Genomic DNA, 143,198 nt, shown 5'->3' with positions numbered 1-143,198 from the left:
AGAGCCCTTTCATTTTAATTATATCTTTTTTTTCTTTTTTAGATGTTATTTATTCATTTCTAGAGAGAGTGGAAGGGAGGGAGAAAGAGAGGGAGAGAAACATCGATGTGTGAGAGATACATTGACTGGTTGCCTCTCGTGCCACTAACTGGGGTCGTAGCCCACAACCCAGGTATGTGCCCTGACCTGGAATTGAATCAGCAACATTTCGATTCACAGGCCATCACCCAATCCACTGAGCCACACCAGCCAGGGCTTATATATATTTTCTAATTACAAAAACAGAAATAAATGTTCATTGTAAAAATTTTGGAAAGCATGGAAAATCTGAAGAAGAAAGTAATAATCACTTATATCCCACCTATTAGACTTGGAAATAACCACTGCTCTTTTTTTATTTAAAGATTTTATTTATTTTTACAGAGGGGAAGGGAGAGAAGAGGAGAGGGAGATAAACATCACTGGGTGGTTGCCTCTTGCGTGCCCCTCACTGGGGGCCTGGCCTGCAACCCAGGCATGTGCCCAGACTGGGAATTGAACCGGCAAACTTTTGTTTTGCTGAAGGACTCCCAACCCACTGGGTCATGCCAGTCAGGGCATAACCACTGCCCTTTTTGATGTATATCCTTTCAGGGGTTTTTCCATGCATATTTTTTACAAAATTGGAATTATCTTGTACAAAATGTTCTCCAACACAGTTGCAATGGTTGTATATTTTTCCTAGCATTTGGATGCACCATGCTTTATTTAACTAATTACTGCTGGATGTCAAACTTTCATTTTCTCATGACAGGCAAGTCTACATAGAACGCGGCCAAACAAATGGAGCTACTATTCAGAAGTCATTGATTAGAGTAAGGTTCACCCTTTGAAACTCACTCTGGAAACATATGGATTCTTCTGTAATTTTTTTTATTTTTCAATTACATTTGACATTCAATATTATATTAGTTTCAGGTGCACAGCCTAGTGGTTAGACATTTATATAACTTGCAAAGTGATCCCCCTTGATAAGTCTAGTACCCCCCTGACACCATACGTAGTTATTACAATATTATTGACTATATTCCCTATACTGCACTTTACATCCCCGTGACTAGAGGGTATTAAGTGAAATAAGTCAGACGGAGAAAGACAAATACCATATATGTGAAATCTAAAACAGAAAATAAACAAACAAAACAGAAACAAGCTCATAGACACAGACAGCAAGCTGATGGTTGCCAGACGGGAAGGGGGGATTTGGGGGGCTGAGTAAAAAAGATGAAGGGATTAAGAAGTATAAACTGACAGGGACACCGGTATGGGGATTCGTGTGGGAGTGGGGGGTGGGCTGGGTGGAGGGAGGCAAAGTGGGAAAAATTGGGACAACTCTAATAGCATAAACAATAAAACATTTGAATTAAAAAGCAGTACGAATGGGCAGTCACAAAACATGGGTTCTTATTTAATGTTTTATAGCATTCTGAAATACCCTGAAATGAAGAAAAGGGAAATGTGCATTCGGGGAGACACTGGGAAAATGCTAGCCTGCGAGCTCCTCAACAATGGGGACCACTTCTTACTCATTTCTGTCTCCAGCATCTAGTATAGTCCCTGGTAGATACTCAATGAATATTGTTTGGATGAATAGTTGGACAGATGAATAAAGGAGACAAAGGGGAAAAGCCCCAGTGAAATCAAATGGTAGCAATATTTCTATAATATAAGGCTTAATAAGGAGAGAAATGAGAGGGAAACAAGAGGGGAGCAAAGGCAGGCAGGTAAAAACAGGGAATCTTTATCTTTATCTTTATCTTTATCTTTATTTTTATCTTTTAAAAGAAGGATAAGTGAAATGGGGGACAGATGAAACATGAAAAGAAGGCTAGGTGAAAAGGGACCTATTTGTCCTTATCTGCAAGTCTGACTTAGTACTGTGGTTCTGACTATTCTCTACTCTTTAACATTCACTCTGTCCTGTCCAAACATCTCTCCCAGTTTTGAAGGCAACATATTTCAATTTACTCCACAGAGGGTCAACTAGCCCTGCCTGGTGTGGCTCAGTGGACTGAGCACCAGCCTGCAAACCAAAGGGTCGCTGGTTCGATTCCCAGTCTGGGCACATGCCTGGGTTGCAGGCCAGGTCCCCAGTTGGGGTCTCAGGAGAGGCAACCACACATTGATATTTCTCTCCCTTTCTTTCTCCCTCCCTTCCCCTCTGTCCCCTCAGTCTAAAAATTAATAAAGTAAAATATTTTTTAAAAAGGAAACCCGTACACTTTAGCTATCTTCTCCTGTTTCCCCATGCCCCACAGTCTATGCAAGCACTATTCCACTTTCTGTCTCCATAGATTCACCTATTCTGGACATTTCATATAAATGAAATCACATAATGTGTGGTCTTTTGTGACTGGCTTTTTTCACTTAGCATAATGTTTTGAAGGCCCATCCATGCTGTAGCATGAATCAAAACTACATTCCGTTTTATAGCTGAATAATATGCCACTGTGTGCATATACCATTATTTGTTTAACCATTCACTAGTTGATATACCTTTTTGGCTATTTTGAATAATGCTGCTATAAACATTCCCATATACAAGTTTTTATGTGGACACAGGTTTTCAGTTTTATTGGATACATAATGAAGAGTAGAATTTCTGGATCACATGGTAACTTTGTGTTTATTTTTTACTAATGAGAGAGAAATATTGATTTGTTGTTCCACTTATTTATGCATTCATTGGTTGCTTCTTGTATGTGCCCTGACTGGAGATTAGACCCACAACTTTGGTGTATTGGGACAATGCTCTAACCAACTGAGCTACCGAGCCAGGGTCTGGTAACTTCATGTTTACAATTGTTTGAGTAACTGCCAGACTGTCTTCCAAAGAAGCCGCAGTTTTATTTTTGTTAAGATTTTTTAATTTATTTTTAGAGAGAGGAGAAGGGAGAGAGAAAGCGGGAGAGAAACATCAATGTGTAGTTGCTTCTCATATGCCCCCCAACTAGGGACCTGGCCTGCAACCCAGGCATGTGACCCGACTGGGAATCGAACTGGCGACCCTTTGGTTCACCGGCTGCCACTCAATCCACTGAGGCACACCAGCCAGGGCTAGCTGCACTATTTTATATTTCCATCAACAGAGTTCCAGTTTCTCCACATCCTTGTTAACTTGTTATCTGATTAATCAAAGTCCATTTATTTAGATCTTGAATTTTCTTCAACAGTATTTTGCAGTTTTCAGAGCATAAATTTTGGATTTCTTTTGTTAAAATTGATCTTAAGCATTTTATTCTCTTTCACGTTGTTATAAATGTTCCTCACTTCAGCTTTCAAATTATTCATTGCAAATGTACAGAAATGCAATTCAGTTTTTTTTTAATAATATAACCTTTACATTTTCTTCTCTTTTCTTTTTTTAAAGATTGTATTTATTTATTTATTTATTTTTAGACCGAGGGGAAGGGAAGGAGAGAGAGGGAGAGAAACATCAATGTGTGGTTGCTTCTCGCGCTCCCCACCCCGGGGAACCTGGCCTGCAACCCAGGCATGTGCTTTGACCCTCAAAACAGCGAACCTCTGCTTCCTAGTCTGGCGCTCAATCCTCTGAGCCACACCAGCCAGGGCGCAATTCAGGTTTGTATATTGATCTTGTGTCCTGAAACTCTGCTTGTTTCAGTTCTCATGTTTTTAGTGGTTCCCTTAGCATTTTTTACATATAAGACCATGTCATCTGCAAATAGATAGTTTTATTCTTGCTTTCCATTTTGGATAACTTTTATTTCTTTTTCTTGCCAGTTTTCCTGGCTACAACCTCTAGTACGATGTTGAACATCCATGACATCCACTTATAGTTCTTTAAACAGTCTTGCACTGTAGGCCATTCACTATTTCTTTTCTGTTTGTTTCATTAAATACATTTTATTTATTTATTTTTAGAGAGAGAGGAAGGGAAGGAGAAAGAGAGGGAGAGAGACATAGATGCCTCTCAAATGGCAAGGAACTGAACCCGCAACCCAGGCTCATGCCCCGATCGGGAATCAAACCAGTGACCCCTCACTTTGTAGGACAACACCCAACCAACTGAGCCACACTGATCAGGGCCATTCACTTTTTCTTGTTTGATGCTTCCTGTTTATCTAGTTGTTTGGGAATGTATTGAGGACACAGGAATCAACCTTAGTACTGATAGACCACATATTATTATGTTCAGTACCTTGAAAGTAATCAATGAATATCATATGACTGATAATGATAGGAATTAGAAAACAATGATCTCTCAGAGCCTCCCTTGGGCCCTTATGTTGCTTAGCTGACTCCTCTCACCTTGAACTCAACTTGACCAAAACTGTACTGATTGACTTTCTCTCAATGGTGCTCTGCCTCCTCTGTTTCCGTTCCTGGTCAGCGGCACAACGACACAACCAGGCACCCAAAACAGAACCTTGGGTATCATTCTAGTCTTCTTCTACTTCTTACCCCCATACATTTAACTGATTATTATGTCCCCTTGATCCTACCTTCTAAATATTTAGATTTGGTTTCCTCTTCCATCCCTACAACCACTGTCTTAGTTCAGGTCTTCTTCATCTTTCACCTGAAATTATTATTTGTGTGTTGTAACACATGTCTCTATCTCCTCGCTTATCTCCTCCAATCCTTGCTACACACCCTGTTGCCAGGGTGATTGTGGTAAACTGAATAATGCGCCCCTAGTGATATCCCTGCCCTAATTCCTAGAGCCTGCAAATGTACCTTATATGGCAAAAAAAAAAAAAATGAAGATAGGACTTTGCAGATATGATTACGTTAACAATCTTCAGATGGAGAGATTATCAAGCTAGGCCCTAAATGTAATGACAGGTGTTCTTATGAGAGAGGCAGAGGGGAGATAGCACTTCACTCTGGTCAGAATGGCCATCATAAACAAATCAACAACCAATAAGTGCTAGTGAGGTTGTGGAGAAAAGGGAACCCTAGTACATTGTTGGTGGGAATGCATACCGGTGCAGCCACTGTGGAAAACAGTATGGAATTTCTTCAGAAAACTAAAAATGGAACTGCCTTTTGACCCAGCAATTCCACTGCTGGGACTATACCCTAAGAATCCTGAAACACTAATTCAAAAGAACCTGTGCACCCCATTGTTCATAGCAGCGCAATTTACAATAGCCAAGTGCTGGAAACAGCCTAAGTGCCCACCAGTAAATGAGCAGATCAAAAACCTGTGGTATATTTACACAATGGCATACTACACAGCAGAAAAAAAGGAGCTCCTACCCTTCACAACAGCATGGATGGATCTGGACAGCATTATCCTAAGTAAGCCAGGCGGTGAAAGACAAATACCATGTGATCTCACCTATAAGTGGAGCCTAATCTACAAAACAAACAAGCAAAATAGAACCAGAGACATTGAAATAAAGAACAAACTGACAGTAACCGGGGATGGGGGAGGGAGATAATGAGGAAAGAAGGGAAAGAGTCATCAAGGAACATGTATAAAGGACCCATGGACAAAGCCAAAGGGGGTAGGATTGAGGGTGGGAGGTGGGAGTGGGTGAGGTGGGAGAAAGTGGTGGTGGGAAAATGGAGACAAGTGTATTTGTACAACAATAAAAAGTGCTAAAAAATAAGACCTAGTGACAAGAAAAAAAAAAGAGAGGCAGAGGGAGATTTGACACATAAAAAGGAAAAGGCCACGTGACCATGAAGACAGAGAGATTGGAGTGATGCAGCCATATGCCAAGGAATGCCACCGGAATCCACCAGAGGCTGGAAAAGACAAGAGCAGTCTCCCCTAGAGCCTCCTGGGGGATCGTGACACCTGCCAACACTTCGATTTCACACTTCTGGCTTCCAGAACTATGAAAGAATAAATTTCTGCTGTTTTAAGCCACTGAGTTTGCAGCAATATTTTCAACAGCTTTAGACATAAATACAGTGATCTTTCTGAAGTTCAAATCTATCGTACACAACAAATTTATTCTCTTCACCGCTGTCTTTCAGTCTGTTTGTCTCTGTCTCTTTATGTCTCTGCCTGTATCTATATATATGAACCCCCTACACACACATGAGTGCATATATGTGATAGATAATCTGGAAGAAAACATACCAAAATGTTAACAGTTACTTCTGCATAGTGGGATTATGATGCTTTTTATACTTCTGCGTGTTTTCAAGTTTTTCCCTCAAAAAGCATACACTACTTTTATATTACTGTTATAATGAGAAAGGACACTGTTATCTTTTTAAAAACCCTTCAATGTCTCCCCATCACCTACAGATTAAAGGACAAATTTAGAAGTATGGTACAGGCCCTTAAAGATTTGGCCCACGCCTATCTCTCTAGCCTAATTTCCTATTACTCAGCTTCCCACTTCTCTTGAGCCATGACAAGTTCCCTAAAGCACAGGCCATTCTGCCTCATTAGGGCTGGCATTCTGACACTTCGTACTTCCTCAGGTTTCTGGGTGCTTCGCCTGCTGTCAGGTCTGCCCATGAAGCCCAACTGAAATAATCATCACTACGGTTATGGTTACAGTTATAAAAAGGAGGGGAGGGGAGAAGGATGGATGCCCTAGTCTCTGTGATTACATAGAATTGTAGCCAGGTACTTATTTCCATGGTAACCAGGAAAACCAGCAGTCCAAACACCACTATTGTTCCCAGGATTTACAGAGATTCAACAGGTGTCATCATTGCCATGGGGGACATTGTAAATCTCCAGGTCAGACTGATTCCATATTCTGTAGGACACCAATCGGGTAATCACCTTCATTTTTCAGTAATGCCTAACTAGCCCTGTGGTTAATCAAGGGCTAGGAGGCTCAATTGATAGGTTTTTGTAGTTAATTCCCCCTAATTACGGGTCTGAATTCAACCTCTAGGTTAAGACCCAATTCAAAGGTGCTCTTTCCTGTGAAGCCATTTCTGATCCATTCAAGCAAAGCCTCGTTCCTTTCAGTTACCGCTCTACCTCTGGTATGCTATTGTTATTTTATTTGCTGACAGTACTGAAATTATTTGTTTTCATTAACATTTCTTTGCCTATGTGGTTGTCTTGAGGAGATACACAAATGATGTACACTTCTGAATCTATAGTAGCTTTTCAATAATTTTTTTCCTATAACAAATACTAAAAACCATCATGTGGTGCTTAATATTAAAAAGTCCCTATAAATCTTTATGTATTTATATGGAAAGACCGCTAAAGTATTTTTTCAGTGAGGCCATGACTCAGAAATGTATAGCTTAATCCTACATATATAAAGAAATATAAACATTTCTGTTTGACCAGGACAGTAAAAATACAGATAATAGAAATACAAGAAAGTAATCATAATTGTAACCACTGGAATGAGTAGAGAAAGAGACTTTTCTCTCTCTTTACGATATTGAGTATTGTTTGATTTTTTTTTTCCATGAGCAGGGAAAAATGTCTTTTTCAGAAAAGATAGAGGTAAAAATTTTTTTAATAATAGAGGTGTTATTATCAAAAAGTTCGGGTACCACTGGTCTAGATAGTATGCCCAATTATAGCAGGCACTAGCTATATATGACTAAATTTTAGCTAATTAAAATGAAATAGAATTAACAATTCAGTTCCTCAGTCACACTAGTCCTATTTTAAGCCCTTAATGGTCGCATATGACCAGTAGCTACTGTACTGAACAGAGCAGACACAGAACATTTCTATCATCGCAGAAGGCTCTATTGGACAGTGCGGGTCTACTTCACTATGTCCCCACATAAAGTGGAGCCAGTTGGGACACCCTGAAACCCTCAGTGTGAATTAGTTAGTTAGTGAGAATTAACTACAAACACCTATCAATTGAGCCTCCTAGCCCTTGATTAACCACAGGGCTAGTTAGGCATTGCTGAAAAATGAAGGTGATTACCCGATTGGTGTCCTACAGAATATGGAATCAGTCTGACCTGGAGATTTACAATGTCCCCATGGCAATGATGACACCTGTTGAATCTCTGTAAATCCTGGGAACAATAGTGGTGTTTGGACTGCTGGTTTTCCTGGTTACCATGGAAATAAGTACCTGGCTACAATTCTATGTAATCACAGAGAATAGGGCATCCATCCTTCTCCCCTCCTTTTTATAACCGTAACAATAACCACGACCATACCATAGTGATGATTATTTCAGTTGGGCTTCATGGGCAGACCTGGCAGCAGGCGAAGCACCCAGAAACTTGAAGAAGTATGAAGTGTCAGAATGCCAGCCCTAATGAGGAAGTGTGAAAAAGAAACATGGCGGGGCCTTTTTTTTTTTTTTTTTTCAGTAGGAAAAGGCTAGATCTATGACACCGAATACAATGACATTGTTACTCTTGCTTCTTGCACAGGCGCAGTGCAGGAATCCTTAGAGCACGCCTAACACGCACATTTTCTTCCCTTCTCCCTCTCTTTCCATTTTCCTCTCTCTCCCTTCCCCCGCCTCCTCTCCCCCTCCCATCATTTGGTCTTCCAGTCTTTCCGTTAGCCCGTTTACATCTCTCCTTCCGAGCCTCCATCCCCCTCCCCCCTTCCTTTTCGGCCTCTAGCGGACGCAACTAACGCATGCGCATTAGGTACGAAGCCTCGCTCTTTGTCCCCATCTGTCGTTCACCAGAACCTAAGTCTTTCGCATTCAGCAACCAATAGGATCGTAGAAATGGCGGAAAACTGATTCCGCCTCTGAAGATGAACCTTGATTGGCAGTTTACATAACCAATCGAGAATGCCACTTTGTGTCCCTGGGGAGGCACCGAGCTCCGTCGTCTCGTTTCCGGCCATCGCGCGCTCTTTTCTTGGGACGGTAGAGGCCGTGTAGCGTCGCCGTTACTCCGAGGAAAGAACAGTCGGTAGAGGGTGAGTTTGGGGACGTCTTATTTCTCTTTTGAGAGAGGAGTAGGATTTCTCGCGACAAGCACTGCAGGAAGAGGCTGGGGCAAGGCTAGATTTGGAGGGAGGCTGGCGGATCGTTCCAAGGCCCCTTGAGGCCTTGTCCCCGCCGCTGCACGCGTTAACCAGTCCACCTGCGCGCGGGGGCTTATCCCACTCAAACCTGACTCCCGCCGCGTTTCTTTGTGCGGCGTGGCCTCGAATATTAGTCCTGTCAGTAAGTTCCCTGGGTCTCAGGGTGTGGGGTCTATCATCCCAGAGCTCTGGAGTGGGGGCAGAAGGAGGAGGCGCTTTGTCGGGCGCTCCTCCCCTCGGCCTCGCGAGGCCTTGAATTCCGAATGAGCAACTGGGCCCCCCGGGCGGTGTTTCTTTGTCAAAACTCTTAGCTGGGAAGTTCATCTGCTCGCGAGGACCCGCTGCGTTCCTCCTCCAGTTCCTGTATGCGGGCCCCCCTCCCCCCGCCCTTTTAAGTCTTGTTGCCTAGCTACTCGACCCATGTGTAGCATCACTTACAAAAAATGAAACTTAATTTTATGGATTTTTTTTAATGGAGTATTTTCTACTTGGGGAAGTGGTTATCGTAAGGTGACACCTTTCTTTGTGTTCTTAACAGAAGTCAAGGTTAGAGAAGCCCGGGAGGCACTTTGCTATCTTAAATCTAGGTTGAGGTAGGTGTAGGGTAGCCAGATAAAATATAGGACGTCCCGTTAAATAGAATTTCACATAGCGAATTGCTTTTTACTATACATTGCATGGGATTTACACACAAAAATGCATTTTTTGTCGTAAATTAAAATTTTTCTGTTGTGCATTTTAATTTGATAAATCTGCTAACTGGTGTTGGGGGGAGACACGGGCTAGATTTATACAGTCTTTGCCCAACTTGTTATGAAATATAAGGTCCTAGTAACTCTTAGAAATATTTTTTGAAAGGACCTTACCATGTCAGTGTATTCGACAGCTTTCAGGCTGGTTCATAACCAGGAGGCCATCTCAGTCTGGTAGATTTTTACCAGATTTTCCCTGTTGTTTACACTTAAAATTTTGACCCTTATCCTGAAAATTAAGGGGACATTTAATTTAGATTTTAGATATGTGTGATATAGTACTTGGTGTCCTGTACCTAAACATTTGTGCCTGATATCCCCAGTCTTTCTAAACCAACAATATATATTTTGTCAAGCAAGTCCTTCATCCAGGTTTGTCTTTTGGACAGAAATCCTTGCTGTGATATTTGTTCTCTTCTCAAAGGTCCCCTGGTTCAGGGGCAGTGCATTTATTACTGAGAAATTTCTGCTTGTATTTCCAAGTTATATTGGTGGTCATCATCAGGAGTAGGTGACTTCATACAACATCACTTAGTGTTCACTATTGAGTGTCTGCTTGGGAAAGGACAAACTGAAGGAGGGATTATACGGATTAACATTATGGAAATAAAAACACAAAGTCAGGGAATTTGGTTATACAAGTGATTTTTGCTAGAATTCAGAAGAGTGAGGGAAAGAATGTAATTACTGACATTTGTCTAGCTTATGCACCCACCATGTGTAGAGATAAGGGTAGTGGCAGCCAACAAGTGCTTGCTATGTACATGATCTCATTTAGTCCTTAAAATAACCAGCCCTGCGAGTTAGATATTGTTACCCCCATCTTACAGGTGAGGAATGTGAGGCTCAGAAGTCAGGTGACATGTCTAGTAAGTTGGGCTCTGAAATTGAGGTGAGTTTGTTTACAAAGCTTGTGGTGTTTAGTGATGAGTAGGAGATTCTCCTTTCCCTGCCCCATCATACTGTGTGACCTTGGATGGGCATCGTTTTTTCTTACTCAGAAGTATAATAGTTGTGAGTACTAAATGAGAATGCAGATTTAGCACAGTGCCTTACATATAATGGCTGATAAATATCATGTATTATCATCTCAAGTACCAGGCTACATTTTCTAAATTCAAACCTAACCTCCCTTGAAGTGATCTTAAATGGTTTAGAACATCTGGCACTTTGTTTTCAAAGAGGAAGGTCATTCCTACTAAGAAGTTGTACAATGGCCTTTCTTTTCTTCTTTTTTTATTGTTTGCTCTATTACTGTTATCCCAATTTTTTCTCTCTTGCCCCCCTCCACCCACCCCACCCCTAAAATGGCCTTTTTGAAATGAAATGATCAGGTGTGGGTAAGATGTAAGTGGAGGGTAAGAGGGTCCTTGGATTCTAGCCAGAGATAAGAAGACCTAGTTGAAGAAATGACTGTGAAGGTAATTCAAGTTTCTGTTATAGGGCACTTTGGCATTAGGGAAAGGAGAGGTGTTTAATAGCTGGAACTCAAATAGGAAAAGATCTGATTCTAATGCCCACCTTAGCCTGCCTCCAACTGTTGCTGTGGTAGACCTTGAATTTTGCATGTTTTTATTTCTTTTGTGCATTTTACTTTTAAATTGTGATTTCCTGTTTTTAAAAAAGGTATTCCATTTTCTGTGAAACTGCTATTCATGGCATTTAAAGTTGTTACAACTGTTTGACAAAACGGTTGCCACTATGTGGCAAGAGTCACAGATTCAGTTATTCTGTTTTTATCCTAAGGAAATAATTAAGCACAAACCTACAAAAGATATTTACTGCAGCATTATAATAAGAAAATGTTGAAAACAACCTAAATGTGTCATAGTAGAGTAGTTCAATAGTTTAGTAAATCCACTGAGCTTTATGTAGCTGTTAAAAATTATAATTATGTTGACATTGTAGAAATGAAGAAAAGCTGAATATACAATGGTGCATTATGATTACAGTCATTGAACTGATAATGTATGTTTTGGAAGGTAAAGAACCAAAAAAGGAAATTGTGAGAGGAATATTTGCTCCGTGGTGTGCCCTAAGGTTTAGGTATGAGCATTGTTTATAGTGGTGAAAAATTAGAAGCAACTCAGGTGTCCAACACAACAGTGGCTTGGTTGGCAGCTGAATACCATGTCCATTAACAATGTAGAAGATCAGAGACATGAAAACTGTCAGTCATGTGTCATAAAGTAGAAAAGGAATTATAAAACTCTTATGAAATAGTCATATAAATTTACAAATAGTTTTTATAATACCCTATTTATAAAATACCCCTGGAAGGGTATATACCAGAATGTTAACAGTGACTTTTTTAGTACTGGGTCTTGGCATAACAAAGAAGCATTTTGTCATAAGTGCATATTAATGAGAAACATAAAATTGGTGAAGTGACATAAATGACCAAGTCTGGATTTAAATGTCAACTTTCTAGTGGGGCTTACCTCACAGCTCTTATTTAAAATTGCTATCTTCTACCCCTCACTCCCTATCCACTTTGCCCACCACCCTGTTTTTCTTTATCTTCTGGTAACACCTCTTCTTAAGTACTATGTAATTTAATTATTATGTGTATTGTTTTGTCTCTCACTAGAGGGTAAAATCTCAGAAGGTAGGAATCTTTGCTTTGTTCATTGATGCACCCCAAGCACCTAGAACAGTGCCCAGCAAATAGGCATTCAGTGAATATTTATTTGTTGAATGAATTAGTAACAAAAGTTAGTTAAAAAAAAATCAATAACCTACAAGCAGGACAGTTGTCATTTTTGCCTACCTTTTGTTACTTGTCTACATTCATGCATTTTAAAAAACCCTTTCCCTCTTAAAGCATCAGCATTTTTCATGTTTTCATGGTCTTCATAATTTTCAATGCTGTGTAACATTCCATTTTATAGACATACCATAATTTATTAAAAACTCTTCCCCAAATTTTGGGTATGTGAGTCATTTTTATTCTTTTGTTACCATAAAGGCCATTGCAGTGGATATTTCGTGTGTGTGTGTGTGTGTGTGTGTGTGTTATTTTTAACCCAGCTTATTTAAGTCCCTTTATGTGTTGTCAATTTAAATGCTGGAATAAATTGTCTATGACTTTGTGATATTATGTGGTTTAAGACCCAGAAATAGAATAAACATATTTAGAATTTACTGTGCAAATAACTTTGAAAAATATCCTTCAAGAACAGATTACAGTTCTACCCTAATGTCTATAAATGCTTTTTTTTTTTTTTTGATGGGGGGGGGAGAGAGGGAGCGAAATAGCAATGTGTGGTTGGCTTTCGAGCATGTGCCCTGACTGGGAATCGAACCAGTGACCTTTTGGTTTGCAGGCCCATGCGCTCAATCCACTGAGCCACACCAGCCAGGGGTTTTTTTTTGTTTTGTTTTGTTTTTGTTTTGTTTTTGTTTTTTAACTGTTGTTCAAGTAGTTGTCTTCATTTTCTCCCCACTACTCTCCCCCCACCCACCCTAGCCATCCGCACCTCCCACCCCTGATCCCCCACTCCTTGGTTTTGTCCAGGTGTCCTTGATTTTCAAGTTACAGTGTTAGGGTGAATTTCTAGGAACATCTGAGTTAAAGAATATGAACATCTTGATAGCTCTTGTTACCTGTTTTGTTATGAAACAACTTTTGGATAGAATATTTCATAATTGCATCTATGGAATATAAGTTGTACTATTGTAAAGATCATATGTTAATACAGTATTCACAAAAACACATCATTTTCTGTATCTTTCTTTTAGCTGAATTCTGACTACAGGGTCTTGTTGTATTTAGGGGAAAGGATTTAGAATTGACTTTGCCCCTTTATTTCATTTACTAAAAGAACTGTTTTTGGATACCAAAGTCTGTCCTCAGTTTGTTAAACCGATCGGTTAGAAAATTTGCAGTTTAAGCCCTGGCTGGCGTAGCTCAGTGGATTGAGCGCGGGCTGGGAACCAAAGTGTCCCAGGATCGATTCCCAGCCAGGGTACATTCCTGGGTTGCAGGCCATAAACCCCAGCAACCGCACATCGATGTTTCTCTCTCTCTCTCTCTCTCTGTCGCCCTCCCTTCCCTCTCTAAAAATAAATAAATAAAATATTAAAAAAAAAAGAAAAGAAAATTTGCATTTTAAAACCATGAACTTTGGAATTCAGTCTGAATTGTACAAAGACTTTTCATTTTGCTTTTTAATCTTATTTGTATTTTTAAATGACAGAATTTAATATTTTATGTTTGTATATCTATTTTTTAATTTGTTGCTCCTACTGCTTTGGTAGCCATTTATCTTTATTGTGATTGGCAACAATATTTACTGAGTGCGTATTATATGCCAGTACTTGAACTACTGTTTTCACATATTTATTAGTAGACATAGCCACTTCGAGAGGTAGGTATTTGTTATACTCTTTATAATAGCTTAAGAAACTGATGCAGAAGTAATTTACTACTAAGTAGTACATGACTAGTATTAGGACCATGCTTCGGACCTAAGTATGTCTAACTCTATAGCCCATACTTTGCCTGCTGTTCATTCCATAGTATCTAGTGTAGGCTAGGACTGTGCAAGGTGCCAGAGAAGAACAAGGCTTACTAATTTTTGTCCTTGTGATAACTAGAATCTGCTTCCATTGTTGTATTTTTTAATGTGCTTTAATATTATGAGAGGGTCAATTTTTAGGGGGTAGGTGTTTTTAGGAAGGTAGTTCCCTATTATGTGTAAAATTATTGAATGGACAAATACTGCAAGTCATTCCTAGTATAAGCTCTTCTGGTCTGGTACTTGTCTAGTTCCTATGTGCCACATAATTGTTAATGCCTGGTTGTTTTTAATATTATGTTTTTTAATGTACTCCTTTGCCACACTATTCAAAATAACCAATTGTTTGGGTCTGGCAAAAGCCAGGGTAGCAAAGGTGAGTGATTGCATTCTTAGCACTGAATGTATTTGACAGTTCATATTTTATTTTTAGGGTTTAAAAATGCAGAGCAATAAAACCTTTAACTTGGAGAAGCAAAACCATGCTCCAAGGAAGCATCATCAGCATCACCACCAGCCGCACCACCAGCAGCAGCAGCAGCAACAGCAGCAGCAGCAGCAGCAACAGCAGCCACCGCCACCAACAATACCTGCAAATGGGCAACAAGCCAGCAGCCAGAGTGAGTGCATGCTAAGTGATGGGGTAGAGATAGGTTCCCTCTTGGGAATGGGTTCTTGGATTTTAGGTTAGTCTTTTGGGATTATTAAAAAAATGGGTCTTTGCTTTTCTTTTCTCTGTTTACCTCTTAATACTACTTAAGATAGAAAAAGGCTGATTGTCTGAAACCAAGGAGCAGACATGTTATAGGATAGCAATTGAGTTTAGGTTGTTTTGCTGTGTTTACACATTTTACTGCTAAACAGATGTCTGCGTGTTTTACCTCAGCTTAGTTTCTTTGAGATAATCAGATGACTGGTAGTTAGGGAACATATAGAACAAGTCTTTAAGACTTAATGGGGAAGTAGTCTGGTACTGAGTAATTATTACACTTTCAGCCTGGGGCCTGTGCCAGCCCATGTTTTAATTGGTGAAGAGTCTTTAAAGGTATGTTCCCAGTTGTTCAGCAAACTTTGAACACCTGTGGTATGCCGCTAAGACTAGAACCTACTTCAACCCTCTTTATTTCCAGAGATTTCTACAAAGAATACTCTTTTCTAACTCATTTCTTTACACTCTATTATCCCCAAGCATGAAAGAACGGGAACTATTAAGGTTATAAAGATTGGTGAGATAGGGGAATAGAGCAGTTATGTTTTACATTTAAAAATCTGTCCCTTCTCACATGAATTCTTGACTTGCGTAATTTTCTCTTTAGCCAATAGCTCCTGTATTGTCTTTCTGTCTATGACTTAGTCCAGGTTGGGTCCTGGCCCACAGTAGAGCTTTTGAGACATTCCCCATCATCCCCCCCCCGCCCCCCCCCGATGTCTTGATACTGCTTTCAGAGTCTTAAGGTACAATTTAAGGATAAGTGGTTAGTGGATAGATTGCAATGGGAAATAGTGTTTTGTTTTCCTGTAGCAATTAGGTTTCCTAATCTAGCAGTAGTTGTAGCTCTTTGAGAATGACTGTAAATCTCTTTCCTCAATCTTTGATTGACTATGTGTCTTCTCTCAGATGAAGGCTTGACTATTGACCTGAAGAATTTTAGGAAACCAGGAGAGAAGACCTTCACCCAGCGTAGCCGGCTCTTTGTGGGCAATCTTCCTCCTGACATCACTGAGGAGGAAATGAGGAAACTATTTGAGAAATATGGGAAGGCAGGCGAAGTCTTCATTCATAAGGATAAGGGCTTTGGCTTTATCCGCTTGGTAAGCAACTGTAGGTTTATAAAACAAAGCTGGGGAATGATGGGTATGGAAAATTAGACAGTAAATAATTCTCAGATTGTCTCTTAAAACCTCATAGGTTTTTATTATAATAAAGGTTTATTTTCCTAAGATACTAGGGCTAAAGTAGGCCCTTTGGAACTTTTTTTTAAATTTGCACATTAGATGCATGTTTAAAGCACCCACCTTTTTTTTTTTTTTTTAAGATTTGTTTATTTATTTTTAGAGAGGGAAGGGAGGGAGAGAGAGAGAAACATCAATGTGTGGTTGCTGGGGGCCATGGCCTGCAACCCAGGCATGTACCCTGGCTGGGAATTGAACCTGCGATGCTTTGGTTTGCAGCCCGCGCTCAATCCACTGAGCTACGCCAGCCAGGGCGGAACTTTTTTAATTAGGAAATTTTAAACATACAGAAGTAGACAGAAGAGTATATTGAACCTGCACGTATTACTCAGCATCAGGAATTAACAACTCACAGTTCGTCTTGTTTTACATATACTCTTCCCCTATTTACTACCCTTCAGAAATATTTTAGTATGTTAGAGGTTTTTCTTCCCAGGAAAAATGGGAAAAGGTTTTTATTTTAGTAATGGTCAAAGTTTATATAATTTATTCCCAGAGCCCTTCTACTACATGTATTGTTTCATTTAAGACTCTTTAAAACCATGAGGGGATAGTTCTCTTTGTATCTATTTTTTTAAATGTAATTATGCTAAAATATATATAACATAAAATTTATTGTCTTAATTATTTTTAAGTGTAGATCTTTTTTTTTTTAATCTAATCTGATTAAGGAAATGTAGAGTGTATGGGGGGGACACCTTTCTAGGCATTATTTGTCTCCATAAGTGAGGAACATGATGTGGTCAGAACTAGTATTCCTTCCAGATTTACCACTCACTCAAGACTCTATAGGCAAGTCATGTTCTCTGGGGCTCAGATTCCTCTTCAGTGATGTGAAGGGGGTCCCATCAAGATCTGTGGTTCTAAAGAGGCCTCTTGGAGGATATAAGTGATTCTGGTAACTTGTATATAGCTAGCTGAAATTTAAATATTCTAGCTACTGTATTGTAAGGGTAGGTTTTAGGCTGGTCATTGTCCATGTGATCTGTTACCACTTGGAAGAATAACCTGTGATACCGATGGCCATTAAGTGTTGCTAACTTTCCGGATTTCCAGGTGGATTGTTGCAAGGCCATAAAGAGCACTTACACTAACCAACGAGTTAACTGAAACATACAGTTCTATTCTCCCAGTTTGATCCATGTTTCTTACTACACTTATAGCCATACTCCTGTTATTTTGAGGCATTCTGAGCTGTGTTACTTTAGACTCTCGATAACTGTGCAGTTCTCTCAAACTGAATTATTCTAACTTCCTCTGCTTTCTAGGAAACAAGAACTCTGGCAGAGATTGCTAAAGTGGAGCTGGACAACATGCCACTCCGTGGAAAGCAGCTGCGCGTGCGCTTTGCCTGCCATAGTGCATCCCTTACAGTTAGAAACCTTCCTCAGTATGTGTCCAATGAACTGCTGGAGGAAGCCTTTTCTGTGTTCGGCCAGGTGGAGAGGGCTGTAGTCATTGTGGATGATCGAGGAAGGCCCTCTGGAAAAGGCATTGTTGAATTCTCAGGGAAGCCAGCTGCTCGGAAAGCTCTGGACAGATGCAGTGAAGGCTCCTTTCTGCTAACTACGTGAGTGAGGGGTCGTTTTCAGAAATAGACCTTAGATAGTTACTTTTTTGTGTGGTCTGGGGAGTTAGTCTTTGGGAACCCTATTCCTTTGTTCATTTAAAGACTGTTGATACTAATTCAGCTTTCTAGAAGGGTTTTCAGTGCAATTTTAAATTAATGCAAGTAGTGTGAGGATTAAGAAATAAACTTTTTCAGTCCTTCAGCAGGTCGTCTTGTAATCAGTATTAAATCTCCCCTTTGAAGTTTTATAATTCTGAAAGTAGTTTTGTGTGTGCCGCATCTTAGTATTTACTCCCAAGTTGTTGTCTAGAGTTCTGTAGATACCCAGATATTTAGGCTGCACTTAAGTACCGTATCTACTTTCTTTGAACGTCTTTTTTAAGGCTACATTCAGAGATCTGAAGCTTGACTTGCTCCTGTCAACCCCAGGTTCCACATAATGCTATTAAAAGGAATTGGTTACTTGGGACTAGGTATAAAACCCCTTCAAAGGGTTAATTGTCTAGTCCTGACCTCTAAAACTAGTTCTTCGTGTCAGTGGCAGATGTAGAGAGGGCGCCTAGTGCAGGGTATAATTTGATCTTGCTTTTTCCCAGATTTCCTCGGCCTGTGACTGTGGAGCCCATGGACCAGTTAGATGATGAAGAGGGACTTCCAGAGAAGCTGGTTATAAAGAACCAGCAATTTCACAAGTATGTAGTCCTGGCAGATTCCCTTTTGGGTGTTTGTCTGTTCTCAAGGAAGCTTGTAAAAGGATGTGTAAAAGAGGCAGGCCTTTGCTATATGCGTTCACTGGCAGCCATTATCTTGGCCCTCAGGGAGAATGCCTTGCTTAGTTAGAATACTGGACAGTTTTAGTAACCCAGGAACCTTGTCTTTAGGGAGCGGGAGCAGCCACCTAGATTTGCACAGCCTGGCTCCTTTGAGTATGAGTATGCCATGCGCTGGAAGGCACTTATTGAAATGGAGAAACAGCAGCAGGACCAAGTGGACCGCAACATCAAGGAAGCTCGCGAGAAACTGGAGATGGAGATGGAGGCTGCTCGCCATGAGCACCAGGTCATGCTAATGAGGCAGGGTGAGTATAGGCCTATACGTCTTAAAACTAGAAAAAGAACCAAAATTAAGTTTATTTCCGGAGTTTCTTTGTATCAATCAGTAGAGAAAGGCCTAAACCTCTACTTTTATTCTCTGAAATATTTTGTTGATCTTGGTAGGCAGATGAGCTTGGAGATGTGGCAGAGAATACTGGATTCTGTGGAGAAAGGAAATAATAGGTTTGGCTTTATTTTTGGAATCTGGATACCTCGGATGGCCACTCGGGGATTATATATCCCCTTTGCTTCCTAGATCTTTAATTATGGAAAATTTTTGGGCCCATATGAGGAGAATGAAGAGTACTCTCAATCAGTATGTTGTTTTTCTAGATCTGATGAGGCGTCAAGAAGAACTACGGAGGATGGAAGAGCTGCACAACCAAGAAGTGCAAAAACGAAAGCAACTAGAGCTCAGGTAACCCTTCTCACCCCCTTTACTCCAGCAACTCTAAAAGGTAGTGTCTCACTAATGCTTCCTACCACCACGCTACCTCATGCATTTGTAAATGTATTGGCAAACATTTCTGGCTGTTTCTGAAGTTCTCCCTTTGGAAGGGAGATATTTCAGCTGCCTGTTGTTCTGGGAATTATTCTGGGCTACCCCAAAGGGAAAGCAGCTGAATGCTGGTCTCATGGGGCTCCTTTAGGAAAGGAGAACTTTTTTCCCCCAAGAGACATATCTGGGCTGCTTTGGGGCTGGGCACATTTAACATTGAGTTTGCTGGAGAACTATGATAATTTTCACTGGGCTCTTGATCCCTTTGGCTGAGTCCCCTATTATCTGCTCAAGTTCTGGAATGCCTCTGCTTAAATACCTTGGCAATTCTCTGTGTAGGCAGGAAGAGGAGCGCAGGCGCCGTGAAGAAGAGATGCGGAGACAGCAGGAAGAAATGATGCGGAGACAGCAGGAAGGATTCAAGGGAACCTTCCCTGATGCGGTATATCTTTTTTGTGCCCATACTGTACCAGGCCAGTCATGATATGACAAAACCACCATGAATTGTCTGCCACTAGGGCTATACAATATACCAGGTTACGATCAATTTTTCCAGTCTGTGCAATTCCTTTTAGAAAGAATTCACAAGAAAGAAAGGTAAGGTTTGAAGGAGAGCTCTTTTTGCCCCACAGGCAATTTAGGATGGGGCCCAGAATGTGCAGTTTAGGCTTAGTGACTGCAGGGCGAGGTATATCCAGTTCCTTAGCCGCCTTGATGAGTCCTCTGCTGTACTCGCAGTTGTATAGGTTGGAGTTGTAGAAGAAATGAGCCATCTTTCCCCTTTCAGCTCTCCTATACCTAAGAGGAGGCTCTGACTTGTGTCCCATTAGCTGGTCTTAACTCACTGCATAACTTGCAAGAAGCTGTTGGTGTTCCTCAGCTTGGTCTCAGTGCACTTGGGATGTGTTATCACTCTATCTACTCCCCCTAGTGTGTGGTCCTTAGTGGATTATGGTAGAATCCAGTGCCGTCTTAGACACAAAGCGTGTTTTTTTGTTTTTTTAGAGAGAGCAGGAGATACGGATGGGCCAGATGGCTATGGGAGGTAAGGAATCAGGAGGTTAATGGCTCTGATTTCCATTTTTGTCTCATCTCTGCTGAACTATGTAGCTTATCTCATATAGGCCAGATTTAAGTAGTTCGCATTTCTGGGAGCATCATTTGGGGGGGCGGGTGGAGTAACATGTCTTAGCCCAAAGATCTTGAATTGTTTCCTTTAGAACAGAAAGAAACTGACGATATCTGTCTCCTGTACTGATTGCACTACTCTGCTTTAGGTGCTATGGGCATAAATAACAGAGGCGCCATGCCCCCTGCTCCTGTGCCTGCTGGTACCCCAGCTCCTCCAGGACCTGCCACTATGATGCCAGATGGAACCTTGGGATTGGTAATGAAATGCGGGGCCTTAGAGTAATTCTAAATGGTGATAAGAGAAGAAAGGACTTTGCCTCCACAGTCTCCGGGCCTGCCATGATTTTGCTATAGATCAGTGTTTAGACCCACTATTAACCCATTAAATGTAACCTCGGGATCTTTATTTTTGAATCTTGAGCAAACCCAATCTCAAACTATACTTTATTAGGAGTAAGCAGAGGCCTCTGATAGGCCCATGTTATTGTCCATTGCTTCCCTGGATGAACAGGTTCTTCGTCGAGAAGGCAGTGAAGGCTAGGTGTTACCGCATAAAATAGGTGTGAATGCAAAAGGCTTTATGGTTCATAGAATCCTGAGGTAGTTTTAGTTCTCGTGTCAAAGATGTTAAGACAGGATGAGTTTCAGGTTGCTTGAAGAGTGGTCGCCTGCCCTTGTCCATGTAGCTAGTTCAGGACAAAAAATGTAGGTAGAGCTTACCCATCCTAGGAATTTAATGTGTGATATTGCTTAGCCAGTAAGAATAGGGCTCAAAAGTGAAAGGTAGGATGGGTGGGTGGGTCTGTAATCCAGGCGACCTTTCTTTCAGGGACATCTATCCACAGAGTTTTAAACAGGCTAAGGCACCCCCAGCATCAGGAGCCTTGAAAAATTGGGTGGAGATGGCCTCCAAGGGAGGGGCTGCACATGGGTGGGAAGCTTAGGACATAGGTTATATTGTAATGTTCCTCTTTTTCCCTTTAAGACCCCACCAACTACCGAACGCTTCGGCCAAGCTGCTACAATGGAAGGAATAGGGGCAATTGGTGGAACCCCTCCTGCATTCAACCGAGCAGCTCCTGGAGCTGAATTTGCTCCAAACAAACGTCGCCGTTACTAATAAAATTGCATTGTCTAGTTCCCCAAAACCCTTAAGAGAAGGACCCTTTTTGGACTAGCCGGAATTCTACCCTGGAGAAGTGTTAGGGATTCCTCCCAATAGTTAGGTCTTCCCTGCCTGTACTACTCTAGGGAGTATGCTGGAGGCAGAGGGCAAGGGAGGGGCAATATTTAACAAATGAATTCTGTATGGTATATCATTTAATCATGTCTGTGTGGTGCATTCCTGAAGTCTCATGCGATTGATTATTGAGGGCCTGGGAGGGAGGGAACAATGGCAGAGTGGATCCAGTTAGAGCCCCCATTAATCTTGATCATTCCATTCTTTGTTTATCCTGTCGTATTTGCTTTTTCATTCTTAAGTTCCCCGACCCCAGAGACACTGCCACATATACCCCAAAACCCACCAACATCCCCCAATGAATTTAGCCCCATCATTCTATTCACTCCCAGGTGGGAATTCAGGCAAATGTCCGCAGAGGTCACAGATAACATACATACGGTTCTGTTATATCCCATATATTATCCCTTCATGTCCTAAGGAAGACATTTTCTCTTAGAGATTTTCATTTTAGTATATCTTTTAAAAAAATCTTGTGTTAACTTGCCTCCTCCTCCTTCTTGGGTAGGGACGACCCAGGAATGGCGGTCTTGTGTCTGATGTTGCCGATAACAGCTTTTCTTGATAGGCCTAGTACAATCTTGGGAACAGGGTTGCTGTATGCTGAATGTTCGACAGTAGCTCTTAGCCTTGCCTATCCTAGGTAGTTACGCTGTGCATTTTTTTAATTGGTGTACCATGTTTGATTTGTCCCTGATACCTCTGGAGTTTTTCTGGAAAATGGAGCAGTAATGCAGCATCAACTTATTAAAATACATTTTAAGCCTTTTAATCTTCTGTGCTATTTTTGAAGGGGAAGGGAGGGAGGGGAGTTACGTCTCAGGAGATGAGCACTAGGTTTTATAAAGTATCCATCTAGGCAAACTTGGCAGGGGTTGGGTGCATACTGTGACTGAAGTGGTTGACAAAGATCGGTGCCATTGGTGGCACACAGAAATAATAGGATGGGAGGGAAGCTGTTTGAAAGAAAGAAAATGGATTGGGGTACCCTCATTGAGCTGGGAGGGGTCTCAATTGCTATTTGTTTCTGAGCAGCTGCTGGTATGTCAGAGGGTTGGAATTGGCATGGTAAATCTAAAACGGTCTCAGTGGTTAGCTGACCTCACCCGAGTTCCAAGCCCTACTCTGCCTGATCCTTTTCTTGAGCCTCAGAGATAAAATGCTCCTGAGCTTTTTCCTATTGGCTGGGAAGACCAGTTGAAGTTCCCTTGCCCATGTTAGGAGGTGTACGCCTCCTGAACTAAAGATAGACACAGCTGGCCCTTCCAGGCAGCTAAAAGCTTCCAGACTAAGAGGTGTTCCCCACTCGGCAGCCAGACTCCTTGAAATACCCTTTTAGTAATTTATCAACGCCTCCATGTCTCTGCTGTGCCATAACAAAGGCTGTGGGCAGCACTTCGACCCCAGTACCAACTTTCCTGGTGAGTAATGCTGGTCTTGCCAGGGGGCACTGTGGGTGCTGGGGAGTGGTCATCTTTGGACAGTCTGTGAAAGGAGTAGAAATATTTAGCATACCTGCCCTAGTTGAACTGGTCTGAGTGGTCTTGGATCTTTACTGATTGTTGTTTTTTTACATTATATGGAAAACCCATAGCATGTAAACCTGGGGAAGAGGTAAGAGGTGACATTGGGTATCGTTTCCTTTCTTGATCCTTTGACCGGTATCCACAGATTCCTGTTGCCATCACCCTGGGATCCCAATCTTCCACGATGCACTTAAGGTGAGGTATAGGTGAGGGGGGGTGGGGCGGGTAGCAAGAGCCATTCCCAAAGGAAATACACCCAGGAATCTAAGCTGAGCTGGGTCTCGTTATCAGGGTTGGTCCTGCTGCCGGAAGCGAACTGTAGATTTCTCTGAGTTCTTAAACATCAAGGTAAATTTTCCTTAAGATTCTGCCCCTAACAGAAGGATTCTATCTCTAATCCTCCTCTCCTTATCCTGTGTACTAGGGCTGTACTGTTGGACCACACTGTGCTGAGAAGCCCCCCGAAGCCCCTCAACCTGAGGGCCCTGGCACAAGCAGTTCACTTCAGGAGCAAACACTGACTGCGATTCCCAAGTCAGCAGAGGCTTTGCTCCGAGAGAGGCCCAAGTAAAGAGGAGGTCCCAGGGTTTTTGCTACATTCATGGAGCTTTCTAGGACTGACTGATAATGGGTCACTGGGGTTTAGGAGCTAGGGAGATGTGAGGAGGGCCAGGTGTCAGGGCTTGGTGTATATTTCGTGTCACGGGGGAAATCTGTCTGGAAATAATAGTGTCCTTTGCTGTAGGGTGGATTGGGGTGATGGGATAGGTATTTTAACAGAGCAGATAGCGCCTCGTGAACACATACTTAGTTACAATGCAAGGTAAGGGGGGACTGATGGGAAGGACTTGATTCTCTTTTTGGAAAAGAGCTTTATAATAGTTTTTTTTTTAATTTTATTTATTTCTTTTTAGAGGGGAAGGGAGAGAGAAAGAGAAGGAGAGAAATATCATTGTGCTGTTGTTGCCTCTCGTGTGCACACTACGGGGAACTTGGCCCACAACCTAGGCATGTGCCTTGACTGGGGATCAAACCACTGATCCTTTGGTTTGCAGGCCGGCACTCAATCCACTGAGCTACACCAGCCAGAGCTAAAATAGTTTTTTAAAAAAAATTGATGAGAGAGAGACAGGACACGGGTAGAGAGAGAGAAACATTGATTTGTCGTTCGACCCATTGACGCATTCATTGGTTGATTCTGGTATGTGCCCTGACCGGGGATTGAACCAGCAACCTTAGCCTATTGGAATGATGCTCCAACCAGTTGAGCTACCCGGCCAGGGCTAAAATAGTTTCATATCAAGAAAAGGATGCAGTAATATTGGCAGCCAGGAGGCTGCAGAGAAGAGTTAGTTAATTTTGTGGAAATAGTGTGCACAACAGAAGAAAGTCATATTAGGTCCACAGTTAATTAGAGGAAGAGGAAATGGTACGACTCTACAGAGAAATATGAGATTGAAAGCAACTGAGTAGATGGGCAAGAGAAGTCCTGGGGATTCTCCCAGGGTCAGGGATTTGGGATGCCACAGAGAGGAAAATTGGCAATGGGGCTGCTACCCCACCTCTCCAACCCTAAACCCACTTTCACCAGACCTCTTTGACTCCATTAGCACTGGGGAGTGTTGGAGCTGTCAATCATGGTTAATGAGTCAGAACTAAATCACCCCCCCACCCTTATCCCTAGGTCAGAGTTGCCTCCAAAGCTGCTTCCACTAAATATATCCCAAGCCCTGGAAATGGCATTGGAACAGAAGGAATTAGACCATGAATCCGGAGCAGGTAACTGGGTTCCTAGTAGGACAGGCCTCACAGACTGAAATTTAGTGAAAGTGGCAATTGGGTGGAGGGAATGGATAGGTTCCTGACTCTGTTTCCCTCGCCTAGGAATTGACAGTAGTCTGATCCGGACTGGTTCCAGCTGCCAGAACCCAGGATGTGATGCTGTGAGTGAGAGTTTGTGGGGGCTCAAGTGTGTGGCTGAGGAATACACCCTAGGGATGACTGAGAAGAGATATGAGGTTGTGTGGGGTACACTTTTAAAAAAGATTTTATTGATTTTTAGAGAGGTGAAGGGAGGGAGAAAGAGAGGGAGAGAAACATCAGTGTGTGGTTGCCTCTCATGCACCCCCTACTGGGGACCTGGCTCACAACCCAGGCATGTGCCCTGATCAGGAATTGAACTGGTGACCCTTTGGTTCGCAGGCCAACACTCAATCCACTGAGACATACCAGCCAGGGCATGCGGGGTACACTTTAGAATGACCTGATTGTTTTTCTATTCTCTTTGATCTTAGGTTTACCAAGGCCCCGAGAGTGATGCTACTCCATGTACCTACCACCCAGGAGCGCCTCGATTCCATGAGGGGTGAGGGAGAGGACTGGGTGGGCTGCGAGAAAGGTTTCTCCCAGTGTTGATCATAAGATAGCATAAGATAGGAGTGAAGGCTTGTGGGATTGGAAAGGGATTCAGTTGAATTATCTTCCCCAGGATGAAGTCTTGGAGCTGTTGCGGCATCCAGACCCTGGATTTTGGGGCATTCCTGGCACAGCCAGGATGCAGAGTTGGTAGGCATGACTGGGGAAAGCAGGTAAGCTCCAACTTTCCTGAACTCCTGATTAGAATCCAATTGCACAAATGATTTTTCCTCCCTGTACCCTCATAGCCACGCTCTCTATCTTCTCCCTTTTGTATGGACCAGATAAGATACTGCTCCTTATCCCTCAATAGCCTAGATGTTTTGCAATATAAGGTGGTGGTAATCTTTCTGAGGCCCTATCTCTTTTCCACACAAACCGTGAGAGCTCCTCTTAGATTAAGAGTTAATTTTTTACCACCATTTCACATCTCCTCTTTAGCTACCAGCATCTTGCCGTCACGACTGGCACCAGACAGATTCCTTAGTAGTGGTGACTGTGTATGGCCAGATTCCACTTCCTGCATTCAACTGGGTGAAGGCCAGTCAAACTGAGGTGAGGAATGTCTGATGCTGGATAGGAGGCTAGTGACTTGGGTGATATTACAATCTTCCAGGCAGAGTGGCTGTGTGTGGTTAACACGTGGGCTCCATAGTCCCCTGACGGGAAGGTAGGGCTGTTAGGCCATGGTTATCTGACTGATCTGTGGATGTGTGGATCATACCCGTGGCCTGGTTCGTTGTCATAATGACTCATTTTGACCTTCCGGCATTGTTACTAGCCCTGTCATTCTTTTCTCTCAGCTTCATGTCCACATTGTCTTTGATGGTAACCGTGTATTCCAAGCCCAGATGAAGCTCTGGGGGGTAAGTGAAGATAAGGGGGTGCAGGAGGGGGGCAGGTGGGGCGCAAAGAAGAGAGGGTGTCTTCAGGACAGGAGCTGCTGTGGGGAAAAAGTGGAGGTTTTCTCTTCATTTGCTTTGAAATTCTCTCTCACCTTCTCCCTCTCCTCCCCCTTTTCCCTCTCCGCTTCCTTCTTTCCTTCTTTCTCTCTCTCCCTTACTATGTTGTCTTATTCGTCCATCTTTCCCCCCACCTTACTTTTGGATTTTTCTCCCTGTCATTTATCGCCATCCCACCCTGACCTCGATCCCTTTGATTTCCTCATTTTCTCTTTTTTTTTTCTCCGTTCCTCTACCTTTCCCTCTCCCTCAGGTCATAAACGTGGAGCAGAGCTCTGTCTCCTTGATGCCATCTCGGGTTGAAATCTCCCTGGTCAAGGCTGACCCAGGATGCTGGGCCCAGCTGGAGCACCCTGACTCGCTAGCTGAGAAGGCTAAGGCAGGGGTTGGCTTAGAGATGGATGAGGAAGAATCTGAGGATTCAGATGATCTGAGCTGGACAGAGGAGGAGGAGGACGAGGAGGAAGCGATGGGGGAATAGGGACACCAGACAGTCGAGTGTCGGGACAGGACCTCACTGACTCTCTTAGGGTCTCAGAGACCAGGGTCTGGTTGGCCGTGTGGTATTGAGCAGCAGGAGGCTGAAGGAGGGGAGAACAAAAGTATCCAAACCATGCTGTTTTTTTTTCCCTTAAATAAATCTTGTATTCTACAGTTTCACATAGTGTCGTTCTCTCACCTCACCACGTAAAACTGTATTCATTCCCCCCAACTTCTGTGTGTGTTGGGCACACACGTGCGGAAACAAACACGTGAACATTCGATCCAGTCTTCACAGCCACCGGGTGTTTACTGAGTACTTACTATGTGCCCAGTTACGGGTTAGGTGGTTCAGAGATATTTGAGGCACAGCGGACTTATTCATTCCTCTCAGGATAATTACAGTCTGGCCGACAAGTCATGGCTGAGCTACAGGAAATGATAATAAACATTATCAGGTAGTTCAACTGAGTGCTAAATTGTGCAGTCCAGTTCTTAAGAGCTGTAGGAATTGAGAGAATGGAGAGATTCATGTGGACTGGAAGTAGAAAGGGAAGGCTCCACGGAAGAAGTACTTTTTATTTTTCACAGCTTTATTGAGATACAGTTCATACACCATACAACACCCATTTAAAGTGTAAAATTCAGTAGGTTGTTTTTTTTTTTTAGCATACTCAGAGTTGTGCGACCACAGTCCATTTTAGAACATTTTCATCACTCCAAAAGAAACCCTGTAGCCGTTAGCAGTCGCTCCTAATTTCCCTTCAAACTCATAGCCCTGGGAAATCACTAATCTCCTTTCTGCCTCCATGGATTTACCTACCGTGGCTATTTCATATGAACGGACTTGTACACTATTTGTTCTTTTTTGACCGGCCTCCCAGAATAATATTTTCAAAGTTCAACCATGTTTGACAGGTGTTAGGACTTCACTCCTTTTTGTGAACAAATAATACCCCACTGTGTGATACACCACGTTTGTTTATCTATTCATCGGCTGAAGGACATTTGGGTTTTTCCCACTTTTTGGCTATTGAGAGTAATGCTTCTCTGAACATCCACGTACAGTAGAAGTTTTTATGTGGACCTATGTTTTCATTTGTCTTGGGTGTATACCTAGGAGTGTAACTTCTGAGTCAAATGGTAACTTGAACCTTGTGAGCAACTGCCTGTCTCCAAAGAGACGGCACCGTTTTACATTCCCACCAGCTGTGTAAGAGGGTTCCAGTTTCTCCACATCCTCGATAACAGTCATTTGTCTTGTCTTATTATATCCATCCTGGTCGGTACACAGTGGAATCTCATTGTGGTTTTAACTTGCATTTCCCTGTGACGGCTAATGATGTTGAGCATCTTTACATTTGCCTGTTGGCAATTTGTCTCTTAATTTGGAAGAATGTCGTCATACCCTTTGCCCATTTGCTAACTGGGTTATTTGTCTTTTGATTGAGTTGTAAGAGTTTTTAAAATATATTTTGGAGACAAGTCTCTTGTCAGATACATGATTTATAAGTATTTTCTCACATCATGTGTGTTGTTATTCCACTTCTTCGATGGTGTTTTATGAAGTCCAGTGACTCTACTTTTCCTTTGGTTTCTTGTACTTTAATGTCATATCCAAGAAACCACTGCCTAATCCAAGGTCGTGAAGATTTGCTCCTACTTTTTTCTTCTAAGAGCTTTATAGTTTTAGCTCTTACATTTAGGTCTTTGGCCCACCTTGAGTTAACTTTTGTATGTGGTCTGAGGGAGAGGATCCAACTTTACATTTATGCATATTGATATCCAGTTGTCCCGGCACCATTTTTTGAACAACTCCTCTGTCCCCATTGAATTGTCTTGGCGCTCCAGTTGAAAATCAATTGACCGTAGTTCTGGCCCACATGGCTCAGTTGGTTTGGCGTCATCCTGCAAACTGAAAGGTCACTGGTCCGAATTCCAGTCAGGGCACATGCCAAGGTTGTGGGTGTGGTCCCAGCCTGGGGCATCAAGTGCACTGATCTTAATGTACAACTTTTTTCTATCTTCTTTTCAAAATCAGAGGACCAGCAGCTACCCAGAAATCCAGGAGAGGATGGAGGTGAGGAATCAGAAAGTTCAAGTAACCCTTGTTGCATATAAACTTCATATATGCAATTTCAAATTTATAGCATTGATAAAGCAGTGTACTAACTCATTTTACATAACTCAAAGCCTAAAATATAAGAAATTTTCAAGCAGGTATATAACATTGATAACAACAACCATAGCTACCATATCTGATACAAACTAACCTGCCAGGCACCATGCTAAGCGCTTTGCACATATTATCTAATTTAATCCCCCACTTCCCACTATGAACTTTTTATATTTGTTCACATTAATACAGATCCTCTCCCTGTCTCCTTTTATACTTCTCATTTCTCCCTACGGTGCTCTGTATCCTATCCCCTCACGTCTTCCCAGAAACCTTTAACACTGTTACTTATCCTTTCTCTTTCCTGTTTATTCAACCTCTCCCTCTTGTTGGATATTTTCACTGGCATTTAAATAGGCTCAGGTCTCTCCAATCTTACAAACGCCATTTCCCTTGAGTTCACACCCCTCTCCAGCTACTACTTGACTCTCTTCACTCCTTTATAACTAAACTCGAAATAACTACTTTTTCCATTTCCTTCTTCCTAATCCCTTCACAACACACCTCAGTCTGTCTTCCAACCTCCTCGATCTATGGTGATCAAGTCACCATGGGCCACCGAGTCACCAAATCCAGTGGATACTCACTTTTAGTCCTCACCTGGCTTGATCTCTCCAGAAAAATCTGACACCCAGGATGGTGTCTTCCTTGAAACGCATTGGCTTCTGTGACCCACCGCGCTCCTCTTGCTTGTCTTTCTACATCTCTGGCCATCCCTTCCGGTCTCCTTTGCAGGCTTCTCCTCTTCTACCTGGCCATTCAGTGATGAAGTTCTTGAGGACGCAGCCCCTAGGCTGTCTGTCTTATACATAACTCTTCCAGACACTCCCATCTATGCCCATGGTTTGGACTGTCACCCACATGCCGATGGCTCGCACATTTTTCTCTCTAGGACACATCTTTCCTTTGAAGTCCCGAGCTGAGTATTATAGTACTAATAGCTAACACATATTTAGAACAGCGTCTGGCATATAGCAAGTACTATGTACGTGTTTGCAATTACTAGTGCTATTACTCCTCTTCCTCTTCATCAAAAGCTTTCGCCTCAGACTATTTGGAAAGTTGGGGTGTTTTTGTCTTAGGAGGGACACATCTCCAGTATCCGATTTTATAATGTTTCAGTAAGAAAATAGCATTTCCTTGCCAGTCAGATTTTGCTATTCTTTTTTAAAAATATATTTTACTGATCGTGCTATTACAGTTGTCCCATTTTTTTTAAGATTTTTAGAGAGAGAGGGCAAGAGAGGAAGAGAAACATCAATGTGTGGTTGCCTCTTCTCACGTGCCCCCTACTGGGGACCTAGCCTGCAACCAAGGCATGTGTCCTGACTGGGAATCGAACCAGGGACGCTTTGATTCATAGGGAGGTGCTCAATCCACTGAGCCACACCAGCCAGGGCCATTTCCTCAGATTTTTATAAATGAGGAAACCAAGGCTTGAAAAAGGAAATAGCTTGCTTGAGGTCACAAGGCTACTGATTAAAACCTTAGTCATTGCTAAGGGCCGTCCTGAAACCATTTGAGAATATCCCAAACCTGAGGGCCCCACTGGGATCATAGAAGAGGAACTTGACACCATACCCCTGTGGCCTAGCAGAGTCCCCCTGACAAGCCTGACTGGAAACCAGCAAGGCCCCTGGTTGATCAATGAGATCTCACACCGATATAAACACTTTCCCAAACAACTTCTGTGTCTCTGATCACATCATCCCCAACCTCAGTGGGCTTTCCAGCTATTTTGCCTTTCACTGCATCCAGACCAGTCATTATCTCCCAGTTACACCAGACTCAGTGCTACTGTGTCTGGGACCCCTGCCTCCACTGTCTTCTTTCTCTTTCCTCCTTCCCGCTCCCCAAGTCCCAGCGCACTGCTACAAGGAGCCCCAGGCAGACCAGTGTGAATTCACACTGTCCAGTTTCAACATGGTCCTTGCCACGGCTCAGCAACCCTTCTGTTTGTCTCATACATTCCTGGCACCCTCCCCACAGGGGCTGTTCCAGACCTTCCTCTTCTCAAATTCCAGCTCCTCCTGTTCCACTCTTTCAGAATAACACACACACTTTCAGCAGATGCTTGGCAATTCAAGAACATCTGAAAACTTTTTTTTATGGAGAATTTCAGACGTACGAAAGTAGACAATAATAATATAATGAATCCTCATATACCACTCCGCTTCAACTAGTAGCAAGTCTTGGGCATTCTTGTTCCCTCTGTGTCCTCCTTCTGATATTGTTTGGAGCAAATCTCAGACATGTTATCATTCCATACCTAAGTACTTCACGATGTATCTTTAAAAGGTAAGGATCCTTTTTAAAAAAAAAATCACAATCGTAATACCATTAGCACACATAAAATTAACAAGCAGTAATCTCTTAAATTTCATCAAATACTAAGCCAGTATTTCAACTTTCAGTAGTTTCATAAATGTCCAAGGAAGTGTTTATGGTTTTTTTTTGTTTTTTGTTTTGGTTTGAATCAGTCTCCAGATAAAGCCCACACATCGTGATTGGTGGATACATATTATGTCACTTTTAAACTAAAGGTTCCCTTTCCTTTCTTCTTTTCCTTGTAAATTTTGGTTGAGGAAATTGGATCGTTTTTCAATAGAGTTTCACCCAGTCTAGCTTTTGCTGATTACATCTCCATTGTAATAGTTTACTTGTTCCCTTGACCTCTCATGCATATTGGTAAAATCAATAACATCTGTACAACGTGTCTTTTTTATTTGTTGTCATGTTTTCAGTGATGCGAGCAAATTGTCCATGTGACCAAAGAAATAGAGGGTTTCTGGCTTGGAGAGTGACTCAGGAAGGAGCTAGGACCTCTTTATCAGGGCTGAAACAGATGGTTGGGGTCAAAGCTCAATAAATAGTAACAGAAGTCTAGGCAAGATAGGAGGGTGAGGGGCCACGCAGTGTCAGATTTCCCGTCTGCTGGTATGTGGAGCAGGACAGGCAGGGGAGGAATGATCAGGCTGAAGTCAGAACTGGAAAAGGAGAGGTAGCACTTCAGGCAGCAGCTGGGATTATTTCTCCGGGGATTACTCTATTTGCTATACCCTGTTTTCTAAATATATCTCACTCATTTCCACCTCTGTGCTCTTGCCCAGGATGTTTCCTCCGCTTGGGGTATCATCTCCTTTCCCTCCACCTATCCAAAGCCTACTTATGTTGAACGCCCAGCGCAAGTTCCCTCTTTTCCGCATTTTCATATTTTCGCTTGTAGAGTCATAAAACCTCTCTGAAAGGATACCTAAGAGATTGTTGATTGCTTTCCCAGGAAGGGAACTGGATGGCCCGAGGACAGGGCTGGAAGGGAGAAAGCTGTTACCGATGTGTTGCAAGAGGGACAGTTATTCTGATGAGAGTATCTAATATGAAGTCTGTGGAAGGAGAAGCACAGAGATTGGAATTTGTAGTTTGAGGAGAAAGAGGAAGGTCTGGAACAGCCCCTGTGGGGAGGGTGCCAGGAATGTATGAGACAAACAGAAGGGTTGCTGAGCCGTGGCAAGGACCATGTTGAAACTGGACAGTGTGAATTCACACTGGTCTGCCTGGGGCTCCTTGTAGCAGTGCGCTGGGACTTGGGGAGCGGGAAGGAGGGAAGAGAAAGAGGACAATGGAGGCAGGGGTCCCAGACACAGTAGCACTGAGTCTGGTGTAACTGGGAGATAATGACTGGTCTGGATGCAGTGAAAGGCAAAATAGCTGGAAAGCCCACTGAGGTTGGGGATGATGTGATCAGAGACACAGAAGTTGTTTGGGAAAGTGTTTATATCGGTGTGAGATCTCATTGATCAACCAGGGGCCTTGCTGGTTTCCAGTCAGGCTTGTCAGGGGGGCTCTGCTAGGCCACAGGGGTATGGTGTCAAGTTCCTCTTCTATGATCCCAGTGGGGCCCTCAGGTTTGGGATATTCTCAAATGGTTTCAGGACGGCCCTTAGCAATGACTAAGGTTTTAAGCAGGTGGAATTCATCACTGAAACTGGAGCTTCTGCTAGAGGCATGGTGTAAACGTCATTTAAAAATTACATATAAACTACTCTTTGTTGAGCTTTTACTATAATTTAAGCACCATAATAAAGATATATTTTTTCTCTGTTCTCCCTGAGATATATGTATGTATATATGTTCTCGTGAAATTTCATAACAGTGTACTTTTTAATCCTCACTCGAGGACCTGCTTATTGATTTTAGACAGTGGGGAAGGGAGGGAGAGAGTAAGAGAGAAACATTGGTGTGAGAAACATTGATCAGTTGCCTCTCACATACACCCAGACTGGGGACCAAACCTGCAACCCAGGTCTGGGCCCTGGCTGGGAATCGAACCCATAACCTTTCAGTTCATGGGACAATGCTCCAACCAACTGAACCACACTGGCCAGGGCTCATGACTGTGTTTTTAAAAGCATTATTTTTTTTAAATAATTTTTTTAAATGTTATTTATTTATTTTTAGAGAGGGGAAGGAAAAGGGAAAGAGAGGGAGACAAACATCAATGTGTGGTTGCCTCTCGCATACCCACCACTGGGGACGCAGCCCGCAACCCAGGCATGTGCCCTGCCAGGGAATCAAACAGGCGACCCTTTGGTTCCCAGGCTGGCTCTTAATCCACTGAGCTACACCAGACAGGGCTATTATCATCTTTTTAATAGATGAGGAATCTGAAGCTCGGGGAGGTTACATAATTTTCCCTAGGTCAAATAGCTCTTAAGTGCCAGAGCTTGGAGTCAAATTCAGGTCTGACCACAAAGCCTGTGCTCTTTGATGGCAGCCACACTTCCCTCTAATAAATTAATCTTATTTTCCAATGACACCTGTTATAAAATTACAAATGCATTACCAGCAAAAAAGAATCATACACAGGGCCCTGGCTGGCTTGGCTCAGTGGATTGAACACTGGCCTGTTAATCGAAGGATCGCCGGTTTGATTCCCAGTTAGGGCCCGTGCCTGGGTTGCGGGCCAGGTCCCCAGTAGAGGACACATGAGAAGCAACCACACATTGATGTTTCTCACCCTCTCTTCCCCTCTCTAAAAATAAATAAATAAATAAAATCTTCCCCCTAAAGTTTTTTTTTGTTTGTTTTACCAAAAAGGAATCATACACCGAGTTGCGAGCTTCTGGTGAGTAAGGAGTTAACTGAGTAGGTTGGAAGAGCTGCTTGGGTGCAGTATGACTCCCCAGACTAAGTTGCTCTGACAGAAATAGTGGAGGAGAGAGTGATGGGTTAAAGACAGGGGTGTCAAACTCATTTTCACCAGGGGCCACATCAGCCTGGCGGTTGCCTTCAAAGGGCCGAAATAGCTTTAGAACTGTATAAATGTAACTACTCCTTAACTGTTGAGGAGTTGAAATTATATGCAGCCCTTGGAAGGCAACCGCAAGGCTGATGTGGGCCCCGGTGAAAATGAGTTTGACGCCCCTGATTGAAGAACTATGTCTTCATTCAGGCTGCCATAACCAAGTACCATAGCCTGGGTGGTTTATAAACACAGAAATGTAAATCTTACAGTTCCAGCGGCTGAAAGTCCAAGATCAGTGCGCCCTCTGCCCGGTGGAGAGCAGAGAAAGCAAGCTCTGTCCTGAAGCCCAGAAGGGCACCCATCCCATTCATGACCTCATCCAGTCCTAATTACCTCCCAAAGGCCTCATCTCCTAATCCCATCACACTGGGGATAGGATTTCAACATAGGAATTTTAGGGGGACACGGTCAGTCTATAACAGGATACCGTATTTTGCCGTGTATAATGCACAGTGTTTTGCCCAAATTTTTGAGGGAAAAATAAGGATGCACATTATACATAGGTAATACTAAGTCCGTATCTATATAAATGTTTTTCTTTTATTTATGTTTATGTGTTAACAGCGTAACTCTAGAAAACAATAACAATATCCATATGCAAAATAGTACCCTGGAATACAATCGTCGGTTTTGTTTCTAAATATAAATAAATAAAAAGTGGAATGAAAAAATTAAAACGAAAGAGTTTTTCCCCTGAAAGTTTGAGCCAAAATTGTGAGTGTGTCTTATACACAGGAGCTCATTACACATGGCAAAAGGCGGTAATTCTACAGGTAGGAGTGAAAAGTAATGTGGCCATGCTACTCTTCTGTGTTCTTTGAGTTTAAGCGGCTCACTCCTTCCTCAGTGCCTCTGTCCCGTCTGATTCCCCTGCCTGGGGATAGTCTTTCTCTAGGTCTTTGAATATCTAGCTCCTTGTCATTCTTGTCTCAACTCAAATATCACCACTCATGATAGAAACCCAATTCATTACCTTCAAAATTCAACAATAAAAGGAGAAAGTCAGCCCTGGCTGGTGTGGCTCAGTGGATTGAGTGCTGACTTGTGAGTGCCAGGTTGCCGGTTCAACTCCCAGTCAGGGCACATGCCTGGGTTGCGGGTCAGGTCCCCAGTTGGGGGCATGTGAAGCGAACCAATCGATATATCTCTCACACACTGATGTTTCTGTCTCTCTCTTTCCTCTCTCTCTAATAGTAAATAAATCAAATCTTTAAAACATAAAAATAAAATAAAGGGAGAGAATCAAACATTTATCCTGCTTTTCCTAGATGAACTAGGTAACAAAATAGTGCGATGAGAGACGTGTCTTTTCACAAACCTATTCCAATGAAGAAAAGTAATAGTAAAATTAGAATATCACCATTCTGCAACCCTTGATAAACAGATATATATAGTACACATTAACACAGGGGTGTCAAACTCCTTTTCACCGGGGGCCACATCAGCCTCGTGGTTGCCTTCAAAGGCTCAAATATAATTTCAACTCCTTAACAGTTAAGGAGTAGCTACATTTATACAGTCCTAAAATTACATTCGAATTACATTCGGCCCTTTGAAGGCAACTACGAGGCTGATGTGGCCCCTGGTGAAAAGGAGTTTGATACCCCTGCATTTACAGCTTCTAAGATGACAAAAACAGAGACATCGAACATTATGTCTATCCTGTAGGCATACTAAAGGGATGGAAGCCAAGTTTGATCTAGTCTCTGGATCCGGTTGCCAATTTGCAAGAAATACAGAAGAACTGTCCTATGTGTGTGCAATTAGCAAAATCCACAGTGAGAAACTGAGTTCTTTCACAAAAAAATCACATCTCAGAGAGGCCTTTCTTGACAATGCTCTCTAAACCAGCACCTACTACCCAAGTTACTATCACATTACCCTGTTTGATTTCACCATAGCCCATATCAACTGAGATTTCCCTACATAAGAAGCAATATAGCATTAACAGTTGGGAGGACAAAACTAGAACATCAGGCTGCCCGGGTTCAAATCTTGGCTCCTCCACAAGTCTTTCCACACAATTTCCAGTACCTAAAACTGCCCAACACACACAAATACATACTCAATAAATATTTGTTGAGTGAGAGGTCTGAATTAGGGTGGCAAACAACAGATAGGAAAGAGACATGTAAGATATTTAATGGGAAGAAAATTACCTTAGACTTGATTTTTTTTTTTTTTTTGGTGATAGGACAGGGGATGGTATAAGACAACTCCAAGGCTTCAAGCTTAAGTAATGGATAGAAAGCTAATGTTAGGGGACTCATTAGTAATGGAAAAATATATAATAAAGATTAAATTTAAAAAAATAAAAGCAATGAAAAAATGCTCACCAAAAAAGAAGGCTAATGCTTTTAATAGGAATAGGAAAATGAGGAACTAGAATTAATACTATGGATATTCTGATAATGAATTTTATTTTAGATACAAGTTTGAGATGATGGCAAAACGTGAGTGAAAATGCTAGCAGGCAGTTAATTAAAATGCAGAAATAGAATTCATGAGAAAAGTCAGCATGGAAGATAGATTTGAGTATCATCTGCATCAATGAAACACTTAAATATTCAACTTTCTGGTATGAGAGCTTCCTTCATCTTTACAAAACAAAAAGTTGCCGAGGTGAATACAGTGGAAAACAAAATATGTGAAGCCTTACATTTTTTAAATAAAGATTTTGTTTATTTATTTTTAGAGAGGGGAAGGAACATCAATGTGTGGTTGCCTGTCAAGGACCCCCTACTGGGGACCCGGCCTTCAACCCAGGCATGTGCCTTCAACCCAGGCATGTGCCCTGACTGGGAATCGAACTGGCGGCCATTTGATTTGAAGGTCAGCACTCAGTCCACTGAGCCACATCAACCAGGCCGTGAAGCTTTAAATTTCTTCTTCAGAGGAAGTCACTGTTAGTAGTTTGGTGTGTATCCTTCAAACATTTTCTATGCATCTGCAAACATATATTGGCATACAACACATGGAGACATAGTAAAAGTCTGAGTGGAAACCTACATACATATGGATAAGTGGGTTTTTTTTTTCTTTTTTGGCCAGTCTGGAATCATTCTGTAATATCTTTCAGTAACTTGTTTAGTCTTTAAGCATATCACCTTATAGTCCTTGAAGATATTCCCATGTTAATATGTATAGATCTCAAAAAGAAAATATGTATAGATCTTTGACATTCTTTCTTTTGCTACATAGTACTTTATTACATGGATATGCCATAATTTAACTATTCCGCCACTGAGGAACACTTAGGTTGTTTGCAATTTTTTGTTATTACATATTATACAGCAGTGAAAATCGTACATGTATCTTTGAATATTTGTGCTCATATTTCTTTTTTTTAAGAATGCAATTCTTTTTTTTTTTAGATTTTTTATTTATTCACTTTTAGAGAGGGAAGGGAAGGAGACAGAGAGACAGAGACAGAGAGAGAGAGAGAGAGAGAGAGAGAGAGAGAGAGAGAGAGAAACATCAATGTGCGGTTGCTGGGGGTCATGGCCTGCAACCCAAGCATGTACCCTGGCTGGGAATCGAACCTGCGACACTTTGGTTCGCAGCCCGCGCTCAATCCACTGAGCTACGCCAGCCAGGGCCTCTCATATTTCTTTAGGATAGATTCATAGAAGGAAGTTTGCTGGAAAGGCATACACATTTTTGTTAAAGATTTTTATTTCTTTTTAGAGAGAGTGGAGGGGAGGGAGAGAGAGAAACATCAATGTGTGGTTGCTTCTCGTGAGCCACCCCACTCGGGACACAGCCAACAACCCAGGTATGTGCCCTAACTGGGGATCGAACTGGCAACCCCTTGGTTCGCAGACCAGTGCTCAGTCCACTTAGCCACACCAGCCAGAGCCATACACATTCTTATGTATCTAAAATGTTAATAGATGCTGCTCCATTTTCCTTCATAAAGGCTCTTGAAATTTACATGACTACCCAACAGTTTCCCCATGACCCTCATCAATACTTTGGCATCAATTAAAATTTTTTTTTTTTTACCAACCAGATGTTCAAATAATGGTACCTGATTTTTTTTATTGCTGTTCAAGTACAGTTGTCTCCATTTTCCCGCCACCACTTTGCCCTGCTGCACCCACCCCCACCTCCCACCCTCAGTCCTTCCTGGTATCTCATTTTTAAAAAATATTTTTTATTGCCCTGGCTGGCATAGCTCAGTGGTTTGAGTGCAGGCTGCGAACCAGGCATCGCAGGTTCGATTCCCAGTTAGGGCACATGCCTAGGTTGCAAGCCATGGCTCCCAGCAACCGCACATTGATGTTTCTCTCTCTCTCTCTCTCTCTCTCTCTCTCTCTCTCTCTCTCTCTCTCTTTCTCTCTCTTTCTCTCTCCCTTCCCTCTCTAAAAATAAATAAATAAAATATTTTTTTTTTATTTTTAAAGATTTTATTTATTTATTTTTAGAGAGAGGAGAAGGGAAGGAGGGAAACATCAGTGTGTGGTTGCCTCTCACGCGCCCCCTACTGGTGACCTGGCCTGCAACTCTGGCATGTGCCCTGACTGGGCAATGAATTGGGGACCCTTTGGTTCACAGGGTGGCCTTCAGTTCACTGAGCCACACCAGCCAGGGCTCGTTTTTATTTTACATTTCCTCTGAGTGTAGGAGAGGGTGAGGATTTTTTACCGAATATTTATGTATAGACTTTTAATTAAACTCTCTTTTCAGCTTCCATGAGTCTTGCCCATTCTCTGCTGTACCTGATGTCTTGGATCCTGGAACTTTCCGTAGTTTTACTGGTAAAATGGCTCCTTCTCATCTGTGTCCTTCTCTGCACTAGACTGAAATTTCTTCCCAGATACTACCTCAGCTACCATTTCTCAAATGGCTTTCCTGCTACTAGAGAACCCTTGGAACTTATTGTCCTTTGGGGTTTGTATGTATTTTATATATTATTTTAGTGTACCTTTACAAGTGTCTCAGAAGGGAATTGAAATGTTATATTTGTCATAGACATAATTCCCATATGTAAGTACCTCTCTATTCAATTCCGTTGATCCATTTGTCTATTCTTGAACCATGTCACAGCTTTATGTAATAATTTGATACCTGGTAGGTAAGTCTTCCCTTGTGAACCCCTTTTAAAAGTTTCTTGGCTCTTTTTGCATATTCTTCCAGTTTAAATTCAGAACCAACTTGCTAAGTGTTTCCACCCTATCCCCCCAAATCCCAATGGGATTGTTATGGAAATTTAGTTACTTGGAATTTTTTAAATTATGAAACTTCTCCTTCAGGAATATTGTACATCTATCCATTTGTCATATTTTCATAGTTGTAGACTTCAGTAATATTTTTTAAAGATCTTATTTATTTATTTTTAGAGAGAGGGGAAAGGAGGGAGAAAGAGAGGAAGAAAAACATCAATGTGTGGTTGCCTCTCACACACCCACAGCTGGGGACCTGACCCGCAACCCAGGCATGTGCCCTGGGAATCGAACCAGCGACCTCTCAGTTCACAGGCCAGCACTCAGTCCACTGAGCCACGATAGCCAGGGCAATGTTTTATAGTTTTATTCATGTAAGTTCTTTTTTTCTTTTAAGATTTTATTTATTTATTTTCAGACAGAGGGGAAGGGAGGGAGAAAGAGAAGAAGAGAAACATCAATGTGTGGTTGCCTCGAATGTCCCCCACTGAGGACCTGGCCCGCAACCCAGGCATGTGCTCTGACTGGGAATCAAACTGGCGACCCTTTAGTTCACAGGCCAGTGCTCAGTCCACTGAGCTACACCAGCCAGGGCTCATGTAAGTTCTTTGTACATTTTTTGTTAGGTTTATTCCCATCATTTTTTTTTTTACTACTGTAAATGGGATCTTTTTTTCCTCCATTTGGATAATTGAGGTTTTTGTTGTTGTTGTTTCTTGAGAGAGAGGAAAACATTGATTTGTTGTTCTGCTTATTTGTGCACGCATTGGTTGATTCTTGTATGTGTCCTGAACCAGGGATCGAACCTGCAACCTTGGCATATCAGGATGAAACTCTAATCAACCGAGCTACCTGGCCAGGGCCAGATATTATTTTTCTATAGAGAAGTTATTGATTTAGAACCTAAACTCTTCTAGGTGAGGAGATGAAGAAGTACAAATAGGTACTTACAGACAGAATAGCCAGGGGAATGTAAAGTACAGTGTAGGAAATGGAGTAGCCAAAGAACTTATACGCATGACCTAAAGACATGAACAGTGGTATGGGGATTGCCTGAGGGAGTGGGGGGTGCTGGGTGGAGGGGAACAATGGGAGAAATTTGGACTACTGTAACAGCATAATCAATAAAATATAATTTGCAAAAAACACCTAAACTCTTCTGTTTAATTTTAACAGTATCTCAGTTGATTCTCTTACACCAGGGGTGTCACACTCATTTGCATCAGGGGCCAGATCAGCCTCGCGGTTGCCTTCAAAGGGCCGAATGTAATTTTAAGATAATATAAATGTAACTAGTCCTTAACAGTTAAGCGAGAGCTCGGTGCTGCCGCCGGGTAGAAACAAGGTGCCGGGCTGGATAAAGCAAGGTGGAGGGCCGGGTTTGGCACGCGGATCTTGTGTTTGCCACCTGTGTCTTAGATCATGTATATATCATATATAAAGAAGGACATTTTATGACTGTCACGAGCATGTGTTCATGATATAGTCTTTCCTATAAGTCAGCTGGACAACTGCCCGGCTAGCTGCCTGCTGAGCAGCCCGGCACCAAGGAGTAGACAAGAGTCACACAGAGTCACCGTGCTATCCACTCAGCTTTTACTGAATGCAGGGTCACTCAAAGTTTAACATCAACACACAATAATATCCTACTCACACTTTAAGAATCTAAGGGAATTATAACACAGAGCAATCAGTGGGGATAATGAACCCAAGTCCCAGAGTCTCGGTCTGCAGGTCCGGGAGACAGCACGGTGGGCAAAGGACTTGTCGGCGTCTTGCAAGGAAGGATCTCCAGAGCCAGGTGGGCAGCAGGGCAGGCAAACTCCTCAGTCCAGCAGGGCAGAGCCTCCAGCGGCTGATGCCAAGAAAGAACCATGTGGCGTGGAGCAGCCCTCTGGTGTGTGGAGCTCGGCTGTCTCAGCAGTGGTCTGGAGCCTGCCTCAGTCATACCTTGAAAGTGGTGTGCCCCACCCTTCTGGGTCTTTTCGATAAACGTCTGGCACCTCTGAATGCAAGTGGGGAATATGCCCAGGAGTCTATCTATGGGTGGTCCTGCTCCATAGGCATGGCTGTTCTGGTCACATGTGCAGATCTCTTAAGGGTGTCTCCTTGCCACCAGGCAAATATTTTTATTTTTAACTAAAAATATATACACATGTTTAAAAAGTCAAGCAATATAAAAAGATAAACAATGAAAGTAAATAAATATCTTAAAAAAAACCAAAACCCTGGCTGGTGTGGCTCAGTGGATTGAGTGCCAGCCTGTGAACCAAAGGGTCGCCGGTTTGATTCCCAGTCGGGGCACATGCCTGGGTTGTGCACCAGGTCAGGTCCCCAGTAAGAGGCACGCAAGAGGTGACCACACATGGATGTTTCTCTCCTTCTCTTTCTCCCTTCCTACCCTTCTCTCTAGAAATAAATAAAATCTTTTTCAAATAAGATGAATGATGAAAGTTACATACTACCCCTACTCCTGTTCCCTAGTTCCCCTTCCAGAGACCATCACTATTGTCAATCTCTTGTGTATCTTCTAGACGTGGTCTATATAAATCATGCACATGCACTTATAAATGGGTGTATACGTATGTGTGTGTGCACATGTATTTGGATATCTCTGTCTCTCTGGTCTGGTTTATTGATGAAAACAGAAGTTTCCCTTTTTCATTTGAAAATATATCTATATATCCATCTCTCTTTTTTTTTTCCCACAAATGGTAGCAGGCTATTCACTTTGCTTTTTTCATTTAATATATCTTTGAGATCGTGTCATTTCAATACATGTACAGCTGCCTTACTCTTTCTTCTGACTACATCATAATTTATTGAACCTGATCCAGGCATTTCAGTTGTTTCCAATAGCCTGTGATCACAGTCTCTTTAAACATACTTATTTGTGTACCTATGGCAGTATATTTGTAGGATAAATTCCTAGAAGTATGGTCGCTGGATTAAAGTATATTGTGGCTGATGTGATTCCCTGCCCAACATCCGTTACACGGCTTGCCCATTTTTAGCAGTCATAAAGTTCGAAGGGGAGGGATTGACCAGCTTTTGGTAGGCGGTACCACCCTGTGTAACCCAATACGGGTAAGTCCACAGTCCATCCCCCCATGCCTCAGTGATTGGTTTAGGCCAGTGGTCCCCAACCCTTTTGGCACCAGGGACCAGTTTCGAGGAAGACAATTTTTCCGCAAAGTGGTGGTGGGGGTATGGGGGGGTGTGGGGGGGTAGTCTAGGGATGATTCAAGCACATTACATTCAAGCTCGCCTCCTGCTGTGTGGCCAGGTTCCTAACAAGTCTGGACAGATCTCAGTCTGGGGTCCCTGGGGTTGGGGACCCAGTCGTTTAGGCAACCCAGGCCCTAGCCAATCAGCGCATATACTATTGTTCTGTCAAGGAGATTATTTAGGAATGGGCCACTGACCCAATTCAAATTAATAAAATGTCATAGGAAGTGTATTGAAGTATTTGGGAGAAGTTTGTTTGTTTTGTTCTTTGCTCTTCTGAGAGAGAACACAAGTCAGCTTTGTCTCTTCTTTGGACAGTGCGGTATCTCATGTAAAGCGTTCAAATGCTGCGGTGCTTTTGCTACCAAAAAGGGAGTCACATATACCTGGAAGCTCCACCGTGGAAAGCTGAACTGACAGATGGAAGGAAATTAGGTCTTTGGTGATATCGCTGAGCCACAGACCAAATGCAAAGCCTGCTCATCCCCTGGAATGTGCAGTTGCATGAACCAATAAATCCTTTTATTGTTTAAGTCTATTGGAGTTGGGTTTTCTGTTACTTACCAATAAAAAAGGTATATTGACTTTACAATGTTTTTGGCAAGTTGCTCTCCAAAAGTTATACTAATTTACAATCCAACAACAAAGTATGAGAGTTGTCTTTCTCTCCACACACTTGGGAAAGCAATACATTATCAGACTTTCTGATATTGTCAGTTTTATAGGAAAAGAGTGGTATCATATATTTATTTATATATTTATATGTGATACCATTCATATATATATATATATGTAGTAAGATATACAAAAATGTATATTTTTTTTAGTCCTCACCAGAGGATATATTCATTGATTTTAGAGAGGGAGAAAGGGAGGCAGGGAAGGGGGGAGAGGAAGAGGGAAAGAGAAACATTGATGTGAGAGAGACACACCGATCCCATACACCACAGGTGGCAAACAAGGCCTGCGGACTGAATCTGACCCTCCACCTTGTTTTATCCTGCCGGCACCTTATTTCTACCCTGCCACAGCGCCGAGTTCCTTGCCCCTAGTTAAGGAGAGTTACATTTATACAGTCCTAAAATTACATTTGGCCCTTTGAAGGTAACTGTGAGGCTGATGTGTCCCCCAGTGCAAATGAGTTTGACACCCTGCATGCCAAGCTAGGTATGTGCCTTGACTGGGAGTCGAACCTGCAACCTTTCAGTGCAGGAAATTAGCTCCATCCAAGGAAGCCACTGGTGATTAAGTCAATATCCAGCCCCTCTCTTCCACAGAGGTCAAGGGATGGGGCTGAAAGTTCTAATCCTCTAATCGCATGCTTGGTTCCCCTGGCTACCCCCCCCCCCCACACACACACCATTGCCAAGGCTATTTATTCAGAAGCCCCTAGCCACAAGTCATCTGGTTGATTTCTTGTTCAAGTCTTCCCTTTTCGCACTGACCTGATTGTGCTACACATTCTTGAAAGGGGATTATTTCAGGCCCCAACTTGTAAAACTGTCTATTCCTCCCTTCAATGCTGTTCATTTTTGCTTCGTATATTTTAGGACCCTGCTGTAGGCTGATATATATCATATGTTCTTGCTGGATCAACTCTTTTTATCAATATACAATGTCCTTTTTTTGTTTCTTGTAACCTTTTTTGATTTAAAGCCTATTTTTTTTTCTGATAATATAAGCAACTCAGCTCTATTGCGGTTACTTCTGTGTTTGAGAATTTTTATGAGTTTATTTGAGCCAAACTGATACATATGCCTGGGAGGCAGTTTCAAAGGCTCCTTGTTTTGGTTACAATTTGCATGAGATTAGTTACCTTCATCCTCTTTGTGTCTTTATGTTTAAAATGAGTTTCTTGTGGGCAGCCTTTGGAAACCTTTTATGGTGGAAATTTTCAACCTTAGGCAAAAGAGAGACAATAGTGTAAAGAAGCTCCAGGTACCCGTCACCTAGTTCAATAACAACACCATTTTGTGGCTATTTTGTCTAGTCCTCTCCCCTAGTGAGATTTTGCCGGGAGTATTTTAAAGCGTATCCTAGGTATCATATAATTTCACGGAAATATTTTGGCTCCTATCTTTAAAAGATAAACACAGAAAAATCTAACCACAGTACCATTATCACATCCAGTAAAATGTAGAATTTCTCAATGTCATCTAATACCTAGTCAGTGTTTCATTTTCTCTTAATATCTCAAAAGTGTTTTACTTTGCAGTTGTCAACCTAGGGATATTTTTAGTGACAGTTTCAGAAGATCTGCTTCTTCTACTCCTGGTTTCCCTTCATCTCCTTTTCTGATTTGATAGTGTTGGGTATTTTAACTTTTTTTTTCATTCTTTTATTTTTATTTTTATTTTTCACATGTTTTAATTGTTCAAATAGAGAAATAGAGTTTTCCTGCCTTTCCCCCCACCCCAGCCCAGCCCCCCAGCCCTCCCCACCTCCCTCCCGCCTCCACACTCCCCACCACCCTTGTTATTGTCCATGTGTCCTCTACAATGGCTCCTGCAAATCCTTCACCCTTCTCCCCTAAAATTCCCTCCTCTCTCCCCTCTGGTCACCATCACCCTGCTCTCAATTTCAGTGTCTTTGGTTATATTTTGCTTGTTTGTTTTGTTGATTAGGTTCCTGTTAAAGGTGAGATCATATGGTATTTGTCTTTTACTATCTGGCTTATTTTGCTTAGCATAATGCTTTCCAGCTCCATCCACGCTGTCTGTCGCAAAGGGTAGGAGCGCCTTCCTCATTTCTGCTGCATAGAATTCCATTGTGTAAATGTACCATAGTTTTTTGATCCATTCATTTACTGATGGGCACCTAGGTGGCTTCCAGCACTTGGCTATTGTGGGTATTTTAACTTTTAAAGCTATTGTAGATGTCTGTTCTAAATACTTTTCTTTTCTTTTTGGCTCCTCCACTTCCTCCTACCTGCATCCTTGAGGCCCAATGTTGAATTCTTCTCTTTTCCTTTCAGGTAACTAATTCACATTATTGTTTCAACTGCCAGCCACCTTTGCTGATGACTCTAACATCTTTATCTCTAGTCCAGGCATCTCACTCAAACTCCAGTTCTCTATTTCCAACTGCCTACAGGACACTTCTGCATGAAAGCCCCATCAGAAACTCAAACTAAACTACCTAACATTGAAATTATCCTCCCCCGCCAAATAACTCCCTTCATATCATCACCTGATGATGGCAACTTCATTCATTTTCTTTGTTTTGTTTTTGTTTTTTTTTTAAAGATTTTTTAAAAGATTTTATTTATTTATTTTTAGAGAAGGAGGGGAGGGAGAAAGAGAGAGAGAAACATCAATGTGTGGTTGCTGAGGGCCGTGGCCTGCAATCCAGGCATGTGCCCTGACTGGGAATCGAACCTGTGACGCTTTGGTTCGCAGCCCGCGCTCAATCCACTGAACTATGGCAGCCAGGGTGTTTTTTTGTTGTTGTTTGTTTTTATAGATTTTATTTATTTAGTTTTAGAGAGATGGTAAGGGAGGGAGAAAGAGAGGGAGAGAAACATCAATGTGTGGTTGCCTCTCATGTGTCCCCCACTAGAGACCCGGCCCGCAACCCAGGCATGTGCCCTGACTGGGAATCAAACTGGCGACCCTTTGGTTTGCAGGCTGGCATTCAATCCACTAAGCCACACCAGCCAGGGCCTCTCTGTTCTTTTTTTAAAAAGATTTTATTTATTTACTTTTTGGAGTGAGGGGAAAGGAAGGAGAAAGAGAGGGACAGAAACATCAATGTGTGGTTGCCTCTTGTGTGGCCCCCACTGGGGTCCTAGCCTGCAACCCAGGCATGTGCCCTGACTGGGAATTGAACCAGTGACCATTTGCTTCACAGGTCAATGCTCATTGGACTGAGTTACACCAGCCAGAACATTCTCCTCATTCTTAAGCTTCATGTACTAGTTATTTCTAAGCTGCAATTCTCTTTCATTTCCCTTATTTAGTTTGTTACCAAATTCTATTGATTCTTCCTTTGTCGTGTCTCTAGCTTCTCTCCAATCTCACTGTTATTCCCTGGAACCCAATCACAGGCCTTCATAGGTAATTTAGCTACCATTTAGAATTATGCTGGAAAGACTATACTCTTAGGGATCATTTCTATAGTTTGTTACTAGAATTATGCTGGAAGTCTTAACCAATACACTGAAGCAAGGAACCAAAATAAGAGGTATAAATATTGGCAAGGTAAAGACAAAACTTTCATTATTTCTAGTTGATATGAAACTCCAAGAAATCACCTTACAATTATTATACAAAAAACAAATGTTTAGCCCTGGCTGGTGTGGCTCACTGGATTGAATGCTGGTCTGCAAACCAAAGGGTCACAGGTTCGATTCCCAGTCAGGGCACATGCCTGGATTGTGTGGTCGGTTCCCAGTTGGGAGCACGTGTGAGAGGCAACCAATCAATGTTCTCATATTGACGTTTGTCTTCCTTTTGTTCTCCCTTCCTTCCCCTCTCTCTAATAAGTACATAAATAAGTAAAAATTCGTTAAACAATAAAAATAAACAAATCTCAGAAATGTTATGCTGAGCAAAAGACGTGGACACAAAAGAGTGCATGCTGTATGATTCTATTTATATGAAATCCTAGAAAGGCATAATTAATCTTTAGCGAGAGAAAGCAGAACAGTGATCCTCTGGGGCTGCGGGGTGGTAGGGATTGACTACAAAGGGGTACAAGGGAACCTGTAGGGCTGATGGAAATACATGCCTTCACTGTGGCAGTAATTACATAGGTGCATCCGTTTGTCAAAAGTCATCAAACTATAGCCCTGGCTGGCGTAGCTCAGTGGATTGAGCACGGGCTGCAAACCAAAGCATCGCAGGTTCAATTCCCAATCAGGGCACATGGCTGGGTTGCAGGCCACGGCCCCCAGCAACCACACTATTGATGTTTCTCTCTCTCTCTCTCTCTCTCTCTCTCTCTCTCTTTCTCCCTCCCTTCCCTCTCTAAAAATAAATAAATAAAATCTCTATTAAAAAATAAAAAGGTCATCAAACTATAAACTGAAAATGAGCTTTCAGATGTCATGCATCTGTAAGTTTGATTGACACAGAAAAAAAAACCCCAATTCTGCAATAACAAGGGATGAAGTACTGGAACATGCTACTACAGGGAGGACACTCAAAAACATTATGCTAAGTGGGGAAAAAAAAGCCAGATGCAAAAAACACAATAGGTATATTGTGTGACCCCATTGCTGTGAAATGGTCAGGAAAAACAACTTCATAGAGACAATAAGTAGCTTAGTGGTTGCCTGGGGTTTAAGTGCAGGGACTGGCTGCACCTGGGCCCGAGGGGCCTTTCTTAGGTGATGCAAATGCCCTCACATTGGATTGTGAAGATAGCAGCACAACATTGTCAAGTGCCTAAAAATCATTTCATTGCCCACTTAAAATGAGTGACCTTGTTATGTAAATAATATCTCACTGATGCTTATTTTCAAAAGATAGTTGACCATATGGTTCAACAATCCTGCTCCTTGGTATTTACCCAGAGGAGCTGACAACTTGAGGGTCACACAAAAGCCTGCATTTGAATGTTTATAGGGCTTTATTCACACAACTGGCCCAACTTGCAAGCCGCCAACGTGTTCTTCAGTAGGTGAATGGATATGCTGTAGTGCATGGGTACAATGGCATATTAGTACTAAAAAGAAATGAGATAGCAAGCCAGAAAAGACATGGAGACACCTCAAATGCATATTACTAAGGGAAAGAAGTAAATGTGAAAAGGCTACATATTTTTTTATTTGATTCCAACTGCACAATATTCTAGAAAAGGTAAAACCGTGGGTATAATACAAAGATCAGTAGTTGCCAGGGATCAGAGGGCAGACGGGGGTGAATAGGCAGAGCACAGAGATGTTTTAGGGCAGTGAAACTATTCTGTATGCTATTATAAAAGTGGATACATGTTATTGGACATTTGGCAAAATTTGTAGAATGTACAACACCAAGAGTCAGTCTTAATATCAACTGTGGACCTTGGGTGATGACAATGTGTCAGTGTAGGTTCATCGGCCCCAACAAATGTGCCACTCTGGTGAGTGCTGATCGTGGGGGCGGTTATGCGTGGGAGGGGGTTCGGGAATACGTGGGAATTCTCTGTATTTTCAATCCCATTTTGCTGTGAACCTGAAACTGCTCTGAAAAGAAACTCTTTTTAAAAAGAAATGAAATATCAAGCCGTGAGAAGACATGGATGAACCTCAAATGCATATCAGTAGATGAAAGAAGGAAATCTGGACAAGCAGTACATGTTGTATGATTTCAAGTACATAAAATTCTGAAAGGGCAAAACCGTGGAGACAGTAAAAAGATCAGTGGTTGCCAAGAGTCAGGGGGGAGTGGGGGTGAATAGTCAGACCACCGAGGATTTTTAAAGCAGTGAAACTATTCTGTATGCTATTCTAATGGTGAAGTCATTTGTTAGAACTCAGCACATACCATACTAAGAGTAAACCCTAATGTAGACTTTGGATTATAACAATGTGTCCATTTAGGTTCATCAGTTGTAACAAATATGCCACTCTGCTGATATGGGGTGCTGAGATAGAGGGGGAGGCTGTGAGTGTGTGGTGGGGGACAGGAACTATGTGGGAATTCTCTGTATTTTCTGCTCAACTTTGCTGTGAACCTAAAACTTATCTCAAAAACAGTGTATTCGAATGAACTATTTAAACAAAAATAATAACAATGTACTGCAGGATAAAAGTAAAATGCCTAACAATAGAACAAAGACCAGAAAGACAGAAATGGAAGAAGTATATTAACACAAGATTCTGCAAAAAAAATTTTTTATTGATAGATTTTTTTTTGAGAGAGAGAGAGAGAGAGAGAGAGAGAGAGCGAGAGAGAGAGAGAGAGAGAGAGAGATATTCAGAGATTGATTCCTGGCTGGTGTGGCTCAGTGGACTGCACGTTGGCCTGTGAACCAAAAGGTCACTGGTTCAATTCCCAGTCTGGGCACATGCCCGGGTGTTGAGCCAGGTTCACAGTTGGGGGCATATGAGAGGCAACCACACGTTGATGTTTCTCTCCCTCTCATTCTCCCTTCCTTCCCCTCTCTCTAAAAGCAAATAAATAAAATTTAAAAATATATAAAGAGAGAGAGAGAGACATGAATTTGTTGTTCCACTCATTTATACACTCATTGGTTGTTTCCTGTGTGTGCCCTGACTGGCAACTGGAAACCCTGCTATGGGGATGATGCTCTAACCGACTGAGCTGCCCAGCCTGGGCAATGTAAGGTTCTTATATTCTTCTTAAAGTGGTATCATAACACTTGAAGGCAGACTGGGAGAAGTTATGGTTGTACAAACTAAACCTTGAAGCAACCACTAAAACAACAAAACAAGGAGGGATAGGTAGTAAGTCAACAAAGGAGATACAAATAATATTGATTAATCCAAAAGGAGGCAGGAAAACACAACAAACAAGAGATGGGACAAATAGAAAACAAATAGCAAGGTGACAGACTGAAACCTAACCATATCGTGTTAAATATAGATGGTGTAAACATCCCAATTACAGGGTAGGGATGAGCAGATTGGGTAAAAAAGCAAGACCCAACCTTATGCTGCCTATGAGAAAGGCTCTTTACACAAAGACACAAATAGCTTAAAACTATATTTTTAAAAAGATGTATCATGATAACACTAGTCTTTAAAGGTGGGCGGGCTGTATCAGTATCAGTCAAAGTAGATTTCACAGCAAAGATAACACTAGTAAATAAGGAAGGTAATATCATGATAAAAAGTCAGTTAGTGAGGAGAACATATCAATTCCAAATGTTTGTGCACCTAATATAACAGCTTCGGAATACATGAATGAAAACTAAAAAACTAGAAGGAGAAATACACAAATCCACAATGTTTGTCAGAGATTTCCTTTCAATAACTAATGGAACAAGTAGGCATCAAATTGGCAAGGATATCGAAGTGAACACCACTATCAATCAAATTGACTAGATTTACATTTATAGAATATTCCGCCCAGAAATAGCAAAATAGACATTTTTCTCAAGTCCACATGAGGCATTTGCCAAGACAGACCATGTTCCAGGCCACAAAACAAATCTCAATGAATTCAAAAGGATTGAAGTCCTACAAAAATATGTAGATTCTCTGAAAACCATGGAATGAAATTATATATCAATAACAGAAAGATGTCTGGAAAATCCCCAAATATTGGATAACTGAATAATCCACTTGTAGATAACTCATGGGTGAAAGAAGAAATGAAAAGGGTAATTAGAAAATATTTTGAATGGAATGAAAATGAAAGCGCAACAAATAATTTGTGGCATTCTGCTAAAGCAGTAGTTTGGGGATAATTTGCAAGCACTAAGCAGCTCTATTAGATCAGCAGAAAGCTGTCAATGACAGGCTTTCACTTCAGCAAAATGAAGAAGAGCAGATAAAATGAAGTTTCAGAAGAAAAACAACGAAGATCAAAGTGAAAATCATGGAAATAGAAAGAGAAAAATGAACAAAACCAAGTTCTTTTTTTTAAAAGATTTTATTTATTTATTTTTAGAGAGGGGAGGGAAGGAGGGAGAGAGAGAGAGAGAGAGAGAGAGAGAGAGAGAGAGAGAGAGAGAAACATCACTGTGCGGTTGCTGGGGGCCGTGGCCTGCAACCCAGGCACGTGCCCTGACTGGGAATCGAACCTGTGATGCTTTGGTTTGCAGCCCACGCTCAATCCAGTGAACTACGCCAGCCAGGGCCAAAACCAAATTCTTATGTGCTAATGTTCATTGCAGCATTATTTGTAATAGTAAAAAATTAGAAAGGAGAGAAATGTCCATCAATAGATAAATGGCAGCTACAAAAGTCAAATTCATGGAGGCACAAAGCTGTTCAAAGATTGGTTTCCAGGGGCAATGGGAAGGAGGGAATGTGGAGTTAGTGCTTAATGGATATAGAATTTCTGTTTGGGGTGATGCAATGGTTTTAGAAATAGACAACAATGATGATTCCACAATATTGTGGATGTATTTAATGCCACTGAATTATACAGTTAAAAAAGGTTAAAATGGCCAACTTTGTTATATATATTTACCATAGTTAAAAAAAAGATCCAAAAGCCATTGAATTGTACAACTTAAGTTGGGAATTGTTTAGTATGTGAATTTATATCTCAATCGAGCTGTTCTTGAAAGTGCATGGTGTATGATTCCATTTATATGAAATTCTAGACAATGCAAACTAATATATGGTGACAGAGAGCAACCCTAATTCGCCAGTTTACCTCATTTTCCACATTACTTTGATCTCTTGCATCTGTCTTAACACTTTCTCAGTTCCCTAAGTGGCTCTTTATGTTAATACTGGTCCCGAGGAAAAACAGGGGTCTGGGAAGGAAGGGGTGGCCTCACTTTGCCAAGGGAAAGGTGAGGCCGGGGGACACTCGAACCCGGGACCTGGTCCTGGGGTCAGGATGTAAGCAGTGCTTGATTACCGGGAGGCGTGGTTTAGGATGCCGTGACGCCAGAAAAAGAGGCTGGTCCAAGGACTGCACTTCCCAGGAGGGCTCCGGGCGCTGAGAGGAGACTGCGTCCGACGACGGGGTGGGACTCAGGTCGCTGCCCGGATGTGGACTTGAGCCCGCCGCTGCAGCGGATCCCAGTGAAAGACGCCGGGAGGCTTTGCCGGCGGCAGTTGAGTTGAACCGCGCGGGACGACGAGCACTTTGCCGGGTATGTGACCCCTTATCCCAGGCAGTGCCCACATCTCTTTTGTCGAGTCTCCCCATCCCTGGGACCGTAGTCTCGGAGCCACTCCTTGGGTGGAAGGGATCTGAGGGTGGCATGAGCTGTATGTGCAGCGGGGGAGATTGAGCCTGCTCTGTGAATCCGATGTGGGGCACCTCTCTGCCCCGGCTCAAGAGTCCCGCTGGAGTCCCAGGAGAACCCATCACCCTTGGTGGAGGAGAGTATGCCCAGCGAGAGGTGCCCAGCGGGCTCGTCGTGGCTATTGATGGATCGCTGAGATTGCTTCTGTGGTGAAGTTGCCAGGCGCAGGATAGCCCCCCTGGCTCCGGGGTCGGGAGTCTTCACCCTGCTTCCTTCGCCTCCAGCCATCTGAAATCTCCCTTGACTGCACCTGAACCAAAGAAATTAGTTTTCAGTGTGAGAACCCCCCCCCACCGCACCCCCAATTTAGTGGATAACTGAGTTGCAGAAAGTACTAAATAAAACTAGGGGTCTTCTGCTGAATTGCTGTGGTTTCTGAGAAGTTAATTTAAGTGGATTAGACTGAGATTTGCTGAAAGGGTGAGCCTTGGAGAATGACGGAGAAACAGTAGTACTTTGAGCTGCGTTCTTGTTCTCACTGTTATTGGATCTTTTACATTGTGTTCAACTTAAGAGAAAAGTAACTGCTGTGCAGACTGTACAAGTGAAGGACGCTTTGTCACATGAGATAGGGACGTTTAGAAGAAGCTATGATCCCAAGGTTAATGGTAAATGACTAACAAGGAACGGAGCCTTCTAGGGTGCTGGTATTGGCAGCTCCATGCCTCTCCCAGTTTCTAATCCTAGACACACCTTGAAGATCTCTAAGCTGCTCTGATGTCTACTTAGGGCTACTGTGAAGTTAAAAATAAGAAAAGATGGGTACAAGTACTGTACACCGTGGTCCCCAACCTTTTTGGCACCCTGGACCGGTTTCGTGGAAGATGTTGCTGGTGGGGGGCGGAGGGAGGGGGTGCGAGGATAGGAGGCGAAGCTCAGGTGAGCTTCGCAGGCTGCACTGTGGAATGGGGGGGGGGGTGTCCGGAGGAGGAGCTCAAGTGACCTTCACTCCCCAGCTGTGGATGGGGGAAGGGGGGCCGGAGGCGGAGCTCAGGTGAGCTTCGCCGCTCCTCCGGAATGGGGGGGCTGGGGGCGGGGCTCTAGTGCGCTTCGCTGGCTACACTGTGGAATGGGGGGGTCGGGAGGCGGAGCTCGAGTGAGCTTCACTCCCCCCGCTGTGGATGGCGGGGAGGAGCGAACCTCAGGCGGAGCTCAGGTGAGGTTTGCACCCGGGCCGCCGCAGGCGGGGGAGGCAGGAGGCGCAACTCCAGCGAGCTTTGCTTACCGCCAAGTTCCTAACTGGCCGCGGCAGTCTGCGGCCGGGGCATTGGGGACCCCTGCTTCACACAATGCCTATAGAATGCTCTCAATTTTTACTTTCCCTTTACTTCCCTATAGCAACTCCCCCCCAGCCATACATTACTGTACACTATTACTTGCCTCCTGCCTTCACCAGAAGACGTTAAGCTTCTAGCATTCTTTTTCTTTGTACCCCCCCCTTTTTTTTTGAGTCCCTCCTAGCAATTCATTGCCCATAGTAGTACTTGGGACAGTGTGGATAGTGGTGGTGATGGGGAGGGGACAGCATTGTGCTGGATGCCGGAACTTAAGTAAACAAGCCTTTCTCAAATAGATGACAAACAGAATATTGGCCTTTCTCTTCTAACTCCTAGCCTTTTCTCAGAGCTCCCAAGCCTTTAAAAGAGTGTTATTTTACTTTTAATATTTTAACCATTTTAACGTGTACCATACCGTAGTGTTAACTATATTCCCATTGTTGTGCAACAAATCTAGAATTTTTTCATCTTGCAAAACTGAAACTCTAGCCCTGGTTTGTGTGGCTCAGTGGATTGAGTCCCAGCCTGCCAACCAAAGGGTCTCGGGTTTGCGGTTCTATTCTCGGTGGGGGCACATTCCGGGGGCACATTCCGGGGTTGAGGGGTGTGCGGGAGGCAACTGATAAATGTGTCTGGTGCTCAACAATGTTTCTCTCTTTCTCCCGGCATTCCCCTCTCTCTCTGAAAATAAATAAACAAATAAATAAATAAATAAAATATAATATTTAAAAAGAACTGAAACCCTGTACCTATTAAACAACTCCCCCCATTTCTCCCTTCCGCAGTCCCTGGCCACCATCATTCATTCTACTTTATGTTTCAATAAATGTCACTCTTCTGGATATCTCACATAATTGGAATCATGCAGTATCTGGCTTTTTTTGGTAACTGGTTTATTTCACTTAGCATCAAGTCCTCAAGGTTCGTCCATGGTGAAGCATATGAAATCCATCTTATTTTTTTTTTAAGATTTTATTTATTATTTTTTTAGAGAGAAGGGAAGGGAAGGAGAAAGAGAGGGAGAGAAACATCAATGTGTGGTTGCCCCTCATATGCCCCACACTGGGGACCTGGCCTGCAACCCAGGCATGTGCCCTGACTGGGAAACGAACCAGTGACCCTTTGGTTCGCAGACCCGTGCTCAATCCACTGAGCTACACCAGCCAGGGCCATCTTATTTTTTTTTTAAAAATCTGTTATTTATTTATTTTATAGAGAGAGAGAGGGAGGGAGGGAGAGAAACTGCAAGAGATGGACATCAGTTGCCTCTCGCACGCCCTCTACTGGTGCTCTGGCGTGCAACACAGGCAGGTGCTCTGACTGGGAATCAAAGTACCAACCTTTTGGTTCGCAAGCCAGGCACAATCCACTGAGGGCCCATCTTCTTATAAATGTATATATTAATATTTATATATAAATACATAAATATATTTATTAATATATAAAATATGTATTTATTTGCCACATTTTTCTTATCCATTCATCTACCGATAGACATTTAGGGTGACATTTAGGCTGCTTCCACTTTTCCACTTCTTGGCTCTATTAATGAAGCAATGAATGTGAGTGTGCAAATAGGTCTTCAAGATCCTGTTTTCAATTATTCTGGACATATTTTTATTTTTTAATTTTACTTATTTTTAGAGAGGGGGAGAAAAGCATCATTGTGAGAGAGAAACATTGATCCGTAGCCTCTTGCACTCCCCCAACCAGGGATGAAACCCACAACACAGGCACGTGCCCTGACCCGGACGAACTGGTGGCCCTTCGCTTTGTGGAACGATGCCCAACCCACTGAGTCACACCGGTCAGGGCTCGATATATTTTTAGTATTAGTTATAAAACTTTTTAACTTTGGAGAATTTTAAACATACAGAAGTAGATAAAACAGTGTAATGAACATGTGGGCTGAATAAATGGGTCAGTTGTATAAAACAGCCTTTGAAAGTACCTGGGACTTTTGCTGATCCCCCTGCCCCCCGCCTTTCATAGACAGTGTGTTACGGGTGAGCATATCTGGAGTTTTGTTTCAGACCCCAGGTGTTCTAGCTGCACTTCATCATGTAGGCCTGCAGCCATCAGTGTGACTGGAGTGCCCAGCTGCAGACCATATATACTAGGAGTATTTGGAGATAACAAATGAGTAGAAGTGAGTGTAGGTGCCTTTTCCTACTTATAGAGAAGAGGAGCTGAGTTTGGAGTGCAAAGTGGTCTTTGTGCCCAAGAATTTCCCTCTGATACAGCAACCCCCTCAGATGCAATACTGTTCTGAAAGCAGTCACTTGGGGCACAGGTGTTTGACACTAGATGATACCTAGAGGAGGCTGGGAAGATGAGAAATAATAGCAGTGATTGCTATAGAATTCAGAGGACAAAGAAATGCATCCAGACTGGGAAAGGAATGTGGTAGTGACTTTGCCCTGATTCTAGTGACGTTGTGTGTTCGATCCTTAAGGCTGTTGCTAGGTAGAAAAAGACAGAGCTGATAGTGAGTACCCTGGGATGGTTGCCTGCTAGTCCTGAGTTATCCTTTGGACTTGTAGCTGTGGGACCTGTGCTACCAAAGGCTTCTGGGTAAAAGGCATCCCTATTCAGAACCGGCTGGCTGTGTGGGAAGATAGCTACCTCTAGTGGGCCTGTGCGAAGCATCCTCAGGCCAACTTTACTGAGACCCAAATGAGTGTTGTTTTGGTTTTGCCCGTGATACGGGGCTGAATAGAGACCTTTACTAATAAGATAACAGGGTAGGGGATGTGTCTATTCCCCCAAATTCCCAAGGTGAGAAGCTAATTCCCATTTTTTTTCTCTAATCAAATACATATGACAATGTATCCCCTTTCCTCCACATTCTGACACTTGAAGAGCTGTATGCTATAAGGATTGGGTCTGACATGAGGGCAGTAGTTAAAAAGCTGAAGAAATTGGAGTGCTCTGGGGCACTGACAAGGTAGGGCATTGCCGGGGTATTGATATGGGTGTTTGAACATAGGAACTCAAACATGTTTCTTACAGACCATCTCTGCCGGGGTCCCCAACCCCCAGCCCCCCAGCCCCCCACCCTGCAGACCTGTATGTGCACAGCAGGAGGTGAGCAGTGGGCTGGCGATTTGCCGATCTGCTCCCATTACTGCCTGAGCCTCGCCTCCTGTCCTCCTGCCTCCCTGCCCCACCCTGGCCCTGGAAAAATCAAAACCAGTCCCTGGTTGGGGATCACATGCCATGCCATTAACTGCCAAGTGCTTCATGCATGAAGAAGTGGACAAAGAGTACGGTGCTCTTGTGACCTGTAGTTTCACTCAGAGAAGATGGGAAGGGATGAGACCCCTGGCTTGTCTGGCGTTGTAATCACATCGGGGAACTTTTGCCTTCCGTGGCAGAATGGTAGAAGAGTAATAACGTATGAAGTCTTAGTAGCTTTTGAAACCTAATAAGTACTTTGTATGTGGCAGACACTAATAATGACTGTACCTACATTCTTTCATTTAAGCCTCAGGTTAGAAATTTGCCCAAATTCCCAAGGCTTTGGAAAAGAGAGGACAGGTTTTTGACTCCAGAGGGTTTGACCTCAGAGCTTGGAATCCTTTTTTAAAAAATTTATTTATTTACTTTTGGAGAGAAGGGAAGGGAGGGAGACAAACAAACAGCCATGGGTGAGTGATGGGGTGCCTCTAGCACGCCCCCTACTGGAGACTTGGCCCAAAACCCCAGCACGGGCCCTGACTGGGAGTCAACGGGTGACCTTTCGGTGTATAGGCCGGTGTTCAATCCACTGAACCACACCAGCCAGGGCATCAGAGCTTGGACTCTTAATCACTTCTCTACATCGCTGATACCTTTCACTTTGGTAGTAAGTGTTGTTATTTTTCAGGAACAGAGAGGTTCCTTTGCTGGGTCTATAGCCACAGACCCAAAGTGAGAGCCCTGTTTCTTTTGTTTCAACTTTGGGAACCATCTTTCTATACTTAAAAAAAAAAAATGAGTGACCATTTACTGAGCACCTAGTATATTTTAGCAGCTTGGATACCATCTTTTCAGACCTTAGGACAACAATGTAGCATAAACACCGATGTATATGAATGGTATTTAATCTTTTGGGGGCTCACAGCCCTTTTCAAGACTCTAATAACAGCTTTGGATCTTCTTTCCAGAAAAATTCACTTAAGCGCATACATATAGGATTGCACACAACTTCAGAGGCGGCTTTTAGGACCCACTGAGGCCTGTCTTTTAGCATCCATGGTAAGAACTCTGGCCCCGTACCACCTTCCCCAGCTGGTTCTTCTGTGGTGTGAAGGGGATGGGCAGTGGGTGGGGGGGTTCACCTCTTGTCTTTCTCCTCGGAGAGCAATGTTTATGAAGCTTGGGCTCCCTTCATTAACTGAGCATCTGGGAACACTCTTCATTTCTCTCTTACACGTAGGACTCCAAGGGAAGAATGCAGACGATCAAATGTGTGGTTGTAGGAGATGGGGCCGTGGGTAAGACCTGCCTCCTCATCAGTTACACAACAAAGTCCTTTCCTGAGGAGTATATCCCCACTGTCTTTGACAACTATAGCGCGCAGACATCTGTGGATGGCCAACTTGTCAGCCTGAACCTATGGGACACGGCTGGTCAAGAAGAATACGACCGACTGAGAACGCTCTCCTACCCCCAGACCAATATCTTCGTCATCTGTTTTTCCATCAGCAGCCCATCCTCTTATGACAATGTGAGGCATAAGTGGTACCCAGAGGTCACCCATCATTGCCCCAATGTACCTGTTCTGCTGGTAGGCACCAAGAGTGACTTGCGAACTGACGATGAGACAGTGAAGAAGCTGAAGGAACAGAGCCTAGTGCCCACAACTTTTCAGCAAGGCATTATCCTGGCCAAGCAGGTGGGGGCTGTGAAGTATCTGGAATGCTCTGCCCTGCTGCAGGATGGAGTACAGGAGGTGTTTTTGGAAGCTATCCGCGCTGTGCTTTACCCGGCCACAAAGAAGAGCACCAAGAAATGTGTCCTCTTATAGCTTTTGGGGTGGCACTTAGGGACTGCCTCCATGGAGAATAAGCAGGGGGATTCCTTTGACAGGATTTAATAATGCCAACAGAGCCAATTGACTCTTCTGGAAACCCTGGGCTGTAGGTTGCTGGGCTTTTGGAGGAATGAAGACAGACAGGCTAGTCCGTATGTATATGGCTGCTTTGTGTTTTGGTTTGAACCTTTGGAAGGAAGTGTGTGTATGTGTGTGATCAAAACAGTAAGAGGAGACACCACAAAGCGCTGTTCCTTCCTGTCCTGGCCGGGCCGAAACTAAGCAGAGCAGCCTTTTACTGTTCTTTTGTAGACTTTTGCCTGTTCGCTTCCAAATCGAATTTCAGCTTTTCTGACTAGTTAATATTGAGCAAGTGCCTCACAGGAGGACAAGGCTTTCCAGTTGTTGAATCATTGCCTTAAACTTTCTAATACACTAATTTTTCTTGAATCCACTAATCTTTAAAAACCAGTTTATGCGAGATTCCTGGGCGTTCCCAGTGTTGACATGTCCTCATTCTTGAGCTAAGACGTTTTGGCAACACTGGTTAAGTAGAATTTTCCAAAGTTCTGTGACATGGGAATAGATATTCCTTAGAAGGTTCTGTGAGCAAATAAGCCAGGAACCAGCTATTTAAATAAAAGCTCAAGAGGTTCTTCTACTGTAGGAATTTATAATTTTTAATAAGCATGCAACATTCCGGAAGCTTTCACTTGGTCCTATGCAATATCTATTAACATCTTTGGAAACACGGTTTCCAAATCCTGGGTTGATAGGATGTAGGAATTCCTGTGCAGGAGGCTATGAAAAAAAAAAAAGCATAATGTGGCCTCCTTCGCGCCTTTGAAAGAAATGGCAGTCACGGACTTTTACTGTCATTCCTCTTGAGTTACTATAAAGGCTACTGTGCTCTTTTCCTGTTCCTCCTCCATACACCTTGGGGTGTGGGTGGGTGTGTTAGTTCTTTCGTTCGTTCATTCGTTCATTCAGCCGTGTGTGCCTTTTGAGGTCTTTTAGTTGCTCCAAAAGAGTTGGAGTTTGTTGGATCTCCAGGCGGTAGGCTGGAGTTGCTCAGCCTGCCCTGGGGCAGTGTGAGTCAGATTCTTCATCCCAGTAGGCCTCCTTCTCCATAGTTGTTAGATTCCTGACCTTTATTTGATATGGAAGAAAAACTTCCCCACCTGGCAGATAGCAGTTGACAGCTCCCCTATGTCCATGTCCATACCTTCTCATCCTGCCAAAATAGCATTGGATTTTTGAGCCTTTGGCAGGTAAAAGGATGGCATACCGCACTGCCTCCCCCTGTGGTGGGTGAAGTGTCTGTGCTTTGCTCCATGACAGTCTTGCTGTGGCTCTTTGACTAGATGTGAGCAGACTTGCCTCAGGCTAACTGAACCTCCTGAATAGGGTTGCCAGAAAAAACACAGCAATGTTTTACATGACACAAGGAGACTAGACTGGGCAGTGAGCACACAGTGGAGTATGCAGATGTTGTGCGCCTGAAACTTGCATGTTATTAACCAATATTACTCCAATAGATTTAATTAAAATTAAAGACAAAGTTTTTTTTTTTCACAAATAACTTTTTAGTACAAGCAATGTACCACGTAATATTTGGGACATACACGAAAACATTATTTGCTGTTCATCTGAAATTCAAATGTAATGCAAGCATCCTGTGTTTTTACTTGGCTTAACCTGGCAATCCTCCTCTTGGAGAATCTGGAACCTGGAGGTCAAGGAGAAATCAAGTATTGATAGAAGATAAAAAGTTTATGTTAACTCTATCTTACTACTTGTCTTCTGGTTTCCCCTTTCCCTCACCTGGGACTACGTACGCTGTTCAGTTTTCCCTTCATCATTGTTCCCTCCATTTCATACACTACTTCATTGGCATTTATTTCTACACCAGTTGTCTAAAGCTGTGACGGATTTAGGGAGGATAGTATTTGTCTGGCGTGTGCCTTCTATCTCAATTTCAGGGTACTGTATTTATTTCCCACTGTGTGCTCCAGGGCTTCCTGTGGTGGTGGTGGTGGTGGTAGTGGGGTGGTGGGGATTCTTTCTAAGCAGGGTGTCCACTGGAAAAGAGTGAGGGTGGCCCTTCTCAATGAAGGCCCAGGAGTGCTTTGGAAAGTGAGGTTGCTGTACAGTGAAGCACAGTGAAAGTGAGGTTGCTGTACGGAGAAGTCCGGTGACTGTAGGGGTCAACTCGCCTGTGTGCATGAGGTGTCCTTTGCCCTTGTGTAGAGTCCTTGAGTTTTCCCAGAGACAGTCAAATGAAAGTCCTTATTGCTCAAGCATATTACAGCCTCAGGGTGTTCTGATTGCTGCTGGGTGGCACACAGGGCTTCATGGTCGAAGGGTTAGAAACACCTATGTCTCTAGGAGCTTTCTGTTTAGCTACTGAAGTGTTTTCAATTGGCCTTTAGCCCTAGCTGGGTTGAGAGCTGGCCTGTGAATCAAAGGGTTGCCAGTTTGATTCCCAGTCAGGGTACATGCCTGGGTGGTGGGCCAGGTCCCTGGTTGGGGGGTGTGCGAGAGGCAATCTATTGATGTTTCTCTCAAATATCAATGTTTTTCTCCCCCTTCCACCTTTCTCTAGAAATGAATAAATAAAATCTTTAAAAAAAATAAATTGGCTTTTAATTTAATAGTGCCTCCTGCTCTTTTTGTCTGGAAAATTCCCAAATGTAAGCATAGGTTTTGTTTGGGCAAACTTGTGTCCTCTAATAAACGGAGGTGTGATCCACAAGTGTGAGAGAGTGGTTTTGCTACTGGACTGATTTGATGATCATATGCATACACTGACATCTTGATTTTTATACTTAAAAGGAATCTGAATGAAGATGAACATACTAGTGTTACTTTTAAATTATTCATAATGGATGCAATAAGCTTTTCCCACTTTACTGGGTCTGTTGCTTTCTAAAAATACAAACAATGCCTCCTCCCTCCCACTCCCCCATTTTGAGTTGTTTTGAAATTCTTTTCAACTTGAAAAGGATAGAATAACTAGAATTAGCCCTAACTGGTATGGCTCAGTGAATTGAGCACTGGCCTGTGAACCAAGGGGTTGCCCGTGCCATTCCCGATCAAGACTCATGCCTCTCCCCAGTAGGGGGTGCATGAGAGGCAACTACACATTGATCTTTATCCCTCCCCCTCTCTAAAAATAAATTTAAAAAATTTTAAAAAAGAATATAATTATTGCATTGCACATTGTACCTGTGTGTAACTACTTATTTTCCAAATCAGACAATCAGTGTATGGAATTGTCTGCCTTGCTAACATTGACTAGTTACTGCCCCACCCCCCACCCGCTCTGCCCCACCTATTCCTCTTCAGGATTTGCAGTAGCTTCATTTTCTGGTTTTCACTAATGACAGATCAGTTAGTTCCCTGTAGGGGGTTTTCCTCATTTATTACACTACATTCAGTACACAATTATCAAGCTCCTACTGTGTTAATAGGCATTACTGTACTGGGAGCCTCTCCCAGTTATCTCAGGAAAAGATCTGTTATAAAAATTAATCCTAGCTGGTAATTGTATATAGTTTTGGTGCACTGCTGAATGCACTAGTAAGGAAGAGCAAAACAATGTTTTGTTTTGTAGATAGCTTTATTGAGGTATAATTTACATACCATAAAATTCACCCAGTTCAAGATGACAATTTAATGATTTTAGTAAATTTGGAGTCATAGCAACCATCACTCACATCTACTCTTAGAACCTTTCCATCACCCCAGAGAGTTCCCTCATGCAGTTAATCCCTGCTTCTATCTGGAGCCATAGGCAACCATTCATCTACCTTGTTTTTTTCTGAACATTTCATATAAATAGAATCAAACAATACGTGGCTGGTTGGAACTTGCTTCCTTCATTTAGCATAATTTCAAGGTTCATCCGTTTTGTAGCACATATGGCCACTTCAGTTCTTTTTATTGTTGAATAATATTCCACTATATAGATGTTCCATATTTTATCTGCTCATAGTTGAGGGACATAAGATTGTTTCTTTTTGGCTGTGCTGCTGGGAACCTTTGTGTACAAGGTTTTGTGTGGACATGTTTTTTATTCTTTTGGGTGTTTTTGATTCCACATATGAATGGCATTGCTAGGTCATACGGTAAATTTACGTAAAACTACTTTTTGAGTCAAGAATGGCATCTTTAATATTTATAGTATCAGAAGTCCCTTTCCACATTTTACAAGCCTCCATCTACCTCATATTTGCTTTCCTCAAGCACAAGCATCCAAGAGGCATTATAACGTACATTAAAGAACATCCCATCTTGCTTTTTTGTCTTAAATATTAGTACAGCAATAGTATTCTACTAACTTCTCTTTACCAAACTGCATAGTATCAGCTACCCCGTAGGTTTTGGCAGACCTGTATCATCTGGCCTAGAAATGTAACTACTGTTAAAACGTTTTATGCGCCCTGGCTGGTGTGGCTCAGCGGGCTGAGCACTGGCCTGCAAACCAAAGGGTTGCCAGTTCGATTTCCAGTCAGGACACATGCCTGGGTTGCTGGTTAGGTCTGTGGTTGGGGGAGTTGGGACATACAAAAAGCAACCCACTGATGTTTCTATCCCTCTCTCCCTGTCTAAAAATAAACTTAAAAAATCTTAAAAAATATCCAGGGGTGTCCAACCCATGGCCCAAGGGCTGCATGTGGCCCAGAATGGCTATGAGTGCAGGCCAACACAAAATTGTAAATTTACTTAAAAGCTTTTTTTTCCTCATCAGTTAGGTTTGTGATTTAATGTGTGACCCAGGATAACTCTTCTAGTGTGGCCCAGACACGCCAGAAAGTTGGACACCCTGATAGACTCACTTATTTATTTTGCAAAACAAAACACAGGAAGTACAAATATTGAATAATTATGTTGTAGACCTGAAACTAATATGTCAATTCCACCTCAGTAAAACATAATAAACACAGGAAGGATACACCAGAAATTAATGTAAATGGTTATTTATAGGGGATCTTAGGGGAGGTGTCAGGGGAGGGTTTCAGCAGAACATTCAGTTTTCTAGGTGTGCTCTTTCAGGGTTGTGGCTGCCACCAATTGGTCAGTGACAGGGCAGGGGGTCATTAGTGATTGCAGCTGGTCCTGGCTCCACCCACCTGGTTTTGCTGCTCCTCTGGGTCTGGAGCTGAAACAACTGAAGCCTAGATGTTATTTCTAAGAAGGTGACCTTCTGTATCTGGCTGTAAATTGCTCAGCCAGATTATTCAGCTGTCTGTCTCAGTTTCCCTGTTCCACCTGCCAAGGAATTTTTCTATCTTCTTACTATCCTGCCTCAGTATCAGCTCCTGGACAGGTAATGTACAAAGTAAGCTTGGAACATCTTGTGCCAAAAAAACAAGTGCTCAAAGACTTGTGGGTCATGTCGAAAGGACACAGGAGCCAGAGTGAAGTGGTTCCCATTGAACAAATCTGGGACAGTTTGAGCATCAGAAAGGATAAAATGGTGCTGGATTGTAACACATTAAAAATGCAAGAAACGACCTGGCTGGTGTGGTTCAGTGGATTGAGGACAGGCCTGTGAACCAAAGGCTCGCTGGTTTGATTTCCAGTCAGGGCTCAGGCCTGCACTGCAGGTCAGGTCCCCAGTAGAGGGCGTATGTGAGGCAATCACTCATTGGTCTTTGTCCCTCCCTTCCTGTTTCTAAAAATAAATAAAACCTTTTAAAAATGCAAGAAAAGAGGTAAGAAAAGGGATTAGTTTTTCGTTACTGATAAAGTCCAGTTAGTAAAATAGGAATTTAAGAATTAGAAAAATCACCCTTTTGCACTTTCCCAATATAATTGATTCAGGCAAAGATCATGAATAGATGTTAAGACCAGTGGATGCAAGGCGACAACAACTTCCGGCCAAGATGGAGGCATAGACGGACACACTGTGCCTCCTCGTGCAACCAAAAGAAGGACAACGGCAAATTTGAAACCCGAGAACAACCAGCACTGACAGAAAATCGAACTGTATGGAAGTCCGACAACCGGGGAGTTGAAGAAGAAACATTCACCCAGATCGGTATGAGGTAGGAGGGGTGGAGAAGGACAGCTGGGCGGAAAGGACTCGGGGCAAGGTGGTGGTTGGTGCGCTGGGGTGGGGGAGGGGTTGGTGGTGGCTGGTGGACCCGGCGGTCCCACAAATGCGCGCAAATAAACTGGGAGGAACAACTGGGGGAGCGAGACAAACCACGCAACCCGGGGTTCCAGCGCGGGGAAATAGTCTCAAGCCTGTGATTGAAAATACCTGTGGGGGTTGAGGCAGCAGCGGGAGAAACTCCCAGCCTCACAGGAGAGTCTGTTGGAGAGACCCACAGGGACCTAGGGTGTGCACAGACTCATCCACCTGGGAATCAGCACCAGAAGGGCCCAGTTTGGTTGTGGGTAATGGGAAAGTGACTGAAAACTGTCAGGCGAGTATGCGCCATTGTTCGCCATAGGACCCCTCCCCCACACCCAGCGCCTTCACGCGGAGACCTGGGTTGCCCCGCCCTGGTGAACACCTAAGGCTCCGCCCCTGACTACGTCTGAGGCGCGCGGAGACCCAAAAAAAAAAAAAAAAAGCCCAAGTGAAAGAACAGTTCAAAGCTCCAGAAAATATATAACTAAGCGATGAAAAGACAGCCAACCTATCAGATGCAGAGTTCAAGACACTGGTAATCAGGATGCTCACAGAATTGGTTTAATATGGTTGCAAATTCGACGAAAAAATGAAGGATATGCTAAGCGAAATAAAGGAAAATATACAGGGAACCAACAGTGATGGGAAGGAAACCAGGACTCAAATCAACGGTTTGGAGCAGAAGGAAGAAAGAAACATTGAACCAGAACAGAATGAAGAAACAAGAATTCAAAAAAATGAGGAGAGGTTTAGGAACCTCCAAGACATCTTTAAACGTTCCAACATCCAAATCATAGGGGTGCCAGAAGGAGAAGAGGAAGAGCAAGGAATTGAAAACTTGTTTGAAAACATAATGAAGAAGAATTTCCCCAATCCGGCAAAGGAAGTAGGCTTCCAAGAAGTCCAGGAAGCTCAGAGAGTCCCAAAGAAGTTGGACCCAAGGAGGAACACACCAAGGCACATCATAATTACATTACCCAAGATTAAAATGAAGGAGAGAATCCTAGAAGCAGCAAGAGATAAGGAAACAGTTACCTACAAAGGAGTTCCCATCAGGCTGTCAGCTGATTTCTCAAAAGAGATTTTGCAGGCAAGAAAGGGCTGGAAAGAAGTATTCCAAGTCATGAAAGGCAAGGACCTATATCCAAGATTGCTCTGTCCAGCAAAGCTTTCATTTAGAGTGGAAGGGCAGATAAAGTGCTTCTCAGATAAGGTCAAGTTAAAGGAGTTCATCATCACCAAGCCCTGATTATATAAAATGTTAAAGGGACTTATCTAAGAAAAAGGACATAAAAAATATGAACAGTAAAATGACAACAAAATCACAACTATCAACAGCTGAACCTAAAAAACAAGCAAACTAAGCCAACAACTAGAACAGGAACAGAACCACAGAAATGGAAATCACATGAAAGGTTATCAGTGGGGAGGAGAGGGCAGAGAATGGGGGGAAAGGTACAGAGAATAAGCAGCGTAGATGGTAGGTAGAAGATAGACAGGGGGAAGTTAAAAATAGTATAGGGAATAGAGAACCAAAGAACTTATGTGTACGACCCACGGACATGAACTAAAGTGGGGGGAATGCAGGTGGGAGGGGGTGTGCAGGGTGGAGGGGAATAAAGGGGGGGGAATGCGACAACTGTAATAGCATAATCAATAAAATAAATTTTAAAAAATGAAAAAAAGCATTCATTGCAAGGACTATGTGACAAACAGGATATTCACACAATCTCAAAGTATTTCTTCATAGATTATTCCCTGATTATAAAAGGTAAATGTGCTTTTGGGATGGAGAGATCTGGTGATCATTTTTTTAAGGTGATCAAATTTAGCATCACTAATATTGGGACAACCTGGTGTCTCTGGGTAGCTGGGAAAATATTTAACCTGAGTGAATTTGAAGATACAATCAGATGAATCCAGAATATGGAATATTTTTTAAATTTAATTTATTTTTAGAGAGGGGGAAGGAGGGAGAAAGGGAGAGAAAAATCGATGAGTGAGAGGAGTATTGATCTGTTGCCTTTCACATGCCCCCACTGGGAATCAAACCAACCCTGGGAATCAAACCAGCAAGTTTTCCATGTGCAGTACGATCCTTAAGCCACTGTACCACACCAGCCAGGGGGAGAATGTGGAATATTTTGAAGACAACTTGTCTGGATTTTCCAAAAATGTAGTGGCATGCAACACAAAGAAAAAGGCTGGGTAAGAGACTAAAGGGGAACCACCAATGCAATGCATAAACCTTGATTGAGTGGATTGTGGATTGAGATGCAAAATGTTCCAGTTAGAGGACAATTGGGGAAATTTAAACATAAATTGTATGTTAAATGATATTGGATTAGCCTTGGCTGCTGTAGCTCAGTGGACTGAGCACAGGCTGTGAACCAAAAGGTCTCTGGTTTGGTTCCCAGTCAGGGCACACGCCTGGGTTGCAGGCCAGGTCCCCAGCAGGGGGCGCAGGAGAGGCAACCACACATGGATGTTTCCCTCTCTCCTTCCCTTCCCCTCTCTAAAAATTTAAAGTATTTAAAAAATGATGCTGGATTCATCTTAATTTTTAAAGCTGTGATAATGGTGAAATGCTTATGTAGAAAAATGTCTTAAGGCGTGAAGAATCACGATGTTTGTAACTCCTTTTCCAATGGTTCAGAAAAGTGGGCAAAACGTTAACAATTGTGAATCTAGGGTGAACAGTCAGCTGCTCATTTTATTCATGTTTTACTTTAACATTTAGCGCGGAGGGGGAAAAGCCAATTTGCCTACGGAAATGTCAATTAAAGATAATCAGTTTAGAAAGGTAACTTTACCACAGTGCAATTTACGGCCAGTTTCTTTTCACGACTGAGCGGTGACGTAGCAATACCGACGACAGGGACGACAGGGACCGGTTCTCACCGTTCTCACCGTTACAGTCGTTTACTGTCGCGCGGTGACCTGAGGTTTCCTGGGATATGGGCCACGTGACCCAGCCGCTCCTTCCGATTGGTGGAAGTGCAATGCTAACACTTCTGCTAAGTGTAAGGGGGAAGGAACAAGTGCTTTCTTTAACCAATCGCTTTTTTGTTATTTAGCTTCCAGATCACGTTTGGATGAATCTAAAGACGCCTGTAAAGTAGTAACATTAGTTGTATCTCTCATCGGAAGACTGGTTCTTCCTTTTTTTTTCCCCCGCCTGATTCCTTTTCGGATCGGCGCTGGTCAGGGCGAGGAAGGCCAGACGTCACTTCTGTGCGACGACTTTTGGTAGATCCGGTATGGGTCCCGGCAAGGATATCCTGTTTCCCGGATTCGTTGCGAGTTCCGTATCCGCCATAATGTCAGACACGGACAGCGATGAAGATTCCTCCGGGGGCGGCCCGTTTTCATTGACCGGTTTCCTTTTCGGCAACATCAATGGAGCCGGGCAGCTGGAGGGGGAAAGCGTCTTGGACGATGTGAGGGCGTGGGCTTTGGGATAGGGCTGGGAGTGGTGCGACCAAGGGTAAGGGGAGTGATGAGAGTAGAAAGCCGGGAAGAGAGGGCGCTGTTAGCATGAGATAAGATAGCATCTCAGAAGATCTTGCAGTTAAGTCAAGTGGCGGGCTCTGTTCCCGGCGAGGGTGGGGAGCAGAAAGAATGGTAAGCAAGTCCCGATAAGGTCAGGGGCGCTTGTGGGTGGCTTTGGAAATAACCCTTCTGATCTGGCAATAGGGGGAAAAATAGCGGTTTAAACGTTCTTGGGGGTTCTCGAAACTGTCTGCATTTCTGACATCGCTGCCCTGAGTTGGCTGTAGAGGTAGAGGATTGACCACAACCTGCAACAAATCCTGTGGTCCAGGTCCCACCCAGTTTTTAGAACAGTTAATATTCAAACCTCCTGGGGCAGACCTTTTCTCATCCCAAAGCACTTCTTAGGTAGTTTTCTCAGTGTTCCCTGACAGTCATGAAATTGTTTCCTGTGTGCCCAGCTGAAACTCACCTCCTTTCATTTAGGTTCATTTTCTCTTGGAGAAATATTGAGCAATACTGCTCCTTCACTGCAGCACACACAAACACACACATAAGGTAGCAAAAAATGTTCTTGCCTACTTTAATCCAATGTGACCTCAGTTGCCTTACCTTTTATTCATAGAACTGCTGTCCCATTTCTTTAGTCTTGGTGATGGTTCTTTGAATGATCTCACATTACTTTAGAGTATGGTGATGTAATTGCATATATGTTAATAAAGGTCTGATCAACGTGGAGTTTAGTGGAAGATTTACAGCCTTGAATGTGATGGATGATCCTTTTAGCATGTGGCATAGTCATTTTTCCTATGTATTTACAGCTCTGTGAATCGGGGAAATAAGCCTCGTTGTGTGGGAAGCTTGAGGTTAGTTGTTATCTTACACTGTGGCGCTGTCCATTTTTCAGGAGTGTAAGAAGCACTTGGCAGGCTTGGGGGCTTTGGGTCTCGGCAGCCTGATCACAGAACTCACCGCAAATGAAGAATTGACTGACAGTGATGGTGCTCTGGTAAATGATGAAGGTGAAGTGGGTCATGGAGAACAAGGTGGTGGGGGAGAAGGGGCGAGCTGCTAACTGTACATGTACTTTTTGATGGGAATTACTTCATGGCAGTTGCTTGCTCTGTGTTGACCTTTAATGCCCCCTTTTGTTTATAGGATGGATTAGGAGTACAGAAGATGCCGTGGACTATTCAGATATCAGTGAGGTAGCAGAAGATGAAAGTCGAAGATACCAGCAGACAGTGGGGAGCTTGCAGCCCCTTTGCCACTCAGGTGATTCTTTGGTGTTATCAACAGAGCATTCCAGTGCATTTTCTTGCTGTGTAGTTTGTTTCTAAGCATGCTTTCTGCCATTGTTCCTGCTCTCTGTGCTTCTCTCCCTTTCTTGAGCTCAGCTCTAGGAGCCACTGTCTTCTTTTGTGTTCTGAGGCAGAGTATGTGACCGTACTCAGGCTTTTTATTTCTTATGCTGGTTAGTCCCAAATTCTTGATGAATGCCAAATAAGGATGATAATGCTTTCTTCTCATCATTTGCTATTTTATTAGCTACAGCGTTCCTTGCGTTGTTTTAGATGCTGTTTAAACTCACTTTCTGTTTTCAAGGAATTGGTAGTTCAAGAAGGATTAAGTCTAGAATGTCATTTAAATGAGTGCATATATTTATTGGCTCAGCTGCTGTTAATCACTAAAACACCTGTATGGTAATACAATATACTTAATGCTTACAACATATATGAAGTGTTATAGAATCAGAATGTCAGAGTTGGAAAGGGTTTTAGTGATTATTTATTCTTAACCGTATCATAGAGTAGGAAAACTTAAAATTTAGAGAACTTTAATAAAATGTGAAACTTTGGCCCTGGCTGGTGCGGCTCAGTGGATTGAGCTCCTGCCTGCAAACCAGTTACTGGTTGATTCCCAGTCAGGGCACCTGCCTGGGTTGTGGGCCATGTCCCCAGTTGGGGGTGCATGAGAGGCAACCACACATTAATGTTTTTCTCCCTCTCTTTCTCCCTGCCTTCCCCTCTCTCTAAAAAATAAATAAAATCTTTAAAAAACATGGAACTTTGTCAAAAGTTCTGCAGTTAGATAGTGGCAATCCTTGACTAATTCAGCAACTCAGTTTATTAGACATTGGTTGAGTACTTGTTGTGTGCTATAAACTGTAATGCACAGTATGGTACAAAGATAGAAAAATCCATTTTCTGACCTTGAGGAGCTCCGTTCTGTGTTCTAGAATCTAGAAGTAATGGTCATAGTTGTTTATTTCCAAACCCCCACACTACCTCTTGCTGCTTGAAACTTTCCTGTGAAATTGCTCATTGTTTATTTATTGTCCACCTCTTTGAATTAGTATTCAGGCTGCTGAGAAATTTAGATAAAACCTTGGTAAGTTCTTGAACTTACTTTCTTCAGAGCCAATTAATGTTTTTTTTTTTTAAAGATTGTATTTATTTATTTTTAGAGAAGGGAAGGGAAGAGGAAGAGAGGGAGAGAAACATCAGTGTGTGGTTGCCTCTCATGCACCCCATGCACCCTTCACCAGGGGCCTGGCCTATAACCCAGGCATGTGCCTTATCTGGGAATCGAACCAGCAACCCTTTGGTTCTCAGGCCCTCACTCAATCCATCGAGCTACACCAGCCAGAGCCAGTTAATGGATTTGAGTGCTGCTTGTATAAAGAAAATTAAGTACATCACTTATACAAAAAGTAACACAGAAAAAATAGAAGACACAGGCCTTACCTTCAGGGATATTGTTACTATTTGGGGAAGGTGGGATACATGAATGCAAAGCAAAATTATTCATAGTAAGAAGACAAACCAGCTATAAACCGATGTTTCTTTATAGAGTGTTATACTTAGTTTTTGAGGGGCTGCCAGAACAGCTAAGTCAAATAGCATAATTGTTATTTTTCAGCACCATGACTTGGGCTAAGGGGCAGGTGGTAGCAGCTCTGATTTTCAGAGGATGTTGGGATTTTTCAGGTTTGGGTTTATTGTCTTAGCTAGGAATGGTAAGGAAGAGGGTGGGTGGGGGTTTCCTAGTTGGATTTTATGAGCTGACCTGGAAAGGATGATACTGTATTAGGTAGAGTCTCAGTACTCCAGGATGTTCTTTTTTTTAAGGTTTTATTTTTATTTATATACTGTTTTAAAGATTTGATTTATTTAATATTAGAGGGGAAGAGAGGGAGAGAAACAACAGTGTGTGACAGATACATCACTTGGTTGTCTCTCACACGCCCCTAAGTGGGGACCTGGCCTATAACCCATTAGGAATTGAACTGTTGACCACTCAGTTCTCAGGCTGGCATTTAATCCACTGAGTCAAATGAGCCAGGGCTGGGATGCTCTTTTCTAAGTTTCCTTGTCTTCTGAGGATGTCTTTATATATGCCCTTAGTTTCCTCCCTTCCTGGTATTGACCCTTTCGCACAGCTTGATTTACAAGGATGTTTCTTTGGAATAATTCAAGGTGGGTGGAGGTCCTTAGAAAAGGCTTCACGAAGGTGGATTTAAGTAAACTTTTGAAAGACATGGTTTAATGGAGAGGAAGCAGCAGGGTAATTTGGTTTGGAAAAATGGCTTGTCTAAATGTTTGAAAATAGTAATCAGCAAGTAGTGCGTGTGTGTGTGGGGGGGGGATGGAATTGACCAGCAGACTTTCTTGAAAGGGGTGGAAAACGTACTGCCAAATGGCAAGAACCAAGGATACAGCAATTTGATAGCACCTTTATGTATGTATTACTTAGGATGTGATGCCATAAAAGGATTGGGAACCAGCATAGATTGTTAAGTAAGACACAGGATGGTATAATGAAAAGAAAATGGACTTTGGTGGGGGGTGAGTGGAGGTAGAAGAGGATACAAGGGGGGTAAATGGTAATGGAAAAAATACAATTAAAAAAAAAAGAAAATGGACTTTGGAGTCAACATGTCATAGATTCAGATTCCAATTCCTTATTTAGTTTGGCCCTGGGAAACTTGCTCATTTCTGTGAGGTTTGGACTTTTGCTCACTTCTCTGAGGTTTGGACTTTTCATTTGTGATAAGCCCTCAATTTTCTTGTCTGCAATAAAGGTAATAATACCTATCCCCTTAATAGGGCTTTTTTGAGAACTTAAGTTCATTATCACATTATATGAAAGCACCTACATAATACAGTGTCACGGTAGATCTCTGGTAATGTTAGTTGCTCTCTTAAATGAAAGTGAAAAGTGATAGTCGATACTTTGGGGTTTTGATTATAAAAAGGGTAAACTTGGAGACTGTTCTTGCAAGCTTGATGTAAAGTTATCAAGGCCTAGAATAGAGTGACAGTAGTGGAAAATGACAGGCAATGTCAAACTTGGGAGTTGCTGATGAAGGATCAGTAGGACTTGGTGAGTGAAGAAGAGTGTTGGAAAGAGTATGGTCCTTGTTAAACCAGGCTTGAATTCTGATTGTCACTTAAAACTGTATGATCCTAAGTCGCTTAACTTCTATGTCAGAATAATTCTACATTGCTGCATTATTGGGAGGATTATAGATAAAATAGCTACAAATACCTGGCACATAATGGGAGCTCAATAAGTGGAAGTTGCTATAAGCACTATTGATAATTGATTGGAAAAGGTGTGTTGGGGGTAAGAGATTGATGAAAGAGACAAGAGACTAAGGTTATAAGCTGGGAAAATGAGGTTGGAGGTGGTACTGATAGTAACAAAAGGGATTTTAAAAGAGGTGAGGGATATTTTGATGTGATGAGAGGTGCAGTTGTTGAATATCTGAGTGGGAAGGTTGTTTAGACAGCAGAACATGCATTGCACTTGTAGAGCAGGTAAGGCAGGGCGAGACACAGATTTGGGTTAAATCTGGAAAAGGTGATTCTTGAGAAAAGGGAATGGAGAGTGTGTAGAAGAATAAAAGCAAAGTGTTCAGGAACAAGTATCGGGTGATGCTATTGGAAAAAATAACAAGTTGCACAGGATACACTGAAGAAAATGTGTCAAAGACTTGGGAGGTGAGAAGGGAGAAAGTCCTGTCTGGAAGGAAACTGACAGAATGTTAAATGCAACTATGAGATTGAGCAGGGTGAAAACAAAAAATAAACTAGGGCTTGATCGGGAGAAGGAGCAAAGATTTTAAGCAGTCCTGGTGTGCTCCCTCAGTTCCTGTGTGAGGTATACATAGTGTTGCAGCATTTGGCAGTACCATGACATCATCTCTTTCTGAAGGTAGAAGCTGCATCTCTTGTGTGTCCTTAAAGGATTTGCCTAGTGCTTCCTGTGGTACTTGAAATTCTTGAGTGACAAGGCAGTTCAAGGCTGTTTGACATTCTGGATATTGAGGAGATCGTCTTCTTGGTTTTAGTAGATTATGATGATGATGACTATGATGCTGATTGTGAAGACATTGATTGCAAGTTGATGCCTCCTCCACCCCCACCCCCAGGACCATTAAAGAAGGATATGGACCAGGATGCTATTACTGGTGGTAAGCAGCGACTGTCTACTTTTGTCTGAGGAGGAAGTTCCATTCTTAAGTCTAGGCTTTTGGCATGCAATACATAAGAGGTATTAAAATTAAGCTGTTGGAAAAGGCTATAATTCCCAGGAGTGATTCTTAACAATTTTCAAATTTCTGTATTAAAGGGAAGTTTTGCTTTTGAAACATTTCACAGCAGTATTTTAGCTTGTACTCAAGAAAACGTTTGGGTCAGTGGTTCTTAAATCTGGCTACTCATCAGAATTACCTCAAGTCTTTAAAAAATACAGATTTCTGACTCTTACCCCTGGAAAGTGTGATTCAGAAGATAGTGAGTAGACACCCGGAATTTCAGAGCATTCCCCAGGTAATTTTTGAAGCAGCTCATCTGCATACTGGTATTTGGAAGCTACCTGTTTAGAGGATTGTCTTGAAAAGAAATGGTTACATAGGGAAGGCACTTGTAGAATGTGTGTAAGTCATGTCGAGTCAACTACCAGAATCAGAGATTTCAAAGGCAGGGTCTTCAGGGATCATCTTAATCTATTTCTACGTCTCCAACAGTAGATTGGGAAGAGGTTTGATCCTCCTTTGATCCCAAAGTACAGGTTTTGACCCTCCTGTATTTTGAGGCTTGTGTTAACCTAAATTCCTCCTGTTAGAGCATTAAGTCATTTCCTTTTTAGTCTGCAGTCTAAATAGTATCAGTTAACTTTATGTCATAGATCTTATCTTATGCTAAATAATTTCATTATTTTGTGAGCTTAAAATTCTCCAGCCTATGGGTTCCAAAACCAGACATGATGAGGCCTGACTGGTGTAAAAGTGTTATATAATTTTGCCATTTGTCATATTCCTGTAACCTGACATATTTACGGAAAGTAGTAAATGTAGTAATAGTGTTTGTTTTCTCTCATCACTACCCTAGGGTACCAGGTACAAGGTGAGTTGGGGATGATGGGAGATACTGAGTTGGAATGAATTTTCTGGGTTGCATAATACTAGTAACCTGGGTGCTTGGAACTATATCCCCTGCCATTGAGCCATGCATATTGCCTGGACTGGGTGTTGGCTGAATTTGAGGAATATGCTCACAGTTACATGCCAAGGGGGTTTTTCTTCCTTGTTGCAGTGTCTGAAGATGGAGAAGGCATCATCTTGCCCTCCATCATTGCCCCTTCCTCTTTGGCCTCAGACAAAGTGGACTTCAGTAGTTCCTCTGACTCAGAATCTGAGATGGGACCTCAGGAAGCAACACAGGCAGAAACTGAGGATGGAAAGCTGACCCTACCACTGGCTGGGATTATGCAGCATGATGCCACCAAGCTGTTGCCGAGTGTCACAGAACTTTTCCCAGAATTTCGGCCTGGGAAGGTAATGTTCTATGCAGAATACCTCTGTTGAAAACCACTGACCTATTCTAAATACTGAGTTCTGTTGTTAAAATGCTGAATTAAGATTTCAAGTTTTCCTTATTTAATTACTTTGTATCAGGTCTTTTTAAAAGAGCTTACTTATTTTTGTTCTTAGAAAAGGAAGGGAGAAAGAGAGGGAGAGAAACATCGATGTAGGAGAGATGCATTGATTAAAAAAAACAGAGAGAAGCCCTGGCTGGTGTAGCTCAGTGGGTTGAGTATGGGCTGCGAACCAAAGCATCGCAGGTTCAATTCCCAGTCAGGGCACATGCCTGGGTTGCGGGCCAGGTTCCCAGTGGGGGCCACATGAGAAGCAACCACACATTGGTGTTTCTCTCTCCCTCTTTCTTTCTCCCTCCCTTCCTGTCTCTAAAAATAAATCAATAAAGTATTAAAAGAGAGAGAGGGAGAGAGATACATTGATAGGTTGCCTCTTGCACGCCCCCAGCTGGGGGTCTTGCCTGCAACCCAGGCATGTGCCCTAGACTGGAATCGAACCAGCGACCCTTTGGTTCTCGGGCTGGCACTCAGTCCACTGAGCCACACCAGCGAGGGCTGTGTCAAGTCTTTTTTAAAAGTTGTATACGTTGTAGGCCATGTGATTTGTATAGTTCTCATTATAAACTGTCTTTGTTGTCTTAAAAGAACTACTACAAACTATTGAGAGATTTTTTTGACCTTTTGGATAGATGTTTATAAATCTGAAATCGGCACCCTTTGATCCCTCCCTGCCAGTTGAGTAGACCCCTCAGGGGAATTTTCAGACCCAGATGCCGCTGTTTTTCTAGCAGACATTGAGTCTCTGACACAGTAACACGTTCTGTGTTCTAGGTGTTACGCTTCCTACGTCTTTTTGGACCAGGGAAGAATGTTCCATCCGTTTGGCGCAGTGCTCGAAGAAAAAGGAAAAAGAAACACCGGGAGCTGATACAGGAAGAGCAGCTCCAGGAGGTGGAGTGTTCAGTAGAATCAGAAGTCAACCACAAGTCTTTGTGGAACTACGACTATGCTCCACCACCACCTCCAGAGCAGTGTCTCTCTGACGATGAAGTAGGCAAAATAGAGACCTGGGAGGAAGACCTGGGCGGGACGGGGGCAGATGAGGCCTTCCTAGCTTATGTCTAAGTTGGAAATAGCAGGCAGAGTCCTGTGTTGATTATCAGTGAGTAACCATGAGTTCAATCCCAGTGGCCTTCCCTTCTCTTTTGTGCAATAATAGGAAAGCATTGGGGGCAGGCAGGTGGTAATATACACACTAGTGAATAAGAAAGTTTGAATGATAGGAAGCGTGCCATGATGTGCCTTCCTTGTTTGTATTCTAACTCCAGTGCAGTTCAGGGATTATCCTTCTAGCTCCTCCAGGTTCTCCCCCTGCCTATTAGTAGCCTACATCTGGGACCAGGAGGTCCTTCTCCACTTCTACTTCTTTGCTCTGTTGCAGATTACAATGATGGCTCCTGTGGAGTCCAAGTTTTCCCAGTCAACTGGAGATATAGATAAAGTGACAGATACCAAACCAAGAGTGGCTGAGTGGCGGTATGGGCCTGCCCGACTGTGGTATGATATGCTGGGTGTCCCTGAAGATGGCAGTGGGTTTGACTATGGCTTCAAACTGAAAAAGGTGGAACCTGAACCTGTGATAAATGGTAGAACGATGGAGGTAAGCAGCCCTGGTGTGTAAGAGAAAAGAATCAGTGTGCCCAGGACCCTATCAGTTTTACTTTAGTTTTCAATTAGGCACATGCTGGGTAGGATTTCTTTGGTGGGAGATGTAGGTGTCTAAGCCTTTTGCTTGGTGTGGCATATTACCCTGGTGACTAGGTCCCATTGCAAGGATTCTGTTTTTGAAATGAGTGCTGTGCTAGACTAGGAGTGGGAACTCCGTTATCAGGTTTTTCTCTCGAGTCAGGGACCGCATTTGATGTATCTGGTGTGGGATTTGGAGTGGGGACTTCGACCAGCGACCATTCAGGGATTTGTTGTTCTTTCCCTACTTCTGCAAGGACTTGAAGAAACCTGGGGAAAATGGTGGCATCGATCTCCTGGCTGATGAAAACTTCCTGATGGTGACACAGTTGCACTGGGAGGACGATATCATCTGGGATGGGGAGGACGTCAAACACAAAGGGACAAAACCTCAGCGTGCAAGCCTGGCAGGCTGGCTTCCTTCCAGCATGACTAGGAATGCCATGGCTTATAATGTTCAGCAAGGTATGCCTCTGTGCCGGCTGTGTCCAGCACTGCCCTTCATCTCAGCAACCCTAAGTGGGCTTAGCTGTGATCTTTGCTGCTGCTGAGAGACACCAAAATATTTGGGACGTGAGCCCTGATTCTAGTCCGTAATAGTTTTTTTTACACTGTTAACAAGCCAGGATTGGACTCTGATTTTTCATTAGAAAAAGGTGAAAACCACTGTGAGGTTAAAGATCTTTCTGAACTATAACAGTGCTTTATCTTTGTAGTCTTTTCGTTTTCAAATCCCCTTTGTCATTATCATTCTAGAATTTGCGTTTTCGCTCCTGAAATATGCACACCAAAAAGGCATGCTATGTAGAAAACTTTGAAAATGCAATAATACAGTATCAAAAATCACTGGTAATCCTATCCAGAGATGATCATCACCTTTTACTTTTTGGCGTATTTTTGTTTTCAATTTTCTGTCTCCTGTGTGTATGTGTAGATGAGCTCTTCTCTATAGGTACAGTTTGTATAGTGTATTTTTCTCAATATAAATATTCTGTGTCAGGGTTCTTCATAAAAGTATTTAATGACATGGGAAGCTTATTCTAAATGGAAATAAAGGTATGAAGTAGCATCTTTAATATCCTGTTTGTGCAAGTGAGAAAAACACACTATATAAACATAGAAAACTGACTAAAAGAAAATATACTATAGGGTTTAAAGTGGTTGTTTCTGGTTTGTAAATCACAAACCTCAGTTTTCTTCTTCTTTTTGTTTTATTCTATTGCAGTTGTCCCAATTTCCCCCCCATTGCTCTCCCCTGCCCTGCCTACCACCCACTCCCACAGTCAGTCTCCACCCTGTTGTCCATGTCCATGGGTCATTTATACTTGTTCTTTAACTAGGCCCTATCCCTTTACTTTTCTCTGTTTTCCAAATTTTTCTCAGTTAACCTGGATTACTTTTACAATTTGGAGAAAAAAACAAAATGTCTTATTTTTAAATCTAAGAAATAGTTGTTTCCTTCTTCCCATTTTATCTAAATGCTTTATTAGTTGTATAATATTCTTACATGGATATGTTTATAATTTATCAGTTATATTTCTGATATATTTACTACCATCATTAGCATAGTTTACCATATCATTTATTGCCATAATTTAACCAGTCCCTTATTAAGCATTTGGCCATTCGTATTTTGACTATTGCAAACAAATACTGCAGTGAACATTTTGTCTGCAGCATTTTATTAAAAGGACACATACGCAACATGTATTAGGTTCCTTTTCAGTGAGTGAGTAACTTTTCAGTCACGTGATTAACTCTACTAACATTTGCTCCTTTTCCCTCTGCTAGAATCATGATTGGAATGAGCATAAATGTTTTGTCTGTTGTCAAGTGTTTCTTCTTTCTGTTTTGACTAGGTTTTACGGCCACGCTGGATGATGACAAGCCTTGGTACTCCATTTTTCCCATTGACAACGAGGATCTGGTGTATGGACGCTGGGAGGACAATATCATCTGGGATGCTCAGGCCATGCCCCGGCTCTTGGAGCCTCCTGTCTTGACACTTGATCCCAATGATGAGAACCTCATTTTGGGTATGGTACTGGCAGGGGCAAGTGTTACTCCTCCATGATCAACATATTGTAGCTAATGTCAGGGAGCTGGAAGAAATCAGAAGGGTTGAGAAGGTCAAGACTAGAAGCTTCTAGGTGGCAGTTTGAGAGAGCAAAGTTGTGGTCAGTTTCCAGTATTTATGTATTGTCTAGGGAAAATGCACATTGTAGGAATGTTGAAAAGTGGTACCTTTGAGATGTCAGGAGTATAGTTTGTTTGGGAAGGGTGAATCATGGAGTAGAATTGCTCTGGGGTGGCATGAGAGGTCTTGTTCAGAACGGCAAAGTTGTCAGTAGGAAAGGTGACTCTTAAGGTGAACTCCAGAGTGACTTTTGTTTCATCCTCAGAAATTCCTGATGAGAAGGAAGAGGCCACCTCTAACTCCCCCTCTAAGGAGAGTAAAAAGGAATCATCTCTGAAGAAGAGTCGAATTCTCTTAGGGAAAACAGGGGTGATCAAGGAGGAACCACAGCAGGTCTGTGAAGGGAAAGGGGTCTTAGTGTTTAGAAGAACAAAGAAAGGTAATAGGGCAGGGAAGTCTGACTAAGGTTTCTTTGATGACCTGTCATTAGAACATGTCTCAGCCAGAAGTAAAAGATCCATGGAATCTCTCCAACGATGAATATTACTACCCCAAGCAACAGGGTCTTCGAGGCACCTTTGGAGGAAATATTATCCAGGTAAAAACATTTTTTTTCTGTGATAGATGGCAACCACTGCTTTGTTCTGATGGAGGGTGTGGGTGAATCTTGCCTAGGCTGGAGTTAGTATTGTATTTCATTGGGATCCTTTTCTTTTCTGTCTTAGCACTCCATTCCTGCCGTGGAATTGCGGCAGCCCTTCTTCCCCACCCACATGGGGCCCATCAAACTCCGGCAGTTCCATCGCCCGCCTCTGAAGAAGTACTCCTTTGGCGCATTGTCTCAGCCAGGTCCCCACTCAGTCCAGCCTTTGCTAAAGCACATAAAAAAGAAGGCTAAGGTATGACTGAATCCTGGTTAGAAAATAAACAGCTATGAAAGTTCACATTAAAGGATAAATGGGGGAAATGGACTGGACATTAGATGATGCTAGGGAATTATTGTTTATTTTTGCACATACGATAGAATGTCATTGTGGGTATTTAGGGGAGTGTCCCTATTCTTAGGAGAGATGCATGTGAAAATACTTAAGTGTGTAATGGAAATACCATGATGACTGCAGCTTTCAAAAATGGTTCAGCAACATCTATAGAGACGTAGTCATAGGGAAAACATAGGAAAGATTGTACACATTTGTACCTAGGATGTGGGATAACAAATGTTCATATGTTTGAAGAATTTTGCAATGAAATTGAAAAAAGGCAAGATGAAATTGTTTTCAGTGTCATTGTCTCAGCATGAACATCATTAATATATATAGTTATTGTTTTATCAGGAGCTAGATGGTATTCTCTTTGTTCTGGCAGATGAGAGAACAAGAGAGGCAAGCTTCAGGTGGCGGAGAGATGTTTTTCATGCGCACACCTCAGGACCTCACGGGCAAAGATGGAGATCTTATTCTAGCAGAATACAGTGAGGAAAACGGGCCGTTAATGATGCAGGTTGGCATGGCAACCAAGATAAAAAACTATTATAAGCGGGTAAGTCTCTGCTCAGAAAATGTCTTCTCAGAAAATCTCTGTTAATATAGCTGTAGTTAGACAAACAGTGATAATCTGCCACCTTGTATTTTGTCTTTTTTATACTATAAATTTCTTGGGAGAAAGAAATGGCATCTTTCTTGTAGTTTGTAATATTAGTAAAATACTGTGGTCATGGAATATTTTGTGCAGGCATATTGATTATATTCTGTGGTAGTAACTGAGTCTGCTGTGTTCCTTATAGAAACCTGGAAAAGATCCCGGAGCCCCAGATTGTAAATATGGAGAAACTGTTTACTGCCATACATCTCCTTTCCTGGGCTCTCTCCATCCTGGCCAGTTGCTACAGGTGAGGAATTCTCCCCAGTTATAATAACGCCTTCTTAAGGGAATTGACATTGAATAGCCAGTTAGCTCAGAAAGGCCCAATTCTAGTTGATTGAGAAACTATGCATACATGAAGTACAGGGAAGATCAATAGAACCCAATTTTCTTGACCTTTTTAAAATAGCAGCTGTTATTTATGTTATTCATAAGCTTAGTTAAAAATAGTTTTTTGAAAATACACCCTGGGTAAGAAGTCCAGAAGTGTCTGGGTGGCACAGGGGAGTCAACTTTGGATGATAAGTTACTATAGTTCATTTTGATTTCTAGGTGTAAAATTGGTATGTTTCGATTGTATTAGTTGTCATTTTGAATATTGAACCACACCTGGCCCTGATAGTCCCCAGCGACAGTCAAGAGTTGTTTTCTTAACCCCCTCTTTGTGCTCGTTGATGTAGAGACGCCCTCTGGTAGCCTGGCTTTCGCATATTTTGTGAAGGGGAAGTACAGAGGTCCGCAACTGATGTGAGGAAATCGTTAGTACTTTCCTACCTTTTTTCCTCCACTCCATTTTTCTTAACCACTTCCCCACTCTTACACTGAGTTTGATTCATTATTACTGTCACTCATTCTCCTAAAGCATCTGCCAAGCCTTTTTTTCTTTATCCTTTACATCTACAGTCCACTTCCCCACCATATTTTAGGTATTATTTTTGTATTGTTCCTGGCATTCTTGCCCTTGACTTCCTTTTGAGGTTTTCCACCAATCTATCCCCTTCATTTGTAGTCCCTTAAAGATCCTTTTTTAAATCTTCTGTAACTGTTTGCTCTCTCTACTTTTCACATTGAGAATTTTCTTTTCACACCCATTTACTGAAGATCTTTCATCTTCCTGTCCACTTTTCTGATTTTCTGTTAAGCCTCTCCTTGGAATCACAGGCTTCCTGTGACAGGAGATCCCCATCTGGCTGCTACTTAAGCTCGAATGTTTTTGTCTTGTGTGTTTAATGTCTTCTCTAGCACACTGTCTACTTCATTAGTTTTTTTTTTTAAATTAATTTATTTAACCAATGCTTTGCTCTCTCCTGTATTACGTCAGGACCTGTTCTGGCATCTCGGGTAGCTAGTATAGTGCTTGTTTGTTTTTAAAGTGATTTTCGTATATAAATTTTATAGCAATCCTGTGAGGTGTTAGGCATTTTAAGTATCTCAGTTTTGTGTATAAGGAAATTTAAGCTCAGAGAATTTAACTAATCTGATGTCATATAGTGAGTAGCAGCAGAGCAGTCAGTGTCATTTGAATCCAAATCCTTTAGTTTCCTCACTACTGACTCTTAAAAATAGCCAGTGGGGAAAAATTACCTGTCTAGTCCCATTTGATATTCTATATTATAATTTGTAATAATACTGGATAGATGGCATAATGGCGCTGGACAGCAAGTTAGCGTGATTTACCTGTATCATTAGTTGACTAAATTTCCTAGGGTGTCTCTTTATACTACTTTTGTGTTTTTACTTTCTTTAGGCATTTGAGAACAATCTTTTTCGTGCCCCAATTTATCTTCATAAGATGCCAGAAACTGATTTCCTTATTATTCGGACAAGGCAAGGTTACTATATTCGAGAATTAGTGGATATCTTTGTGGTTGGCCAGCAGTGCCCCTTGTTTGAAGTTCCTGGGCCCAACTCCAAAAGGGCCAATACGCATATTCGAGACTTTCTCCAGGTAAGAAGGAGGGGATCAGGATACACGTAAAAGGGTGTATGTATTTGGGGGCACATCGAGAAAGATCAAAACACATAGAGGGTTAGCAGGGGAAGGGGCCCTGGTGATGTCTATCCTTTATTTTGCCACATAAAAAAAAACTTTTTGGTTTGTTGGGCAGGTTTTTATTTACCGCCTCTTCTGGAAGAGTGCAGATCGGCCACGCCGGATCCGGATGGAAGATATTAAAAAAGCCTTTCCTTCTCATTCAGAAAGCAGCATCCGGAAGAGGCTAAAGCTCTGCGCCGACTTCAAACGCACAGGTCATCAGTCGTGACTAGTTATTTGTCTTTTCTGCCTCTTTCCAAGAAAGGAATTACGGCTTTCAGTTAAAGGATAAGCATACAGCTAATAAAGTAGAAATGGGAATTGATAATAATCAAAAGGAAGGGGTAGAAAATCTTTCATTTAGGGAAGCTCTGATTGCTTTTTGATTTTGCCTGCCAAGAAATTCAGTGTGGTTGGTGGATGTCTTATGTGAGATGTAGGAAACCTAGCAGCAGGGTTTTCCTGGCTAGTCAGGCTAGCTGTGGCTAGGCTTGGTACCTCCTAGGACACTGCCTGGTTCGGTCTTGGCTTGCTATCCCTGTTGCTGTCAGTAAAAGGGCCCTTGGAATTAAGAACAGTCTCATTCTCTCTGTCTCTTTTCTAGGAATGGATTCAAATTGGTGGGTGCTGAAGTCTGATTTCCGTTTACCAACCGAAGAGGAGATCAGAGCTATGGTATCTCCAGAGCAGTGCTGTGCTTATTACAGCATGATAGCTGCAGAGCAGCGACTGAAGGTGAGCCGCTTCCATTTGGGTACTGCCTACGCCTGTGAGTTTTTTTCAGAGAGACAGGACAAAGCTTGTTCTCACTGGTTTAGAAATGATGGTTACTAGATTATTGCCAGTTGTTTGAAAATTCTAGCTATACGAAGTACATCGGTTCTGGGGAAAACTACAGTGTAGCTAAATATCAGTGGAAAGGCTTAATGAGGGACTTAGGAGATATTATTTTGCCTTGAAAATGGTTGCTCATCCATTGGGTGGTGACTTTACATTCTGTTCTTTACAAGACAGGTATGTAAACAGGGAAAGTATTTCTTGGTTGTTTTCCACAGCTTTCCAGGTGGGCAGAGATGATGATGATGCTGCACATGTGGTTGAAAGAAGCACAATATCTTTACAAGGCCAGAATATGGAAGATCTAGCTAGGGTGAGATAGTACAACTCTGTACCACTGAGTTAATGAGCATTTCTATTTAGCTTGCTGTATCTTCTGATAACCTAAGGATGTAGAATGGTGATAAATACAGCAAAGTTTTTACAAAGTTCATAATGTGTGCAAAATGTGTTTTGATATTCTATACTTGGTATTCAGTGAAACTTGTGCTTTGTGTTTTCTAATTTATTGACTTATGGATGGACTTGTCTTCTGCCAGGATGCTGGCTATGGCGAGAAGTCCTTTTTTGCTCCAGAAGAAGAAAATGAGGAAGATTTCCAGATGAAGATTGATGATGAGGTAATGCTGTGCACTCATTTTTGTTAGTATACCCCATTTATCTTTTTAAAAAACATCTTTATTGCAATGTGATTGACATAGAATAAGCAGCACATATTTAAAAGGTACTATTTGGTATATTTTGATACATGTTTGTACCTGTGAAATCCTCTTGACAAGATAATAAGCGTATCTGTCACTCCCAAAAGTTTCTTAGTGCCCCTTTGAAATTCTTTTCTCTACCCTCCCTGTCTCCTGACAACTGCTGATCTGCTTTCTGTCACTATAGGTTAGTTTTCGTTTTCTAGAATTTTAGATTAATGGAATCATATAGTATGCACTCTTTCTTCGTTTTAATTGTGGTAAAATATACATAATATAAAATTTACCATCTTAGTCTTTAAGTGTATGGTTCAGTAGTGTTAGTACATTCACATTGTTGTACATCCAGTCTCTAAAACTCTTCACCTTGTAAAGCTGGCACTCTAGTATCCATTAAATGATATCTCCCCGGTCCTGCCTTCTCCAGCCCCTGGCAACCACCATTCTACTTTCTGTCTCAATGAATGTTACTACTCTAGGTGCTTCACCAAAGTGGAATCATATCCTATTTGTTTTTGTGTGACTGTTTTATTTCCTGTAGCATTAGCATTCTTAAGATTTGTCCATGTTGTAATGTGTCAGAATTTTCTTCCTTTTTTAAGGCTCAATAATATTCCATTGTTTGTTTGTTTATTCGTCCACTGATGGACGACGGGCATTTTCATCCCTTAGCTGTTGTGAATAGTGCTGTAACGAACATGGGTGTGCAGATACCTGTTTAAGACCTGCTTTCAGTTCTTTAGCATATAGTCCCCAAAGTGGGATTACTGGATCATGTTGTAGTTCTATTTTTAGTTTTTTTGAGGAACATCAATACTGTTTTCCAAAGCAGCTGCATCATTGTACATTCCTATCAATAGTATATGAGAGTTTCCGTTATTTCATACTTTTGCCAGCGCTTGTTACTGTTTCTTTTAAAGATTTTATTTATTTATTTAGAGGGGAAGGGAAGGAGAAAGAGAGGGAAAGAAACATCCATGTGTGGTTGCCCCTCACGTGTCCCCTACTGGGGACCTGGCCCGCAACCCAGGCATGTGCCCTGACTGAGAATCGAACTGGCAATCCTTTGGTTCGCAGGCCTGCGCTCAATCCACTGAGCTACACCAGCCAGGGCTATTTATTGGTTTTTTGATAGTAGTCATCCTAATAGATATGAAGTGGTATCTCATTGTGGTTTTGATTTGCATTGCCCCAATGACTAGTGATAATGAGCATCTTTTCATGTGCTTGTTGGCCATTTGTATGTCTTCTTGTAAGAAGTGTCTATTGAAGTCCTTGGCCCATTTTCAAATTGGGTTGTTTGTTTTCTGTTGTTGAGTTGTAGAAGTTCTCTGTATGTTTTGAATATTAACCTCTCAGATGTTACGCAAATATTTCCTTCCATTCTGTAGGTTGCCTTTTCACTCTCCTGTGTCCGTTGATGCAGAGATGTTTTTCACTTGGATGTAGCCCAGTTTATCTAATTTTACTTTTGTTGCTTGTGCTTTTGGCTCCACGTCCAGGAAGTCATTGCCAAATCCAGTGTCATGAAGATTTTCCTCTGTGTTTTCTTTTAAGAGTTTTGTATTTTTAGGTCTTATGTTTAGTTCTTTGATCCATTTTGAGTTAATTTCTTTATATGTTGTAAGGTGAAGGTTCAATTTCATTATTTTGCATATGGATATTCTATTTCCCCAGCACCATTTGTTGAAAGTATGTATTCTTTCTTGTCTGTGTTCTTTAAATCTGCAATTATGCTGAAATTCATGCAAGTTGTGTGTATGGATAGTTTTATTGTTTTAGATCTTATGTTTAGATCCATTTTGAGTTAATTTTTGTGTAGGGTGCATGGTACAGATTAAGGTTCTTTTTTTCTATATGAATGAATGTCCAATTATTCTAGAACCATTTGTTACAAAGTTGAATGATTTTTTTAAAAGAAAAATTTGATCATACCACTGTTTTGGCCCAAAGACACCCTTTGGGTCCTTATTTCTTTGAGGAAGAAGCCCTTAACATTTACAAGGATCTACATGATTTAGGTCTTGTATATAACCCTAACCTCCTCTCATCTGCTGTCGTTGCCCATCTTGTACGCTAAGCTGCAAACATACTAACACTCAATCAATTCCCTAAGTTTCTTTCTGTTGCCTTTCAGGATTTTGTAACTGCTATTCCGTCTGCCTAGAATATTTTCTCTCCACTCTTCTACCATCTGACCTTCCTCTACAAGTTATATTCTCTTAGCTTTTCCCTGACTCTTGCCCTCACTCTCACCCTTCATTCAGATTGGATCATCATCCTTCTTGTCTTTATGTACGTATAGGACTTTGTTCTCTCCTATCATGGCGCCCTGATCATGCAGTGTTGAATTTGCTTGGTTGGTTGTCTCTTTTGCTCACTAATATGAGGTCCATGAAAAAGGAGTGCTGGCATGTGGTAGATACTCAGTCAGTCACTCAATAAGTGAGTGAATGATTGTAAACGAGGTCAGACAGAGTGAGTAAAGAACCACTGGTGTACCCTTCTTTTGAGGTTGGAGTGAGAAATGATTGGATGTCTAAGAATTTTGGAAATTAGGGAGTCTGTTTGAATGGCCTTCAAGATTGAATCTTGAACCTAGGGAATTGGTCGCTTTCTGGCTAATCATGTGTACTCTTGACTGACCTTGTCTTAATTCCCTGATTATTTTATGGGGTTGGTAAACACTATTTAGGGTCTCAAGAGAGGAGGCCTTTGTTACCACATCAGTGGCAGAGGTAGAATTGACTTTGGTTTAGTGCTGCCGGGGTTGGGGTCAGTGCTTTGTAAAGCACGCTTATCATCTAATTATGAGACTGTACAGGCCATTCTAAAGCCATTTGAGCAATTGAACAATCAGATGTAGTCATCAGTCTACCTCACCTCTTTGCACATCCCGAGGTTGCAGACAACACTGTCTGAAAACTCTGTTAAGCCCAAGGGATATGGGGGAAGAGGCATCACTATTCCACATATTCCTCCTCACGCTGTCTGAGAACTTGACCTTTATTTAATAACCTGATTTAAGTACCATAGGGAAGAAGAACAGCAAGCTGAGTACTGGGTAGCTTTCTGTAACCATTGAACTTTGTGGACAGTTTAAGAAAGAATCCAGTTGTACGTTGTTGTAATCATTCCAGCCGTCTAAGTGTGGCTAGACATAGAGCGAAGTTTCCCATAACCTTTAGGATCTTTTTTTCTACCTCAGGTTCGCACTGCTCCTTGGAATACCACAAGGGCCTTCATTGCTGCCATGAAGGGCAAGTGTCTCTTGGAGGTGACTGGGGTGGCAGATCCCACAGGGTGCGGTGAAGGATTTTCCTATGTGAAGATTCCGAACAAACCAACACAGCAGAAGGTGAGACTGTCTGAATTTCTAGAAGGTGAAAATCAAGGGAGGAAGAAACGGAGGTTGAATGGTGGAGATGAATGGGATAGAGGATCTGGAAAGCAGTTGAGGTGACAGGATGAATTTAGGGTAGACATCTATTATAAGAAGCTAAACTTCCTGGGATTCTTACCTGTTTTATTTTGTTTTGGGGGTAGGATGATAAGGAGCCTCAGCCAGTCAAGAAGACAGTGACAGGAACGGATGCAGACCTTCGTCGCCTCTCTCTGAAAAATGCCAAGCAACTTCTACGTAAATTTGGTGTGCCTGAGGAAGAGGTGGGTGTGGAAGAGGAAAACTTAAAGGCTCCTCGGGGCTTTGTATAAAGAGGGAACAGCTGGGAGGCAGATGTAAGGAACTATCTGAAGAATTTCATGGTGTAAATTGTAGCACACTGGATCTTGAATACTTACTTTTTCAAAAGGAGTTAGCTTTCCCAGAGTTTTCTGCTTAACCTGCTTTGGGTGAATTTTTTTTTTTTTTTTGTTTTTGTCTACCTCTCTGTGCCCTTTGGTTTCTTCTTTGAGATCCCTGGATGATTTGTGTACGTGTGTGTATGTGCATGTCTCTGTCTCGTAGATTAAAAAGTTGTCCCGCTGGGAAGTGATCGATGTGGTACGCACGATGTCAACAGAACAGGCCCGCTCTGGGGAAGGGCCCATGAGTAAATTTGCCCGTGGATCAAGGTTCTCTGTGGCTGAGCATCAGGAACGGTACAAAGAGGAATGTCAGCGCATCTTTGACCTGCAGAACAAGTACGTTCTTGTAGTGTTGCAGAAAGTCCAAGCTGGAAGGAGGGGTGGGGTCCCAGACACTATTTTATAATGAACAAGAGGTCAGCCAATAATTTGATTTAGGTAGTCGGGTATCTAGATTTCAGGGTGGTATCTGTTCATAATACTGCTAGAGTACCTACTCCCTTCAAAGCAACTTGGCAGAGGTTTTGAATGGCAGGAGGTGCTAGGTTTGCACTTCGGTTCCATGGCAACTGTTGTGGTCTGCTTGGACCTGGGAACCACCACAATGGTGCTAAGGGACAGGTGTGTTTTTTCTGAAGGCTTACTGGTGAGAGAATGGTGATGCCCTGTTAATAATGAGCAATGTGTTGGTTTGTTTCTCAGGCTTTCCCAGGGATTCTGAATATGAAGCGCTGTACTACATGTTTCAAACTTGCCTTGTTAACTGAATGTCTAGGAAAACTTTGTAAAGCTTTTCTGTTAGGGTCCCATGTCTTACGGATTTTGAGTATTCCTTCTTAAAGTTGATTTTCCAATTTCCCACTCTTGCCTAAAACCGTATTATGTTGAGCTTTTTCCTATTTCCCCTTGTCTTAGTTTAACATTGTTTTCCTCTTTTTAGGGTTTTGTCATCAACTGAAGTCTTATCAACTGACACAGATAGCAGCTCAGCTGAAGACAGTGACTTTGAAGAAATGGGAAAGAACATTGAGAATATGTTGCAGAATAAGAAAACCAGCTCTCAGCTGTCACGCGAACGGGAGGAGCAGGAGCGGAAGGAACTACAGCGGATGCTACTGGGTGAGACTAGTGGCTTCATAGACAGACAGGCAAAAAAGAGGAGGATTTAAAAAGTATAAACTCCACACTAATAACTGAGGAGAAGATCCATGACTTTCAGAAGATTCTCAAAGGAGCCTTAGACCCTAAAAAAGGGTTTAAAATAACGAATCAAAAATTGTAGAAGGGTAAAAGGGTGGGGGGGGGTGATGAATTTCTGGATTGGTTTGGGATATGGATATTGGGAATGAAAAAAGAACAAAAAACCAAGGTGACCTTAAAGATCATTCTGGGCTTGCTAGAAAGATGGTGATACCATTGATTAAAGTAGTAAGTTTTAAAGCAAGAAACAGTATTATGAAGGGAAGGTGCAATGTGTGGAATTTGAAGTTCCCATAAGCCTTCCCAGTATGTGTGTCAAACGTGCAATTGAAAACATGGATGTAGATGCTGAGAGGATAAAGTCTGAAGATGGTTTAAATGACTATTCTCACTCATAGAGTCTTCCATTTGTTTCCTTCTCTCTGTAAAAACTTTGTGTAATTTTATTATTCTGATTACTTTGTAAAGATGTGATAAAGCTTTTTTACCAGTGCGGTCCTGGACCAGCAGTGTCTACATCACATGAGAGCTTGTTATAAATGCAGGAGCTCAGGCTTCCCAAATCTACTGAATTAGAATCTGTAGTTTAACGAGATCCCAAGTGATTCTTATTCATTCACATTAAAGTTTGAGAAGCATACGCTGGCCTTAAGACTCAATTTGTTTCTGTGGTCCTGTTTTTCCCTCTGGGTGCTTGGGTGTTTTTCTTTAATGTGCTGATCCTCCACTTCCTGCTTGGACTTTGCTTGCGCTGTTGCTCAGAGGAGTCAATGCAGCTACTGCTCTTCTGTCCCCTCTAATAAACATGCAATTCTTTGAGATCCTTCCCGAACTTTATGCTTATCAAACTGGGAACATTGGCAGTGGTACAGTGAAGTCAGGAAAGGACAAAGCAGTGTATTTGGGGGTGGGGGTGGGGGTGGGGGTGGGGGTGGGGACTCACCTTTCTGTTAGAACCGTAGCTTTGTGGCATGTTCAGCTTCAAGGTTTTCACTCAACCCCAAGAAAATGGCCATTTGGGTGCTAGGGGGAAGAATGTGTGGAAATCTTTTCCTGCCTTGCAGCAGCAGGCTCAGCAGCAGCAGGAAACAATCACAGAGATGATGACACAGCTTCTGTGACTAGCCTTAACTCTTCTGCCACTGGCCGTTGTCTCAAGATTTATCGTACTTTTCGAGACGAAGAGGGGAAAGAGTATGTTCGCTGTGAAACAGTCCGAAAGCCATCTGTCATAGATGCCTATGTGCGCATACGGACCACAAAAGATGAAGAGTTCATGTGAGTCTGACTCACCGCCCTCCACTGTGATAAGAACGGTAATGGTAGGGAGTAGGAGTGAGGGTGGTGCTTTAGTTTTAGTGACAGCATTCTGCATAGTGGTCCCTGGGAGTCTGTTCATTGGGAACCGTCTTGCCTTTCAGCTCTTTGGGTTTGAATAGAGCCGAATCAGAGGGAGAGTTCCACACTTGCCACCAAATAAAGACATGTTTTCAGTTCTACCTGGGTCCTTTGCGTTTTGGTTAGTTGGTTGGCTGGCAAAAATCTTAGGGATTACTCTCATTCTCAGAGAGGTGCCCCTCTGCAGATGGAAGGCTGAGGGGTGGGGGAGATGAGAATGCCAGGCAGCCCCTTTTATTTCAGTATGGATGAATTACTTTGGTGTGGAGGTGTTTAGCTGGTAGGACAGTTTTCTTGGCTTAGATTTACTTATGCTCCTGTGATTTCCCCCTTCCCACCCCCACTATTCTGCAGTCGAAAATTTGCGCTTTTTGATGAACAGCATCGAGAAGAGATGCGAAAGGAACGGCGGAGGATTCAAGAGCAGCTGAGGCGGCTTAAGCGGAACCAGGAAAAGGAAAAACTTAAGGGTCCTCCTGAGAAAAAGCCAAAAAAACTGAAGGAGCGTCCTGACCTAAAAGTAAGTCTAGTGCGGTGTGATTTTAACTACCAAAGTAAAGGAAGAAGGCATACCTTTTCCTTGAGGTTTTGGGATCCTTCCTCGCTGGGAATGAGGGCAGTATCGTCGAAAGCTAGTCTGCATTGATGTAGCTACTTGAGCCTTTTCAGTACTAGAATGACTGGTACCAACACCACCTAATCTGGTGCCCACTGGGTGTCATTTCATATTTCATCCATTGGAAATATTTTCTAGGAGTTGAGATAGGTTTGGTGGATTTTTTTACATGGACGTTTATGTACATACATGCATATAGACACATCTTGTTTTTAAATTGTATCTATTGAAGCAACAGAAACATATAAAATACATGTTGCTTTGCGTAACTTAGGTAGGATTCCAGATGTTACTATGCAAAGTGTGATTGTAATGTGCACCATAAAATGAGACAACTGTGGTACAATGGAAAGAGCTGTGGACTTGCACACAGAAGACCTGGATTCAGGCCTGGTTGCCACTTGATAGCTCTGTGCCCTTAACCTCTCCAAACCTGTTTCTCTTCTATAAAACGATACCTGCCTTACTGGGTCGTTGTGAAATAAGACATGGGAGGCACTTTATAAACTGTAAAATTCTCAACAAACTTAAACTGCTGTTAACATGAGGTCATTGAAATACTTTCATGTTCCTTTCCTGTAGCACAAATCCTTTCTTGTATCATACATATGATAAAGCATTGACCTCATTTTACAGATGAAAATGGAGTCAGTTGCAAAACTAGGATGGGGACTTGGTATTTATTATTTAGCCTTTTCCTTGGGGCTGGGAACATGTCCATGCTGGCTGCCTGTGCTGTGGAATGCAGCCTTGGGCCTCCAGCAGCTTTTCTTTATATTTACTATTTTCATAGTTTACAACTTAAATTGGGAGTGGAAATCTTCTCCCTTTTCTTTCTTACTTGATTTTTAAAGAAATGTTTGTTCTCACCTCGGCTGGTGTGGCTCAGTGGATTGAGCACTGGCCTGCAAACCAAAGGGTCGCTGGTTCGATTCCCAGTCAGGGCGCATGCCTGGGTTGCGGGCCAGGTCCCTGGTTGGGGGCACGTGAGAGGCAACCACACACTGATGTTTCTCTCCCTCTCTTTCTCCCACTCTTCCACTCTGTCTAAAAATAAATAAAGTCTTTTAAAAAAAGGTTTGTTCTCTATATTTTTTAATGTGTCTTTTCCATGCATGCACTTTTGTCCAGTGCCTTCTGGTTGAAAGGTGTTTAACAGTTCTTTTTGAACAAAAGTTTTGGGCCTGCCTTTGTTTCTCTCCTGTCTTGTATGTACCATATGTTGCCATGTATAATGCATCCTTTTTTGCCTCAATTTTTGAGGGAAAAATAAGGATGCACATTATACATGGGTAGTACCTGAAATACCTTGTTATTGTGTTTTGTAATTATTTGTTGCATTATATTTCTTGTACCATAATATGTTCAAAAATAAATGCTAAAATTCCTTTATAGTACAAAAATATTATCTAAATATAAATAAACAAACATTGAATTAAAAAATTAAAACAAAAGTTTTTTTTTCCTGAAAGTTTGGGCCAAAAATGTGGGTATGCATTATCCACGGCAAATATGGTATTTCTTTTTTAGCAGACTTTTAACTTTTTTTAAAAGATTTTTATTTATTTACTTTTTGAGAGAGAGGGAGAGAAGCATCAATGTGTGAGAGATACATAGATTGGTTGCCTCTCCCATGCCCCCAGCTGGGGAACCTGGGCCACAACCCAGGCTTGTGCCCTGACTGGGAATCGAACCTGCGACCTTTAGGTTTGCAGGCTGATGCTCAATTCACTGAGCCACACTAAGCAGGGCTAACCTCATTTTTCTATGCAAAAAAATTTCATTGAAAGTTCTTTTCTGGAAAGATCATAAGCTGAACTACTTATGTGGTATATATTTCCTCTGACATTGATACTTTTCCTCCTGCAGCTGAAGTGTGGGGCTTGTGGTGCCATTGGGCACATGAGGACAAACAAATTCTGCCCCCTCTACTATCAAACAAATGCGCCGCCTTCTAACCCCGTTGCCATGACAGAGGAGCAGGAGGAGGAGTTGGAGAAGACAGTCATTCATAACGATAATGAAGAACTCATCAAGGTTGAAGGGACCAAGATTGTCTTGGGGAAACAGCTAATTGAGAGGTAAGGGGTAGCAAGCAGGCAGGAAGTGCCCTGGAAGAGATCTATTGGCTGTTGGTGATATTGATGGGTGGCGGGGGGTGGATGTTACATATTCTCTGATGTGGACCTGAGGGCATAGGAACTTTGATGGAGTTGCCTCCACATTGTTGCCAGTAATGAAAATTACAATATTTTGTTGTAAGGCACTTACTAAGTTTTACCATTTACCCTCAGTTTTCTTATTTATAAAATAAAACCACCCTTCCTGGGGCAATTATGAAGATAAAAATAAGAGAGTCTGTATCAGGCACAGTGCCTGGCAATATATAGTAGATGCTCTTTCTATTCTACTTCTAGGCACTCATCAATAATTATTTGTAAGGTCCCTAATCTCAGAATGTTATAACTATGGACGATCCAAAAAGATTGAGACATAAACTGTGCTTACACATACCTGTCTCTTACCCTCAGAGAATTTAATAGAGAAGTGGAAAAGTTTTTAAATTTAAAATTTTCCTGTAACTTTTAGTTTGAAAACTGCAAGCCTACAGAAAAACTGAAGAGGATAATACAGCATACTATTCTTCTAAATTACCAGCTGTTAGCTTTTGTCACATTTGTTCATCTTTATATATTTAAACTATTTTTGCTGAACTGTTTAGAAGTGAGTTGCAGGCATCATGACATTTCACTTATAAATTCCTTAGTGTAAGGATATAACAATTTGATACTTCTTATTACACCTAAGAAAATTAACATCCATTCAGTAGTATCTCATATCCCATTCTTATGCAAATGTCCTTAGTTGTCTCAATGTCCTTTACTGCCTGTTCCCAAATTCAGGATCCAGTCCCAGTTCAAACATTAAGTATTTCGAGTTTCTTCTAATCTAGAACTGTCCTTCACACCTTTTTTGGTTTTTATGTCATTGAATTTTTTTTTTGAAGAGTCCAGGCCAGTTGTCTCATAAAATGTCCCACATTCTGGACTTGTCTGGCTGTTTTCTCATTGATTATATTCAGATTAAATGTCTTTGGCAAGATTACTACATGGATGGCATTAATGTATTTGATATACCATATCAGGAAGCTCATAATGTCAGGTTTTCTTAATATTTTATTCATCTTGTTTGTTAAAGTGATGATCCCAGATTCTTCTGTAATAGAGGTATGTTTTTCCTTTTGTAATTAGTGTGTGAGTGAATGTCCTGTTCCCTGACGGTCAATCTTTCCTAACTCAGTTATTACATTGGGGGTTGCAAAACAATGGTTTATTTCTAATTGTAGAATTATTTCTACATTTGATGGCATTCTATGAAGAAAAGCTTCCCCTCCCTTTTTATTTTTATTTTTTTCCCTCACCATTTGTTCCCCATATACCCTCTTCCACCTCCATCTACCCCTCCCCCCTTCCCTTCCTTTTTGAATACTACTTTGGATCCTGAAATTTTTCCTTTGCAAACTTAACCCCATCATTGATTTTGATGCCCATATATTATCCCAAATTTAACCCCTTCAGACTAGATCCTGTCTACTTTTGAAATGACCCTATAAAACTTTGAGAAATTCTTTGCTTTCTAGCATAAGGTGTTCTAGGCTCTCCTTGAAATTTCTCTGTCCCAGACCTGGAATCAGCCATTTCTCTAATGGAGCCCTGGTTCCATTTATTAGGGAATGCTGATTAGAAACCAGGCTCTCGAGGTCATTGCTTCTGGGCTCTTGGTGGACAGAACTCGGGGATATACATGTGTTATAAATCACAGCTTCACAGAGATACCTCCATTTCAGACCGAATCTAGAGATTCTTCCTCAGCTCCCTCTATTTCATATTTTCTCTGGTTCCCAACATCAATATATTTTTATTCATTTGCTTTATCCCATGACACATACAAAATAGTTTGAGAATTACAATACCAATATCACTACCAACAACAAACCTATAAATTAGAGTCAGGTGTTTTCTGTAGCTCGTCGTCCTTGGACTATTGTATTTTTAGGACCATAAGACGCACCTAGGTTTCAGAGGAGGAAAATAGGAAAAAAATTTTGAAGGAAAAAATGTGGTAAACTATTTAATAACCTGTGACCCTGCTCCACTGCCTCCCCCGCACAGTGAGCCAGGCAAGCTACATTTGGCCTGTAAGACGCACCCCTGCTTTCTCCCCAAATTTGGGGGGAAGTGCGTCTTAGAGTCCGAAAAACACATATATATTCCACTGAAGTCAGGATATTATATTAAAAATATATTTGAATTCCTTTTTGTGTGTATTTTAAAATTTGATATTCAGTTATATTCATTGTTTCTGATTCTTTTAAGTGTTGGGCTTTCTTGTTTCCTTGTTGATTTAATTTATCAATACTGTAATAGTCTTTTTTTTTTTAAGATTTTATTTATTTTTAGAGGGGGGAGGGAGGGAGAAAGAGAGAGAGAGAGAGAAACATCAATGTGCGGTTGCTGGGGGCCGTGGCCTGCAACCCAGGCATGTGCCCTGACTGGGGATCGAATCTGCGATGCTTTGGTTCGCAGCCCGCGCTCAATCCACTGAGCTACGCCAGCTAGGTTGTAATAGTCATATTTTGTCATTCGAAAGGGAATGACTACTGTAATAGTCATTCGAAAAGGAATTTTTTCTAATTTCCCAGTCCTCTTCATCCCATACAGTGGAAGGGAAGAAGGTGGATGGACTTCTAATGATTGAAGGAAGGTCAAACTAATTTGTTTATTTGCAAAACCAGTTTTCAGTTTTTTCCTTGTTTCCATTCTAAGTTTCCTAGCTCTTTAGCCTAAGATAGGATGTTGGAGCTAGAAGAATTCTTGAAATTCATTTAGCCTAGTTTCCTTATCTTCTAAATAGGAGACTGAGGTGAAGCTGTAGCTTGCCTAGTTCTTTAATAATTTGGAGATCCTGTGAGGCCTTGCCTTATCTGAGCCTTCGATTGTGGGTGTCTGGCCTTTGGTTTGGCTTTTTCCTCCTCAGGGTCGCGGTCAGGTGTTTTGGACCTTTTCACTCTAGTTGCTTTTTCTTCTGGGGACTAAAAATAAGGGACTGCATGCTATGACAGTGTTATTGATTGCAGCGCAGATGAGGTTCGCAGAAAATCTCTGGTCCTCAAGTTCCCGAAACAGCAACTCCCTCCCAAGAAGAAACGGCGAGTTGGAACCACTGTTCACTGTGACTATTTGAATGTGAGTATTTGCATTGCTTCATTCTGACCCAATGAGATTCTCATTGCTCCCCCTAGCCCTGTAAGCCGTGGTTCTGACCCAGCCTTAGATTCTCCTTTTGTCCTTGCCCTGAAAATTACGTAGACTTCATTACAAGACTTCTAAACTGTATTTGTCTAGCTAGAAGAAAGTATTGTTGTTTTATTTTTTAAATCTGTAAGAAGCATACTGATTCCTTGTTTCTCCTCAGAGACCTCATAAATCCATCCACCGGCGCCGGACAGACCCCATGGTGACATTGTCATCCATCTTAGAGTCTATCATCAATGACATGAGAGATCTTCCAAATGTGAGTTCGTTGCATTCATATGTACAGTACCGATGGCAAGGCTCTGTGTTCTGTCTGTGGCTTCAGATAGAGCACAGTAGAGTATAGTTGTAGGTACATGGAACTCCTAATACTTTGGGATGTGGTTTTGGGTTTTTTTTTAAAAAGATAGTTTATTAGAGGAAATAGACTTGTTCCATGAGAAAGAGTCCTTTGAGAGTTGGTGGCCAGGTAGACAGGTCAGATGAGAGAGAATCTTCAGGAATTGGCTCTGGTCAGTATTCTTTGCTTATGGATGGTCCTGGCTTTTGTTTGCACAGACATACCCTTTCCACACTCCAGTCAACGGAAAGGTCGTAAAGGACTACTACAAAATCATTACTCGGCCAATGGACTTACAGACACTCCGTGAAAATGTGCGTAAACGCCTCTACCCATCTCGGGAAGAGTTCAGAGAGCATTTGGAACTCATTGTGAAAAACAGTACAACCTACAATGGTAAGAATCATCTGTTCTTTGACTGAAGAGGTCACCTTTCAGATGCTTGTTTATCCCTTACTGGTCTAGTAAATTCAGACTGGATTGAACTGACCAAAAGGTTTTAAAGTGTATAAGTGAATTTTGGGGTTATGGAAATCCGGTAGTATACATTTTAGTCATTTAATACACAGTTGACCCTTGAACAACACGGGCTTGAGTGGCGTGAGTGCACTTATATGCGATTTTTCAGTCGACCCTTGCAGTTCAAATCAGTGTTGTTCGAGAGTCAACTGGCAGTGGGAATCCGAATACGTGGAGGGCAACTTAAGTTATACATGGATCTTCAACTGTGTGGGCAGTCATTGTTCCTAACCTTCATGTTGTGCAGGGGTCAGCTGTGTATTGCTTCTTTTTTTTTCTTTTTATTAAATATATTTTATTGATTATGCTATTACAGTTGTCCCATTCCCCCCTTCACTCCCCTCCACCCTGCACACCCTCTCCCACCCGCGTTTCCCCCCTTTAGTTCATGTCCACGTGTCATACTTATGAGTTCTTTAGCTTCTACATTTGTCATACTATTCTTACCCTCCCCCTATCTATTTTCTACCTACAATCTATGCTACTTATTCTCTGTACCTTTTCCCCCTCTCTCCTCCTCCCACTCCCCTGTTGCTAACCCTCCATGTGATCTCCATTTCTGTGGTTCTGTTCCTGTTCTAGTTGTTTGCTTAGTTTCTTTTGGTTTTGCTTTAGGTGTGGTTGTTAATAATTGTGAGTTTGCTGTCCTTTTACTATACATAGTTTTTTTTTTATCTTAGATAAGTCCCTTTAACATTTCATAAAATAAGGGCTTGGCGATGACGAACTGTTTTAACTTGACCTTATCTGAGAAGCACTTTATCTGCCCTTCCATTCTAAATGACAGCTTTGCTGAACAGAGCAATCTGGGGTATAGCTCCTTGTCTTTCATGACTTGGAATACTTCTTTCCAGCCCCTTCTTGTCTGTAAAGTGTCTTTTGAGAAATCAGCTGACAGTCTGATGGGCACTTCTTTGTAGGTGACTGTCCCCTTATCTCTTGCTGCTTCTAGGATTCTCTCCTTCATTTTTACCTTGGGTAATGTATTATGATGTGCCTTGGTGTGTTTCTTCTTGGGTCCAACTTCTTTGGGACTCTCTGAGCTTCCTGGACTTCCTGGAAGTCTATTTCCTTTGCCAGAATGGGGAAGTTCTCCTTTATTATTTGTTCAAATACCTGTTCAATCTGTTGCTTTTCCTCTTCCCCTTCTGGTACCCCTATAATTTGGATGTTGGAACTTTTAAAGATGTCCTGGAGGTTCCTAAGCTTCTCCTCATTTTTTTTGAATTCTTATTTTTCCATCCTTTCCTGTTTGGTTGTTTCTTTCTTCCTTCTGGTCCACTCTATTGTTTTGAGTCCCAGTTTCCTTCCCATCACTATTGGTTCCCTGTGCATTTTCCTTCATTTCTTTTATCGTAACCTGCATTTGTGACCAAAATCAACCAATTCTGTGAGCTTCCTGATCACCAGTGTTTTGAACTGTGCATCTGATAGGTTGGCTATCTCTTGGTCGCTTAAAAGGATGAGTTCTGGGGCATTGATTTGTTCTTCTGTTTGAGCCATCTCTCTCTCTCTCTTTTTTTTTGGTCTGGTTGCTCCTGTTACAGTGAGGGGTGGAGCCTTAGGTGTTCACCAGGGCTGGGCACCCCAGTGGCTAGATTGTGACGTTGTATGTGGGGGTGGGGGCGGGAGGGAACAATGGTGGTAGCTCCATTCTCTGTGGGACCTCAGTCCCTTTCCTGAGATCCTGGGTTGTGCGCTCTGCCCTGCTCCACAATCACTGCCTCACTGGGTCTTCCAGCTGCTGCTTGAGTACTCAGGGTCCACCCGCTGCGATCTTGCGTGCCCCGGATGCCTTATGTGCCCAACTCTGCTCTTCACACTGCTACCCATGCCTGGCTGCTCGTCTCCGCCCCTCCTACCAGTCTGGACGCACAGGTCTAATTCAACTTCTTGGCTGTCTGACTTCCATTCAGATCCGTTTTCTGTCAGTTCTGGGCGTTATTCTGCCTCTAAATTGTTGTTTCAATCTTGGTTGTGCGTGGAGGTACAGTGTGTCCACCTATGCCTTCATCTTGGCTGGAAGTATGTATTGCTTCTTTTTGTTAACACTTTTTAATGTATCCTCTGGAGATTTTGGATTGTATCAGTAGGAATGAAATGGTTGCATGGGGGAGTAATTGGCAGGAACAAGTGGACCTAGGTGAAAAGAAAGGAGAAACATTCAATGTGTATGGAACCTGTGCAGAGTATGTGCTTGTGACCAAATTTGCTGTGTGTGAATCTTTGATTTGGTCTGCAAACCTATTATAGGGGATGTCATATGTCCACTTTGCTTAGAAGCTGGAAAAGCAAGGAGGAAGAAATCTTTCTGAGTTTTTTAAAGGGGGAGGAGACCAATACAGCTTCTGCATCTAAAGGATAAAGTTTTGTGGTTTCCATTGTAGCCTTGAGCACAGATTCATCCATAAATGTAGGTATTAAGAGTACAGATACACTATGAGTCGTGGCTCTTCTTCTTACTACTTGTGTTACTTTAGACAAATTATTTAACCGCTCATAGCCTCCTCAGTTTTCTCATCTGTAAACTTGGGGCAATAGTAGTACCTAGATTGTAAGACCTTTCACAAGCAGGCCTGACCCATTTATTCTAGTGTCATCTCCAATGACTGGCTCCTTTTCCGACTGTAGACTCCTGCTATACTCAACAGTACATCTCACTAAACATCCTGTGCTATTTTTTCATACATTTGCATAGTCTTTGCCCTCTACCTGGAGTGCTCTTTCTTCCCTGTCAGTGGCTAATTTCCATTCATATTTCCAGACCAATTCGTATTATCTCTTCATGAAGACTTATTCAGATTGCCCAAAATAAACATTTTTGATATTCTGCGCACCTCTAGCACAATTAAATTAAATCAACTGATACAGCTTTTATTGCTATATATAAGCATTTATATGTCTGATTGCCCGACCACTTTGTGACTTACTAGAGACTGTCTTACTCGTCTTTGTATTTCCATGTCCTAGCAGAGTGCCAGGTACATACAAGCAAAGAATAAATTGGTTAGGCCCAACTGTCATTCAAGTTGCAAGGATAAATACTTGAAAACCAGATTGGAAGGGAAATGAGAAGGAAAGAGTGGATTTTGAAAATACAGAGTTGGAGATATCTGTGGTTCCTTTAGGTAGAGCTGTTAGTAGAAAATTAGAAATTTTTTTTTTTTTAAATGCTAAGTAGAACAAGGTGTTCTTTTTTTTTAAGATTTTATTTATTTATTTTTAGAGAGGGAAGGGAGGGGGAGAGAGAGAGAGAGAGAGAGAGAGAGAGAGAGAGAGAGAGAGAGAGAGAGATATCAATGTGCGGTTGCTGGGGGTTATGGCCTGCAACCCAGCAATGTACCCTGGCTGGGAATCGAACCTGGGACACTTTGGTTCCCAGCCCGCGCTCCATCCACTGAGCTACGCCAGCCAGGGCTTAGTAGAAAATTAGAAATTTAAAGTTATGACTTTTTGACAGCCTTACATGCATATCATACAGCAGTGTTAACTGTAGTTACCATGTTTTACATTACATTCCCAGTGCTTATTTGTCTTGTAAATGGAAGTTTGTACCTTTTGACTACCTTCCTCCAATTCTCCCTCCCCCCACCCTCCACCTCTGGTAACCACAAATCTGATTTCTTTTTTCACGAGTTGGAGTTGTTTTTTTTTAGGTTCCACAAATATAAGTGAGATCATACAGTGTTTGTCTTTGTTGTTATACGTCTCTGCATGTGCTTGGAAATTTCCTTCTTGAACTTTGTTTTATTTGGCACTACTGAGTACTTTTTCTTTCTTTGATCAAACTCTTTTTAAAAAAAAATTTTTATTTTATTTTTAGAGAGAGGAAGGGAGGGAGATAGAGAGGGAGAGAAACATCAATGTGTGGTTGCCTCTCACGCACCCCCTAGTGGGGACCTGGCCCACAACACAGACATGTGCCCTGACTGGGAATCAAACCAATGACCCTTTGGTTTGCAGGCCGTCGTCGCTCAATCCACTGAACCATACCAGCCAGGGCCCTTCTTTGATACTCTTTTTCTCCCTTATTGCAGGAGTACTTTATCTAATTCCTTCCTATCCTCTTCATTCTCATGACTTAAGAAGCTACCAGCGTAGCTCAGTGGATTGAGTGCAGGCTGTGAACTAAAGCATCTCAGGTTCGGTTCCCAGTCAGGGTACATGCCTGGGTTGCAGGCCACAGCCCCCAGCAACCACACATTGATGTTTCTCTCTCTCTCTCTTTCTCCCTCCCTTCCCTCTCTAAAAATAAATAAATGAAATATTTTTAAAAAATTAAAAAAAAGAAGCTACCATATATCCACTGATATCACTATCTCCATGCCATATCTCTCTTAACTCCATACTCATGTTTCCAATTGCCTGCGAAACATATCCATCTCTCAGTGCCCTACTGGAAGCTATCTGGTTGCCTTATTTAGCTTGATAATATTACCATTCATCTAGTTGTACAACCTAGAAATGTTAAGTCATCTTTGGTTCCATCCCCTCTATTTCACCCTCATAGATCACTAAGTCCCATAAGTTGTACCTTCTAAGTTTTGCTGGAACATATCCCTGCCTTTCAGGTTTCATTGCTACTATCTTAGTTGAAGCCCTTCTAATCTCTTTTTCGACCTCTCGTAACAGCTTCTAAACTTTTCCTGCGCTGTTACCTTAATTCTTCACCTGTTGACAGGGTATTTTTTTCTGAAACACAGATTTGAAAAAATATCCTCCAGCTTAAATCTTCAGTGACTTTCTATCACCCGTGAGACCTTTGTAATATGTGACCTCCAGCCTTTCCAAGTCATGTTTGCTGTTTTTCCTCCACCCATACCTCCATTCCGGTTGTATCAAACTACTTCTGATGCCTGTTGTAAAATGTGCCACATTATATTTCTAAGAATGTTGCTTACCTCTGTGTCTTTGCGCACTTTTTCCTCTCTCTGGAATATTTTTCTACATGATTTCCTACCTGATGGACTTCTCTTCATTGCTGACACTGCTCAAATGTCAGTCACAGCAAGCCTTCCCTACTTACTCCTCCTCAGTGCACAGGTTTAGCTGTTGTAAAACAGCTTGCAGTGTACTTGATATGCAGCCCTCCATATTTTATAGCAACCAGTATATCACTCTAATCACACTTATACTCGGTTTTTAAAAACTTTCTTATGGAAATTGTTAGGCATATACAGAAGTGGAGAGGACAGTAATAAATCTCAGTGGACCTATTCACCCAGTTCAACAACTGCTAGCATGGGGCTGATCTTGTTTATTGTTTACTCTGTGCTTAACAGACATTTTATTATCTCATCCATGGAAACTTTAAGCACTTAAAATCTGTCTTACAGTGGGTTTTTTTTTTTTCCTTGTCATTCTCTTTGACTAAATCAAGAACTGTCTAAGGTAGGAACTGTGTGTTATTTCCTCATTATTGGACATGTCGTCAAACATTTGTTGAATGAATAAACAATTGAATGCTAAATTAATTAGGGATTGAAAACAGAGCTGAGGTTTAGGCTCTGGGGAGCACTTCCACGGAAGAATAGACAAAGATAAGCAAAGAAGTTCTTTAAGAAAGTAGTTGGAATTACTGTCTAGATAAAAATGTGTTAAGTATCCTGGTGAGCTTAAATTAGGGCAATCATAAGCAGGGAGTGTATAGGAAATCGGTTCAAGGATTTTCTGAAACTCTTATAACGGATTTCAGGGAAATTAAAGTCTGAGATGGGATGGAGATTCTTTTGTGAGAAAGGCTTTTGATTAGCTATTTGTTGGGAGAACATTATACACTATGAGTTCTGCAAACAAAAATTGCCGTCACAAATTCTGTATACTAAGTATGGAAAGATTTTTTAAATCATGTATTGATTTCCTCATCCATCCTTAAACAAATTGTCATTCCCCATCCATAGTATCATTTTCTTTTTCTTTTTTTTTAATTAAAGACAGTTTTCTTTTTCAGATTTTATTTATTTTTAGAGAGGGAAGGGAGGGAGATAGAGAGAGAGAGAGAGAAACATCAATGTGCAGTTGCTGGGGGTTATGGCCTGCAACCCAGGCATGTACCCTGGCTGGGAATCGAACCTGCGACACTTTGGTTCACAGCCCATGCTCAATCCACTGAGCTACACCAGCCAGGGCCATAGTATCATTTTCAAGGTATTAAAGGCAGCAGTATCAACTGTAGTACTACTATGTGTGGATATACACAAATACGGAAGAGTTCAAATGAATTTATTCATTTGTGTGTATTTACTACTTGTTAGGCACTCAAAATGGAGATAAGACTGGTATATCTGTGTAACCCAGAGGCTAGGCTGGTGCCTGGCACATACTCAGTGCTTAAGTAAATGTGTTAAAAATCTGGAGAAGTGTTGGCAACTCTTGCCTCCTGTTTTTAACGGTTCCATCTCTTCTTGTTTCTCTATGATTTAGGGCCAAAACACTCACTGACCCAGATCTCTCAGTCCATGCTGGATCTCTGCGATGAAAAACTCAAAGAGGTAAGACTTTAAAATGACAGGAAGGCAGTGACTTAGAAGGTGGTGGGTAGCAGGGTTGAGGAAGTAGGGGGTGTAACAGAAGGAAGAGTGCAGAAATGTGGGAGTAGCAGATTTTTAGCGTGTTGGACTCTGGAAAGGACCCAAGAAATTATATAGTCCAGTCCTTTTGTAGATGGAAAAACGGAGGCCCTTAGAAGAAAAGGACTTGTCCTGGGCATCATGACTAATAAATAGTAGAGCTAGGATTAAAATCTTGAGCCCACACACTTCTTTAGAAAGAGCCAAGGAAAGTGGTTTTCCTGGAAGTCATTGGAGCCGAGAGACTGATTTGGCAGGGAGGAATTTTAATTTTTGAAAGATTATTGATCTATGTTCGATCTTCTTACCCAAAATACAAATATGGTACTTACAAGCAAGCTTACAGAAATGCAATGACGATAATGATAATGATGTTAGTATTGAGGTAAACGCTTCATAAAAGAAGATAATCAAATAACCTAAACCAATAAACATGAAAAAATTCTCTACTTGATTGATCACTGGGGAAGTGCAAATTGAAACCATGATTAGATACCACTACATACCTACCAGAAAGGCAAAAATTTAAAAAGACTTAAAAAGTTGACAATACTAAGTGCTGATGAGTATGTGGACCAGCCGGTACATAAACTTTTTCCTAATATACTCTGAAATGAATTTATTGGGTTAGATTCCCTTACACAAAAGTCAACTAATCAGCAGTAATGTTTTCAGGGTTTTCAGCAATAGTTTTATAGCAAAAACGGCGTGCTATTAAAACCTAGCTTGGTTAAGGTGTTTTTGTTATGGAACCTAAGGTTTTGATGCCCAGGAATGTATATTTTTTGGTGGTCTGTAAGAACAGAACGTAAAATACCTAAAGGAGTGGTTGGCACATCATTTTTGGTCCTTTTACTGGAATATCATTTATCTGGACTTTCTGCTTGAAACTGAATACTCGACAATTCATAGTTAGACTTTTTGAGGCAAGGGCAATAGACAACTAAACCTTAAAATCATCCTTAATTTTGGGTGATGATTACACCTCAGGGAAATCACTACCTGTCTTTTGCTTTGTTTCACATCAGAAAGAAGACAAATTGGCTCGTTTAGAGAAAGCTATCAATCCTTTGTTGGATGATGATGACCAAGTAGCATTTTCTTTCATCCTGGACAACATTGTCACACAGAAAATGATGGCAGTTCCAGATGTAAGTGGTTTCTGTGCTAAGTATTGTGAAGATAGTGCAGGGGGCACGGAAGAGCATTAGGGTGTGCATGTTTGTGTGTGTCAGGGATCCTGCAAGGTGGTGTTTGCCAATTCAAACTGGCATACAAATTTAAAAACTGATTTTTTTGCTCTATGTGCGCATTATCATTGAAATCAAAGAGACCGGGAATCTGGATATAGAGAGATTGTTTCTTCTTAACTGTTTACATTCAATCTTTGAATGCTCCTGAATAGCCCAGGAGAGAAATTAGTATGCCAGCTACTGGGAAGCTTTGGGTTTAGAGTTGCTTTTTGAAAAATGACAGTTTGATAATTAACCAGTGTTTGTTGTCTTTTGTTTCATTTTTTTATCTTTTGCAACTTTGTAACAGGGCTGCTATGTTGATTCTTTGTACCATTTTTTAAAAAAATTTTTATTTATTTTTAGAGAAGGAAGGGAGGGAGAAAGAGAGAGAGAGAGAAACATCAATATGTAGTTGCTGGGGGTCATGGCCTGCAACCCAGGCATGTGCCCTGACTGGGAATCGAACCTGTAACACTTTGGTTCGCAGCCCGTGCTCAATCCACTGAGCTACGCCAGCCAGGGCCTTTGTACCATTTTTGTTCCAAGGATCCTACCTAGGAATTCGGAACTAAATTTCTTTTTGTGTTGTAGGCATATGTTCTGTATGTGTAATGCTATAAAGCTTCTGGATGGGACTAAGGAATAAGAAGTTTTAATTATGAGTATGGAGGAGGGATTCTTACTCTATCAGGGTATAGGAACCCTTAAAGGGATACATGAACCCCTTAAATTGCATAGTTTTGTGTGATTGTGTGTCTTCGTGGGAAAAGGGTCTATAGTTCTGTCGGAGTCTTAGGAATATCTGTGACCCAATGAAGTTTGAGAATCTCCAGTATGAAGAATGGTTTTTATTTAATTTCTCATGCTTTCTTTTTATTAGTCTTGGCCATTTCATCACCCAGTGAATAAGAAGTTTGTTCCAGATTATTACAAAGTGATTGTCAATCCAATGGATTTAGAGACTATACGTAAGGTGAGTGATTTGATCTAAGATGTCTTTTTGGAATCAAGTAACTTTTTATGTGTATCTGAGTACCTAATTCTTTTAATCCCAGAATATCTCCAAGCACAAGTATCAGAGTCGAGAGAGCTTTCTGGATGACGTCAACCTTATCTTGGCCAACAGCGTTAAGTACAATGGTGGGTATATCTTCTTGTTTTTTCTCTTTCCATTAATCTTTCCATCTGACATTAGTTAGCATTATTAAAATTTAAGTGCATAAGGAAGCCGTGAGCAGTGGCAGTCAGCAGAATCAGTCAGATGTCTCACTCTGCCTTTTTAAAAGCAGGCACATATTTTAGTGTATGTGTTCTATAAAGTTTATTAGTAACTTTTAATGATGAAAAAGCAATGCGCATTTTTTTAACTTTGGAAAGTACAGAAAAATGAGATGAGAATAAAAATCAAATGGATATTACTTTGGACTTTGAGTTATCACTGCTTTCCATGAGATATGCAAACTCACCCATGTTCTAGGCCCTTAGATGGAGCTTAGAGAAATGTGTGACTTATAGACCATGGTGAGCTTCCTTAGAGCATGGAGTTTTTGCTCAGCATATGAACTGATTGAATAACTGATTGAGCACCTAATATGTGCTGGCACTGATGCTGCAAATACAAAATCAAACTAGATATGGTTTCTGCCCCCACTTGGTTATAGTTCAGTTAGGGAAACAAAAGAAAAATTATGGAACATAAATATTATTGCTAGATGCATGCAGAGTGCCAAAGAAACCCAGAAACAGGGTGTCTAAATCAGAGTGGGATTAGAAGCAGCTTTCTAGGAAAGAGTTTTTCTTAAGCTGAGTTCTAAAGGATCAATGGATTTTGCTAGGCAGAGAGAACAGTACTATGTAAAGGCACAGAGGATTGAAGTTACATTATAGGCTTGTGAAATAAGTTGTTGGGGTTGCAGTTAAGTGTACGTGTTGGTGAATGACTGGTTGTATGTGGAGAGATACATAGGAGTCAAATCATAGAGGGCCTGTGTGCCATATGCCAAACTTCAGGGTTTTTACTTTATCCTAAGTGGGAGGACATTGAGGGAATTAAGCAGCGAAATGACATCCCATATAACTCATTAAGCAAAATAGAAGAGGGAGCTAAGGGCGTGTGAGAGAAGCGACCAGCATACTGAGGTCTCAATTGAAAGTGCACATGATTCTAGGGCTTTTCTTCAGCAATAATCAGCAGCCCAAGTAGTATGGCTGTAAGTTTGCCAGAGAGGGGGGACAGAGAATTGGAGGGAGGAGATTGAGGAGGGGATTTCTGGACAACCAGAAAGACAGATGAGGAAATGAGTATTCTTAGCAGAGAGAACAGAATGTTCCGTATCACAGAGGAATGAAGGAACAGGGCAAATTTGGGGAACTATACTTGAGTAGAACCTATGTAGTTCACTAAGGGAAGTGGTGGGAAATGAGCCTTCCATTTTTGTTCATCTGGGTTTGGTTAAAAGAATGTACTTTTTGTGCTTTTCTTATTGATCATCAGAAATAGAGGATGGAAGTATCCTTTGTTGGGTCAGTTTCCTATGCATTATTATCTCCTGAAAACACCTAGAGCTAATCAGCCAGAATTCTGGTAAAATAGAAGTGTCGGTAGGCTCACTGATGTCCAGTAATGATTGTGACAGATGATGTACAAGCAGGAGTGTTAAGAAAGGCTGCTTGGCCTGGTGATGGCTGGCTTAAGATATGAGGAGCTTATGTGTAAAGCAATAAGAAAAATCCAGAAGATGCTAATTGAAAATTGAACAGGGGGCAGATGGACAAATCACAGAAGACCAAAATTAAATAGCTAATGAATACGAGTAAAAATTCAGTTGTACTTAGTAATCAAATGCACACTGAAACAAAGAGGTGCAATTTTTTTCACCCATTAGATGAGCTCATGTATTTAATGGACATATTCAGTGCTAGGGAGGCTTATTGCTGTTGGCAGTACAAAATTGTAAGACATTTCTGGAAAGCCCTTTGGCAGCATTGAGAAAGACTTAAAAATAGTTAAGCAAACAGACTTTATAATTCAGTAGGCTTGAATTTGGATATTGGCGCCGCCGCTTAATAGCAGTGTGGTTTTGGATAAGTAACAGCCTTTGCTTTCCCATCTTACAGATGGGAATAATTAATAGAACCCTCCTCAGAGCAGTTGCCTCCTCAGGCAACTGATTGATGTTTCTCTCTCCCGCCGGGGTTTCTCTCTCCCTTCCTCTCTCTCTAAAAGTCAATAAACATATCCTTAGGTGAGGATTATATATATGTGCTCTTTATTTAATCCAGTGAGGATTAAATAAAATGATGCATGTGAGTGCTTAGCATATGTTAATAGGATCATAATCTATCCTAATCAGAGATGCCAGCAAAGATGTTTATGACAATGTTACTTACGTTAATGAAAAATAGCCTGAATGGTTAATGTAAAGGGAATGTTTAGTTATTGTGCCATCTGTGTGATGGATTATTATGTAAAGATTGAAAGGTCTTTCTCTTAAAAAAAATCTAATGGCAAAATCTTGCAATGTTAAGTGAGAAAAACTGAACACAGAGCTGTTTATTTCATCTCAGTTATACTTTTTTAAAAAGTTTTATATATATATGTGTGAATATATATATATATATATATATATATATTTTTTCATTCATTCCTGGCCAGGTGACTCAGTTGGTTGGAATGTCATCCTGTACATCAAAATGTTGCGGGGCCCATACCTAGGTTGCCGGTTCAGTCCCTGGTCATGGTGCAAATAGGAGGCAACTGATTGATGTTTCTCTCTCCCGTCGGGGTTTCTCTCTCCCTTCCTCTTTCTCTAAAAATCAATAAACATATCCTTAGGTGAGGATTATATATATGTATGTATGTGTGTGTGTGTGTGTGCGCGCGTGCACGCGTGTATGTGTGTGTGTATATATATATATGTGGATTTATTTTTAATTTTTTGGATTTTTTTGGTGTGGCATTTTGACATCCCAATTTTCATATATTTGCAAATAGTTTAAAATTATTTTAATTCTGGGGGCCAAATATAAACAGCTATCTGCATGCCACATCCGGCTCCAAGACAGCAGGTTAGCAACCTCTGGCAGAGTAGGAAACATGCCTCAAAATAGGGGTTTCATTTCCCCAAGGGCAAGTACATAATGATTCGGTAGCGGCAGTGGGGAGCCTATAAGGCTGACATCACCCTTCCTTAACCAGTGGATGGCAGTGTAAGGAACTTCTGATTAGGTCTGTAGGTGTTAGGTGGTGTCATATGATATGAAATGGGACATCTTTTGTACTAAAAGGACATCCATCGTGGAGTTGAAGGTGTATATGAGACGTTTTCTACTATTAGGTATTATACACAAACTAATACTTTTGCTTCAAGCTTGTTTGATTTGGCCAAATACGAACCTGCCTCTTGTTTTTAATTAATAGTAACAAAGTTCATGTTGAGTCTATTTCCTATTTAAAAATTTTTTAATTTAAAATGTTTTTACTGACCAAAGTTAGTAGAATGGTATCTCCAGTTAATATTACTTTGACTCTTTCCCTTCAAGTCCTTCACATATAACACTGCATGTAAGTGTATTTCCATAGCCTTTTATATACCTTCGTTGACTTATCCTTTATTATCACATATGTAGTCCATGAGGTATATTGTATATAGCCAGAATGCCTAGCACCAAAACTAGAGTCATTAGGCAACAAGTGGAAGATAAGAACACCGCATACGAAACGGCACCTGCAAGTCTGCGGTACACGCCAGAGGACTCGGTCTCGTACTTAAGTGGTGGTGATGGGACTGCACACTATAGTAAAGTTCGAGCCCTTGTGCCTGCCAGCTGCCACATAGGTGCTGAGTCAATCTCAGAGCCTCTGTTTACGTTCAGATAACATTTGAAGAGAAGATTAATCAGGGAAACTCAAAACTTGGGATTGGAGCTACTTGCAGTGGTCTCAAAAGGCATACAACATTCCATGTCCGTGAAAGGAGGGTCATGCAGGTAAAGACATCCCCCCTGAAAAACACAACCCAAACGTTTGCCAGTCTTAACAAAGCCATAAGGTCTTAAGCAGGCAGAGGGAGGCATTACTACCTAAATGTTTGATTAAATTTGAAATGAACTGCACAGTCTGTACCACTAGGTGGTGCCAAGCTATTCATGATGAGATCTTTTTCCCCAAAGAATTGCCTAGGAAGTTCCTCTGCACATGCTCTTCAAACCCAAAAATCAATAGTAAGAAGCCATCTTCAGTGTGGATCTAGGATAGGTAGATCATGTGTCAAAAACAGAGCTTGAAGTTCTGGAATGCTCAGTGGGACCCTTCAGTCTAAATTAGATATAAAATAAATTTACCAAAAAAAAAAATTGGGGAGAATGGTTTTTTCCACTTTTGTTTAAGTCCCAACCCTGCATTAGTTAGCTCTGATAGCTGTTCTATTTACAGGTCCCTTTGTGGAGTTTTGTCCTATACATGTGCAGCTTAGTATTCAGCCGAAGGCTCAAGGGAGCCTCTCTGCAGATCTTAAGTTCCTTTCCCAGGGAGCTCCCTCCTCTCCAGTCCTGCCCTGCAGTTTCCAGCTGCTTAGCTTCCTCAGACTCGGAGACACTGTCTCTGTAGCTTAGCGAGACTGCTGTGCCTTGCTTGGGTTTCGTGGGAAACCATGGACAGTTGTAGGGCTCACTTCTTTATTTCCATTCCCATTGGTCAGTGTTTGAAAATAGTTGTTTCATGTGTTTTTTTTTTTCTAGTTTTCTGGTTGCCCTGGGAAGACTAGTCCAATAGCAGTTACTTCATCAGGCCCAGAAGGTCTTTCAGTTTTGTATATTGTGTTTTCTGACACAGAGAAACTTCATTTTTATGTACAGATAGGGCAAAAGTAGGTTTACAGTTCTAATGGAAAATAATACAATAATTAATAAAAATACAAGAGTGAGCCTGTTTTGCATACTCACAACTGTAAGCCTCCTTTTCCCCACACCCTTTTTAAATATTTTTCAGTCTTTTCCTTTATGGTTTCTGTTTTTGGTATAATTGTTTAAAAGACCTTTCCTACCCCCAAGGTAACCCAACTATATTTTCTTCCAGTACATGTAATATTTTAAATACTAGCATGCTGATCAGTTTTTAACAATAGAAAATAACATAATAGGTAAATATCTAACTTATTTTTTTCTTCCAAATGATTAGCTGAAATGTCCAAGTTCTAATTGTGGAATAGTCTATCTTTTTCTTTTTCTTTTTTTAATTTTCTTTTTTAAAATATATTTTATAGATTATGCTAGTACAGTTGTCCCATTACCCCCCTTCACTCCCCTCCACCCTGCAACCCTCTCCCACCCACATTCCCCCCTTTAGTTCATGTCCATGTGTCATAAGTTCTTTAGCTTCTACATTTCCCATACTATTCTTACTCTCCCCCGTCTATTCTCTACCTACCATCTATGCCACTTATTCTCTGTACCTTTTCCCCCTCTCTCCTCCTCCCACTCCCCTGTTGCTAACCCTCCATGGGATCTCAATATCTGTGGTTCTGTTCCTGTTCTAGTTGTTTGCTTAGTTTCTTTTGGTTTTGTTTTAGGTGTGGTTGTTAATAACTGAGTTTGCTGTCATTTTACTATACATGTTTTTTTATCTTCTTTTCCTTAGATAAGTCCCTTTAACATTTCATAAAATAAGGGCTTGGCAATGATGAACTCCTTTAACTTGACCTTATCTGAGAAGCACTTTATCTGCCCTTCCATGCTAAATGAAAGCTTTGCTGGACAGAGCAACCTTGGATGTAGGTCCTTGCCCTTCATGACTTGGAATACTTCTTTCCAGCCTTTTCTTGCCTGTAAGGTCTCTTTTGAGAAATCAGCTGGCAGTCTGATGGGAACTCCTTTGTAGGTTACTGTTTCCTTATCTCTTGCTGCTTCTAGGATTCTCTCCTTCATTTTTACCTTGGGTAATGTAATGATGATGTGCCTTGGTGTGTTCTTCCCTTGGGTCCAACTTCTTTGGGACTCTCTGAGCTTCCTGGACTTCCTGGAAGTCTATTTCCTTTGCCAGAATGGGGGAGTTCTCCTTTATTATTTGTTCAAATAAGTTTTCCACTTGTTGCTCTTCCTCTTCTCCTTCTGGTACCCCTATAATTCGGATGTTGGGTCGTTTAAAGATGTCCTGGAGGTTCCTAAGCCTCTCCTCATTTTTTTGAATTCTTATATCTTCATTCTTTTCTGATTGTATGCTTTTTTCTTCCTTCTGGTCCACTCAGTTGATATGAGACCCAGCTTTCATTCCATCGCTATTGGTTCCCTGTGCATTTTTTTTCATTTCACTTATTGTAGCCTTCATTTTTTCATCTAATTAGCGACCCAAATCAACCAATTCTGTGAGCATCCTGATCACCAGTGCTTTGAACTGTGCATCTGATAGGCTGTCTCTCAGTCGCTTAAAAGTATTGGTTGTGGGGCTTTCAATTTTGTTTGAGCCACCTTTTTATTTTTCTTTGGCCTGGTTGCGCCTGTTACGTATGAGGGGCAGAGCCTTAGGTGTTCACCACGACGGGGCACCCCTGTCACTGGGTTGTGACGTCCATCAGGGCGGGGTCCAAGGGGGAACAATGGCACCTGCTCAGCTCTCTATCGGACCTCAGTCCCTTCCGCCGCTTTCCCCGAGCAAACTGGGCCCCTCTGGTGCCAATTCCCATGTGGGTGGGCTTGTGCATGCCGTGGGGCTTTCCAGAGACCTGTCCTAGGTTCTGGGAGTCTCTCCCTGCACCTCAACCCCCACGGGTATTTCCAGTCAGCGCCCCAAGGCTCTATTTCCCAGTGCTGGGATCCTGGGTTGCACGCAGTGCCCTGCTTCACAGTTGCCACCTCGCTGGGTCTGCCAGTTGCCACCCCTCAGTCAGGGTCTGCCAGCTGCCACCTGCGCACTCAGGGTCCACCTGCTGCAGTCTTGCACGCCCTGTATGCCTTATGTGCCTGGTCCCAACCCTCTCTGCTCTTTGTGCCCCAACCCACGTCTGGCTGCCCGATTCCGCCCCTCCTAACGGTCTGGATGAATGTGTCTGTTTTAATTTCTTGGTTGTGTGAGGAGGTACAGTGTGTCTACCTATGTCCATCTTGGCCGGAAGTTCTATCTTTTTCTACTACTTGAAATATTACCTTTATTATATACTAAATCCTTATATATATATTTTTAGCCTATTTCAGTGCTTTCTATTTTTTATTTATCTGTTTAATTTGTGTTTTTATCACCAGAGAGTATTACCGTGATCATCACTCAGACTTTATAAATTTCATGGCTATCTTCACCCAATTATTCTAAATAAACTCTAGAATCGTTTTTGTTAGATTCTAACTTGTTCCCAAGTAAATAAACAGTGTTGAAATCTTATTTAATTTATGAATTAATTTAGAGAGAGTGTATATCTTTATAATACTGCATTTTTCTATCCAGGACCTTATGTTTCTTAATTTATTCACATTTTCCTTTACATCCCTCAATAAGGGTTTTTTTTTTTTTTAAAGATTTACTTACTTCTAGAAAGAGGGGGAGAGGGAGAGAAACATCAATCAGTTGCCTCTCGCATACCACCAAGTGGGGACCTGGCCTGCAACCCAGGCATGTGCTCTGAGCAGGAATCGAACCAGCGACCTTCTGGTTAGCAGGCTGGCACTCAGTCCATTGAGCCACACCAGCCAGGGCTCAATAAAGGCTTCTAGTTGTCTATATGTAGTTTCTAGGCATCTTTTGTTTAATTTATTCCTACACAAATTTATTAATTTGTGGCTATTGAGAATCTATGCTTTTGTTGTTGAGCTTATTCCTAGGTAATTTAAAAGTTTTGCTACTATTGTACCTGGGCTGTTTTCTTCCCTGTGTGGTTATTAAATGTAAAGGTTTCAATCAGTTTGAAGAGTATGAATAGGTGATTCATTATTGATCATAGGTTAATATGCTTAAAGTGTTTGTATACTTGTATACAGTCACACATTGCTTAACAGAGGGGATATGTTCTGAGAAATGCGTGATTAGGCCATTTCATCATTGTGTGAACATCATAGAATGTACTTAGACAGACTTGGATGGTAGAGCCTACTACTGTCAGTGTGCTATATTTTTATAGCGCTAGCAGCGCAGCAGGTTTGTTTATGCTAGCATCACCACAAACACATGAGTAATGCATGTGCTACAACGTTACTAGATGATAGGAATTTTTTAGCTCCATTATAATCTTATGGAACCACCAGCATAGATTCAGTCCATCATTGACCAAATTATCATATTGCAGCAGATGACTGTACTTCTGTCCAAGTCTATATCATATGAGACTACTCTGTAAGTTTAGCCATTGGTAAATAATAAAGATTCTTTTTTTCTGTCAGTGACACTTATGAGATTGGGGCCAGGATAAAAATATTCCTACATAAAGGTTAACACATTGTTTGCGGGTAGTTTTTATCGCGCGCTCTACTACTAGTCAACGTAAAACGTATAAATACGTTTCCCGCATACAGTGTGTTCAGTCTGTCGTATCATTGAAGAGAGTAAAATCTCTCTCAATCCTGCTTCAGCCTCTTGCTGTTGTCCTTTCTCTTTCTCTTCACAGCCAGATTTTTTTTGTTTGTTTTTATTGTGGTAAAGTATTCACAAAAATATTTGCCTTTTAAACCATTTTAAGTGTACAATTCAGTGGTACTAAGTGCATTCACAGTGTTGTGTAATCATCCCCACCGTCTATTTCCAGAACTTTTTCATTATCCCAAACAGAAACTCCATACCCATTAAACAATAGCCCCATTCTACCATGCCCTCAGCCCTTGGTAACCTCTATTGCATTTTCTGTGAATTTGCCTCTTCTAGGTACCTCATATAAGTGGAATCATAAAATACATGGAATATTTGTCCTTTTTTTTAAAAGATTTTATTTATTTATTTTTAGAGAGGGAAGGGAGGGAGAAAGAGAGAGAGAGAGAGAGAAACATCAATGTGCGGTTGCTGGGGGCCGTGGCCTGCAACCCAGGTATGTGCCCTGACTGGGAATCGAACCTGCGACGCTTTGGTTCGCAGCCCACGCTCAATCCACTGAGCTATGCCAGCCGGGGCCATGTTTGTCCTTTTATATCTGTCTTATTTCACTTAACATAATGTTTTCAAGGTTCATCTATGTTGTAGCATGGATCAGAGTTTTTTCTAGGAGTGTGTAACGTCTCTCTCCTGTTCTTTACCTACCATTCATGCCTCACTTAGCCTTAATCTGGCTTCTACCATGCCCAACATACCAAGTGAACAGGATAACACAATTGCCAGATTTAGTGGGAGCTTTTTAGTGCTTACCTTGACCTCACCCCAGTATTTGACATCCTTGACCCTTCTTCCGTGACTTTCAACTCTTACTTTTCTCCTACCTCTTAGCCCATTCCTTTTCAGTTTCCTTTGCTGAATGATATTCTGCCTATTCCTGTAACTTCAGCCACCACACCACCTCTTTCCTGATGACTCTCAACTCAGTTCTGGGCAAAGACCTAATACTTCCAAGCACCTGCTGAACATTTCCTCTTAGATGTTCCCGTGGAACTTAAGACGTGCCTCAAACTCAACATTCTTATTTCCTTCTCTATTCCAACTTTCTCTGTCTTTTACTTGCCTTACTCCCTTACTGTTTCCAGTCTGGGTTTACTGGGGCACTGGCATCACCCAGTAGCTACATCTAGAAAACTCATTTATCCTTTATTCTTTCCCTTGAATAAATCCCCAATTTTCAATATGTCACTAAAGCCCTCATTATATTTTTTGCCTAAATTATTATAATAAATTATCACCTGCCTAATGTCTCAACCTGTAGACTTAACTCTTTCTAACCTATCATTCACATTCCTGTAAGCTAGACCTATTTTTTGAAAAAATTTTAAAAGTTTATATTTCTTATAAAAAAGTCAAAGAATAAGTATATAAAATAAGAAATTAAAGCTTTTGCCTACTCTTCCATTCCTATCTCCCATAGTTTCATCCTGTGCTTTTTTCTGTACTTAATACAAAACATGTTTAATAATTACAGTGTTTTTAAATTTATTTTTTATAAAAGTGCCATTTTTGTAATTGTTCTGTAATTTGCTCTTTGCTCATGAATATATCCTTTTTAAACTTATGTTTTAAAATAGACTAAAAAAATTATAAAAATAATACAAAGAGTCTGATGTACCTTTTGCCTAGCTACCTCCAGTGGTGACATCCTGCATAGCTGTAGTTCAAAATCAAAACCAGGAAATTGATGTTAGGATATTACCATGAACTGGATTACAGACCTTACTCACTTTGTACCTTTAAAAAAATCTGCATTTGTGCATGTTTGTGTATAGTTTTATGTCATCGTGTAACTACCACCACAGCCAAGGTTTAGAACTATTTTTTTTACCACAAAACAATTCCCTGATGTATCTGTATCCTCTTTGTATCTGCAGCAGCACCGCATGCACCCACCACTGTCTTTGTCTCCTGGCAACCGCTTATCTGATCTCTCAATAATTTTTACATTTGAGCCTATTAGATAAAGAATAATACATTTTTGACATTGACTCTTTTTAATAAGCGTCTCTTGAGATCCATGCAAATCATTGTATGTATTAATCATTTTTTTAAAGATTTTATTTATTTTTAGAGAGGGAAGGGGGGGGGAGAGAGAGAGAGAGAGAGAGAGAGAGAGAGAGACATACATCAATGTGCGGTTGCTGGGGGTCGTGGCCTGCAACCCAGGCATGTGCCCTGACTGGGAATTGAACCTGCGATGCTTTGGTTCTCAGCCCGCGCTCAATCCACTGAGCTGTGTCAGTCAGGGCATTAATCATTTCTTAAAAAATTGTTGAGTAGGGTTTTGCGTTGTACCAGAGTTTGTTCAGCTCACTGAAGGACATTTAGATTTCCAGTATTTTCCTATTATGAACAAGGCTGCTGTGAACATTTATATACAGTTTTTTGTGTGAAAATAAATTTTTGTTTCTCCGGGATAAATGCCCAAGAGTATGATGGAAAAACGTATGTTCAATTTTTATGAGAAATTGCCATACTCTTTTCCAGAGTGCCTATGCCATTTTACATTCCCATTAGCAAGGTATGGAGGATCCGGTATCTCTTCAGTATTATTTAGTATTACTGCTCTTTAAAAAAGTTTTACCTGTTTTTTTATCTTGCTGTGGTTTTACTTTGCATTTCCCAAATGTCTATTGATGTTAAACATTTTTTGGTGTGTTTATTTGTCATCTGTGTGTTTTCTTTGGCGAAGTGTCTGTTCATTTCTTGGCCCCAGTTTTAACTGTGTTGTTTTCTTATTAATAATGAGCTTTGAGGATTCTTTATATATTTTAGGTACATGTTACTTATTAGATAAATGATGTACAAAGATTTTCTCCCAGTCTGTGTCTTATCTTTTCAGTCTCTTGGCAGTATCTTTGGAAGAGCAGAAATGTTTAATTCTGATAAAGCCCAATTTACCAGATTTTTTCTTTTTGTATAGTGTTTCTGGTATATACCTAAGAATTCTTTGCTTAACCCAGGGTCACAAAGATTTTTGCATATTGTCTTTGAAAAGTTTGGAGTTGTAGTGTTTTACATTTAAATCCATGATCCACTTTGAAATAATTTTTGTATACAGTATGAGGTTTAGGTTCAGGTTCCTTTTTTTTTTTGCCTGTGCATGTCCAGTTGGTCTATATTATTTGTTGAGAAGACTATCCTTACTCTTTTGAATTTCTTCTAGTAACTTTGTCAAAAATCAGTTGAGTGTGTGGATCCATTTCTGGGTTTATTTTGTTCCATTGATCTTCTATATCTATCCCTTTTCACACGACCATAGAGTAAGTTTTCTTAGGCAGAGTGATTTCCCCTCACTTTATTCATTTTTAATCATTTTTCAATTACAGTTGACTTACTTTATTCTTTTTCTAAATTGTTTTCTTATTCATTTGCCTCTCCACATAAATTTTAGGAGACTCTTGTCTGTATTTATAAAAAAGTTTTGCTGGGATTTTGAAAGGAATTGAGTTAGTCCTATAGGTCATTTTGGGGAGAATTGACAACTTTACTGATTCTGTCTTGTATTAGGGCATATAAATATCTATCATTCTGTTTAATGTATTCCATATATATTTATCATAATTTATATAATCATTCCTCTGTTGGGCATTATAATGTATTTCTTTTTTCAATGTATTTTATTGATTATGCTATTATAGTTGTCCCATTTCCCCCCTTCACTCCCCTCCACCCTGTACACTCCCTCCCACCCACATCCCCCCTTTAGTTCATGTCCATGTGTCATACTTATAAGTTCTTTAGCTTCTACATTTGTCATACTATTCTTACCCTCCCCCTATCTATTTTCAACCTACCATCTATGCCACTTATTCTCTGTACCTTATCCCCCTCTCTCCTCCTCCCACTCCCCTGTTGCTAACCCTCCATGTGATCTCCATTTCTGTGGTTCTGTTCCTGTTCTAGTTGTTTGCTTAGTTTCTTTTGGTTTTGCTTTAGGTGTGGTTGTTAATAATTGTGAGTTTGCTGTCCTTTTACTATACATGTTTTATTTTATCTTAGATAAGTCCCTTTAACATTTCATAAAATAAGGGCTTGGTGATGGTGAACTCCTTTAACCTGACCTTCCCTGAGAAACAGTTTATCTGCCCTTCCATTCTAAATGAAAGCTTTGCTGGACAGAGCAATCTGGGATATAGGTCCTTGTCTTTCATGACTTGGAATACTTCTTTCCAGCCCCTTCTTGTCTGTAAGGTCTCTTTTGAGAAATCAGCTGACAGTCTGATGGGCACTTCTTTGTAGGTGACTGTCCCCTTGTCTCTTGCTGCTTCTAGGATTCTCTCCTTCATTTTTACCTTGGCTAATGTAATGATGTGCCTTGGTGTGTTTCTTCTTGGGTCCAACTTCTTTGGGACTCTGAGCTTTCTGGACTTCCTGAAAGTCTATTTCCTTTGCCAGAATGGGGAAGTTCTCCTTTATTATTTGTTCAAATATGTTTTCAATCTGTCTTCCTCTTCCCCTTCTGGTACCCCTATAATTTGGATGTTGGAACTTTTAAAGATGTCCCGGAGGTTCCTAAGCTTCTCCTCATTTTTTTTGAATTCTTATTTCTCCATCCTTTCCTGTTTGGTTGTTTCTTTCTTCCTTCTGGTCCACTCTACTGTTTTGCGTCCCAGTTTCCTTCCCATCACTATTGGTTCCCTGTGCATTTTCCTTCATTTCTTTTATCGCAGCCTGCATTTGTTCATCTAATTTGTGACCAAAGTCAACCAATTCTGTGAGCTTCCTGATCACCAGTGTTTTGAACTGTGCATCTGATAGGTTGGCTATCTCTCGGTCGCTTAAAAGGATGAGTTCTGGGGCATTGATTTGTTCTTCTGTTTGAGCTCTCTCTCTCTCTCTTTTGTTTTTTTTTTTTGTCTGGTTGCTTCTGTTACAGTGAGGGGCGGAGCCTTAGGTGTTCACCAGGGCTGGGCACCCCAGTCACTAGATTGTGACATTGTATGTGGGGGGGGGGGTCGAGAGGGAACAATGGCGGTAGCTCCGTTCTCTGTGGGACCTCAGTCCCTTCTCTGGGATCCTGGGTTGTGCCCTCTGCCCTGCTCCATAATCACCGCCTCACTGGGTCTGCCAGCTGCCACTTGCGTACTCAGGGTCTACCCGCTGCGCTCTTGTGCACCCCGGATTCCTTATGCACCCAACTCTCTCTGCTCTCCATGCTGCTACCCGCACCCGGCTGTTCGTCTCTGCCCCTCCTGCTGGTCTGGATGAACGAGTCTATTTCAACTTCTTGGTTGTCCAACTTCCATTCAGATAAATTTTCTGTCAGTTCTGGATGTTATTTTGCCTCTAAATTGTTGTTGTTCCAATCTTGGTTGTGCGTGGAGGTACGGTGCATACACCTATGCCTCCGTCTTGGCCAGAAGTCGGCATTATAATGTATTTCTATAACGCTGGTGTGTAAGCAGCTTTTTACTAGTTTTATATTTTATTGATACCATTGTGTGCCTGTGGGAATATTTCTGTAGGAAATTTTGATAAATGTTCTGAAAGGTTTCCAAAAAAGTTATACCTGTTTAAAGTAAAAATAACAGTGATAGAGAAGGCCTTTTTTCTTACAATCTCTCCAAACACTGGGAATTAACAATGTTTAAAAATCTTTGCCAGTCAAATTATTTCTGTAAAGTTCAAGTGTATAATAACTTAAACTAAAACTTCCCATCATAAAAAATTACATGCTCATTTGAAAACATCAAACCATATAGAATTATACAAAGTGAAAAAAAGAAAAACCTCTCTGTCCTTTTCCTTCTTCCATCCCATTCTCTAGAGTAGCCAAGGTCAGGTTTTGTGTGAAGCATTCTGGATGTTTCTCTATACATATATACTTTTTCTTTTCTGACAAGGGAAATATATTTATATTCTGTTGACAATATGTATGTTACGGACATTTTTTCTTTCATATAAGTAGGCTATCTTGTTTAAAATCTGTTCTTTTGTGATTTAAAAAGGCAAAGGAATGAAATGAATGTCATTATGAATGTTGCTGTAAAAGTGTCTAAATTGAATTTCCACTTTGTTGTTTTAAAAAAATACTGTGGCTAAAATAGAAGTAGGTTTCCCAGTGGTTATTGTCATTTGACATTTCATTTCTTGAGAATACTGCTTTGTTGTTTGAGAATTCAGTGTTTTCTTAACTTTGTTAAGGAATAGACATTTTATGTCCATAACTTAACTAGTCCTCTTCTCTTATATACTGTATTGACCTAGTAGATAATGATAGGGCAATCTGGTATAAGGAGGTAAGCATGTCACTGGAAGTCTGTACTTGTGGTGAGTGACATAGTATAGTAAGCCAGTAAGCAAGTATGCACCAGAAAATATTAAGGCTAAATACAACAAAGTTCACATTCTTTAAAATACCTTTTGGGGGGGAAAAAAGATTATTGATTAAAAGCAAAAAGAAGCACAGGAAAAAAAAACCTGCTTTCTTTTAGCTGTGGAGTTCTCTAAATGTATTTTCAAGGCAACTCTGTGGTGCCAGGAAAAACAACAGAAAACCTTACCATGAGGAATGTAAATCAGTGTTAATTTCCCCCATGTTTGTTCTCTATAAGCTGTTGTAGTTGGTATCATGTAAAGTTGGGTGAAGAGTATAGAAAGAAAAATGGCCCAAATCTAATAAGTGATTGCTGTAAGCCCCATAAAGGCAGGAACTGGGTTTGTCTCATTTCCCTAGTGCTTAGGATAATACTTGGCACATAGTAGATGCTCAGTAAGTATCTGTTGAGTGAACTAATGACCGAAGATAAAGAGGTGCAGTACCAGCAAAGAGTGGAGAGTGGTCCATGGAAACCACAGGACCAGAGTTTCAAGGAAGAAGTGAGTGGCAGTTGCAAATTTAACACAAGGCCCCTAGAATCGAGTCTGAAAAATGTTCACTGGATTTGGCGGTTAGCATATCACTGTGGACTTGATGAGAACAATTTTGATGAAGTGTTCTTTGACGCTGCTTCATTCTGTGACACAGTCGCAACTTTCTCTACAGTCCCTTAGTACTTTGTACATTATTGAAATTACGAGTGTGTACATATGCATCTTCCATGAGACCAGAAAGGGCATTAAAGACAAGGACCTCTCCCATTTCTTTATTTGCTTGTTCTGTTCTGTTTTGTTTTTAATTTATTTTTGTATCACCAGAATGTGGCACTATACATGGCTTATATTAAGGGCTTGGAAATGAAAAGTCAAGCCCTATTATAAATTTTACTCTACAGAAAAAGGTGTTATAAAGTATATTGTTAGTTTTCTAATTGTTCTAGAGATATAACATGAGTGTGTTTAGCCAAGGAGATTATATCTGTATCTCTCTATATGTTTTTTAAGTTGCTAAGTGGAGTGGTGGTGCATTTGGAATTAAAGAAGAAGCATTTTTAGGTTTGGGGGAGCTTTTCATCAAACAGGTCCTGAATATAAACCATACCCTTGCCCAGTGAGATTCATTACCCCAGTTCCCCTCTGCGTAGTTCCAGGCTTCTTGAGTTTGTAGTCCAGATTCTGGGTGGCGTTCTGTTACTGTGACTTGAGAGATCAAACCTCATCTTGGAAACTAAACGTCTTAATTTGCATTTGATCCACATTCTATATAATGTAAAAGAGCCTAGCTACAGTCTGAAAGGTTATATTCACTTCTCTTTTCACCTTTCCTGGACCTAGTTTCAGCTAACTATCTAAGAATTGGGAGAGCCCAAGCTCATCTCTTTGGGATGTATGGATTATGCATAGTTGAATTTAGTAATTCTGATTTCTTTAGAAATTAGCTGTGCATTTTTTTTTGTCTTTTTTTGTTTTAAAATGTGGCACTGATTTTTTAAAGCTGTGTTGCTACTCAGATTTTATTTTATTTTTTATTTTTTTTAAAGATTTTGTTTATTTATTTTTAGAGAGGGAAGGGAGGGAGAAAGACAGAGAGAGAGAAACATCAATGTGCGGTTGCTGGGGGTCATGGCCTGCAACCCAGGCATGTACCCCGACTGGGAATCGAACCTGCGACGCTTTGGTTCGCAGCCCGAGCTCAATCCACTGAGCTACGCCAGCCAGGGCTTATTTTTTAATTTTAATGATTCACATTGGATACATGCATGTCACCCACACTGTTCACTGTCAAGATAATAACTTCTGCTTGTCTTGGCAGAGTATTCATTTTCTTAGGAGGAAGGTTATTTTTAGTATTTGTGGAAAGGTTCTCAAAGGACATGTGAGCTTAGAAGTGATCACAAACCTCCTTCTCTCCTTAGTTGTACATGACTGCTCACCGGCTTGACTGGCATCTTTCTCTGAAACCTTTCAAGATAGCAGTGATACTTGCTTTCCCTGTCTAACTAGAAACTAGGAACACAAAGCTTGTAACTTTTCTTTGTCCTTGCATCACTAAAGGGGTGAATTAACTTAGAAATGACAAAAAAAGGAATCTTCCTGATTTTAGTGGAATATCAACTTCCTGAAGCTGTCATTGGAATTACCACTATTTAAGGGCATTTGGATAGGAATTACATACAACACTGTAGGTTACTGTCAGTCCTTATTTGGAAAGAGGCAAAATATAAATAAATATTTTTCAAGACATTTATGGTTGCTTTGCCAGGATTTATTTTATTTTATTTTAATCTTCACCTGAGGACATGTTTACTGATTTGAGAGAGAGAGAGAAAAACAAAAACAAACATTGATCAGTTGCCTCCCATATATGCCCTGACCAGGGATTGAACCTGCAACCTTTTTGGTGCATGAGATAACACTCCAACTAACTGAGCCATCCAGCTGGGGCAGCTTTGCCATGATTTAATGAAGAGAGGGAAAGAGACAGCAAAATATTGAGAAAAACATTTCTTTCTGTAAAAGAGTAGCTTATTCTCCTGTAGGGGGCGCAGTGGTCATTCATAGATGGCCTATTTCATACTCATTTTCATGTCATTCTGAAAGTTATGCTTTACTAAATAATTCTGATTTTCTGCATAGTAACCACTTAGGGACTGGGAAATTGGAAGTCAGTTTCTATCCCCTGCCCCCACCCAAAATAGCCTCAGCACTTTTATTACCCCCATAGTGGCCCTGTTATCTTTGTATGTCTCCACACTGGACTCTTCTTTTATTTCTAAGCTGCGAAACCTAAAATTGATCATCTTACTTTTAGTAAGCTCCTGGTTGCTTCAGAATACAGAGCAAGGGTTTTAGCTTTGTGGAGGTAGTTATGGATCCTTTTGAGAGTCTGATGATGAAACGGACTTTGTACCCAGAACAGTTTATATTACGCACAAAATTTTGTTTGCATTTGTAGGAAGCTCATGGATCTCTCTCATTACCATCCTGTTCAAATATACCTGGCGTAGGTAGAGATAAGAAAACATCTGGGTATTTTTGTCCCTTTTTGATGATGTTAGTGGTTTGCCAACTCCATCACCATCTTTCATGCAACGTATTTCAATGCTACTTTGCATATACTCAAGTAATAAAGTTAAATAGCTGAAACCCTTGTAACTCTTGAGAGCATGGACTGTCAGAAACTGAGAGCAAACAGAGCTAATAATCAAAACACATAGACAAGTGCAACAGCTATGTAGTAGGTATATTTTTTCATATTCTGGGGGTATTAGTGAGTATTTCTTTAGAGTTGTATGTTGCAAAGAAAATGGGGAGGGAAGCCTGGCCAGGGAGCTCACTTGGTGAGAGCAGTGTCCCAATACGCCAAGGTGTTGTGGGTTTGATTTCCAGTCAGGGCACAGGCAAGAAGCAACCAGTGAATGCATAAAGAAGTAGAAAAACAAATTGATGCCTTTGTCTGCCTGTCTGTCTACCTCTCTCTCCCCCTTCTCCCTCCCTCCTCTTCCTCCTCTCTCTCCCTTTCTTCCCCCGTCTTTCCCCCTCTTCCCCCCTCTTCCTCCTCTTTCCCTCTTCTCTCTCCCCCATTTCCTTCTCTCTCTCAAAAAAGTCAATAAATAAAATAAAAAAAGAAAATGGGGAGGGAAGAGGTCCCACCTTCAAAAAAAAAATGAGAGAAATCTTTGCACTTGTATAAAACTAAATTTTCCCTGTGTCGTAAATGAGATCATTGAGATGCTGAAGGATTGGTTTATGTTTAGGTTTTAAAACTAAAGTAGAGCCCTGGCTAGAGTGTATTACTTAGTGCATTGAGCTCTGGCCTGAGAGCCAAAAGGTCTCCATTTGGATTCCCAGTCAGGGCACACGCCTGGGTTGTGGGCCAGGTTCCTGGTTGGGGGTGTGCGAGAGACAGCCAATGGATGTTTCTCTCCCCCTTTTTCTCCCTCCCTTCCCTTATCTCTGAAAATAAATAAACTCTTCCAAAAAAGAACCGAACTAGAATAACTGCTGAATTCTTTATCTGTAGTCTGGATTTTTAGCCATGAGGCAGGTCCTTGTAGATAGGAGAGCCATTATACTCTAAGAAATTGATGTTGTATTGGCTTGGTGAAGGGGGCCTGTGACCTGTTTACAGCCTTTTTCTGTAGCATCATGCATTGCTATCAACATGAAAGCTTGTCTGATAATTTTGCAGTTTTTCTCCATTGGTATTTTGAGAACCAACCTCCTGGTGGTCCTCGGAGATTAGAGCTCTAGAAACTTGAGCTGCCTTCTTATCGCTCAAACTATTCTTGATTGTGGGCCAGCTCTGGCTGTGTTTATGTGTCCTAAGCATCCAGAAGACTTCGTTTTCTGTCTGGTTTATTTGTATTTGGCCCAGTCAATGTGTGTAAGGACTCAGCTTTATTTTACATCTTTTAAAGAATAGGTGGCGTATACTTGTGAGAGGTTGTAACTGAAAGAGACTTATTTGTTCATATAATAGCTTGTAATAGAGTAGGTATGGCATGAAGGCTTTACATGCGCATGTGGTATATTTTTTTATTCTTTACATCTTGATAAACAGGTTTAACTCGGGGATCACCTCCTCTGTGAAGCCTTTTCTGGTTCCTCTTTCCCTTTTACCTCCCAGAATCAGCCACTTCCTCCCCTGTGTCTCTACTGAACCCTTTATGTATTTTTCCACAAATAGTCTTTCCTATTTGTTTACAGTCTATCTCACTGCTAGACTATAAGCTTCTTGAGGATATGGTCTGTATCTCACTCATTTCTGTGTATAATGCCTGGCACATAGAAGGTACCAAAATACGTTTTATGAATGAACGGGTGAATAAACAGTATAAAGAGTATGATAAAGATGCCTTCAGGGTCCAGGCATAAACAAGTTCAGCAGACCTGGTTAGGGATGATGGTAACATGCCTTATCTAAAAGGAGCAGCTGTTGCTCAGCTTCAGCCAGTTGATGCCTTGTGGGCATGCGGGCCCTATGTTGCCAGATCTTTTAATTTTTTTTTTATTGGTTTGAGAGATAGAAACATCGATTTGTTCCACTTATTTATGCATTCATTAGTTGATTCTTTTTTTTTTTAGTTTTTTAAATCGATTTGAGAGAAAGAAACATCATTTCGTCGTTCCACTTATTTGTACATTCCCTGGTTGCTTCTTACATGTTCCCTGACCTAGGATTGAATCCACTACCTTGGTGCATCGTGACAACGCTCTAACTAAGTGAGCTGTCTGGCCAGTGCCCAGATCTTTTAATCTTTTAAGAGAAGTTAGACATTTGGATTTTTATATAAAATCTCTTTATTGTTAAAATGTTGTCAACTAAGATTTTAGAAAACTTAATTGAGGCATAATTTGCATACAAAAGGTATATATATTATGGATGTATATAGCTCAATCCATTTTCACAAACTGGACTGATTTTTTTTTAAAATTTTCATCCAAGGGCATGCTTATTGATTTTAGAGAGAGGGGAAGGGAGGAAGAAAGAAAGGGAGAGAAACATTGATGTGAGAGAGAAACATCAGTCAGTTGCCTCTTACACACGTCCTGACTGGGGACCAAACCTGCAGCCTAGGCATATGCCCTGACTGGGCATCAAACCCGTGACCTTCCGGTGTTTGGAATGGTGCTCCCACCAGCTGAGCCACACTGGCCAGGGCTGATATTATTTTTGTGGGCCAAACAAAACGGAATTGACCTGCAAGCCACCAGTTTGCAACTTGTGACAAAGGCCATATGGCAGGGGCCACAACAGCCTCACAGTTGCCTTCAAAGGGCTGAGTGTCCTTTTAGGACTGTATACATGTAACTACTCCTTAACAGTTAAGTGAGAGCTTGGTGGTGCTACCGGGTAGGAGCAAGGTGGAGGGCTGGATTCAGCCTGCGGACCTTGTGTTTGCCACCTGTGCCATATGGGGAACTATGTATCATTAAGAATCACCTAATAGGTAAGAGTGTCTTAAAGAGACACATAAACCAAACGCAATGTGTGGGACTCACTTGGATTCTGATTCAAAGAAACCAAATGGAAAAGAACATTTATGAAATGATTGGAAATATGAGTATTGACTGGCTGTCTAATAATGTTATTGTTGTTATTTTAGATCTAATAGAGTTGGTTTTTTTAATAGACTCTATTTTTTTGAGTTTACAGTAAAATCGAGCTAAAGGTATAGAGATTTCCAGTGTATGTGTGCCCTGTACATATGCACAGCGTTCCCCATCATCAGTGTCCTGCACTGGAGTGGCACATGGGCTCCCCTCAATGAACCTCCATTGACACGTCACCACCACACAAAGCCCATGTTTACATCAGGGTTTGCTCTTGCTGTTGTGCATTCTGTGGGGTTTGACAATGTTATAGTATTACTCATAGTTATTGTTTAAAAGAGTCCTTAAAGATTCATACTGAATAATTTGTGGGTGAAATGAAATGATACTGGAGTTGGCTTCGGAATAATTTGGGAAGCGTGCGAAAGTTCAGGTTTAAGTGTTGATAGTCATTGAAGCTGAGTAGTGGGTACATGGGCGTTCATTATATTAGTACCTCTGTTTTATAATACATTTGAAATTTTCTGCTTCCAAAGTAAAGCAAGAATCCCAGTTAAACCTGAAGCATGATTTTTGGGGTCTAGGATAATGGAATGCCAATGCCGTGACATTATAAATTTGTGAAACTGAAGTCTGCAAGGGTCATAGCATTTTCTGTTTTTCTTTAATAGGGCCCGAAAGTCAATATACTAAGACTGCGCAGGAGATCGTGAATGTCTGTTACCAGACACTGACTGAGGTAGGTGGTAAAGAGGAGGTCCCTTTGGGACCTAGCTTTATGGAATCCCTTTGTTCCCTTGGGTGAGGAGGCCTTCCTCGCCTATCCTATTTTAAAAATGTAACATCCTACCCCACCACCTGCACCCCCACTCCCCCTTATTTCCTTCCCTGCTTTATTTTCCTACATAGAACTGAATGTTTTTAACAAACTGTATAATTATTTGCTAGAGGCTCCGTGAGGGACAGGAATTTTTGTCTGCTTCGTTGACGTTTGTATTCCCAGTGCCTGAAACGCATGTTGAATGAATTCACTAATTTTCTTTCTCAGTATGATGAGCATTTGACTCAGCTTGAGAAGGATATTTGTACAGCGAAGGAAGCAGCTTTGGAGGAAGCAGAATTAGAAAGCTTGGACCCGATGACCCCAGGGCCTTACACACCTCAGGTGAGTCTGAGGGCTAGAAACCTCCTCTTACAGTTTTCTTAATTGGTTTGGGAAATTTGGAGCATATTAACAGATGTATTTACTGAGATACCCTTCTTCTCTGTCCTTCCTCTTCATATGCCTTTCGTGTGCTTTCTTGTCTTCTCAAAGGCTAAGGTGAGTGAGGGCCATGGGTCTCGGTGGCCTTGTTGAATTAGAAGAGGCAGGTGTGGGATGAGTGAGTGGGGATGGGGTCTTAGTTGTTTAAGCAGTGTTTAGGCAAACCAGATTCCTGGCTACTATGGCCACAGGCCTTCCTCTTGAGTCTCTGGAGCTCCCTTGCCTATGAATTAGGGCTCTGGCACGTTCTTAGAGTATAGACTTCTCAGCGATAGACACGGGCCACACTGTTCCTGTGCCTTATGAATCCCCGATTCCTCATTCCCTCAGAGGTACCTAGTGTAGCTCAGATGGTGCCCATTTTCCTGGACTGACTCCCTCTCTTCGTAAAGGATGACAGGTAATATATGTAATTTTAAATTGACGTGCCCCAAGACTAGAGAGCAGGAGTGGTAAGAAGACATTTTTAGTGCTTCCGTTCTGAGCCTTGAATATGATGAGTGTATTTCATCTATATTATACTTTTGGAGGGGTGGCATAGTCGAAGAATAGGACTTAGCAGAATATAGCTGGTGCTTGTTCCATATTAGAGGCATTATGGTAAAGTGGAAAGTACATGAAATTTGGCATAAAATAGGCCTGGGTTTGAATCTTAGCTCTACTCCTATCTAGCTTTGTGAACTTGGGAAGTTCACCTCTCTAACTCAGTTTTCCTCTTCTCTAAAATGTACTTTTCACAATGGTTAGAAACACGAAATGAATTAATTTGCCTGGCACACTGCAGACATTCAGTAAATGTTTTCTTATCTGTACAAAAGTTGTCTACAGAGTTTTCAAAGGCCCTTTCAAATTGAACAAAATATTTTAATGCAAAATTCTCCCAATTGCCACTAGAGAACTTTTCTTCATTTTACTCAGGTTTCGCTCTGAACTGATAATGCAGCCTATATGATTTCTGTTGGATTATTGTTGTTTCTCATCCATGCACTTGCCCTGTCTATCTTTTACTCTCTCTTTCATCCCACAACATAGGTTATTGAGAGGTTGTGTATCAAGAACCCTAAGATACTTCTTCCAGGCCCAGAACAAGGAAAGGTTTTTGGAGTGTGTGGGTAGATTGGGACAAGGGGGCTTAGGGGAGTGATGTTGCTCAGGAAGGTTTTATTTGCTAATAGGTCTGCAGCTTCCACCAGGCGCCTTCTGGTAAGTTAAAGCCTGGGTTTCAGCCATCATTCCCCAGGAGATTCTAGCCACGCAGTGGCTTACGCTAGTCTGTGACAGCGTAGGCCTTGTTCTTTGGTGAGTCAGAGCCTTGGACCTGAAAGTCTTCTTCCATTCTTCTCTGTCTCTTCCACGCTATCTCAAATGGCTGAAGACAATCTGACAACTGTTCTTCCTTCTGAGCAGTAGCTGTAGTTTGGTGCAGTTAGAGGGTCTCCTATGAAGAACAGGATGTAGATGGTACCTCTTCATTATTCCAGTTCACTCTCTCATTGCCTTCTCTCCTATATACAGATTTTTTTAAAAGATTTTATTTATTTATTTTTAGAGAGGGAAAGTAGAGAGAAAGAGAGAGAGAGAGAGAAACATCAATGTGCGGTTGCTGGGGGCCATGGCCTGCAACCCAGGCATGTGCCCTGACTGGGAATCGAACCTGCGACACTTTGGTTCGCAGCCCTCGCTCAATCCACTGAGCTACGCCAGCCAGGGCCTTATATACATATTTTAAAATAGTAAGCCCAGTTCATTACGTCTTAACCTGAGGAAGATGAGCATGAATGATTGTTCTTACTCATTACTAGTTTCAAACCCAAACGTTACTAAAGAGGGTTACATAAGTTTCACCTAATACAATTCCAGTTGTATAGAAGCATAACACTAATCACATTTTACTTCCAGCTCTAATTGGTGGCAGTCAGTAATTTTCATGAAACCATTTTTCACCTAGCTTGTATTGCACCATACATTCAGTGTAACACCTTATTTAAAACTGCTTACTTTGCAGTTTCATAAAGAAGAAATAAATTACCTAAAATGAAGTTTTGTGACTCAGGATCAGCCACTGTGAACATTTTGGAGTGTTTCTTTCAAATCTGCGATGTGTATGTTTGCACACGCATGCACTCGCGTGTGTGTTTCTAGACAAACTTGAAGTGAAATTGGTCAGGATGCTTTTGGATCTTGTTTTCACTTCACATGATATTAGGGGCACGTTATTTCACTAACTAGTCTTTGAAAACGTGATTTTTTATAAACAGATGCATAATATTTCTGCCCTCAGAGAACTCTTTCCTATTTCTCCAGCTTGTTCTTTATTGGTCCCTCCTTCCTTACGGTCACTGAATAAGTCCATTCACTAAATTCTTATTCTCTTCAGCAGAAAGAAGAGGGAAGAATGTATCTACAATTTTTTGAATACCAGGCATTGGGTATTACTTATGAACTTACACATATCTCTTAAATGTCCCAACAACCTTGTGAGATAGACATTATCAACCATGTTTTACAGTTGAGGAAAGCCAGACTTGGGGAGATTAAGTAATTTCTTAAAGTTACTCCGTCAGCAAATGGTGGAGCCAGGACTCAAACCCAGGACAGTTGACTCTAAAGCCCGTGTTTTTTCACCGCACCATTTTGCCTCATAGCATCCTCCGATGCGCTGTCATGGGGATTCAAATTGCTTGATCCCATTTCCTATTAGAAGGCAAGTCTAAGCTAATCAAAAGAGCGCTGGTACGAAGCCCTGGGCCTGAAAACAATAAGGCGAGGCTTAGAAGAAACTAGGGTATTGACCAGAAAAGCTGTTAGTACATAGAATTGTCCTATAACTTTGCTGCTTTTCTGCTTCAGGTATCTAATGATCATATACGTTAGATGCCTCTCTGCTAGAGTGAACAACATCTGTAAGATTTCCCAAAACCTCTCCATAAAGTTATTTCAAGCTATGTTTTCTCTTTAAGTGGATTGGTCTGCATGATGTTTCTGTGCAGTGAGTACGCTAAAGGGGAATTCTCTGTAGCCCTTACTCCTTTTCCTAAGTAGAAGCTAAGTTGTACGATTTGTGTCACAGCCTCCTGATTTGTATGACACCACCACATCCCTCAGTATGTCGCGAGATGCCTCTGTGTTTCAAGATGAGAGCAATATGTCTGTCCTGGATATTCCCACCACCACTCCAGAAAAGCAGGAGACACAGGTAGGATATGCTTTTTCTCTTTGTGAGATTGGTAGTGTGCTTTGGAGCGGGGAGTGGGGTGATACCTGACATCTGTCAAGGATAACTGAACTCCTGGGCCCTGGGAATGCAGGTTCAGAATGTAATTTCAAAGCGGGATGGTGGCACGTTGCACGATGCACCAGTGCCACGGTAGGCTGGGCAAGGAGGACTGATGTAGATATTGAAGGGTATGATGAGGGGGAGGAGGAGGAGGAAGATGGGAAACCTAAGACTCCAGCCCCAGTGTGTATGCTTACAGGAAGCTTATGGTTACATGACACCTTTATGATATAGGAGCCCTACCAGTAGAGGGCAAGCCAAATCCCAGGCCAAGACCCAATATCCGAGGGTCTCTATAGCGAGTCCCAGTCTGACTTGGAACCAGTTAAATAAGTCTGTCCACCAAAGTTGCTGTTTACTGTCTGGCCCCACGGGCACAGTCAGGTGCAGCAGAAGTTTGGGGAAGGCACAGCTGTGAAAGTATCTGAGGCGTCAGAGCAGCCTGACAGGTGACTAAAAAGACCAACTGTATTCAGAGACAGAGTTCAGAATAATTGCCCTGCTACTCTACTGTATGTATGCTATAATCTAAATTCAAGTTCTTTATAAAAGTAGACTAAAAATCTTTCATTGGACTTTTCTAGCAGTATCAGAAGATACTTCTTTTTAAAAAAATATTTATTGATTTTTAGAGAGGGGGGAAGGGAGAGAGAAAGAGAGGGAGAGAAACATCAATGTGTGGTTGCCTCTCGCACGTCCCCTACTGGGGACCTGGCCTGCAACCCAGGCATGGGCCCTGACTGGGAATGGTACTGGTGACCCTTTGATTTGCAGGCTGGTGCTCAATCCCCAGAGCTATACCAGCCGGGACTCAGAAGATACTTCTGGTCTGAAGTCAGAAATCCTGTCAGTTTCTCAATCAGGATTCCACTGGAAAGTACAAAACCCAAAAGGGTTTTTCTATCCCAAAGGGTCTTAATCCAAGCTAAGAAAAGCTTGGGTTAGAAAGGAAGAGTCTCCTTGTGATGATACAGTAGGAGTAGACCAAGGACCTTCCTGTTCTTTGGAATTTTTACCCCGTCGGTGATTTCCAAAGAATAAATGGGGGGAAACGCACATGGTTTGAGCTGCGGAAACAGCCCCCACTAGCTGTGGGGTTGACTGGGATATCAGCGAGGAGTATCCGTCCTGGGCGAGAGCCCTTGTTAACTCCTCCTACAGGCACGTCTCTCAATGATGTGCTATTTGTGTTCCTTACTCAGATGCGCCAGGGCCGAGGTAGGCTGGGCGAGGAAGACTCTGATGTAGATATTGAAGGGTATGAGAATGATGAGGAGAAAGATGGGAAACCTAAGACTCCAGCCCCAGTGAGTATGATTACAGAAAGCCTGTGGTTACGTTATACCTGTATATGCTAGGAGCCTAACCAGTACAGGGAAGGCCAAACCCCAAGGTGATATCAGAGGGCCTCTATAGTGAGTCCCAGTCTGACTTTAACCCTTGGAACCAGCCAAACAAGTCTGTCCGCCAAAATTACTTGACTTCTTGTGAGGCAGCAAGGGGGGCTGGTGGTGGCTTCTGGTCTCTTACTTGGGTGATTGATGGGACCTTGACCCCCAACTGGTCTTGTCCAGGAAGGTGAAGATGCAGATGGCGATCTTGCAGATGAAGAGGAAGGAACTGTACAGCAGCCTCAAGCCAGTGTCCTGTATGAAGATTTGCTTATGTCTGAAGGAGAAGATGATGAGGAAGATGCTGGGAGTGATGAAGAAGGAGATAATCCTTTCTCTGGCAAGTCATGCTCTTTTGCTTCTGTTCCTGTGTAGCTCACCATAGCACCCTCAGGATTGGGTAGGAAGCTCTTGGCCACATATTCTTTCCTTTTTCACCCTCATCTGAAGACATGCTCGTTGACCTTAGAAAGAAAGGAAAGTAAGGAGAGAGAGACAGACAGACAGACAGACATTGATGTGAGAGAGAGACATTGACCAGTTGCGTTGTACATACGCCCCGACGGGGGACCAAACCCGCAACCCAGGCATGCGCCCTGACTGAGAATCTATCTTTCAGTTTACAGGGCGGTGCTCCGATCAGCTGAGCCACACCAGCCAGGGTCACACATGCTCTTTTAATGAAGTCCTACTAATAGACCTCAGAGTGCTGAGGACTTACTCATAGACTGATCGCATTCATTAGCGTTAGAGGAAGTGAAGAAATAACAATACAGGAGATATAAAAGATGACAGTGGGAAAAGGCAGTGCCTAAGTAGCACCTTTGGTGTGAATACTTCATAAAAACAGAAGTGTTGTATGTGGCAATAGGGAAGGAAAACGAAGGCAAAAGATCCCGCTTTGTGATGTTTTGTGGGTCAATGACAATGACAGGAGAAAAGTATAGGAGGAGATGATAGGAGAAAAACAGATGGGTTGGACTGAGGTGGAAAGGGGAGTGGTTATTTGGATTCAGTTTCTAAGCTATAGATCCTGCCAGTGTTTACCCTAGGCACTCCTCTGAGGTGAGGAGTCCAGGCAAGAGCTTGTGTCGGTGCGTAGCGTAACTAGTTTTGTAGAGCAAGCCACATATGCTAATTCTGTCAGGCTTATCTCAGAATCTGTCTCTCTTCACAGCTATCCAGCTGAGTGAAAGTGGAAGTGACTCTGATGTGGAACCTGGTGGGATAAGGCCCAAACAGCCCCGCATGCTTCAGGAAAACACGAGGATGGGCATAGAAAATGAAGAAAGCATGATGTCCTATGAGGGAGACGGTGGGGAGGCTTCTCATGGTTTGGAGGATAGCAACATCAGGTAATGGACAGCAACACGCTGCAGGGCTGTGGCATCGGTGCCCAGCTATGATGTCAGAGGGCCCAGCGTCAGATTACGTTCATCCATCAAACATTTCCTGAGTGCCTACAAGGGCCGGGCACTGTGCTAGGCCCTTGGGGATACACAGAGGAGCAAGACATCTGCCCTTGAGGAGTTCACAGTCTAGTGGAAGAGACTGATACAAACAAAATGATTACAAATACAGTGTGATAAGTGGTGTAGCCTAAGTTAAGTACAAAGTGCCAAGTCATCACTGAGGAGAGAGTGTCTCGCCGTGCTTGGCAGTCATTGAGGAGTTTCCCAGATGAGGGAACATTGGAACTGGGTTTTTCAAGATGAATAGGAGTCTACTAAATAAATAAGTGGCAACAGGTGAGGAGGTTCTTAGGGATGAAACAATATGTTCAGACGCACAGAAATGTTACATGTATGTTTCAGAGGGAAGGGAGAGTATTGGGAGTTGTGGCTCCAAAAATAGCAACGTTTTATGTTGCAGAAGACCTTAAATGACGTGCTAAGACATTTAACTTTGGGGTAATAGGAATCAGTATCTAAGGGAAAGGAAGTTAACCTCAAATTTGTGTGTTAAATAACTCTAGGGCAACAATAAGGATCTCAACTAGTATCTGCTAGAGCGGGGTGGGGGGGGGTGGAGGGACGTGTTCAAGACCTAGTTAGCAGGTAGATCGATAGGATTTAGGGGGTAAGGAGATCAAGTATATAATGAAAAGGAATGCCACTGAGATGGGAAAGATGAAGAACAGGGATCATGGAATAGGAGGAAAGGAGGAAAAAAATAAATCTGTGTTTGGACATGTTGGATTTAAGGTGCATACACATCCAGCCAGAGGTAACCAGGAAGCAGGTATAGTCTGTTATTCATTCAGCAGATAATTTATCACGGGTACAAAAGATACTACAATGTAGTCCCTTCCTCCAAGAAGTTCAATCTGATAGGAAACCTAAAACAGGTCAACAGACGACTGGTCACTGTGTAGCCTGAAAAGTGCTGTAATAGGCGACCACGGGATTTTTCTGGGACTTGGGTGGGAGTGGGGTAGGGGACCTGGTTACAGAAGGAAACCGAGCTAAATGAGAAATCAGAAATTTTGAAAATGTGCATCTCCTCTGGCTCCCAAATGTCATGTGTAGGGAATTCTATGGGAATAATAATACTTGTATTAGAATGTTTGTACAAGGATGTTTGTCACAACGCTGTTTCCGATAGTGGGAAAATTGGAGGCAGCTTAAATGTCTTAGTGAGACTGTTAAATAAATCATGTCGCAGCCATTCAATGGAATACCGTGCAGCTATGAAAATGATGCTATTGGTGTATGTTCATAAAGATGTTCATTATAAATCATTCATGAAAAAAGCAGATTCCTAAAGAGTTATGTAGAGTATTCTAATTTTGTAAATAAAAAATGTTTAAGCGTCTAAGTGAAGTGCATAGGAAAAAATTGGAAGGTCATATACCAAACGATTATCTCTGGGTAGTGGAGTTATTGGTGATTTTTCTGTTTTTCTGATTGTATATTCTACTTTTTTAAACCAGTGAACGTGCATTGCTTGGTGTGATGTTTTTAAGTAAAATCCAGAATAAACAAACAAACAAAAGATAAAGCACACTCTGGCAGAAGTGTGAAGAATTCCTTGGAGGAGAGCAGGCAGGACTGGAGGCATGAAGACTGAGTTCAGGGGTGCAGGCCAGACGCAGCAGAGGACTAACTCAAGGCGTGCAGAGCAGGGCTGGAGAGGAGGGGACAGAGACAGGATGTGTGGAAGAGGTAGACTCTCTAGGACTGTTGACTGATCGGGCATGTAGCTGACTGAAGCTGGAAGTGGCAGGGGAAACTCGGTGGCTATCAGAGTGCTGGTGGTCGCATAAGCTGGCAGTGTGTTGTTCAGATACAGGGGAGTTTCTTTCAGATTCCTGTGCATACCCAGTTGGCAAGTTGACGTTTTGGAACCAGGATCGTTTCTCTCTCAGGGACCCGTAGAACAGTTCAGAACCAGTCATTTTAGTGTGCAGGGGAGGTGAGATGGGCTGATCCCTTGGTGGCACCAAGCATGGGACTGGTCAGCTAGAGGACGGTGCCCGAGCACGAGAGATGACATGTTTCTCTTCTTAGTTGTGGGAGCTATGAGGAGCCTGATCCCAAGTCGAACACCCAAGACACGAGCTTCAGCAGCATCGGTGGGTATGAGGTGTCAGAGGAGGAAGAAGAGGAGGAAGAGCAGCGCTCTGGGCCGAGTGTACTAAGCCAGGCCCACCTGTCAGAGGCCGAGGAGGACAGTGAGGATTTCCACTCCATTGCTGGGGACAGTGACTCGGACTCTGATGAATGAGGCTTCCTTTGGGCCTCCTTGGTCAGCCTTCCTTGTTCTCCAGCCTGGGTGATTCGATTTTTTTATATTAATATCTGTGCAGTGTCTGATCCTGAAATCACCAGATTAACTAACACCTTAGCCTTTAAAAAATAGTGAGTAAATGATGACGAATGAATCGCCTAGCCCGACCTCCCTGAGTCAGTGTCACCCTTTACGTTAAAATCAAGCAATCCCTTTCCTCCCACCGCTGATAAAAATAGTGCAATCTCCTTCTCCAGTGCCCGCCTTTAACTTCACTGCCTGCTCTTGGTATCATTTTTCCCCTGGGGAAGGTGGAGAAATCATGAACAGACTAATAACTTTATGTCCTCTTGTTGTATCAGGAGTTTTCCAAGCATGGTATCATCTCAGTTTGCTAGCAGGCCGGAACAGGTGACAGCCCCCCCCCTGCCGCGACAGGGACTTGGGTTCATTCCGGTGGGCTCTGTGCCGCACTGAACACGTAAACCTATTGGACACGTTGCCCATTATTTTATTACTTATTTGATTTTGCTGTGCCTCGTTCCTAAATGGGTTTGAGGCAAAATGATTATAAATCTTTGAAACAGCCTGTGTGTCAGAACTGATAATGTTGCCACGTAAATGTGTTCTGTCCCCCACCCCCAGGGGAAATGATAGGAAAACGGTAAGTTCCTTAGGGCAAAGGCTGTGTCTTCTGTTTCTTTTCATGCTTAGGATATGGTTCTGTGCATACCAGTTACTCAATGAATGTCCCGAGTATTACCAAATTCTCAACAGATTTGTTGTTGAACAGCTGCTTCGTCAGAAGCACTCGATCAGATCCTTGGGCTGCAAAGCTAAAGAAGACACGCTCCTTTCAGCCAGAGAGCTCACCATCAAGCTAGGGGAGGGGGAGTAAACTTCAAAACATACTAAGAAAGCATTACAGTTCTGTGAGATGAGTGCAATGAAAGAGCTAGTAGCTATAAAGTTATAGGGGAAACAGAGGAGTGATCATGTCTGAAGAAGTCAGGGAATCTTCCTGGACGTAATTCTGAAGCTGATTGTTGGAGAATTAGTAGGAGCTTGCCAGATGGGAAAGTCCAGGCAGGGCGTAACATGAAGGGGAAAAAGCGGAAGTGTAGAAATGGCCGAGTGTGTTGCTATGTTTGTTTGTTTGTTTGTTTGTACCTGCCTTGTTCCCAAAAGGATTGAAGGTGGTTTAGTTCCAGTCCTTTCATGCTGGAATGGCTAGAGATGAGACTGAAAGATGGGCAGGAAGCATATCAGGATCTTTGACTTTGATGCTCATGAGTGTGAATTCTATATTTTAGGAAATGAGGAACTCTGGGGGAGTGATATATCAGGTTTGTGTTTTAGACATTTTCTGTACATTGAGTCAAGATGGAAATCGAAGAATCGTGACAAGTAATGATGCCATTTTTTATAAAAGACACAATCGTGTATGTGTACGTATTTATACTGTATGTACTTGTGTGTCCAAAGGAAAACGTCTAAAAGGGCACATGCTGAGCCATTTGGTGATAATGTCTGAGGAATGGGATTGGAGGTGGGGGGCTATATGGTTGTGTGTTTACTGGGTGTGATATTGTGCTTTTATTTCTGTATTGTTTGAATTTTTTACAAGTATGTATTATTTTTGTAATAAAACTTTTTTTTTTCTAAAAAAAAAAAAACAAGGAGTACTGTGGAGACTGGTTTGGAGGGGAACACATCTAGTTCAAGTACACTCAAACCTCAGTTCTTGAACGTCTCCCATCTCGAACACTCCGGTTCTTGAACAGCCTTCTGAAACCAATTAAATTCGAGAACTGAGGTTCCACTCTAAGGGGTAATGGAGCCCGAAGTAGGGCTGTGGCATTAAGACGGGAGGAGTGGGATGAATCTGAGAGATCTTGAGGAGGTTGATCAACGTGACTTGATAACTGATTGGTATTTGGGGGTGGAAGAGGATGAGGAATGGAAGATGGCTTTCAGGGTTTCGGTTTGGGCGAGTGAGTGGGTACGGGCTACTCACACATTCGTTCAACATTTATCAAGCCCCCTGTTTTTAGCAAGCAGCCCGCTAGATGCTGACACAGAAGGAAGATACAGTTTCCGATTGCAGAGAACTTAGATCGAGAATGAGAAGTAGATATGTGAATACTTTAAGTTTATCTATTGATTTTTAAATCTTTTATTTGTTTTTTAGAGAGGGGGAGAGAGAAAGGGAGAGAAACATCAATGTGTGTTTGCCTTTTATGGACCCCCCACTGGGGACCTGAGCCGCAACCCAGGCATGTGCCCTAGATCAGGGATTTGAACTGCTGACACTTTGATTCACAGGCTGACACTCAACCACTTGAGCCACGCCAGCCAGGACTTGACTAACTTAAGTTTAACAAAAAGTGATCATTGCAATATATATTTATAAGGTTCTGTGGTGACAGGAAGGAGTTACCAACTCTGCTTTCTGGAGTAAGAATGCAGAGGCTTCCAGAGGAGACCCTTGAGATAGATCACGAAGAGTAGGAAGGAGTTTGCCAGACAGTCTTAGGGGAGGACAGGGGAGGGGGGCATTCTGGGCAGAGGGAATAATGCTGAGGGGCATGGAACTACATGGTCTGTTGTTCATGGACCGAGTAGTTTTGGATGGGTGGAGTAGAGAGATCATGCAGTATAGAGGGATTACAAGGTTCAGGATTAAATGTTCATTTTTTTTTAAAGATTTTATTTATTTATTTTTAGAGAGGGAAGGGAGGGAGAAAGAGAGACACATCAATGTGCGGTTGCTGGGGTCCATGGCCTGCAACCCAGACATGTGCCCTGACTGGGAATCGAACCCGCGATGCTTTGGTTCGCAGCCCGTGCTCAATCCACTGAGCTACACCAGCCAGAGCTACACCAGCCAGGGCAAATGTTCATTTTAGAGAGATCACTCTGGCCGCAGTGTGGCAATGGATGGCCTGGGGAGGAGTGAGGCCAGAGGACAGGTAAGGGATACTTAAAACTGGCTGAGGCGTTGGCAGTAGAGGGAAAGAGAAGTGCGTCTTGGTGACTGATTAGATAATGGAAAGTAAGTGGAACCGACAGTTCTGACTTCGGTGACAGGGTAAATGGTGGTGGCATTCTCTGAATAGACAGGTCAAGGGTGGAAGGAGAAGAAATAGCTAAGCTTGATTGAAAGCATGCAAGTTTCAAGTCTGATAGGTGTACAGCTTAGGATCCGTGCAACCTTGGGAGTAGATGAGATCACCCAGAATGCATGTGCAGGCTCAGAAGAGTATGGAGGACAGAATTGCAGTGAAGACCAATATTTTGGGAGAGAGGGGTGAGAAATGGAAGGAAAGCCTGAAGAGCGCCATTTTTTTCAAACCAAGGAAGAAGGGTTTTTTTATTTTATTTTATTTATTTATTTTTAGAGAGGGAAAAGAGGGACAGAGAGAGAGAGAGAGAGAGAGAGAGAGAGAGAGAGAGAGAAACATCATTGTGCGGTTGCTGGGGGCCGTGGCCTGCAGCCCAGGCATGTGCCCTGACTGGGAATTGAACCTGCGACACTTTGGTTCATAGCCCGCGCTCAATCCACTGAGCTACGCTAGCCAGGGCTTCCAAGGGAGGAGTTTTAAGGCAAAAAAAAAAGACAACATGTATACCACAGAAAGGTGAAGTAGAATGAATCCTGAGAGAAAGCCTTTGGATTTGGGCAAGGAGGAGGTCCCCAGTGGCGGTAGCTGGCAAAAGCAGTGTTAAGAGTAGTGAGATTGCAATCAGCCAGCGGTAGGGTGAGGAGCAGGTGGAAGATGAGGAAATGATGATAGAGATCATAGACTATTCTTTCAAGAAGCTAGGCTGAGAGGAATTAAAAAAAGAGAGAGAGAGAATCTTAAGATGGAAGATAACCTGCTTACTTAGGCTTAGGGTAGAAAGCAAGGGAGGAGAGTTTCGAAAAAAGCAAGAGAAGACAACTGGTGGGTAAGACCTCTGTGAGAACAGGACGCAGTGTGGGCTGCCATGGTTAGCATTCCTTCCTGTAGGGGAGATCTTCCCCCTGAGATAATTACAGATAACTGTATGGATAAGGGAGAGGAGGTGGAAGGAGGTCATGCTTTATAGCTTCAGTTCGTGTGAGAAAAGTAAAAGTGGGATGGGAGCTTGGAAACCAGCTAAATGTCCATCGGTAGAGCAAAGGTGTTGAATTACAGTCCATTCAGTTAAAAAAAAAATTATGCAGTTGTTAAAATACAATGAGGAAAAATCTGTATGTGCTCATATGAAAAGATAGTCTTTTTATTCTAGTTGCAGATGTACAACCTAATTCAACATCCATATATGCTACGTGATCCCCCCCCAAAAGCAGTTCTATCCGTCTTCATGCAGTTGACCCCCTTTACCCTTTTCACCTACGCCCCCTAACCTCCTGTCCCTCTGGCAACCGCTGACCTGTTCTCTGGATATATGAGTGAGTTTTGCTTGTTCATTTTTCTTTCAGATTCTTCATATAAGCGAAATCATACGGTAGTTCTCTTTCTGCCTTACTTCATTTAGCATGGTACTCTCAAAGATATTCTTGACAAAATAAGTGATGCATTTTAGGAAGCTTTTAATTTTGTTTGGGGGACAAACAAGATGTAAATCCATGTTTGCATATTCACAGAAAAGATTTGCAAGATACAGTTCAAACTCTTGTTCTTTTCACTGTAAACCCTTCTGTTAATGTTTAAGTATTTCTTTTTTTTTTTTCTTTTTTTTTTTTTTTCATGATCTTTGAGGGAAATGGGAACTGGAGCTACGGATCCAGAAAAGGATTGCTGGGTATTGAATGCACCAATGAAGTTAGGGAGCATTGATTTCAAATGGTACTAATCTACTTTAATCTGTGATTTTTCTCCAAAGGTACTTATAAACACAGTTGGCAGGATGTAGAAGCAGGAAAAGGGAAAGCAGTTTGAGGTGAAGACCTAGATAAGAGAGACAGAAGGATGAATGAATTTCCTTTCAATAACCATTTCTTGACTACTGTGTACCAAGCACTGTGCTGGGGGCTTGAATACAGTGTTGGAGCTGGACAAGTCCACAAGAGTGCGATAAGTGAAATGGTAGATGCAATGTCCTATAAAGGGTGCAGAGCGGGGCAAGTAGCGCCAAGCCTGGAACTATGGGAGACAGACCTTCTCAGAAATGACTAGGATGAGTTAGCCAGGGTAGGAAGGCACTAGGGGTCGGGAATGGGCATTATTCCAGGCAGAGAAAAGAGCCTGTGTGACTGCATAGTTCAGGATGGCACACGTGGAAGGGGCTGGTGAGAACGGAAATTAGAATTAGCCAGGGTCCAGATCATGGAGACCTTCGCAGCCTTTGGTAAAAAAAATTTGGGCTTAATCCTAAAGGTGATGGGGCTCTGCTGAGGGACTTGGGTGACTTGAGCAGCAGTTTGGAGTATGGACTGTGGGAGAATAGGACTGGGGATGGTGTGGCAGTCATTTAGGCAAGATGTGAGTCAGTTGTAAGGCAAGAACAGGAGGTGGAGATGCGAGAGAATTTAGGAGGTAGACTGTCCAAGTGATGCGTTAAATGTGGGGGATATTTTGCGAAGCAAAGGGTCGCCAGTTCGATTCCTGGTCCAGGCACATGCCTGGGTTGTGCCCCAGGTCCCCAGTAGTGGGTGTGTGTGTGTGAGGGGCAACCACACATAGATGTCTCTCTCTCTCTCTCTCTCTCTCTCTCTCCCTCTCTCTCTCCCTCTCTCCCACCCCTCCCTTTCCCTCTCTCTAAAAATAAATAAAATCTTTTAAAAAAATGTAGGGGATATTTCAGTCAATTAGTCAATAGATATTGATTGAGTCTAGTGCAGG

General features: G+C 41.9%; 4 protein-coding genes and 1 pseudogene across 12 annotated transcripts; all 5 read left to right on the top strand.

Moving 5' to 3' along the window:
* Positions 1-8,724: 8,724 nt before the first annotated feature.
* NONO (non-POU domain containing octamer binding) lies at positions 8,725-22,490 on the top strand. The gene is made up of 11 exons (XM_045847532.1): positions 8,725-8,851; positions 14,665-14,851; positions 15,850-16,043; positions 17,453-17,754; positions 18,351-18,446; positions 18,636-18,832; positions 19,182-19,266; positions 19,687-19,789; positions 20,353-20,392; positions 20,625-20,734; positions 21,464-22,490. Exons 2-11 carry the CDS (start codon positions 14,674-14,676, stop codon positions 21,596-21,598), a joined length of 1,440 nt encoding a protein of 479 aa, XP_045703488.1. The 5' UTR covers positions 8,725-8,851; positions 14,665-14,673; the 3' UTR covers positions 21,599-22,490.
* Positions 22,491-22,990: 500 nt separating this feature from the next.
* Positions 22,991-27,281, top strand: ITGB1BP2 (integrin subunit beta 1 binding protein 2). Of its 2 annotated transcripts, XM_045847451.1 has the most exons (11): positions 22,991-23,139; positions 23,390-23,439; positions 23,536-23,592; positions 23,669-23,811; positions 24,929-25,023; positions 25,129-25,187; positions 25,539-25,609; positions 25,733-25,832; positions 26,101-26,214; positions 26,463-26,525; positions 26,875-27,281. In XM_045847451.1, the coding sequence occupies exons 1-11, from the start codon at positions 23,076-23,078 to the stop codon at positions 27,100-27,102; spliced, it is 1,044 nt and encodes a 347-aa protein (XP_045703407.1). In that variant the 5' UTR covers positions 22,991-23,075; the 3' UTR covers positions 27,103-27,281. The 2 variants fall into 2 exon arrangements, with proteins under 2 accessions (XP_045703407.1, XP_045703408.1); XM_045847452.1 differs by lacking the exon at positions 23,536-23,592.
* A 19,781-nt stretch (positions 27,282-47,062) lies between these two features.
* LOC123824420 lies at positions 47,063-47,171 on the top strand (annotated as a pseudogene).
* Positions 47,172-52,561: 5,390 nt separating this feature from the next.
* Positions 52,562-61,702, top strand: LOC123824307 (rho-related GTP-binding protein RhoG-like). The gene is made up of 3 exons (XM_045847428.1): positions 52,562-52,695; positions 58,277-58,367; positions 58,549-61,702. Exons 2-3 carry the CDS (start codon positions 58,365-58,367, stop codon positions 59,137-59,139), a joined length of 594 nt encoding a protein of 197 aa, XP_045703384.1. The 5' UTR covers positions 52,562-52,695; positions 58,277-58,364; the 3' UTR covers positions 59,140-61,702.
* Positions 61,703-68,564: 6,862 nt separating this feature from the next.
* TAF1 (TATA-box binding protein associated factor 1) lies at positions 68,565-138,993 on the top strand. 8 transcript variants are annotated; one of them, XM_045847365.1, is made up of 39 exons: positions 68,565-68,730; positions 69,690-69,804; positions 69,941-70,057; positions 74,142-74,261; positions 75,385-75,626; positions 76,499-76,717; positions 77,109-77,327; positions 77,671-77,878; positions 79,273-79,449; positions 79,816-79,943; positions 80,041-80,148; positions 80,276-80,449; positions 80,916-81,089; positions 81,334-81,438; positions 82,939-83,139; positions 83,300-83,441; positions 83,831-83,961; positions 84,603-84,683; positions 87,973-88,122; positions 88,311-88,430; positions 88,732-88,907; positions 89,512-89,690; positions 90,836-91,049; positions 91,524-91,689; positions 93,655-93,866; positions 96,923-97,031; positions 97,261-97,359; positions 97,659-97,836; positions 104,383-104,450; positions 105,557-105,679; positions 106,644-106,736; positions 106,819-106,903; positions 128,378-128,445; positions 128,755-128,871; positions 132,041-132,166; positions 133,450-133,554; positions 133,822-133,978; positions 134,816-134,993; positions 137,148-138,992. In XM_045847365.1, the coding sequence occupies exons 1-39, from the start codon at positions 68,611-68,613 to the stop codon at positions 137,362-137,364; spliced, it is 5,721 nt and encodes a 1,906-aa protein (XP_045703321.1). In that variant the 5' UTR covers positions 68,565-68,610; the 3' UTR covers positions 137,365-138,992. The 8 variants fall into 8 exon arrangements, with proteins under 8 accessions (XP_045703321.1, XP_045703323.1, XP_045703325.1 ...); XM_045847367.1 differs by having other exon boundaries at positions 68,566-68,730; positions 74,139-74,261; positions 90,839-91,049; positions 137,148-138,993; XM_045847369.1 differs by having other exon boundaries at positions 68,566-68,730; positions 74,139-74,261; positions 75,448-75,626.
* Positions 138,994-143,198: the final 4,205 nt, after the last annotated feature.

This window comes from Phyllostomus hastatus, unplaced genomic scaffold (genome assembly GCF_019186645.2).
Source record: "Phyllostomus hastatus isolate PE091 unplaced genomic scaffold, TTU_PhHast_1.1 phas_contig_551, whole genome shotgun sequence".
NCBI lineage: Eukaryota > Metazoa > Chordata > Mammalia > Chiroptera > Phyllostomidae > Phyllostomus > Phyllostomus hastatus.
Note: the sequence above shows the minus strand (reverse complement) of the source record. Positions and strands in the feature narration are given on the sequence as shown.

Excerpts from the sequence above, each read along its gene's own strand:
- NONO (XM_045847532.1), top strand. The coding sequence starts at position 14,674 with ATGCAGAGCAATAAAACCTTTAACTTGGAGAAGCAAAACCATGCTCCA. Across the intron at positions 19,790-20,352 it reads AGGGAACCTTCCCTGATGCG|AGAGAGCAGGAGATACGGAT; the intron begins GTATATCTTTTT and ends TTGTTTTTTTAG. Across the intron at positions 20,735-21,463 it reads CAGATGGAACCTTGGGATTG|ACCCCACCAACTACCGAACG; the intron begins GTAATGAAATGC and ends TTTCCCTTTAAG.
- TAF1 (XM_045847366.1), top strand. The coding sequence starts at position 68,611 with ATGTCAGACACGGACAGCGATGAAGATTCCTCCGGGGGCGGCCCGTTT. Across the intron at positions 81,439-82,938 it reads ATCCTGGCCAGTTGCTACAG|GCATTTGAGAACAATCTTTT; the intron begins GTGAGGAATTCT and ends TACTTTCTTTAG. Across the intron at positions 91,050-91,523 it reads ACAAAAGATGAAGAGTTCAT|TCGAAAATTTGCGCTTTTTG; the intron begins GTGAGTCTGACT and ends ACTATTCTGCAG.
- ITGB1BP2 (XM_045847451.1), top strand. The coding sequence starts at position 23,076 with ATGTCTCTGCTGTGCCATAACAAAGGCTGTGGGCAGCACTTCGACCCC. Across the intron at positions 25,610-25,732 it reads GCGCCTCGATTCCATGAGGG|GATGAAGTCTTGGAGCTGTT; the intron begins GTGAGGGAGAGG and ends TATCTTCCCCAG. Across the intron at positions 25,833-26,100 it reads GGCATGACTGGGGAAAGCAG|CTACCAGCATCTTGCCGTCA; the intron begins GTAAGCTCCAAC and ends TCTCCTCTTTAG.